Source organism: Micropterus salmoides, unplaced genomic scaffold, assembly GCF_014851395.1.
Source record: "Micropterus salmoides isolate LMB-PRFRI ecotype aquatic unplaced genomic scaffold, ASM1485139v1 Ms_hic_scaffold_20, whole genome shotgun sequence".
In the NCBI taxonomy this organism is placed as follows: domain Eukaryota; kingdom Metazoa; phylum Chordata; class Actinopteri; order Centrarchiformes; family Centrarchidae; genus Micropterus; species Micropterus salmoides.
Window position 1 is genome coordinate 31,209,710 of NW_024041151.1, and position 112,778 is coordinate 31,322,487.

Genomic DNA, 112,778 nt, shown 5'->3' on the forward strand with positions numbered 1-112,778 from the left:
TTACACACACCTGCAAGTGATACAGGCTCATAAATAAATTGCTCTTCATAAATTATTACAGAGCTTGCAAGATGTAGTGAGCATGTGCACCCAGCCAGACTGCCGGCAGGTAATGCAGTCAGTGAGAGAGAGCCAGGATGGACATCTCTGTTCTGCCAAACAACAACCACCCAGAGAAGTTCCTCCAACTGGACGTTGGGATGCTGCCGGCAACACACGGCATGTTCCAGGTCGGGGCAGTCATGACCAGTCAGAGACATTGGCAGAACAGGGTCTACTCCCAGGTATGGACAATGTCAAAGCTACTCTCAGGGCAGACGTTGCTCGGGAGGTAGAGTGAATGTAGTGCTTTAAGTGGTCGGAAGACTAGAGAAGTACAGCTTATTTACCATCCATTCCTTTTTACTCTATGTTCATTTCTGTGCATTTAGTCTGCGTGAATGATCTTCCAGCAAAGATCATCTTCATAATCTGGAGCCGTGAGGAGATCGTGGCTTGAAACAGGAGAACAGGACAGTGCAGCATTCAGTATTTATCAGAAACCATGGGACATGAGTATAACTAATGTTTGATTGAGAATCCTGACGTTTTGTGAACAGGAAAGTAACAACAGAACAGCTGTTAGTCAAGGAAAATTACATATAAAGTTAAGTGAAATAAAGTTTATATAGTCTAAAATCAAAAGTTTCTTCTGTTGGGCTTTACATTCTGTCCGACATACCACACCATCTATCCTAAGCTGATGATACACGGGGCAACTTTTTGAGCAATGTTGCTGGGCAGTCTTGCTGGTGGCAAGTCTAACTATGTTTTGAACAGATAGTGGCGGTGCGGGGCGGGTGGCGGAGTGATGGGGGAAGGGGATTACGGTAGTAATCTTTACTCATTACCATTGACGGCAACATTGCTCTAAAAGTTGCTCTGTGTATCATCAGCTTTAGACTGTGGTAATTTCAGTAATTCAGCAAATTTGTTAGGGAATTTGCACAACTAAAGTATACTATTGAAGGAGGAATAAGCAGTTCTAATCCAAAACACGTCTTTTTGTTAAATTCAGTGAATCTGCAATGTTTGTCCTCAACCCTGGTTCTGTAAATGGGAAACAAACAAAGTGGCTCTCACCCCGCCACACAACACTATTCCAGTTAGTAACGTTAAATGACTCACTCACAGACGTTCAGGTACTTTCTAGTTCACCAAGACATGCTGTTGTTGTCATGTTTGCTCTTTTGCTGGCTCTGGGACCGTTTTCCCTCTCTACGTGTTAGCTTCATGTTGCAGCAGCAACTGTAACAGCTGTTTGCTGACCCACAACTTAGCAAATGTTAGTTTCAGTACTTGCTGTGTCATTCGCTCTCTATCATGGTATTTTTCATGGTGTTGGATTTCTCCAGAATTGCTTACCCCACCTTTAACTAAGGTCACTTTCACATCAGGGGCCCATATCACAAAGCATGTTCAATGTAGTCTGGCTCTCTTTGGGTTACCTGACCACTTTGCCTATCATCAGCAATCATGAAACTGACAAGTGTGCTTAAGGCAGAATTCTTAATCACAGCAACATCATCAGAACCATGAATTAAGTACTTAAAAAGTGATATAACAAGGTGAACAATATGATCACACAACTAGCATGTAAAAAGCTGTAGAGACCAGAAAGAAGAACTAAAGTAAGGCTGAGGTGTAATTGTGGGAATTATTGAATAATTCAGGGCATTTTCAACATTATAAATATGAGATACAGAGAGAAGTTATGCAAAAGATGAGGAGGGATGAGAAAAGATGAGTCAAAGAGAGTTCTCAAGCAGAAAAGAGGGCTTTTTCTTAAAGTAGAAATGTGCAATTATTTTTGAAATACATGGCCTATGGCTAAAGAAAACAAAAAAATGCTATAAGCTTACTGTCATCTACCCTATAGAAAGTGTTGAAAGCTTAAGCTGGATGTGGTGAGAACAAATCCCTGCCTCCTTGTTCTACACAGAGGGAGCAAAGGATAAATACTCAAAGCAGGTCTCCTCCATCCCCAGAGGGCACTCCTGTGGTGTTTGTGGACAGATACCTGGAGAAGCACATCACTCCAGTCACTCTGAAGTCCAACATTAAAAGGAACCCTCTGTACATGGACATAAGATCGATGGAAGCAGTGGACAACAAGAAGTCCAAGCCTTCCTGGACTGTCAAGGAGTATGACACGCAAACAATCCACAGCAACCTTGCCGATTATTTAAAGGTAATTTGTGAAGAGGAAGAGAGGCTGTGGATGATTGAGGATGAATGTGTGTTTGGGGGATGGATGGGTGCAGCTGGATAGACGAAGGGATACACTGTGTAGACTGTTAATTTGATTTCAGAATGTTAGGAACAAAGGTGCTACTCTGCCTTCATACACGCAAAACTGGTTATTATTGTAAGAGAGCCACTACTGAGGCACTGCTACATGGACTCAAGGCTGAATTAAGAACTGACCCCCAGGGACCGCAAACACTCCAGGTTCACCTCATGTCACTTATGATAATTAATTACTGGGTGGATTGTCAATAGGGGCCCAACAGTAAATGTTAGCCTCAGGCCCCCAAACTAAGTTAAGTTAATGGAGCCCCAGAAATGCAAATGTGATCAATCAGTCGATAAAATACATAGAATGAATAATTGTTATTATGCTATTTATTTATGTGTTTGCATAAAATAAATACAGTTATACAAATATGATCTGTACACAGACACTCACAAATATACAAAGACACTTTTACCAACATGTACTCAAAAATACATTAATTTAACGTAAAACAAAAGCTTGTGCGGGAGTGTTGTGTGAGGAAGCTAAAAGCTATTACAAAAACCTCTCTGAAAACCTAAAGATGAAGAATCAAAAATACAGAAGGGAAGCAAACATGTTTCTGTGTAGCAGGATATAAATGAATGACAGAATTGGTTTGGAAAAATATGAAGGAGAGGGGGGTAATAGTCAGAGAGATTAAAGTCATAAATGTGCGGGAAAAAAACTGAAATTATAAAGGCATAGATTTGCAAGGAACCACAATGCTTCACTTTGCAAGGTTGACTAAACCTTTTCACACCAATGATGCTGCCGCTGTCGTGCTAGGGTAATTACCCTCCGACAGGGAGTATACCCATGGCCACGGGAGCATGCATGCATTCAGTGAAGGAGGACCTACATTACTACGCTTCAATTTCACCTAAGTAAATTAAAAACATTTGAGGAGATCAAAGTGAGTATAAATGTGTTAAGCTCATCTGGCAATTTGGCCTCACATGTGTTGCTTTTGTAGCCTGTGACAGTCTGGGTTGCTTGCAACATATTTTTGGTGTTGAGGTCTGTCTTGATGTCTCCTCTTTGCCTCAGCGGGCTACGTCCACCTTATTTTTACAGTCTATGGACCGGACATTAGCCAAAAGTAGGCTGGGTAGTGGTATATACTTAGGTCCAAGCTGGGTTATCTTAGCTTTTATCGTGGCTCTCTTCCCCCTCTTCCTGGGGCGATCGCAGCGCTTGCAGTGCTCCAGTTCTCCAGCTGGACTGACTGGGTGGTTGGAAGATGCTGTGGGCAGTGATGATCTCAAGGTTGGCTGCACTTAACTTCCATGTGCTTAGTTTTTTGAGGATTCTGATTTAGTCTAATTGTGTGCTGTTTTTGTCACAGTTTGCCTCTCAGTCCCTTCCTGCAGCCTCACACTCATCCCCAGCCCTCTACATTTATTCTGTCTCTTGCCCCAACTCACCCGACCTACCGTCCTCAAGCTGTCCACCAGATGCCTGAACGAGGTGATTTACACCATTCAGTCCCTGGTGAACTATTGCACCTCCAGCATAGAGCACAAAGAGTTCTGACAATGGCACTCGGATAGAAATTTCCTCTAGGTACTAGTTGGAACTGCAGGGGAATTGACAACTGCTCTAGTCTGCTAGCATTCAGCCTCCTAGCCATAGTCATCTAACTGCAGCATGTTAGCCTCCAGCTTTTTACTCCGGTATATTTCGAATAGGTGCTATGTGTGTGACCCACCATCAGGGGATTTAAAAAGCAGCTAACTATTCAAAGAACAAGAAGGGTAGCAGCTTACAGCAGTTCTCCTGCGATTATTATTATTTACAAAGCAATGTTGTTTCGACCAATATCTATGTGTGATGACTCATATGTCGTCACACTAGACTAGCTAATGCTGTTGTGTTACATTATGCCAGCGTTGTTCAGTGACTGGGCTAACATTATGCAATTCAATGTAAAAAAGCATAGTTGTTCTAATGATGGGTCTTTTTTACAGCAGTATTATGGGTTTAAAAAGGACAACTGAGACTTAGATCACAACTGAGAATACCTCTGCAGCCCTCTCCTCAGCCTACTACTTCACCCACACATCCAGACCCACTTGCAGACAGGGTGCCACTGGTTTGTTAAGCTCCCCTGTTCTGGGTCCCCTCCACTTTTCTCTTTACCACAAGTCACTCCATTCTGTTATTGTTATTATTATTAGTCACTGCAAAGAACCTGGGTGTGACACAGGATGGCCAGCTTTCTTTTGCTGTCAACATTGTTGTGACAACCCAATCCTGCACTTTCATGTTCCACATGAATGGTCAGGAGGATCAAAATAAGATGGAGATTTCTGCAACTCGCTCCTGTCTGGTCTGCCTGAATTTGCTATCTGACCTCTACAGCTGATCAAGAATGCAGCAGCTCGGCTAGTCTTCAACCTACCCAAGTTCTCCCACACTACACCACTCTTCCAGCTGCTCGAATCTGATTGACACTAGTTCTTGCCTACTGTGCTGCGAATGCCTCAGGCCCATCCTACATCCAGTACATGGTCAAACCATATGGGGCTCAAATTTTCAAGAAAACTGTTACTAGTGAAAAATTATTTGAAAATATAGTAGCCATTCTGATTGATAATCCAAAAAGAAATTTCAGGCCATGCATATAACCTAGACCGGTCCTTGCTCTGGACACATCCTTGTCATTGGAAATGTGGAAACTAACTGCCATAAAAGTAAACTGTAAAGTAACTGTAAAGTAAAGTTTTAAATTACAGTTGATCACAGTTCAGTTGACTAATGGCTTTCCCAAACTTCAGTTTTGATTACGAGAATAAATGGAACAGGTAGGTTACAAAATAACACATATCAGTTAGTATAGGTATTACACAACAACAAAAAGCACAGGGCATATTTGTACATGGTGATGTTTCATAGTTAAGCCTATTTTCATTTTCTTTGCAGGAGGAAGAGAAGACTCCTAAAGATCTGGATTTTTGGCTCGAGGACCTATACACACCAGGCTTTGACTCTTTACTGAAGAAGAAAGAGGCAGAACACAGAAGAAAAAGACTTTGTATGATTCTTTCTGCAATTATTTTGTCTGTTTGTGCTGTACTTATTGTTATTATAGTGCCAGTTGTGGTTCTACAGAAGAAGAACTGATTGCTGAGAACATTTCAGGACCTCACCTCTTCGTAGGTGGTGGTCATATATTATTCTGTTTTTATTTTGACGGAGAACTACAAGAAAGTCAACAGTCATAATGAACATGTTTTGGCTGAAACTGCAGCAAACTCTCTAGGTACCATGAACATCCAGAGCAAATGTTAAGGCAACCTGTCAATTAGTTCCTGAAATATCTTGCTCTGCCCCACAGTGTTAGAAATTGACAGAAAAAAGGTTGCAGTTGAGGACAATTTAAACCTTAGAGGAACATCTTTCCACCATAAAATTCAACTCGTTATTCTGACTTCCATGTCAGTGAAAAATCTGTAAATCTACATTGAACATAGAGGGTGGAGCCTAGTTGGAAAAATTAGAGCCCTGCACAGGCCTCAAATGTGGGCGGGACATTCTACCAGAAGTGTACATTATCTGTCCTGGAATTGTTACAGTACATAAAACGTGTATAATCCAAAAATGTCTAAAACTGACTAGATGGTTGATTTCTGACAGTTGTTCGGTAAAGTAATTTGTCATGTATTAGGGTCTCAGATGTTTTTTCTTTAGCAAAAATACTTTTGAAAACTACAAATTCTGAAAATTGGACTGTCCAGAGCCAAATTTGAGTTACAGCTTTCATAGTTTTTTTATGATAAAAACTGTTAATTTAAAAAAACAACACAATTATTTAAAAAAAATTAGTTATCATTACCATCAATTGATTAAAAACATGACCATGTCACCTTGTTTTTGTGCCTCAAGTTCACATAAAACAGTATATAAAAAGTGTGCAATATGCCTATATATATTAAAATTCCTTGCTTGCATGCTAACAATTTTGCTGGTTGCCTATTAATAGGCTGAGCAATGGCAGTTAAAATGGCTGACCGTCAGGCCCAGTCTTGTGTGACAGGACGTGACCGCCCTTTGACACGGCCTTACAAATGAATGCCATTGTTCCTTTTTATTACCTTTACAATAAATAATATGTATTTAACACATGCCATACTAAAACATTATTTGAATAAATAGACATTACACTATAAATTTTAAGCTTTTTATGCTCATAGTTCAAGTTTTGAATGTGGTCCCTCTTTACCTACCGGTATGTAGCACTGCTTTTGAGATTGCACTTTGTTTATTGTATATACTGTAAATATATATATATTAGATTTGAATAATAATGACTAATAATTATGAGTACAACACTATGTTGATGATAGTGGACTTTGTGGGGCATAGCGATAAAACAATGAGCTAAGAGAAAAAGGACTCATAGCCTATAGCATAGCGGAACAGCAGAGTTCCGTGATAATTCTCTGAGGGTTTGTCAATATGAGTGATATATTTAACATTACACATGATAATTTGATCCAATATTATATATGTGTATAAATATTCATTAGTGCAGCTTTAATGTCTGCAAAGGAAAAAAATAAAATCTGATAGCTAGTCCAGAATACAAGACCCAGGACACTTGCAGGATCCAAATATACTTCACTTTGGCTTAGTGTTAAAACTTGTTTGATTAGGTTGACAAAACAATCTCACCTCAACATCCATTAAGTAGCTGTTCAGTTTAGTGCTTTTGATCATATGATCCTCATCAGCAAATTGATTTTGCCAGTTGTCAAAGAATTATGGTTCTCTCATTTAAATCTAAATGATAATTTTCATCCTTAATGTATCATTTTAATATCTTTAATTTTAAGGCAGCTGGTAAACCCTACAGTATTTGCTGATGAAGATCATGTGAAATGAATGAAAGCACAGTGGATCTAGTGGTAAACTGTTTTGTCAACTGTTTCAAGAAAGCCTTTTCTAAACTAAACTGAAAAACTACTATGCTATATCTATTGAATTAAAGATATCTTTGGTCTCAGTTGTCAGTCATTTTCTTATGACTTATATGTCATTATTATATGTCACTGGCTGAACATAACTGTTTTTTTTTACAAATATATGAGTGCCTGGTATTTATTCTGTGCTTTCCATTCACTACATTTGACCAAAACATTGCATATATTTCTTGAAGAAATTATAATACAATGTTAGATAGAATCAGGGAAATGTAATCAATAAGAAAATACTATTTGTGTCAAAATAATTCATTATAAAAACCATTCTAACATATACAAATTTGTCTGTGACAAATATTTAGGAGTGAAACGCTTTTAAAAATGTATTTTATTGAAGAATAAAAACATACTGAAATGGCACAATATGCGTTTCCCATAGTTTAAAGTGTCTTCCATATGACTCAATGTTCAGATTCAAGAATAACATCTATTTTTCTATGACATTTTTAGAAGTGGAATTGTATGTTTCTGGTAGACTATCCCAGGCCCTAGCCCGTGTCCAACAGCCTATCCAAATTTTCAGCTTTGTTTTTTATCTCCTCCCCATAACACAGCTTAGGTACCGTTGCAGTCCCCAATTTTTTATTAATTTAATTTATATTATTCATTTAATACTGTTTTTAATGGCAGTTGTTATATTAGGGGAGACCGGGTATGGTTGTAACACTTTTTGCTTCAGTAACTATAACTCACTGAATTGTTTAGCTAGAGTTCTCAAATGTTTATACAAAGCACCCACGTATACCAGCACTTCTATATTTTACTGTTTGGGGTACCGAGACTTTTTCTTGCACACAGGCACTTCTCAGCTGCCCATACACTTTTCGACCCTCTCCACCGGCAGAGAGTATGGAAAAGGTCGAGTGACAATACATATGGCAACATGTGAATGGGGAGTACTGGTCACAGTGCTGGAAAATTAATGTTGGTAACCCTGGAGTGCTGGCTTGGTGGGCCCAGACTGCATAGGGCAATATTAAAATCAAGAAAGTACCTAGTTTTATGTATCATGGATGGTTGAAACACTTTTTAAAGAAGTGTTACAACCCACCCCACCCAAGTGAGCCAATGTTTAGCTAGCTGTATTACCATAGTGGTTTGAAATTAGAAAGGAAAAAATGCATCACATGTTGCCTAAGAAACTATATTTCAATCATAAGTCAAACAATTCTATCTGTAGTGAGACCAAGTGGCTGTCACTGGTCTCACTAACTCCGTAGCCAGCCAGCTGAACAATCATCAATAAAGCCACAGGAGACACTGTGCCATTTGTGGAGTTTATCAATAAAGTTTGTGAAACTGAAACACATACAACAATACATATCAGTAACAGCGTTACAGTACAGTCAACAAAAGCTACTGTATATAGCTAAGTAGCTAAAAGGTGCTCAGGTATTCCCATTGCCACCTACACCAAAACATATCTGCCAGACTTTGGACTTGCTTCCACTCTTCTTTGAGAAGAGATTTGCTCCCAAATTTGCCTAGGGGTGGAGGTGCAGCTCCAGTCTTCTGAGGGAGAAGCATTGTTGGAGTATGGATAAGGGGCAATTCTGGGTCTGACGAAACTGGAATGAGAGGCCTGGCATTCATGACAACCGTAACTTCAACCATGAGTGTGGTCAGAACCTCATGAGTAAGGTGTGACTTGTGTTCCAGAAGCATGGCGCCAAGAATGCGAGCTATTCCAATCATCACCATTCAGCGCACATGTGCAGCTGCTCTCTTTCAGGTACTTTCAGGTACTCTCCAAACTGCGATTTGGTTCTTCGAGCTACAGCTCTCAACAGGCTCCAACAAAGTTCGTGCCACAGTCTGGCCGTATTTGTTTAGTCGGTCCTCTTACCCTCTGCGCAGCTTTCTGCAAGTGACACACTTGAAAAGTAAACTGCTTATTACTCTCTTTGCGCCAACCAGCAAAAATCCAGCAGCTCTGATAGCTCCTTCCGTGCTTCACAGCTTCATGATAGTGGTGCACAATCAAAGTTGCCACATGGTATCGCCCTGGGATGATGATAGGGTTCACTTCACCTGGCTCCAGCTTGGTCTGTATGATGCGACCCCCAACCCTCAAGAGTCCATTAGTATCAACAAAAGGGTGCAGTTTATGGAGGGGGCTCTTCAATGGGAGATTACACTCTGCTTTCAGGCTCTTTAGTTCTGCCATGTAAGGGCCCGTGTCCACCAAAGCGTTTTTTGCCAGCTGAAAACACCACCTGCTGTTCTTAAAATGCCTAGCTGGGAGCGCTGGGGTGCGTTTTAGAGGCGCAGTGTTTTTTTTCGAGACGCTGTGGTTGCTATGATACATAGTTTCCGTGGAGGTGATGTGTTGCAAGTAGGGTAGCCTACTTAATTTTAGTGAATGTAAAAATGTCACCACAAAGTATGTAGGCCTACTTGCTCTGGCCCTTGCTCTGCATGAAGAGAAAGCGGAAACATGAGCGCACAGACTGTCCGTACGCGGGTTCATGAGATTTTGCGGGCGAGGAAACACCTCGGCGAGTAGGCACATCGTTTCGTTCAAGATTGGATGTGCTCGGTGCAGTGTTTGTCCCACCCCTCCTCTACTGTGATTGGACAGCTGAGTAAAAAGTAACAGTGACGAGCGCAGCGTTTTTCCCAAAGTTGAACATTTTTCAACTCTTGGTGACCGGAATGCTCAGCGCTCAGCGCTCAGCGCGGAAAAGACGCTCAGCGCCTCGTAACGCTGTTAGCGTTCTTATCAGCTTGGAAAAATGTGAAAAATGTGAAAAATGCTCTCATTGGAATTAATTGAAAAAAAGACGCTGGCGTCAGAAAAAAACACTTTGGTGGACACGGGGCCTAAGCCTCATGTTGTGTACTCTTCAGCACAAAGATCTTGGCTTTCTCTAACTTCTCTCCAGATGGGCCGTTGCTGCAAATGTGCCATCCTTGGCAGTTACTTTCTGTGGAGCGACAGAAGGATGAGGCTATGTGGATAAGATGCGCTATTGCTCTGAGGAGAGTGTTGTACCTGGAGAAACGCTCCAAGCTTTTGGAGCTTGACTGGTTCTGAGAAACAGAGGTGAGGTTTACTGCTGCTACAGGATGTATCTCACAGTCAAAGGCAGGGTCAACGAGGCAGAGATGCTAACAAGTCTTTAAGCTAGAGTCCAAGTCAAGTCTCAAGTCTTTGAGCAAGAGTCCAAGTCAAGTCTCAAGTCTCTGAGCTAGAGTCCAAGTCAAGTCTCAAGTCTCTGAGCAAGAGTCCAAGTCAAGTCTCAAGTCTCTCGTGGTTATTACGAATGTTGTATCACCTGCTGCGTTCAATCCAGGTTGCTAATAAAACTTCATAGCTATAAGGAATACTGTTAACCTGTTTTTCATTAACAGAGCACAACCATATAGCCTAATGTACAATGCGTCTACAATTAATGACAGCTGATAAACTACTGTAAGTCAACAACCCCTGTTGAGTTTCAAACCCAGTGTAAAGTTAACTAAATAATACTGTAAAGTTACATTGTCAACAATAAAGCTGTAACCTGTTTTTAACTTACAGAGCACAACCTGTGCAATGCAGTTAATGACAGCTTATAAACTACTGTTAATCAACACATCCCCCAGACTCTCAAAACAATAAAGCTGTAACTTGTTTTTAACTTACAGAGCACAACCATAATGTGCAATGCAATCACTGACAGCTTAAACTACTGTAAGTCAACACACCCTGTAGACTCTCAAACCAGTGTAATGTTAGGCTATAACTAAATAAAACTGTAAGGTTACACTACATGATCAACAATAAATCTGTAACCTCTTTCCAGCCAACGGCAATAATTAACGTGATGGCAGCCAGCGGGACGTAATGATTATGTTAATTGACCACCACAAGTTTGGCAAGTAAACAAACGCTTGTTCATCTTTTCATAACGAACGACAGTCAGAGTAAACCTCATAGCTGAAGCAAGAAGCAAGCTAACATTAGATGGCCAATGCTGAGCTAAACATGTTCACTCACCACATGTTTGCGTTCGGCGCTTCTTTGTTTGGGTCTTGCTGTATGAAGTTTTAAAGCCAAAGTTTATGATAAATGGCACAGCAGCTGCCGCTATTTCTTGTCCTCTCTCACGTGCGGCTGCGCGCAGCAGATGCTACATAGGCAGGTTATAGGTAACAGAGGGAGGGAATAACGGCAAGCTCATCAGACGTGTCCTAAAAAATAAACACTGTTCACGAGTCCCGTGCATCGAGTCCAAGTCGAGTCTTAAGTCTTTTGAGGACGAGTCTCAAGTCGAGTCTGAAATCACTGTGTGTGCGACTTAAGTCGCACTCGAGTCCGAGTCTCTAACTCGAGTCCCCATCTCTGCAACGAGGCCAAAGGTCTCCTGAGGCTCAGAACAGCAGGTAGATGGTTTCTTGAGGAAGGATGGACTGGTAAGCCATGTGGTGCTACGAAGGAGGGCAGCTGTGACAGACCTAGAACCATGGTCAGCAAGGTTGAGATCTGTGGGAACATCATGCCACTGTGCAGGAGAAGAAGACTGACGGATATGCTGAACTCTGTTGTTCACGTAGACGCGTCTTGACTGGTTGTGGATGTATCCGAGAACCACTTTACTGTGTAGTACTGAATACTGTTGACCTTCAGATCCATCTCTGCAACAATCATCTCAGCTATCTCAACTGTAAGCACTGCAGCACACAGTTCGAGCCTGGGAACAGTGAGTTCTGGCTTTCCCAAAGACAAAGCTAACTTCAATGAGGCCTTCACAGGATGTTACCCTCAGGTAGGCTACAGCTGCAACTGCTTTCACCAATGCGTCTGCAAAAACACAGAGCTTTCTGCTCTGAGCGTCCAAAGGTGAGAAAGTAGAGTATGGGTATCTGAAGCTCCTGTAAATCCTGGAGCGAGACACTTCAACAAGTCCACTCTGTTTCCATGTCCTTGGGTAGGACCTCCCTGCATCGAAAGTTCTCTGAGGAGCAACGTGCCTTTGATGGTCACTGGCGAGAGGATCTAGAGGATCATACAGGCTGTTGACCATTGATATCACTCCTCTGTGGGTGAAAGGCTTCCCATCGTCTATAGCGTGGAATGTGAACGTGTCTGAAGCTACGTTCCATGACACATTATTCCATTATTATTATTATTTTTATATTTATCTTACAATTACTATATGTGTCAGAGGTCGCACGCCTCTGGAGCAACTAGGGGTTAAGTGTCTTGCTCAGGGATACATTGGTGGATGGGTCACAGTTAGGGATTGAAACCGGGTCTCTCACATCAAAGGCAGGCATCTTATACATTGCGCCATCACCACCCCTATGCATTGTACGGGAAGATCATCAGAGAAGAGGTTTTGATCCTTGATGTCTTTGGCACGGTCATCTGGGGGGAACGCTCCAATCACAGCTGGTCTGTTAGAGGCTATCTTGTGCAGCTGGAGGTTGGATGCAGCAAGCATATCCTGGGTTCAGGTGAGAACATTGATGGCTTCAGTACATCATCGACATAGAAGTCCTGTTCAACAAGCTTTCTGGCGTCACTGCCAAAGTCATCCTCACCTTCCCTGGCTGCTCTCCTAAGACCATAGATAGCAACAGCGGGGGAGGGACTATTGCCGAAGACATGGACACACATCCTGAAGTCCACAATGTCCTGGTTAAGGTTGCTGTGTCGATACCATAGGAAGCGAAGGTAGTCTCTGTGGTCTTCGCGAACCACAAAGCAATGGAACATGCTCTGTATGTCGGCAGTGATGGCTATGGTTTCTTTATGGAACCTCAAGAGCACCCCTAGGAGGCTATTGTTGAGATCTGGGCCGGTGAGCAGAACACTGTTGAGAGAGACTCCATGAAAAGGTGCGCTGGAGTCGAAGACGATATGGATCTTGTCAGGCTTCTTGGGATGATAGACCCCAAATAGTGGGAGGTACCAGCACTCCTGTCCTTCATGGAGGGGCAGAGCAATCTCTGCATGTCTGTTGATGAGCATGCATGTTCTCCATGAACTCTATAAAGTACCTTCATTTGCGGCCGCTTCTCTAGGGTGCGTCTGACTGAGAGGAGGCAAGTAAGCGTGTACTTTCTCTTGTTGCAACCACAAGAGAGCGGTTGCTTTGGTCAAGGCCGGAGGAGATGTCTCTAAAGCCAGAGGGGACATCCATGGAGCTGGGCCTGGATGGAGAGCTGAAAGGGGACGGTCGCTGTCGCATTCACTGCACTTAACGTTGGCGTTGCAGTTTCTAGTGAGGTGGTTGGCAGAGACCACATATAGAATGGTCTTTGAGAAGCTGCTTGCGTTCCATTAGATTCTTCTCACGAAATCCTCTGCACTTTTTTTTACTGGGATCCACCGTCTTCCTCTCAGCTTTGAACTCCTACTTCTGAGGAGTGTAGACCTGAGTTTTGTGGATAGATATCGGTGTCTGTCTGTATCTCTCTGGTTTGTCTCTTTTCTCAGGTGTTGCTTGTGAGAATAAGTTAAATCTGGGGTCTGTCCTCGCTCTGACCTCTCTACGGGTGAAGCTGGAAAACAGAGAAAGGTGGGAAGGCGTCATTATAGTCTTGCTTATATTTCGATCCAAAAGGAGATCCATTTTTCTTGTATGTTGTGCGGAAGTTTGTCGACAATGATGCTTATCCCCCAAATATGATACGCTTGGCAGATAGCCATCAATTTGGCAGCTTCTAGTACTAGCAGTATGTCTCCGAGATCACGTAACCTTAGTGGCTCTCTGTTGGTGACTTTGGGAAAATTCTCCAATTTATTGAATAGAGCTTACTCGATGGCCTCTGGCAAATCATATATTTCCTCCAGTCTTTGCCAGGTCATAATGAGTCCAGCAGTAGGGCTCCTGATGTTGACTGACTGTATCCTGTGAGTGTGTTCGGAAGATTCTCTCCCAAGATATTTGATGAGCAAGTCGAGTTCCTCTCTAGCAGAAACATCTAAGCCTGCGATGGCGCTCTGGAAAGAAGATTTCCATGCCCAGTAGTTCATTGGTTTGTCATCAAGGGAGGTTAGCCCTGAGATAACAAGCTGGTTGCGGGCTAGATATCTGGCGAGGTCATGAGTGATGGAGGCTTGATGAAAGGATGGCGGTTGCTGGCGGCCATGGTGATGCCTTTCAGTGCTCCATTCTAAGCTATGAGGTGTGGTGTAAGGAGCTGTGTGGCTTGGCAGTTCTTTGAATGAACCAGACCTGTTTGGGGGAGGAGGAGGTGCAGGTGGCTGTTCCTTAGGTTTCTCATTATAAAGTGGGCCAACACCAATGGATGCTTGCTCGTTAAAATAGGATGCAGTATGCAGTGATGGGTTATACGCTGGAACAGTGTTTAATGCTCTACTAATGTTGCATCTCCTCCACTGGTGACCAACGGTGATCGGTGAAAAACCTCCGCTTCCCGACGTAGGATCCTAAAGGAGGCTGTGCTCAGACGCTCCGGAGGTCGTCTCTACCCTGCACCGTCGGGTAGCCCTTCTCTCAGGTATGTTACTGCTACTCCAACACAACACTCGGCAGCTCACACACTCCATCCTCAGTCCGCACGCAGTGTTGAAGCAGATTCTGCTCAGTCCTGCTCTGGAACCCCACAACCGGCATCTCCTCGTCCTCTTTTCTCCCCAACCACACTAATAATTGGTGACTCCATAACCAGAAACATCCGTTTCTTAAAGGCTACCACTCACTGCTTCCCCGGGGCCACCACAGCTGACATTTTAAAAAAACTCCAGGACCTAATGCCATCGCTCCCGTCCTCCATCACAAGAGTGATAGTCCATGTCGGAAAAAAATGACACAGCTCTTCAGTATTCTGAGCTGACAAAATCAGATTTTAACCATCTTTTTAACCATCTTTTTAACTTTTTAAAGCAGTGTGGAAAGTCCGTTTTTATCTCTGGTCCCATTCCCACAGTTGGTCACGGTGCTTGTCGCTTCAGTAGATTCCTTGGCCTCTTTTTAAGACAGACGGACTTCACACAAACAAACGGGTCTCAGAAATGTTAGCTGCTCACATACAGCATGTGGTGCGGTCCTCCCCTCAGGACTTACGTGAATGACTAATCATTCATGCAGCACACCTGGACACACCACCGGTCACTGAACAGATCTCTGCCTCACTGCCACAAACAACTGTCTCTGCCTGCTGGCATGTAAAACTGTCTGCTCCCATCGCTGTTCCAAAGACTTCTATTCCTGTCATCATCACGCCTAGACCAGTAAACCAAAATGTGCACATCCCACACAGAAATAATGGATAATGGAATAAGGATTAGGACAACTGCACCAACTCCAGCACCTAGAACAAACTCATTTAAAACAGCTCTCTTCAATGTGAGATCACTTTGAAGTAAGACTTTTATCTTAAATGATTTTATCTTGTCTGCAAATCTAGATGTTTTTAACTGAATCATGGTTGCAAATGAATGACTACAGCCAGCTAGCTCAACTGTGTCCGCCTCAATATGATTGTTTTAGTCAACCGAGGGTCAGTGGTCGTGGTGGTGGGCTAGTGAGCGTGTATAGGAAAAATTATTAAAATGTCATCAAGTACGCTGTGATGAATTTAACTCCTTTGAAGTTCTCACTCTTAAAATTGGAGGACTGCAACATATCATATTTGTTATAATTTATCGCCCCCCAAAACCGCCTGGAGGATTTTTATCAGAACTTCCTGAATTTTTATCTACTCTGGTTTTAAATTATGGCAGAATTGTTCTTTGTGGCGATTTTAATATTCATGTTGATGACCCCACCAATGTTAATGCAACTGACTTTTTAAATATGCACACTTCTTTTAACTTCAAACAACATGTCAAAGGGCAAACACATAACCGTGGTCATACACTGGACTTGGTTTTTACCCTGGGTGTCAGCATTTCCTCTGTGGAATTAGTGGACATGACCATATCTGATGACCACAGATGTATTGTTTTTAGCTGCGATTCGCCTGTTACTCATGCCGCCTCACCATGCTCTGTGTGTTCTCGCATCTTTAATGAACAAAGTGTTTCAAAGTTTTGCACATTCTTTCAGAGCCAAAGCCAACACCTGTCTGATTCCAACACCAACAATCTGGACGATCACTTCAATCATATCTGCTTGTCGTCACTAAATATTACTGCTCCTCTAAAGGTTAGGCCTACGTCTAAAGCTAGTAAGCAACCCTGGATAAATGACAGCATTTGCATCCTAAAAAGGGAATGCAGGAAAGCAGAGTGCAGATGGAAAAAATCCAGTCTCCAAGTCCATTACCTCAGTCTGAAGGATTTATTAATTAACTACAATAACATGGTTAAGGATGCGAGAACACACAATTTTTCTGAACTCATTACTACACATAAACACAATCCAAGGTTTCTGTTTAAGACTGTGGATCAGCTGGTAAACCCAACCCCTCCTTGTGCCTCAGCTGGAAGTAATGACTGTGAATTGTTTTTATCTTATTTTACCAATAAGGTGGTGTCAATCAGAGCCTCTATTACCCCCGCGGCCTCTTACTCAGAGGTCCCTCACCAGCAACAAGAGAGTTTTAACCAGTTTTATCCCATCGACTTGTCTGAGCTTTTAACAGTATCACAAATGAGAGTGTCCTCCAGCCCACTTGATGTAATACCTACAAAGTTTTTACTGAAAGTAATGGATTCTGTTGGGCCCCATTTGATCTCTGTTTTCAACAGCTCCCTATCTACTGGTTGTGTCCCTGATTATTTTAAAACGGCTTGCCCACTTTTAAAGAAACCTGGTTTAGATCCTTCCCTCCCACATAATTTTAGACCAATTTCTATAAGTGCTTTTATTGCAAAGATTCTAGAAAGAATTGTGTCCAAACAGCTGCTCACTGTATTGGAAAATAACAAAATATTTGAAAAGTTTCAATCTGGTTTCAGGAAGTACCACAGCACTGAGACTGCCCTGCTTAAAGTCACCAATGACCTTTTAATGTCTGCTGATGAAGGTATGTGCTCAATCCTTGTACTCCTGGACCTTACTGCTGCTTTTGACACCATTGATCACAACATCATGTTAGACAGACTGAGGCACTGGGTGGGGCTCTCTGGTACTGCCCTAGAATGGTTTTCATCCTACCTGTCAAACAGGAAGTTTTGCGTGTCTGTAAACAACTATGTCTCTTCGTTCTGTCCATTTAAATATGGTGTGCCTCAGGGGTTGGTCTTAGGACCCATTTTGTTTTCCTTGTATCTGCTTCCCATTGGACATATTATACATAAACATGGCATTTCTTTTCATATTTATGCTGATGACACACAAATATACTTGCCCGTCAGAGCCACAGACCCTGGAATGCTGAGTTCACTTAACTGCCTTTGTGAAGTTAAAAAATGGATGTCAAAAAATTCAATCTATGTTAACTTTTAAGGACACCGAGACCATTTTACACGCCTTCATCTCATCACGCCTGGATTATTGCAACAGCCTTTTCACCTGTTTAACCCAAAAATCTATTGATTGATTGACTGTCCAGAACTCAGCTGCCAGGCTTTTAACCAGAACAAAGAAATATGACCACATTACTCCTATTTTAGCTTCATTACACTGGCTCCCAGTATGTTTTAAAATTGACTTTAAAATTCTATTGATCACTTTTAAAGCTCTTCATGGCCTCTCGCCTTGTTATATTTCTGACCTTTTAGTCCCATACACACCAGCACGTACCTTGAGATCCTTGGGCAGAGGTCTGTTGTCTGGTCCAGAGTCTCGACTGAAAACTAAAGGGGACAGAGCGTTTGCTGTCAGGGCCCCGAGGCTCTGGAACAGCCTGCCCAAGGAAATCAGGTCAGCTGAGTCAGTGAACTCTTTTAAGTCCCTTCTTAAAACATACTTTTATAGGAGAGCCTTTCCTGATCTTATTTGACTTTATTTTATCCCTTTTATTTTATTCTGTTTTACTAATTTTATATTTATCTTAAACGTGTTTTAATCTTTTCAATGTTTTCATGCTTTTATCTTGTATTGTTTTTGTATTCAATTCAATTTTATTTATATAGCGCCAAATCACAACAACAGTTATCTCACAGCGCTTTTCATAAAAGAGCAGGTCTAGACCATACTCTATGATGTTATTTACAGAAGCCCAACAGTTCCCACCAAGAGCAAGCACTAGGCGACAGAGGCAAGGAAAAACTTCCTTTTAAGAGGCAGAAACCTCGAGCAGAACCATGGCACAGGGTGGGCGGTCATCTGCCTCCACCGGTTGGGGTTGGTATTATTGTCTTTACACTTGTTAAAGCACTTTGTCACTTGTTTTTGAAAAGTGCTCTACAAATAAAGATTATTATTATTATTATATAAAACACTTAAAGCATATTACAATGTTAGTTTAAAATTTTATCATCACTAGTTAAAAGGCATTTTTGACAGGCTGAGGCATACTGCTGCCGGCTAGGACTAGGTAGGCCAGGCATCCAAAATCAAGGCTTCACCACAGAACATCTTGGCCAATCCCAAACGAAAAAACGAGACAGCCTCCTAATGTTCTAAAGAGCAAAACGCACAACTGCTTTTATACAGAGATCCCGCACTAATTGTGGAAAGAATATCCGCCAATATGCTGCATTTGCTCATTCATACTGAAAAAAAGTTTGCCACAATCCCACAACCATGTGCTTTCAGGCAGCGATCCGGCGTCCCGTGTTGTGCCAAGGTAGTTATCCCTGACAGAAAGGGTTTCCCCTGCCGCGGGAGCGCGCGTGCAATCAGCGGTGAAGGCTGACCTTCGACTTCATCAAAGTGAATGAAAAATATACAATGTGGATTGTTTAATCTATCGTTTTAGTATTGTTTTATTAACGAGGTTTGTGTAGAGCAAGCTAGCACTTATAAACATTTTTATAGGCTTGCGTTGTGTTATGTGTGTAATCTGTTTAACACTTTGCTCGCCACAACGTTACATCTCCTTGACTCGAAATGTACATTAAACTGAATGCAGCATTGTAGACATGTGTCACTTTCTTTTAATTGAGAAGCCTATCACATGGGCTCCGGCTGAAATGCAGGGCTCTAGGAAGAATGAACCACCAGCAATCACCATGGCTGAGACTCACAGGGAAACAAACCCACTCCTGAAAATCATTTGAAAGATGATGTACTGATGGATTTACACAGCTTACAACACCAACGTCTAGTGTTTCCTGGCCTCAGTGATACAACTTCTCACCCTATTGCAGTGCACAGGTGTAGTCCAGTGTGTAGGCCTACTCTCTCTCCTATCTATCCAGTAACAGTATAAATAACAGAGCACAAAAGGAAAAATCAGATGGAACGCATTTCATCAGATTTATTTATTGCAATAAAAGATGTACAAAGTATTGGTAATCATACATGTTAAAATGTTAGAAAACGCATATCTGTGACTGTTAACAGTACAGTGTATCAAAACATTACTTCAACCAGCTGGGTCGATTCCATCCATGTTTGTCTGAAAACAGGAGACAATGGGTTTGATCTGCTTTTGTCGTGGTGTCTTTTCATCAAAAGGTATTAAACAGAATTACAGACTCAAAGGAGAAAAAGACAATTAGCTAAAATCAAAAGGCAACAAAATAAAAAAACATGCTATTTAACAACCTAAAGCAAAATATTAAAGACAAAACACTAACACCCCCCCCCAAAAATGGAAATTTCAGAAAAATTCTAAAACTAAAATAAATATCTTTCTCCACATTGAAATGCAACATAATCGTTCCCCTCCGTTAATTAATTTCATTAGACTATGACGTTTCTTTCCAGGTTAGTTTATGCTTGCAGTGTGGACAAGAGGTCGACCATGATGAGATATAAAGACCAGTTTATGATTTCTTTACACTGTCATCCATCATGATGGCTTGAGACGTAACAGATAGGGGCAGGAAAAGAGGGGCTTTGGCAAGAATTTTTAAAAAATACATTAAAGGATTAGGAGATGTAAAATGATAACAGTTACTGACATGAGTACGGGTAACATTTGGTTTCTTCAGTAGAACATAGTATTGTTTAACAGGCTTTAGAAACTATCTATCTATCTATCTATCAGGATATAAATGAAGAAAACAACACACACACACACACAAACACTATTATTTGGTTGTAAAATGTTGACAGGAGGTCTTTTTGTTACATTTCATGTGACACATCAAAGACACAGATCCCCTCCAGGTCAGATTGATACATTTATGTGTGTATATATATAGGCATACATATATAGTTTTTTTAATATACAAATATAGAGTAACCCGTGTTCTTATTGGAAATGGTTATGCTCTGTAACAGTAAGAGTGTGTGTGCTTCACAGCAGAACAATCAACGCAGTTCAGAGATTTTGTTATAGTGAACAATAGTGCTCCCAAATATCAGAATCCCCTTCAAGCTCACCAATATTTTTAAACCTGTGCTGTCCCAAATGCATACTACAAACACTTTTGACAAAAAGTACAGTATGTGCTATATACAAACTGTAATAGTATATTGTTTCAGCAGTTACTACAAAACAAATCAATGTGCTTTACCAATTTGTACTAACAGGAAATGATGCAATACTTGCACTGACAGGCATCAATCTAACAGAGGTGCAGTGATGCACTTTCATAAAGTGGGGTGACCTGCAAGAATGATGATAAATGGCTGATAAAATAGATATATCCATAGCCTTGGTCAAGTACACTCAGTTTGGTCATGTTTACACAGTACACACATTTAAGGGTCCTCTTGGTTACTCAAAACTGAGGTCAAAGCTAAATTCAGTCTATTGGATCAAGCAGGGTCTTTGACTATTTGTCAAGATGTCTAACAACTAAATGGATCTGAGGATCAGCTCAGAATTTGTTTGTGTCAACCACATTTTTGATTGGCTTTAAATATCTTCCGGTCTAGTTTGGACAGGGTCTCTTATTTTGAAAATATATGTTTGGGAAGGTTTTCCACAGGTCCGACCAGACCAAAAGACCCCTACTAACACTAACGGTGCGCTGGGAAGATGTTTTGGCATTTTGGGGGCTCTATTGTGTGCTATAACTTACCAGGAATTGCCTTTGACTGTGCCTTCAAAGTTTTAAAAAGGGTTTACAGTTCCTTAACCAGTACATGCTTTTCACATACTTGGAAAGTTCATACAGTATGTACTACACTGATGAGCATTCGTGTGAATATAGTTCATGTGTATGTACCGAATGCATTTATACACTCATAACCACCTCTCCCCGCATCACACAAATACATATATGTATATCAAAGTCTTGGCCTCCACATTCTACAGGTGAAGCACAGAGTGATGGGTGATGGGATGCAGCTGCATGAATGCTACCAGCATCATGAAGATGAAACACAGTCCACTGCAATATGCTAATTGTAATATGTACAGGAAAAGTTCACAGACAGGAGAAGTGTGAAAAAAGGAAGTGTAATGGCAAGTTTCTAAATGTAACTTTGCATTCAGTCTGAACACACCTTTAGAATAAATGTAACTTCAGAACTCCAGAAAGGTAGCAGCTGTGAGTAAGAAACCAGCTTTCATTTAGGACTGCGGTTTCATTATCTGAAATTAATCTACACCCTCTGGCCAAGTCAACATTTTCTATGACATTTGACCGATTGAACATCAGTATTTAAAACTTCTTTTCTTGGAGCCATGGTACCCTTAAAAAGACTATAAGCCAGTGTTCTTAAAGGAAAGAATTAGTGTTAAGGAAGGAGAAGTGCCCCTTAAATGAACTGAGGCGAGCAGATCTGTTCACATGAAGAAGCGATGGACTTTTATTACAAGTACGCAACACAAGCTCATATGCATAGAGGTATATCTTCACTCAGCCATGATACAATCTAATGTCACATTCCTCCTGCCAGCAAGTCTTCCAGTGTGAAGCTTGCATGTCATTCATTCCCTCTGACCGTTTTGTGGGAATGGGAGACCAGCAGTTCATTATAAACCCAGACAAACAAGCAGCTAGACATGCGTGCATAAGCATAAAACACTGTGTACTGTGGCGCAAAGTGGAATATGTTGTATCTATTGAATGACCACTTCACCAGTAATACACGGGCCTACAGCAAGCAATGTAACAGACAAACACAGGTAACTATGGGAAGCAAATTAAGATGCATGTACAGTACAGAAGACAACTGTGCTGAAACACAATCCCTATCTTATGACCGCTATCTGCATTTACCCATAAACCGTCCAGCCAGTATGGCTTATAAGAGAAATGGAACTCGTGACAATCATTAGTTCTAGCATTAAGGCAAGGTTTTATCTAGCTTGTTGGGTAGAGCAGTTTTTTTTACAGGCGAAGAACCGTACATGTGGACAGAGAAACACAAAACTTTTGTCGATCAGCAGCTACATGAGGGAGACTTTTCATGGAAAAACTAGGTTCACATCTTTTCTAACAAACAAGATCTTAAATTTAAGACCCATAGTAACATTTTTAGGAACTGAGCCTAAAAGATAAATTGTGTCTTGTGTCGAATAGCTGAGGCTATCGTAAATATTCAACAGCTTTAATAAGGAAGACTCAAAAGTGAATAAAAAATAAAAACAAACAGTTGATTTGAGAGAGAGAGAGAGAGAGAGAGAGAGAGAGAGAGAGAGAGAGAGAGAGAGAGAGAGAGAGAGAGAGAGAGAGAGAGAGAGAGAGAGAGAGAGAGAGAGAGAGAGAGAGAGAGAGAGAGAGAGAGAGAGAGAGATCAAGTGGACACACTTCATTAGATTAATGCAATCCACTTGCATAAATACAATGCTCCAACTAAGAAGGAATCATATTTAAAACCTAGTAAAACTAACTATTAGCCACCAATATAATAGGTAATATTGTCAATCTGGATAGAGATTATAGTTTTTCATCTGATTTAACTGGAAGGCACATCCATAAGGCTTCAGAAGGTGTTGCAAAGCGTTCTGCATGGTTCTCTCCCAATATTTAAGGAAAACAACAGGGTGATTATTGCTGCATCACAAACACAACTGCTCCAATTCACTTCACAACTTTGACATCAAGATATTCCATGTCATGAGAACAACGTGAACATTGTGCACAACTGCTTTGGAGCCTGAGAGAAATCAACTTTGACATAAATGAACTCTTCATGAGGAATTTAGAGGAAACTAGAGCTACAAGAGAAAAAGCTAGACATCTTGGACTAAATAGAAATAACGGAGCAGAGTGGACAACCTTACAACCACCTCCACCTTGACGTTCCTCCATCACTTCGAGGATTTTACACATCTCAACCAATATCACTTGCTTTATCTTTATTCACATCACTAGCATTGTTTCTATCAGTGGCTGAATTTCAGACCGGCTTCCCGTGTATGTGGTGCACCTGTAGGTTTGGACTAGAACTGGTTTGTGTAAGTGCGCCTGCTCTCAGAGGCAGAAGTGGATGTGAGACTTAAAAACTCCATGTGTGTATTTAAGAGTAGAAGGTGAGGACACTCTGGTGGTTGCCGCGCACCAGGAGGATGGGCGGCAGGTCCTTGGACAATGCCTCCAGCCAGGCCATGTACAGAGCACTGGACACCGCGCCCTTCCTGGCCAGCGGCAGACTCCTGCACAGAGGAAGAGGAGGCGAGAAAGAGAGAGCACAATCATTAACAGGTTGCTTTGGTTTGAATTCTGCTTTTGATAAATCTGTTTCTATAAAAGCCTTTGTGTTCAGTTAACAAAAGTTATAAAATCAAAATGGAATAAAAGAAAACACCAAAACAACATGCAGTCACCTATTGGCTTATCACTCAGAGGTCACTTTTCCTGTGTAAAACTGAGCAACTGTAATGATGTGTCCAAATGCACAGTGTGTGAGCCAATCGGGCTGCAGCTTGTTTGTAAAACACACAACAGTGTGTTTAACTTTGTAACGTTATCATGACAACAAATCTGAAGTCACCTGTTAGTTTGTCAATTATGTAGAATTTACTGAGCTGCATTCTCTCCTTTAATGACCTTAGCTGTTAAAAACACCACCTCAAACACTCAGTGGGCAAAAAAAAAAAAAAAAAAAAAAAGACTTGTGATGATGGGTTTTAATTATTTAAAGTTCAAATGAAATGTCAGCAGAGCACAACTGCTGTCACTGAAACTATTACACAAAAAGACCACCTGTGTTATTCAACACACACACACACACACACACACACACACACACACACACACACACAGCTTACATGACGATGAGGTTGGCTGTGCTCGAGTGCTCCTTCAGCAACTCGTTGAGTCTGATCTGACGATTAGTCTGGAGACCAAAACAAACAAATCCACGTTCAAAGATTCAGGTATCGACTTGACAATGTTGTTCAACGAGAATTTAAACTTCTAAAATTAAAATTAAAATCCACACAGCCAAAGAATAGAGATGAACTACAGTGAGCAGCAGCATGCAGACCTTGGCGCGGTACAGCTCCAGCTCATTGTCTGTGATCCTCCAGGGCTCGCTGTTCTTCAGCCTCTCCGCAGCCTCCTGCTCCATGTCGTCTTCCTTCAGCCGATACGGCTCGATCAGCTCCTCAAAGGCAGACACGCTGCGCAAGAAACTTCATGCTTAATCCCCTATACAAGTCAGTCATCAACATCATAAAGCCACCAATAATACTCAGACTTTTGTGTTATGTGGTGTTTTTCTCTCGTCAATGATATGGTCAAATCAAGCAGAGCTTCAAAGCATAACTCCAAATTATTACAACTTAAGTCTTATTATTGTAGTTTGGTCCTTCAGTCTATATTATGAAGAAGATATTGCGACAAATACACTGGTCAGGTGAAAGAATACAAGCAGTCAGCGGATCAGACTGCTTTGAAACAACTCAACAGATTGGTAGATTGGAAAGTGCCTTTCCAACCTGTCTGATAATCTATATCCGACTTCTCTTTAGTGTCCTCAGATCTCAAATATTAACTTGGTGAGTAGAGTGTTTGTTGATTTAATTACCTTTTAAGTCACAGAAAAAAAGACAAAACACACTTATGGATCCATATTACCAAAGGTTATGTAGAAACATGTAGAATACCAGTGTGTATGTAATAAGTCTCTTCTAAAGTCAGAGAAATATCTGGATTTTTTTCATCATTATCTGTTGAAGGCAAACTGTTATCCAAGCACATCAGCCTTATTCTGCTTGCACACTGCCCCAACAAACGCCGACCGACTCCAACCAGCACCAACGGTGTTCGTCTGTCAGTCAGATGAAGTCTTAAGAATTTGACATGTCCAGTAGGGTTGAATGCAGTTGTAGAAAGTCAGACTAATGTGCGCCGTTTTCCAACAAACCGCAACACTCTGACAGTGTTCCCTTGACAACTAAGCCTATATTAGCATGCAGAACATCAGCACACACAACTTTCTTTGATGTCAATGTAGGTTAGCAAGGTGTCCATTACTCGCTCCTCTGTCTCTCATTGACAACAGACCCGTCTGTGAACAGCCTCTCCTTTCGTGCACAATCTGAATCAGAACATGCGCTGGAGGAAGTGGCAGGTGTCGGGTCGAAAAGTGATCAGCCGTAAACGGATTGTCTTCCGCGGGAGGGTGTGCAGCATGCTAAAGCTCTAAGCCCAGTATCTATGCATCTACAGCTGCTTTGATCTCAAACAGTCATAACATGCAATAAAGATCATTTTATGTCCGTGGTAACAAAGGTATGCATTTGTGAAACGTTTTTTAAAACGAAATAATCACAGTTGAAGTGTTTGCAGTTTATCAGGCATGACAAAACATTATTATTAGTTTGTTGCCGATGAAATTTGTGTTTGGTAGACATATGTTTAATATACGTTTATAAAATAGACTGTAGTCTTTAATTAAAATGATTCATGGCTGTGAATGAATAAAATAAAGAAAGTGTCTCTCTTGCAATTATCCTTATGACATTAATTTTAGCAGTTACAATACATTTAAATGACCAACACAGCCCATAAAGCCAAATCAGTTTTACTGATTCCACCTCACTACTTGTGACTAAAAGGTTCTCAAAATGAATCGATTGTTAGTCATGAGTGTTATATTTGTGTTATGTCTGATTATAGCTCACCCAGTCCTTTCAACCTGTTGAAATACTGTACCTTTAAAAAGTGCCAATACACCCAGTAACAAGTAGTTTTCCACTTGCCAAAAAGTGATTGCAGTCTCGACCTTGTGACTTAAATTCAATAGAAAAAAATAGGCAACAAAAGTCTGTCTGGTCAGTTGCTTGCTGTCTGGCAGTGTGGAACTGACACCTTTACAATGTTGGTGTTAGTTGGGCACTTCCTGAGCAGTGTAGTGTCAGGCTCTGCAACCAGTGACCTAATGTCAGCGCTTTCACAAACAGACCACATGAGGGCAGAAGTGATTCACTCTTCACTGGCTCTGGTTTCTGTGTAGTTTCAAGAGGTGAGTACTATGGTAAGGCAAACCTTTTGGGTCTTGTTTTTGTAGTTTTATCAATCATTCCAATTGCTTACAATAACATTTTACCTACACACTTCATTGGGGCAACCTGGAGGCATTGTGAGTGCACAGCTTTACAACAGAGTGCATGGGACAACGGCCAGGAAGGTTTAAAACAAATCCAAAGTGAATAACAACTTCTCCTGTAGACATCCGTTACATCCTGCAGGGCTACTTCCAGTTTCAACTTTGACCTACCATGCTTAATGTAGATGTGCATGCACTCAATGTGATAGAAGATGATAATGAACAATTGTGTTGGACATGTACCCTGCTTCTGCTGAATGACTTGAGCTATGCATGGTTGGGCTTAGCTAGTACCTGGATGGGACACCTCCTGGGAAAAACTAAGTTGCAGCTGGAAAAGGTGTTGGTGGGCCAGTAGGGAGGCAGACTTTTCTCTGGTCCTAATAATAAGATCTCTATCATCTAGGTGGGTGCTGGTGGTGGAGATCTCTTTATTTGATCGGCTTTTAGAATTGATCATAAAGCTGGGGTAGGCAGTTTAGTTCAGAAACATGCTGCTACCTTTGTTGAAAGTATCTTTACATCCAGACAGCAATCAATAAATCAAATGCTCTGACACAAAAAATGAAAATTTGGTATCTGTGGCTGCAGGACTGTGACAAGCATGACTGATAACTGAAGTGACTGGCTAGCCTACCTGCCTGTCTGTCTGTCTGCCTGCCTATCTGTCTACTTGTGTGCAGTCTGCCCGTGCACATGAACATGTGTTCTGGAAGAGTGGCTTTGGAGGGAGGCCTGAAAGAAAGGTCCCAATTTAATACTTTCTAAATCTAGCGGTCTCTTGCTAGTTTTGCCAACGTTGCCTACTCCAGCTTAAAGTGTGAGTAAAAGCCATTCCAACACGCAGGAATGATCAAAATGTGATAATGTGACTCAGCAGGTAGGCTTTGCGCTTTGAATTTCATTGAAGACGACTTACTGCTCCTTCTTGGGCTTGGTGTTTATGTCTCCCAGCACGGTGATGTCCGAGAAGTCTATTCTGAACTTGCTGAGCAGAGTGGCCATCCTGCACAGAAAAAGCAAAAACAAAGAGCTTTTGGATAAATACTGGCAATAAGCCGCAAGACATTTTCACCCACAGAGCTGCCTAAAGGCCAGGGAGAGCTCCTTTAAATAGCTCTGTTTGAACATGGGGCTGCTGTAGGGCACAGGCAGGTAGGACAGGCTTTACTGGGAGCACTGTGGCATTCTGTGTATGAGAGTAATTTCCTTTAGCTTCAGCTTCAAAGAAGTTGAGTGCTTGAAAGCATTATCTGTCACATAGACAGATTTACATGCTGTTTCTGTACTACCATCACGACCTGGTTTCAAATGTGAAAGCCAAAACAAACCCTAATGCTGCACTAATCATTATTTTGTATTAACAATGAGTCAAACAACTGTGTGTATTGTGAAAGGTGTCACACCCACCAGCTCCTCTTCTGCCTTCAAGTTTCTCCTAACACAAACACCACTGTAAATGAATGCTAATGCACACTTGATAAAGCGATAGTATGTCAAATGTGTGAGATTTTAAGCCTGTGTCTTTACAGAAACAAGTGTATCCACAGGCGTCAGTGCTGTAGGGGGGACTGCCATCTATCAAAGAAACATTCCCTATGACAACTATTTAAAGGCAGTTCTGCAGAGGTACAGTGTGTTTTGCGTGTAATTTGAGTGAAATGACCTTTTGAACTGAATGAATTCAAAGGAAGGCAGGTCACAGATAAAACATACAAGCAGGCACCAATACAATCAAAAAGCATGGCAGTAAAGACTATTTTATCTATTTTAACAAAGATAAACTGCAACTTGCTTGTACTTGCTTATTGGTGAAAAAAACAGTGTGAATCCATGCAATTGTGACAGGGAAACACGAAGGTGTTAGATATCTGTTGAAATGGCCAGTCTGTAGTTTTACAGTAAACAGATGCAAAGGAAATTTCAAAGTGCACATAGAGCTGTGTGCTCACACATACAGATAAAAGACAGCCAGCTAATTTTATCCAACAAAAGGACGTAGGAGGCAGCTGTAGGGGACAAAGAGAGACGGGGGAAACGAGTGTGTGTGTGTGGAGGGGGGGGGGGGGGGCCAGCAGAGCAGCCTTTGTTCTGAAAACAGATTCTGTTGGTTTAGGTTAAGGTTTATGCAGATATAGATAATATTGGAAATATCACCTCCTTAAAAGAATATATCATCCTCTTTTGAAAAAGGCTGATTTGATCTCTTTCAACAATCTTCCAGTATTTATGTAAAGCTAAGCTAACAGCATCCTAACTCCGGTCTGCACCTAGCACAGACATGAGAGTAATATCTATATTCTCATCTCACTCCAGGGAAGAAAACAACTTCGAAAAATGTAACTTTTCTCTCAATGTTAATACGTAGCTAACACCGAAATCTTCTGTCTGAAACGCTCTACGTGTCTTCATGTCAGCAAAGTTCAATGATTAACAGAGTGTAATGAGATTTGATGAGAAAGTTTCTCCCCACAATAACAAGGACATTCCCACTTCTGGCCACACACTAATGGCTCTGATGAAGACATAGCCCAGGAGGAATACAGCCACAGGATGTGTTGCTGTGCCCAACACTTCAGCTCCAGTATTTTGTCTATTTTTCAGCCTCCATACTGGTGGTTTTTCTGTTTTTGCTTATTAACCACAAAGTATAATTGCCATTACAGATGACCACAGTTAGCTCTATTATTTCAGCTGCATTTCTTCTAGGCAGACAACAGCCTCATTTCAACACACCATCAAAATCAGTTTGTGGAGACTGGAAACTTGATGTCAGCTAAACACCCACAGTAAACATTTAGTTGGCTTTACTTCCTGTGGAAGTGAAGTAATCACTCAGCCAGCCCCTGAGTGTTGAAAGCAGACCTGCGCTCAGCTTCAGAACCACATGACAATGACATCCATTCAATACAGGAATGAAGGCAGCTAAACATTCACTCTGGTGGATTAGCTCTCTGCAGCTTTTAAGTCTCAACCAAGTCAAGTTTAATTATATAGTGATGATGGAAAAAATTGTCAACATTTCTTCAGCACAAGGTCTACTTACTGAAAATTTTGTGTAGCTTTCAGCTACATCTCATGGCCTACATCAGCAGATATATTATTGGTTTAATTATAAACCTCAGGAGTCAGACATATTTTTGCAAACTGAAGTTAACCATATTGGCTGCTACAAAGCCATCAGAATGATCCTTTAGTTACTTCTTCAGCCCTTGGTGGCACTAAGTCAGCTTTTACATCAGACTCAGAGGCTGTAAGTTTCAATCTGATGCCTACAGAATATGACGTTATAACTCAAAGTCAATTAAGTCAAAGCATGTCATTTACATTCATTTACAAATTAAAAACAGCCACACTGACCATTTATTATGCAGAGATAAATCCTTAACTGTCACGTTGGAATGGCCAATTTCAAGTGTGAAAACTTTACAAATGGCAAGTAAAAATGTATTTTAGACATGTATGTGTTTATGTCACGGCCAACATGTCAAGAAAGACTTGAACAGAACATACAAATGGTGTCAGTGAGCCGTGTTGTCAGCAGCAGCTGAGCAGAGGAGTGTGGCGCTGAAAGGAAAGCAGATGGCTGCTCTGTGCTCACTGCTAACAAGTTGCACGCCTGCTTTGTATGACAAGGCTCCACCTCCATTTAAAGACATCGTCAGCAGAATCAGAGCGAGTAATAGTAGTTGCAAATTTAAGCTGCAAGAGAATCGAGCATGTACAGGAAAGTTACAACAACTTCCTGTTTCATGGCGAATCATTGACTTTAAACAACACACCACGGACACACACTTTGATCTTAATTAACAAAAATTATTATACCTTTTTACAAGTTTTACAACAATCCAATGGCTTTGGCAAAAGCAGGTCAAAATTCTCAGTAAAAGAGTTGATGCAGCAGGTGTGCTACACCTGGGAAAAGTGAACAGTCGTGTGTTTGTGAATGTTCTGTGACCTCATGTTATCTACTTGTGTCCGGACGCAGGATGGGAGGAACATGCAGTACTTACGCTCGGCGGTCATGATCAATCCTGTTGATCTTTCCTCCAATGAAAACACGGATCTTGCAGTCCTTCCACCTCTTCTTGTTGGTCAGTAGGTAGGGGATCAGCAGGGTCAGACCTGAACAGGAGACATCAATCTTCTATGATGGAAATATTCAACTGCTATGTCTCAGTCAAAACATCAGAGCTTCAGAATCTCAGCAAGCAAGAGCACGTTTTATTCCAAATACAGCCAACTTGCTGGGTAGATGACAGAAGTAGCCCCTCTGTGCAGGCCATCTGAACAACTAGTAGGAGTCACTGCTGCAGCAAGAAAAACATGATTCCTTAACGCCTTCCTGTTTAAAAACATTGTACTTCAGACACTTGAGAAAATGGTGTTGGAGTTAAGGGACTGTATGTCAAACATGACTTTCACTGCAGAATATTTAAATTGTCATCCAAATAATCAGCTTTAGTGCAGCAGTTCACAACTGAGATTGGGGTGCTCCACGACTGTCAGTAGTGAAGAGGCTGACATCATGATGATGAGCCAGATTTGAAGTGGCACATGTCTTGAACACATGAGTCATGCCTCTGGCCTTGTTCACATCTTTACACCCAAAATCATTCTGCCAATACAGAATGAGTCATATTAACATATTGGTTCTGTCAGCTCTATTGATCAGCACAGTGCCGGTAGAGTTGGTCCTCTAAACAGCTGTGGATTGCTTTGCCATTGAGATTTCTCTGTCATTCTGAGTATCGTTTCAGGGGTCCATGCGTCGGATGTCCTGCTGACAGTGGTTTGCTAAAGTAAATTTCCTTTATATTACTCATATTGTTCTGTGCACATGTATGCCTGTGTCCATGTCTTTTTAATGTTTATGTGCAAATTGTTCAAATGCAAGGTCACTGTGCATTTATGCATTACCTATGCATAGGGCTGAACGATTTGGGGGGGGAAATCTAATTTTGATTTTTCTGATATTGCGATTACAGTTCGGTTTGCGATTTAAAAAGCAGTTTAGCTAAACATCAATATTCACTGAGTAATAGATAAAACAAAACAGCTGATCTCAGCCATACTAGTCAATGCTTGTGCTTACACCAGAAGAGCTGCACCGCGTCCTAGAAGCAGCTCTCTTCTCCGCAGAGTCAATATTTGACGGAAACTTTGTCAAGCAGCACAAGGCAGAACCGGGCATGAAATCAGACCCAGAATGGCATAGAGAATCTGGTCCATTTTCAAAATAAATCAACCTGTGCAGACTCCCGATCGTACATCAACAATAAAGTATAAAGTAATAAACAGTTAAATTCAATAAAATTTTATTTATATAGCGCCAAATCACAACAACAGTTATCTCACAGCGCTTTTCATAAAAGAGCAGGTCTAGACCGTACTCTGTGATGTTATTTACAGAAGCCCAACAGTTCCCACCAAGAGCAGCACTAGGAGACAGAGGCAAGGAAAAACTTCCTTTTAAGAGGCAGAAACCTCGAGCAGAACCATGGCTCAGGGTGGGCGGCCATCTGCCTCGACCGGACAAAACAGACAAAAATAAATTAATTAACCACGTAGCCTATTTAACAATGGTAGAAGCACAAAAATCAAGGACAACTGAACAAATCAACAAAATAGGCTTAGTCAGCTAAACATGGCAGGCAAAACATTCTTATTCTGAAATGCTCCATGTGGGATATGTAGCCATGCAGAGAGCGGAACAAAACCGGTTCATAGAAAGCCGTTATCTGTAGTTGAAGCACACAAAGTGACAAATTAACAACACATCAACAATGTGGAGCAGGCTAAACGCTCCGCTGCTGAAACACTTCAGTATGAGTTGACGCCAGACAAAACTGCAGCACAGCTGCCACCTGTGTCCGTTTGCCTGATGCCATTGTCCCATGTTTTGCTCTAGTTTCGTTTGTTGTTGTGAAGTGTACATGCACTGTGCCCGCTCTGATTGGCGAGTATAGCCGTAAAAGGTTGTGCATGGCGCTTATGATTGCCAAGCAAGTCTGTCACACAAGGATGACAACAGAATGAATTTGGAACTGCATGACTGTTTAAAACAGGTAAGCAGAGCTATATCATTAACCTACATTTTTAATCGCAGTGTTCACAATTAGCTAAGCATGTTTTTTTTAAATTGCAAATTTGATTTGAAAACGATTAATTGCTAAGCTCTAAATAAAAATAATTTTTTTCTGTAATGGACTTTACATTTGAAACAAATCTCAAAGTGCTACAAGGTTAAATCGCTTCATTATCATTGAAGAGAATCCTTTAAGTTTTAGAACAGTACCTTCAGACAATGTTTTCAAAACAAATTTCAGTTTGTATTGGTATTTATTTTATGGATACAGACAGTCATAAAGAAAGCAAATGTTTTTTTTCTTTTATGCCTTCATACTATTCAAGGGCATCAAACTGCCGGTTCTGACTAAAATAAAAACGCATTACCTACCAATAATTTGGCATGCAGTGATACCTGCCTGCTTGCCTGCCTTGCAAATCTTTCTAAAAACATACAAGCTGTAGTGTCACAGTAGTATTAACAATAAAAGGTCTCATTTTCTGGTCCTCATTCAGTAAAGCTAGTGCACTGCTGCTCACACCTATTTGGACAATGTTTGATCCGCAGGACATCTCTTTCTCCCAGACTCACCTCCATCATCAAACAGCCACCAGACATCCACTGTGCCCTTCCCTTGTTTCTTCTGGAACTGCTGGCTGGCCTCTAGCAGCCTCTGGTCAGACACATTCAGTGGTACAGTCGGGCTCTTCTTGTCTGCAAGGACACACACACACACACACACACACGTATATATTAGCAGCCTGATTGTGGAACTCAGGTTGGACAGTAACCAAACATTCCAAGTAGAGAGTCCCTGTGTGTCAGTTATGGACAGACCTAGGTGGTGTTGGACTCTGTGGGCTGGGAACTGTTCAGTGTCTGTAGGATAACGCTGCCTTCAGATTGCTAAGGTTTTAGGACCGATTTCCTACCTTCCAGCCAGCGACAGGTATTATAGTATGATTTGTTTTTGCAGTAATGTATCTGCAGTGGAGGTCTTCATGGGTCCACCACAACCCTAGTACCCGAAACCCTACCCAGGTCTTTTTAACATTATGTGTAATACCTGAGTGTATCTGAGAAGACTTGGCCGCGATCAGACAGCGTGCATCATGATGGAAGTACAGTATGTGTCAAATACAACAGCATCTGCAAGCAAAGTGCATCTGGTCTAAGTCTCCCGGCTGCATTTGGGTCCAGCATTGCTTGGTCCTACGTGGGTATGGGTTCCAACTTTCAAATAATAAATGGGTCACATTCAGATCTGGGTAGTACATTTCCAGGCCTTTTTAGACACATGAAGACCTCTAATCTGCAGAAATGTCAAGAGTCTGCAACAAGTTTTTAGATCTGAAGTGAATTTTTATTTGTCTTTATGTGTGGAAAAAAAGGCAGTGTACGGGCTCAGAATTGCTGTGACATTACTTTCAAAAGCTTAACCTTAGCCAACATTAGCCACCACAAGCTACTAGTCATCCCAGACCAAGTAAGGCTGTAACAATTAAATCCTGAAGTGTTTTTAATTGAGCATTTTTCTCTTTAAAAGTGACATAGTTTTTGATATATGTTATGTTGTTATTATTGCGTTAACGCATTCATTAATTAACGCCGACAAATATTTTATTGCAAGTTAACACAGTTTTCTATTTTGTTATTATTATTTTGAAAGTCTGTTGCTCACTGGCTCCGAATACACATTCAGTCAAATTATGGGTCACAGGAGGGCTGAGATGTTGATCAGCCTGCAAATCATCTACCCAAACAAGCAGCGGAGGATCAGGATGCTCTGTCATGCAAATTCCCTCCTGTTGATGTCCTATTTAGTAAACAGTAACAGATTCTGGAAACTCACAAACAGAGAGGATCATTCTCTCTTCCAATGATTTGTACTGTGTGTCACATACAAAAAGTTCAAGACAATTCAACTTTGGCAGCTGGCGTGAGGCGAGCACAACCGCGTCAGTTTCACGGGAACGCACCCGTTTGTCACTACATCTTGTGCTCGACCACTTCACCTCACTCTAACAGGGAAACTTGCAACTGATTGAACATCTGTTTCTGCTGCTCCCTGATAAAAATAAAATGTTTCTGCTGATTTCTGTTCAGAAAACCCCCCCAAGAAAACTGGACTCTGGTTCTAACAAGCTAGATAAAAGGTGGCAAATAGCTTTGGTTTAATATTTGATTACATATATTATATAATATTTGATGTTTAAATTGAGATTTACAAGAAATATTTTATTGCTGCTGTAAAAGGAATACTGCTGGTAAAAAGCACCTTATTTGTTTAAAGCGTTTGCAAACCACATGTTATTGCACTTTTGTGTACATTTAAATTAAAAAAGTGCACAATACACTACTTTAGAATTCATTATTCAATTCTGCGCATAACTATGTGATTAATTGTGATAAAAAAAATCGTTTAATCATTGCCCAGCACTAATATATGTACTGTATTTCTAATGTCTGGATGTCTTAATGAACACAGGGGAAACACCACCAGCACTGAACAGCAAGGGAACAGAGAGAGATGCTGTGAGAGGTTCATTGTTAGCTGGGAACATGAAAACAGAAGAGTGGTTTTCATCCTGGAAAAGTGTCACCTGCAGAGAGATAAGCAGCAGCAGGCAAGAGAGAATGAAGATGCTTTGGAGGAAAGTGAACTTTTGCGCGCACACACACACACACACACACACACACCCCCCCCCCATATTAATGACTTGGAGTTAAAGGCACTATCACAAACAGCTTCAGAGACTGGGCTTTAGATACAAGCTGGATTGTGAGCAGGAGAAAGAGAGGAAACGACAAAATATTATTCCCCAAAGCCAAGTAGCTAGCAGGCTAGAAACAAAGGACAGACTGGCAGAGACAAAAGACCGAGACAGCGGGGTATGTTAATACAAGAGGAATTCACGATATACTGTGAAAAATGAGGTGATGAGGACAGCATGAGGATAGGGAAAATCTGACTTCAGAGGAAAAGAGCACACAAAAGATAACAAGAGATAAAATCAAAGCAGAAAAAGAAAGAGGTTTTAAGGGAACCCAATAAAGTGGATCTCCTGCCTTTTTTCAACAGGGGCTGAGTTGGAGCTTTGCCATCATCATCGTCATCTGGGAAATGCGAGACAAGAGGAGAGAAAAAAAATAAAAAAATCATACTTGATGTGAAATGTTGATTTAATGTACAATCAAGCTTTCTTGGTCATGAATCAAGATGTTTAGCACAACAATATAAATATAAAATATCAAAAGTACAACAAAACAGATACACACACACACACACACACTCACACACATTTGGTCCCAGGAGAATGTTTAGCTTGGTGCTAACACTGCATGCAAAAACAAGAACCTTTGCTCAAGCTTTTCCACTGCAAGAGAGCTCAACCTTTTCTCTTGATTTCTTGTTCAGGCCTGACCTGAACATAAAAGCAGCAGCTCTGAGCCAAGACTCTCTAGTTAAATCAATATGGATTCCACTGCCCATTTGGTAACATTCATGACATAAGCATATTACATACGCATGAATCAGTTCTTATTCTCAAAGCTAAACTACTCCACTGCTTGGATTAAAATTTAAATCTCATACAGTGAGGAGGCTGATTCAGAATGGAAAGTACAGAGGAAGTGGGCAAAGATTCTGTCTTAATGATGGCTCAGGTAGGAGTTTTAGCTGAGAGGATTAGCCAAATCGAGGCATTCATCTCCACTGTTTGCGCCCCCTCAATTGGGGTACACATTAATTATCACTTGCAATTATGCTGAACGGACATTCATAAATATGTCTTTCTTACATTACAAAATGAGTATTTAGTATAAGAGTATAATAGAGAGACTTCAGCCTTTAGAAGGTTTGTAATGTGAAACATCTGCAGTAAGTGTTGAATGTCTTTTGAATATAGAAGCAATTGGAATTAAAAATCTGCACAAAACTATAACATTTCTGTTTGTTGTTCTACTGATGGAATTATTGCTGCGGAAATGTATGTTTGTGAATTTATTAAGACAACAGATTAAAACGGAAGAATTTACACTGACAACATCAACAGCAAGTAAAACAGGGTCTTAGTAAAATATGATAAAAATCTACAAAAATAAACTAAGCATGCAGTGCTAGAGAGCTGCGTTATATAAAAAGCTTGACCCAGTTTAACAACAATAAATATCCACACCACATTCTTAACAGCCTTCATGAGTCCAGACCGGATGAGGCCTGGTGCTCAGGCTGCAGTTGGAATGTTTGGAAGTATAGTTCAGACAATCTGGGAACTGCTCAGTGTGGGTGACACTATGTGGCCCGAGACACCTGTGGACTAACACACTGGGTTATGTGGAACGACTGGGGCCATGGTTAACTGAGGAGACTTCCTGTCAGGGCAGTGTGTGTGTGTGTGTGTGTGTGTGTGTGTGTGTGTGTGTTTGTAGAGGCAGCCGTTTCTTCCACAGTCTGCTTGGTAGATTCAGTGAAGATAGAAAACGTTACTGAGATGAATGACAGACGTTCATACTGAGGTTCCTAACCTTTCTGTATAGCCGGACTGTTCTGGAGGCTGGTGGCCTTGGAGGATGGCTTGGATGAATCGGCATCAGAGTCTTTGCTCGTGTCTATGGACACGATCACATCTTTCATCCCTGAGGACTTCTCCTGGGAGGACAGCAAGTCATCTGGGAGGAAATGGAATGAGAGGACAGAGGAAGGGGGGATGCAGGAAGAAGAGAAAACAAGATGGAAGATAGAAACAATGTTTAAAGAGTGTGAGGGAGAGAAAAAGGAAATCAGACATCACTACAGAGTGTTCATAGCATTTCTTTAGTATTTCACTTCCATAAAGTTAGGGGGACTTTCAAGAGACAGATGAAAAAAGTATCAACAAAGTCGAAGCAGCAGAGGCCGAAATATCCCACAACAAACAAAACTAACGTTGTCATCGTATGTTACTCACAGAATTAATATTAATTACAGCTGATCTGCCAACGCTTACCTTTTGTCATTTTAATCGGTGAAAGTGACAGTCAGCATCCGTTAAACAAGAAGCTGCTAGCCTACATGAATGTTTTCTACAATGATCTTTGCTAATGATAATTAGCACCACAGTTTAGCAAATCCATGCATTTTGCCAGTCTCAGTGTTTGAGTTTTTCTCCCATTCACACACTCTGGTTTCCACTCTCACATGCAGTGAAATGCTGCACTGCAGAGGCTGGCTGTGGTAAAGCAGAGCCACGCTGCCTCCGAGCTGAGATAACCCTGATCCAATCAACAAAAGGTTTGGGATTTTGGATACATCTGTCATTTTGTGTTACATATAAATATAATATTTTGCTTATCACCTCTCAGGAACCATGTTGTGTATGTATGCATATGTTTGATACCTTGTCCTTGGATATGGGACACGTCCAGCCCCTCTTTCAGTCGCAGAATAACAGCACCAAACTGGAAGTCAAATGCATCGCTGAGAGGAAACACATAAATAAAAGATTGACATCAGCAGAGGACAGAATGAAGCGTGACATGCTCAGCTAAACAGACTTGGACTATTAAGCAGTGTGTAGATAAGGCCAGGCTCAGATGTCTCTCAGCTGTGCAGGGTGAACCTTGTAGTGTGCACGCTACCACAGCTCCTCGCTGGATGGAAACTAAAGGAACATTTCTGAGTGTATTAGCTGTGATTTTAATATTGTGGAGCTCAACCATCTCTGACCTTCAGCTCTAATGCTATAATCCCCACACCCACTCAGCTTAAATCCTTCAGTCACAGTCTCACATGACTGATTTAGGTTTCAGCAGGTGAACAGGATTTCACATGGACCAACACCGTACTCCTGTGTTAATACATGTACTTACAGAGTGCGTGTAGTACTACACTGCTATTACTGTCTTTAATGTCTATGAGAAATACTCGGTTTTGTTTTGAAAAGGGAGCATACTGGCTGTGTCTGTAGCCATGGAGCCCCTGACCCTCCTGGGACCTGGACTCCAGGTTCAAACCAATTAGCTTGTGTTCATTAAATTTATTAGGGCCCCGAGCATGAAACGTGCGAGTTCCCTAAAAAAATCCCTTGAAAATGAAGGGATTTTTTTTCTTCTTTCTCTCTTTTTCCCCGCAAAGTAACTTCAATTTTGCACATAATTCAGGTGCAGTGAAAAATTTCGTATTTCATGGGCTTCGTGCATGGGCGTGGCAAAATGGCTCGCTAGCGCCCCCCCACAGAGCAGCCCCAGACAAAGTTTCACCTATGTGTATGAAATTTCTGTGATACATGTATCATATCCAGATGTACAAAAAAGCCTCATGGAGCCATTGCCTAAACCCATGATTTTTGGCGATGTACACACTTTGTACTTTAACAAACTCCTCCTAGGGAATTAGTCTGATTGACATAAAATTTTCGCTGTGAAGTCTAAACCCATTGACGATTAAAAGTTGTATCAACAGTGAGTTTTCGTGGAACGACGTGCCCGTAGCATAGCGTCCAAAATCGATAACTCGCTATAAAACAGGAAGTTGTTGTAACTTCAGAGTACATGCTCACATCTGCACTAAACTTTACGTGTTTGAGTCACGCCCCGAACACATCTACATGCCAATATGAAGTTATAGTCGTAGCGCCAAGAGCTATGTAGCTCCACAAAGGGGACACAGGAAGTGATGATTAACACCTAAGCAAACACACCCAATGATTACTAAATTGACAAAAACGTGTCAAAAACTTTGGAAATAAATGAAGTGAAGTAATCAAAGCAAGCGAAAATGTCACATTCTCTGGTTGCAGCTTGTGAAATGTGAGGATGTTCAACATTTACATAAAAATCATTTTTCATAGAGACCAGTATTAACCAGTGGATTTGTGTATTAACCAACCATGATGAGCACAGCACTTGGGGCGGCTAGGAGATAGAGCGGGTTGGCCGTTAATCGGAAGGTCGGCGGTTCGATCCCTGGCTCCCCCTGGTTGCATGTCGAAGTGTCCTTGGGCAAGATACTGAACCCCAAATTGCCCCTGGCGGCTATTCTGCCAGTGTATGAGTGAGTGTGAATGTTAGTTTCCGTTTGAGCACTTAGGCTCAAGTGAGTGAGAGAGTGGTCGAAAAGACTAGAAAGGCGCTATACAAGTATGGAGCATTTACACTCCTGAAAGCAGCCAGTGGAGTAACTTATGGTATTTCTCCTCACAACTAGCATTATTCTACTTCAGAGAGATGTTGAGTGTGTAATGACACTTATGTCTATATGAGACACGACCTTTCCACATGTAATTCCCAAATATTGTCTTTATTTGGGTTCCTTCTGTAAGTCACAGTTCAGAGTTCAGAGGACAAACTGTGTGTTACAACATGAAGGTTAAATCTATCTCTTGTATTAAGGAGCTCTACTCACTGGATCATACTGATGTAAGTCTCCACATTCATCATGTCGCCATCCCTCCAGTCGTTCTTGAAGCCGAGCACCAGGGTGTTTGGCTTGAGACGACCCAAACCAGCAGCCTCGAGAGGGAGAAGAATTGAAATCAAGATCAAACAAATTCACACCTTGACTCGCTTCTTAAAAAGGTACAAAGTAGTTTATTCATTCAGTCATTATACAACACAAGGCTGCATAACAAAACAAAATTTGTAGTTCCTTCATGCTACACACACAGAACATATAATTAATTGTAGATTAAAATATGGTAACATATAAAATAAAACAATATATACAGATATTTATGTACATATATACATACACGTATACACCAAGAACATTCTGCACTAGATTCACTTTCAGGCTAGCTATCACTACCAGTTTTAACACTTGTGATGGAAATTCTGGCAGCACCGAGTATGAATCACCTCTGAGCAGTTTCTCAACAGAAGAATGGCACGCCACACAGACTGAAGTGTTCTAAAACTAGTTTAAATGTTTAGCTGTTAAATACCTTATTTAGGGAAAGGTATAACTCCTATGACATTTTATATTTTTCTTCATGTCAACAAATCCCATGCGCAGACTAATCAACAATGAATGTATCCTATTAATAAGTACTGTATGCGTACCAAAGTTTACTTTGATTTGACATGAATCGAGAATATTTGAGTTTAAGGGCATGCAGGCCCTAAATTCAATAAACTTCATAGCCCCTTACACAACAAATAGAACTATCCTCAGCCAGGAAAAATCATTTCAACCATTACTCGTTGGCAATGTTTTTTGAAAAATAGTGAAAAATGTGCCTGTAGAAGAAAACCAACTTATGAACACCAACAAACACAAACCGAGTCTGAGCCAACACTGTGAGCTGTTGCTACTTGTTGGCACTGGCTGTGCAAGTCTACAACAGGCTTGAACAATGCTTCCTGCACGTAGACGGTTAACTTATTTCAGTACAGTAGTTTGCGGTTTACACTCAGTGATATCCTCCAGAGCAACATAGGCTGAATCTGTTTCAGAGCTAGCACCTTTGTAGCAGTGCTGATTCCTACCTGGAGCAGGTACTGTGTGCCCTGCCTTATGTCCTCAGCAAACACTGGTGTATAGAAGGCCTTGGTCTCGTTCTTCAGCAGCCAGCGCTGGTACCGGGCCTGGTCTGTGGCCAGATCTTTGAAGTTTGGCCTTCTGCAGCCCTGTGGGGAGGCACACACAGCAAATATAACTAATGCCAAAGCTTTGCATTCATCAATATTGGAAGTTAGTAACAAATGAAATGACCATCCAGACAATACTGTCGGTCTACATTTCCAAGATCACACATCACAGGAAGCTTAATTCAGACTAAAGAGTTCAACCTGTAGAACAAAGTTTTGCTCTGAATCGCCTCATTAGGGACTTTGTTTATTTCTGAAGAGAAGAGCTCACAAAGCGACCTTTCAGCCAGGAAACTGTAATGCCATTAGCTGGGAATGATTACTCCATTTAACTTGCTGAACTCTCTCCCAGTCCTTATGGCAGCAATAGAAGAGGCCACTTGTGAAGTACAACATGTTCCACAGAGCCAGAAAGCTGCTGGACTGCACAGAGCCTGCATTCAGCCAATCAAAATGGCCTTTCCATTGTAAAGCAGTTATGCCTAGCAGGGGATTACTAAAATGCTGTTTACACCAGATACTGCGTACAGGAGTGGAACAAACGCATCAGCTGGATCACCATTGGATATGGGACACATCCAGTCCCATGCCACCTCATTTCTGAGCTCTAAGCTGACTCAGAGAGAGTTATACCGTGTCTGAGCAAAGACCGGTAAGAAGTCACACAACAGTGATTATTTTAGAAGGGGAAATTAACGGATCAGTAGCTTGTTGCAGCACTTGGTCCTGATAGTCAAAAAAATGTCAAAGATATTTTTGAGATTATTTATAAATGGTGTCTCCATTGCATAGTTTATCCAAACAACAATGTGTTTTTCAATTTAACTGCAAAATGTCCAGCTCACTACATGTCCTGATCAACATTTGTTGTCTTTGTTGCATGTCATGCCGCTCTCTCGCTCCGCCCATTTCCTGTCTGTCTCTTCCCCCCACTCTATCCAATAAAGGCAAAAACATGTCCAAAAAGTTTCTTTACAAAAAAAGTCTTCTTGTCAAAAATATTCATTGTGTTACATGTTTGCATTGAAAATGAACATCACCAAATATATTGCTTGTTGCTTGTTGTTGTGTGCATCTACTGAATCCTAGGTGTAACTGACAAAATTAACCTGAAGCAGGCTAAAACAGTCCTTTTGATGGTGCAATTCAATTTATTTATTGAATGACTAGTATGAGACCAACCAGTAGTGGCTAAGACCTTAGTGAGGACTTTACAGACTCACTAAATAATGGACACACATAGTTGGTGTAACCCAATCCAGGGGCCCTCATGGTGTAGTTAAGCCTCTCTTTCAATTCAGTAGCTAGTCACTGACATCAGCCTCTGTGGAAGTACAGTTTGCTGAAGCTCTTGTATGGGTGTACATGTAGAAGGGGCATCGTATGAAATTTTAAAACAGCTATATAACAGCTGGTGTATCAGGAGTACAAAGTGTTAAAATACAGAGAGGAATTTTGATTCATTCCACTTCATCACGAGATCCCTAATGATACGCTTAATTACTGTGTACCTGATGGAGTCAACAAGTTGACATCATACAGTTTGTCTGAAAGCTTCTGCGTTTTTATTCAGATGCTTTCAGTAATATCTGACTGAGCTGGGAGCATCACGGCTCTCTAAAGCAATTTAGGATCATTTGTGGGTTTTTAGAAGATCTTCTTAATGACCACAAAAGACAAATAAACAATTACAGAGTATGTGCTCACCGTGCGAACATGACCGCAGATCATTAGGCCTACGTTCTTGGTGAAGCTGTGGACCAGGTCTAGGAGAGCTGGACGAGAGTTGGGGTAACCCGTCATCACCAAACACTGAGGTCTACAGTCAAACACAGTCAAGAGAAAACATCAACACATCAGATTACTTGTACTTTTTACTGTGTAGAACTTTTGCCGTGGCATTAACAGCATTAGTAGCTTTTAAATCTGTAGCCACCTTTTGTTCTGACATTAAGATGGCCTGTAGTCCTCTCAGCACAGAAACAAACAGAACAGGAGTAGAGTAGCGTACATCAAAGCAAATATGTTAAGCACCATGGGATTTAATGGAGGAGGTGAGGGGAGAGAAGAGGAACACACAAGTCATTCTGAAGACACCATCAGAGGTCTTTTAATCTCCTGCTTGGTTTGTTGCCATGGGAACAGTCAAAAGGCACAATATTACTAGTAATCCTCAGAAACACCACTGCACCATGTGCTACATGTCAGAAAATGCAACATTGTGGATAGTGAAATAACTAATACAAATGATTCCAGGCCAGCTGTGTTCAAAACCAAATGAGTTAATAAAGTTTGTATTTTACCCATTGTAGGAATTACATGGTCTCATGTAATGCATGACATTCACTGCTTTGACAATTAGTATCATTTTGTACATTTGCCATTATGACATACCTTACATCTATATTGGAAAATATGCTTTAAATAATGTAGTGCTTTCAACCACACAGCCCAGCCCTGGAAACAAATACAGTTCAACATCTGATCTCACTGCACTTGAAAACTATTAACAGTGTTGGGCAGTCAGCTTCATTTCCCTTAGGCCATCTAAACTTCAAATTACAAATATTAGTAGCGTTGAGTTTATAGAGGTAGCTGCAACTTGTCACCGAATAACTATTTGTCGTTAAATTTCCATTAGTGTTAGTTTTACTTATCACCTCCAAATACACACACACACACACACACACACACTAAAATATAATATATAGCACGCATGGCCATAACTCAGTGACGGTCTAAACTTTCAGTCCAAAAAACACTGCCTGCTCCAGTTTATTAACAGCAACCCCAGGCATGTTGAGTTAGTAGGGATGATTTCTTTGTGTTTGGTACCTGAAGTTCTTGATATGGTCCTCCACTCCGCTGAGGTGCAGAGTGTGGGTCAGGGCCTGGTGGTAGGTCAAAGCCTGGGTCGATGAACCCCAGTTCACATCTGGAGGGAGGACGCATGCAGGCAGAAACACACAGTGCAGTTAGGAAGTGTGTTTATGGGTTGTCCTGATTAGCCAAAGGCCATCTGACCCATGTGGCATTACAGGCCATGTGTGTGTATGTAATTGCCTGTCAAACTGAGTGTGCACACAGGTGTGTGTTCAGAGCTGCAAGGCAGCTTTTGTTTGAAGAGGTGCAAGGATGGGTATGGGGGGGTGGAACAACTGGACAGCTCAGTATCCAGTAGCAGTGTGATATATTTCCGTAATTCACATAATAATTCAGTTTGTTTACAGTTTTTCTGTGATCTGAAGAGTCCAAACATTAAATTTTTAGATTTCAGACTTAGTTTACATAAATAACTTGTAACTAGCTTTGGAGTCGTTGGACGCCGTGTGGTTTACATTTCTGGTGAAGCTTAGCCAGCCGTTTCACCTTACTTCAAGCCTTTTCATTGGGTCTATTTTATTCTTAACAGAAAGATTTTACATTTCAATTTCTTCTTCAAATGAGTACAGGTTACAGTGAAGCAACATAAGTGAAAAGGGATTTTAAGTGGGGAGATAATTACATTTTTTTTAACTATTATATATTGTCAAATGAATGTCACTATGAGTCATGTTTTTGTGACTGTAGTATTTTTTAAGTTATTCTGAGGGCATTCTGTAACAGAAATAGTAAATGTTGTCATAAACCCATTGGCTAAACTGTTCCAATGTAATACCTCATAACTCACCTGGCTTCTTATAGCTGACGTAGATAAAAAGACCCAGAACAATGACGTTTGTCAGGAGAGCAGCCCACCAGTTGATGACAAACATCACCACACAGCACAGTATCGCTCCGGCAAGAGAAACCCACATGTTGTAGTATTTGAAGCTGGGACGCCACCCTACAGCACCAATGAAAACAAGTCACAGCACTGCAACCAAAGGCAAAGGACAAGTAAAAACATAAACTCACATACTGTATAGGTATCATAATGTTTGCTAAACGTATAATTATGGGAAACTGAGGAAATACATTTCATGTTAAGGTTGGGTACAAAGTCCAGTTTGTCAAAGACTCCTTAGTTTGGACCAGATTAATTCAGACCTGCTTTTTTTAAGACTAAAAATGGTCTGAAACAGTAAATGTTGCTGTTAAAAGAGCATGGATAAAGTTAAAGTTGGATATGCTTGGGTTAAAGAATGAGAGTTAGCAGTCTGTTAGACTGGAGACCAGAAGGTTATTCCAGCTATTAGGGACCATATATATTTACTGGGTACCACAGAAACTAGCCTAGTGAGATTTTAGTAATGGGATACAGTCGAACTGTGTGTAGTTACACAATGACAGAGTCTAAAATTAACCACAGGACATAAAGGGTACACTGATGGTGCTGATCCTCTCAGCACATGCAGGGGTTTTGTGGGTCCCTGACAGTTGGCAGAGATCGGCCTTGAAGAGACCAGGGGCCGTATTACAGAAACTTCCTAACCAACAGATCCAATCCTAACTGCTTGGTAACCATGGTAATAAGTGTAAGGAACTGATTTAGGAAAAAGGCCATTTCCTAACTTTAGATAAGAAAAGTGTATTACAGAAGCATCCTAATTTCGTAAAATCTCTTCTAACTTTAGGAGAACTGTTAAGCTGTCCTAACTTTTACTTTTCCACCAGGTAGTGTTTGCTAACTCGTTTAATCCACATGGCTGCGCTAATTGCTTTTACAAAATCAACAAAATGTCAACAGACAGAACTTAATTGATTCTACTGATGAGTTTGATGTGTTTGACAAAACCCTCGTTAGTGATCAAAATAATAATAATTTAAAAATCTGTACAATTATTTGTTAGTCTGAGGTTCCACTGGTTGTCTACAGTGGCTCCCAGGGCTCAGTGAGAAAGACTGTAGGCGATGTAACGCTGGATAATGTCTCATTATGTAACATAATGTAAAGGCTTGATGTAACAAAAGGATCCTAATGCAAGTCTTTGGTAGGAGGAGATCGTTAAATTCAAGAAATACATGAAAAACATAATGACGTTAGCCCGCAGCCTTTATTATTATTAGCCAATTCTTTGTTTGTCATTATAAACTTTCCCGAGAAGAGTAGCCTTCTGCCGGGTCAGTGAGGGAGCACAGGAGGAGCCACCAGCAGTTTCATCTGCTCTTTGGACACTACAGTGGCCTGTGTCTTCAAATCACTGTAAATGGACTTATTTTCTTTTTGACAGCATGGCAGCCGGATATGCGGCGGAGACTGTGTCCGCTCTTTCAGCCCACTAGAAAAATCCTATCTTAGACTCTTCCTATCTTAACTTAAGACAGGAACTTTCTGTAATACTGCCCCAGAACACTAAAAAGGGTTTATAGTTTGTGGTTGCAGTGGCAGAAAAATCTATTAGTCAATGTCTGTATTGCCTTTATTTCAGTCATGTACCATTTAAGTCCATGTAATTATAAGACCTGCTTGGAGGAATTAGAAGCAGATAGAGGATCTGTACCTGGAGTTCTGCTAGAGCTTTGGTATTGAGGGGGGAAAAAGCACAGAACTCAGTATAAAAAAAACAAAACTATATACATTTCATTCTGCTGTCCAATAAAGTCTAAAAGGGTCACTTCACCCAAATCACAAATAATGTAAATATTTTCCATCCATGCTGACAGGTTGGGTTTCATTTGTGCAGGGATTCAGATATCTGTCTGACATTTCTGCTTCCAGCTCAATACAAAGATGGTGAATGGAATGTCATCTCATCAACAGCATTTTACCTAATTAAACCTCATACTAAACCTAATCCTTTCTAATCCCTTATTCAATCTAGTTTTCAATACTCCTAAGTAGCTCAATGTATGAATAACTAAAAGTTTTAGGTATTCATAAATTTAGTAGTTAAGACCTGTAACCATCTTTTGGTCTTGTTAATGTTGACAACATGTAACTGCAACATAAAATGAGAAGAACGGCAGAGTTTATGAGGTGACATGCTGAATTACTGTAACAGCTATAGCCTACCAACCTTTACACCAAATACTGCAGGTACTGATTCACAACTATTACACTGACAAGCTTTCAAACAGTGAAGTGATGGTCAGCACCAGCTAAAAATTAGAAGCCAATGCTGTCTGAATGTTTTTTACATTGTCTTTTTACTAACAAAAACAATGCTAACACTTTTCTGGTAAAAGGCTGGCTGTTGCAGTATTTAAGTGTGTCTTTTTTTCAATTCTGTATGCATCACATACTAAATCCCATTGTACTGGATTGTAGGCAGAGACAGATATCCCAAAACTTGGACAAATACAACCAAAACTATATGCATAGATGGATATCACTAAAGGTAACTACAAATGCTTTCCCATCATTTTGATAAACTAACCCTTTAAGTATGAATAACAAGCAAATATATAGGGTAGCATTTTTTGGATGCTGTACAACATCATCTCTGACATATTTCTATGTAGTTCCACACAAGGAGAGATCAGTCTCGCCAAAATGTAAACTGACAATACCCAGTTTGTGTCAGCCAAGAGGTAATTCATGCTTGTTTTGTCTAACATTACAGCTCCTGGCAAACTGTTCTGACTCATCTGTCAGAAAACAGTAGGGCCAAACAAAACAACAACACTGAAATGATGTACAGAATCAATCTCACAACCATTCACCAGTGAATCATATAAAATGACTGTGTATTCATCCAGATTTCCTTTATCAGAACCTGAACATTGCACTTCATGGTAATTGGGGTTTTGTTTAGATGACTAAATGAACATGTCATTTCCTTGCGAGTTTAATGTCAAACAGGCAAAGTATACTGGAATTGTGTTATTTATAAGGGAGGATATGGTCATTTAAAAAAGGAACTTTATTGAACCTAAAATCGTTACAAATTATGGAATATCGGCGTAACCCTCTGGCTTCTGGTACCCAGAAGTCCAATGGCAGTTCACACCAGCATTTTAAATCACTACATATTTAAACAAAAGCACTTGATTTTATTGAAATCACTGCAACTAGCGGCCTGGCTTGCTGAGTAAATAAATAAAGTCTTTAGCGCTGAGGTTTTTGCATTGCTAACAAAAATTGCCAACAGTTAGCAAACCAACTACCCTGCAGAGCTATTGGGACTGACTAGCACTACAATGTTCCCGGCTGGCTAACATGTTAACATATAGTTCAGTTAGTAGACACTACATGACCAAAAGTTCAGCACCACCAAAATTATATATTCTCTGCCACAGTCTGGTGAGATCAGGTAATTCCAGCCTAATGTTACTACATCCTTAATTAAAAAATGCCTGCAATGATTATGACTATTGTTTTAATTTAGTGCACGGTATATTTTCTAATATACATATTGACCTACCTACTTTTAAAACTTAGTTTAGCTGCTTTTATGTTTATCTTGTCTGGTTTACTGTTATTTTAATGGAAAATTCAGTTGGCTTACACTGGCACATTTACAGCCATGTTGATCAATGTCCCTATTAAAAACGGCAGGTCTAAATGAAACATTACACACACATTAACTCTACCTCAGATTTTCGGTTAGCTTTTCTGATAGGACCCATCTTGTGAGTTCTAAAACACTGTCTCTAAGCTCCGTCAGGCACTACAGCTCAGGACATGTCTAAAAGCTTCAAGTAATTCCCTTTAAAACCCTATCATTTCCCATCACAGTCATTGTTAAACACCATATGACCTGTGACCCTGCAACCAAGGCTCAGCTGTCTTAACTTCAGGATCGAGCGTGTTTTTGTTCTTATTTTCTCCCATTTCTGGGTCTTGAGCTTACCTGGTGAGTTAGCCAGTGAGGCGTGGAACACAGAAAAGTTGATCAAGGCATAGGAAGCCAAGAAAAAGTTGGAGATGATGGGGGCAATTACGTTCAACTCGGCTGCAAGAAAAAAAAACAAACAGTAAATTCAGAGTGGGTCAAATCTCCCAGATGTGTGTACCTCACACACAAAAAGTGTGTGAGGTACACACATCCAAAAAAAGACTGAGAGTGTTTGTTTGCTTTGTCATCCAGCCTGTAGATCAGCAGCATGCTGATGATCTTATGTTTGATTCTTGCTAAAATTCCCGTCTGCATTTTCATGTCAGAAACGGGCTTCTAGTTTCCAAGTTTGATCCTGGCAATGACAGAGTGAGGGAGAAACCTGATGGGGAGAGATAACGAACAGCAGTCACTGACTGTGTATGTGTGTGAGAGAGAGAGAGAGAAAAAGAGAGAGCACTTTGTTTCTTTATTTACATCGTGTAGGCTATGTATAATATCACGGTATTATTGCCCAAAGGTTTGTTTAACTTTTCTTACGGCTAGGCTAGTAGTGCAGGACTGAATATTTATTGCGGTGTTGAAGAGTTCAGAAATTGAGCCGGGGAAGAGCGAGATAGACTGGAAGACTAGATGTAGACGTGCAGGAAAAAATAAAAATAAAATTCAACATTAGAATCCCAAAATTGAAAATCGAATGTGTAAGCTCTAGTTATTTCACGTTGAAACAGTTTCCCTATCATTTTTACCAAATCCTATTGACCTTTCAAGGAAATTTCTTAGAAATGATTCTGAAATTACAGACTTAAAGGTTCAGTGTGTAATATTTCTGAGGATCTTTCGACAGAAATGCAATATGAGATCCAAAACTATTTAAAAGACCTTACACATAATAAACCATTATGTTTTTATTAACTTAGAATGAGCCATTTATAGCTCCATAACCGTGGATCCCCCATTCCATGGACGTAGCCATGTTGCATCGTCATGTGCAAACAGCGCTACACAGCACGTTTCCTCACTACGGTATTCTTCTTCTACTTCTGGTAGAATTCAGGGAGTGCAGACACTCATCACTATGTTGAATACTAACATCAGAAGAAGAAGAAGTAGTAGTAGTAATAATATACTGCAGGGGTGGGCAAATAAGTTTCGCATCGGAGCAATATATTCAACCATTAGATGTTGGATGAGAATATAAGCCATAATATTGACTTAGTAACATGTAAAACATGTTTGGTTAGCTCAGTCGGCAAGGCGCCGGACTCGCAACCCAAGGGTTGAGAGTTGGATCCCACCTCGAAACAGTTTTTTTCTCTCTTCAAAAAATGAATTCTGCAGCGGATGTTTCTCAGATCACAGCATGTGCCGCACTGTTTTTGTTTTGTTTTTTTAAAGTAAAAGCTCAGTTCAACTCCAACAGTAAACAAGCTTCTCGCGCTTATATTTTGTAGGCAAAACCACTAAAGAGGAAGTGATTATGTGAGTAACTGTTGCTGTCATAACTGAGATCTATTTCAGCACTGCTATCAAAGTATTTATTTATTTATATTTTTTGCCATTATCAAAGCACCATAATCTGGCAGCGGGCCAGATATTATTGTTGGTGGGCAGTTTTGGTGAAGGTCCATAATGAGAGAGAGATGAATGTGTTTCCCTTCTCAATGTTTGTATAAACTTTATCTGATTGGTGGTTTATAATGGACTGTAGTGAAGTGACAGTGACAGTGTTTCACACTCTTGGCTTCCATTTTCCATGTTGTCTGTCAGTCTGGTCTGCCAAGTCACAATAACATATGGTTTTACTGAATAATTAAGTAAATATAATTTCTTAATAAATATAACTAAAGACTTCTTGACTGGCCACTCTCTGCTGTCTCAGAAGAGACACCTTTTCTGCTGTGTCAGCCACCGTAACTGTCCTGCACTCTTTGAAAGGTTAGGGGGCAGTGGTAGACTGGACATTTGGCTGCAATTCACAACCCTCGCCACTAGATGCCACTAAATCTTACACACTGAACCTTTAAAGTTACCACATTTTATGGGTAATTAGGTCATTTTCATATCGTGGAGTGTGATAAATACTACAGCCTCTCAGAGTTTCCCCTAGGATGGAATTGTAGCAGTGGAGGTGAAACTAATTTTTTTTGTGCCCTTCTTGGTCTCGAGAAGCTGATACACTGTCAACGAGACACAGTACATTTTTGCCAGAATGTTTTCCTCCACTTGCGTTCAGCGTTACATTCTGCTGCCGCATTCAGCATCGCCGCACCGCTGCTCCTATATACATATAGGGGAAACACTGGCCTCTAGGCTTTTAACCTCAGAGTACAGCGTATTTACAATAACGATGCATAATTGACAAATGAGCAATGTGTGCTGCCATACCGATGAGGATGAAGGCCAGAGCAATACCGAAGGTCAGGATGTAGCCTCGGAGGGGCTCGTTGTTCTTGCCATAGCCTTTGGCAAACATGCTCAGGCCGGGGTAGATGTTATCCTTACATAAAGCCTGGGGATATGGAAAGCATTGTGTAGCGTTTTAGTTGTTCATAATCAAACTACAATCCAAATCTTTAAGAGAATTGCTCCCTAGTTATAGGTGTAATTTGATGTAGTTTAGGTTGTGGGTTACCTGAAAAACTTTAGGTGCACTGACTAAAGAGGCCAGAGCTGAGGACAGAGTGGCAGAAAATATTCCTGCAGTGATGATTGGCCCAAAACCAGAAACCTGGCTCATCACCTTAATGGAACATTAAATAAAAATTAAAATGTTTGACTTTTGCACCCAATAACCAACACTGTCTCTGAAATGTTCTAATACATGTCAAACCTCATCTTCTGATAGAGCTGCTTCATACCTGGAAGTTATTGTGGAGTCCATAGCTGCACACTTTTTCACTCTTACAGTTAGAGAAGTCATAGCCAAATTTGCAGGCAGCATCAGTGCAGTTCATCATGAACTGAGAACTGAGAGTGTCATTCACATTTCCACTGGCGTCTCTCACAATACAGGAACCTGGTGTGAAAAAAGTTTTATGCACATATTAAAGCTCAGTTAAGAAAAGTAATAAACTTTCATATACTGTACATATGTACATGATGAAGCTACAGAAAATATCAAGTTTGATATGTACTACTGCACCTGTTGAAACAGCAACACCTAGGTAGACTATTCCTGTGATCAATATGGCCAAAAGGGTTCCTCTGGGAATGGCCAGCTGTGGGTCCTGCAACAAACAACCACAACACAGACTTAAGATAACAATCAATCTGTACAAACCTTTTAATCCGTATCAATAAAGGGCTTTTAGACACTGAAGGTAAACAGCTCAGTCTCTGTTCATTGTTACTTGCTATGATTTCCAACAGACTCAATGAAAGAATCTCTCATATTCACCTGCGCAGAACAATCTACACCCCTTGAGATGCATTCCTCTCTTTTATGAAGCTGTTTTTCTTAATTATTTGTGACTTACAGCAAGGTCTCCTGAAATGTTGGCTCCAGCCAGAATACCAGTGGCTGCAGGGAAGAAGATGGCGAAGACGGAGAAGAACGTCTCACTGTCTCGGAAGTCTGGACCCATGTTTTCCCACATGATGGATCCTGACAGAAAAAGATTTAAACACCAAAAAGGCAGCTGACCGAGCCTTCTGCACCAACACTGCTAAAGCTAACATCTCTCAGGGTTATGAGGTGGTACAGGAGTGGATTTAGCCAGCGTGTGGTCATACCATCATAGCCAAAGAAGCCCTCAGGTTCCTTGGACTTGACAGGAATGAAGGTTCCAATGAAGTAGTTGATGATAGCTGTGACAAGGACAACAAGCAAGAAAATCTGGGCCTACAGAAAAGAAAAAAAACAATTCATTAGCCACAACTGATCTCTTAAACTAATGTATGCTTCAAACATACTGTGTGTCCTGTTGTGGGAATTGTCATTAGGACTTTTAGGTATGTTCTATGCAGTTTATGTTAGCTGACAGCATATCAAAGATAGGACCCTGTTCATACCTTGGCCTCCCATTCCATTCCTGCCACAGAGATGCCCAGGAGAAGGATTACTGTGATGGTGCCGATGATTCGGATATCGTTCATTTCATCTGTCATGACGGCATCTGCACCCTGAGAGATAATGCAAGCTGCTATTCAATGGAAAATGTCAACAACAAATCTGCATATGGAAAAAACATTTCAGCTTACTCTTGTAGCTGGTACTACAAAAACCTGAAAGATTTAACGTAAAATGTGGGCCACTAGTTACCTAGGGATGCAGCGATTACCGGACTTCACTATTAACTGCACTTTAAAACGTCACTGTTAATTAATTGTAAAGGCTCCGCTACGCAAAGTGTTTCTGTTTCACAAAACAAACTGTTGCAACTTGCACAAAACTAAAACAAAGTTACACAAGTGGTGCCAGCTTAAAGTGCCGTGCTCGTCAGAGACATGGGGGCTACTACTGAACACTGGCTAAACTATGGCAGAGTGGCCAAACTGTGGAGCTTTATTTCCACCAAAGAAACCGCAGAAGTCGGCAGTGTAGGAGCATTTTGGGTACACCAAGACTGACCAGGTCACCTGTTCAAAACTTGCTGTTAAAAGGTTGCTGCTAAAGGAGCAAATACCTAAATCAAATATGAGGCATCACCTGTGGGATCACCACCCTGCTTGGCACGCTCAAGTAAAGGTAATACATAATGAGTTAAATTGGGGCGGCTGTGGCTCAGGAGGTAGAGCGGGTTCAATCCCTGGTTCCCCCTGGTTGCGTGTCGAAGAGTCCTTGGAACCCCAAATTGCCCCTGGCGGCTATTCCGCCAGTATAGAGTGAGTGTGAATGTTAGTTTCCGTTTGAGCACTTAGGCTCAGTGTATGACTGGTGAATGCAGATGTAGTGTAAAAGCGCTTTGAGTGGTCGAAAAGACTAGAAAGGCGCTATACAAGTACGGAGCATTTAAATAACATGGCAAGGTGGTAGGGCATTATAAACGTGTCACTTACAGTCGATGCCGTAGCGGTGTACCCTTTTAGACCCACTGCAACAACAACACCGCTGCGCTATGAGGCCCATTTTTTTCAATGGCTTGTGCCACACCACGGCAGCTTGTTGCTGCGTTGACCAATGTGCACCAACGGGCTTGAGTGCACGCCATGGTCAAAGTGGGTGAACTTTTGCGCTGAACCCAGCTTCCAGCACAGTGCAAATCACTTCTTTTCTGAAAGGGCCTTTATGGAAGACAGAACGTAGTCCTCTCAGGACCTTCAGTCACTGAACACTTAATTACATCCTGTTGCCTCCTTCTGTCTGTGTTGAGAAAATGTTGCCAGGTGTAAAACACTAACATAACATCAGGAGCTTATAGACCTCCAGTACTATAGAGAGTATGCAAATGACATCACAGAACGCAGTTCCGCTCACTGAGTGGCAGAAAGATGAGCAGCAGTGTTAACTTGAATCAGCTAAAACAGAAACAACACATCACAAATGGGAAAGAGCTGGACCGCTGGTTCTTTGGTAAGCAGTAAGGATCACTGTCGAGTCCGACTGCCGTAATATGACCCAATAATCACATGTTTTACTCCCGGTTTGCTAAATGCAGTCATGGCAACAGATGTTTTGCCATTCAGTCCAGCGGGAAGGGGAAGTGACATCAACACATACCCTCTATAGAAATTGACCCTTCGCTAAGCCACGCCCCGAATACAAAGCTGACCAATCACAGCGCAGTATAGGACTCTGTCTAACTGACGTCCGACACTTTCATGGCTGCGCTCCGTTGACTACAATGCAAAAGGAGTTGTTTTCTAGCTTTTTTGTTGTATTTTTCCAAGATATGGTCAAACGCTGTTCCTGGGGCTCTGGTAATAATTACAGTCGCTACCCAGAGAGGTGGAGTGTTAGTTAGCTAACTCTAGCTAACATCTTACTGAATGTAACGTAATAAAGCCCTACTGTTCTGCTTTTTAACAATTGTAATAATGAATAGAGGCCTACCCAGCTGTACGGGAACAGTGTTGATCCTTAATATCGTTGTCTTTTGTCTCAATTGTTGTGGGATGCAGTGGTTCACTTGTACTGTGTGATCGTAGGCTTTAGCTTCTGTCGGTTTGAGTCAGTTTGCCAGCCTGAATACAACCTTCAAATGTATAATGCAACTGCAAAACCTTTTCCAACAAATTTGACAATATTTCTCTGGAGAGTGCAGTAACAGACAGTGGCAGCGCCAACGGTTTGTCGGACTTAGCATCAGTAACTAAGGGGGACGGGGCTTAGCGAAGGGTCAATTAACTGCATTTCAGTTTTTAATAACACTGCATGAGAGATGTTCTCAATTTCTTTCTTGTCATTTTCACTAATATCTGTGAATGGATGAGAGTTGATAACAATAACAGTTAAATTTATTACCCTCCTCAATAACAATTTTAATAATACTTAAATACTATATAAATATAATTGTTAATATAATTAAATATTATAAATCAACTTAAGTCATTACTAGTGTTGTGAAATTAATTAATGCATAATCATGATAATCGTAACACCATGATTATTCCTCTCACTTTAATCGTACCAACAAAATCTGTAATCATTGCATCACTATTACCAGCTACATACTTTACTACATTAACGTTACTCTCTCCAGCAGCAGCACAGCGCCGAAACCAAGTGTGGAGAGGTCTGGCTATGCATTACCAGTCAGGCTAAAACAGAAATCAGAGAATAAACAATGTTGGTATTAGTTAACTTGGCTAAACTTTGTAACTATGGCTGCATGATTAAAAAAAATATATATTCAGTCATATTGTGATTATTGTGATTTCGATTATAATGGGAAAAAAAAAATGGTACTATGAGTCGACTTTCTTGATTATTGAGAAAATCTCACAAAATACTGACATTTTGAAATGTGTATTTCAAAGAACATATGAAGAAATACAGGGTTTTTTGCCACCAGTCCAAAAAACTGATTTTGCCACATTGTTAACAGTGGAGGAACTAGTATACTTAGTATATTATAACATGAAATAAAAAGTATAATGTTCATATACTAATGTTCATATACATATGTATACTATTTTACCACTTGTTCAATATTAAAACCAGCTGCAGCTGTTTCATTTCTGTTTTTATTCATTAAATCCTTTGCAAGCAAAGGTGCTATATTGGTTTTTAATTTGTTATTACTAAGTACTAACTTGTCAATAATCATTATTCAACATTGTAAAGTTTTCTGTAGCACGTCAAACTTTTTTTAATGTCCTGCCCCATCCAGGCTGTGATTGGTCGGTTGACGAAAAGCACTTAGGCTCTGTGAAAAATAGTCAGCTAGCTAAACCCAATCCTTCCTTATCTTCTCCCTGTTTTCTTCTGTCTGATTGTTTCAGCGGCTGACGTCTCATCTGTCTCCATCACAGAGCGACCGGTGCTCCGCCATTTCTCTCTGTGCTCCGGTGACCAGTCCAACTACGTTTTGAACAATGAGCCGCTGGGTGGAGTTACAGTAGGTTGTTGTCTTTAATGTTACTGGCACACTGCTCATAAATCATTTTTCTGGTTAGCACGCATCTGTTTTTAGGGTCATATACCAGAGCCCGGTGTGGGCGGGTATAGTGAGCAGACTACAGTGCAGACAGTGAAGAGTGTCACACAGCACACTTTTTTTTTTTTTTCAATCAAATTAAATTGCACTCTTTTTGCGGTTATGTAATCCCACAGGATGACATTGTGATTAGATTAATTGTGCAGCCCTATTGGTAACCATTCCCTCTTGATCCATAGAAGTAAGCTGTCTGTCGGGCTTGGGAAAGGTCAGGTATACTCAGATGTATCCAGGAGAGCTGGAGTGGTGGAATTGCACCATCAAGACGAGACGAGCAGTAATTACTAACTGCCTAAAAGCATCATAATACAGAAGGACTTACGGCAAGAAGTTCAGCAACAGTCTCAGCAAAGCCCACCACATACATGGCTACAGCGACTGCATTGGCGAAGGCAAAAATCAGACCAATAGAGCCTCCAAACTCTGGGCCCAGACTCCTCGAAATCAAGTAATATGCTCCACCTGGAAATAAAAGGTAATGTTAGTAAATTTACATTAATTACATTGATGATATTGCATTGTTTTGCATCTGAAAGTATTGCACTGGGGTATAACTGTCAGAAGCCTGTCCCTGCAAAGCATAAATATATATATTTACACGCAGGCCAAAATTCCTGGTAGATAACCAGTTCTACTGTTTAGATGGAGGATAAAATAACAGAGTTATAAAATCCTGTTTCATAATATTACAAACAGTGGCGCAGTGTTTTGATGCCCAGTATATCCTCAAACCAATCTATTACTAAAACCTGGATCTGCATTCCCATTTAATGTTCTCACCAGTACCTGATCACCTGAAACATTTTTTACTCTGATCCCCAATTAGGGCTGCAACAATAAGTAGACGTAATCAACAACGTTGATTATAAAAATTTGTCGACAGGATATTTCATTGTCCATGCGTCGTTACAAAGATGCCGTTTAAGGGAGAGATCGCGGTCTTCTTATTAAGAACATTTCTGGTTGTTCATGTCTAACTGCACTTGCACTACATGGAATGCTAGAGGCAGTATCTGTTCCGCTGTCTGCCATGACTGTTTAACTGTAAGACTACTCACGAAGAAGCTTTCATGCGAGAAGCGGAAAGCAACGGAGAAAGAGAGGCTAACAGCAGAATTTTTTTTGTTTTTACAAGCTTTGTACGCTATTTCATCACTAAATACACTTTTGAAAGGTTCTGAGGTGAGAAATCAACTGTGTCGAATTTGAATATTGGCAGTTTTACAAAAGTTGATGGCGAATCCAAAATGTGCTTAAACATTTTCGGGGGTTGAGAAGCTCCACAAGCATCGCGAGGTTAGCAGTGCCAGGCGGCCGGCCAGTCACGCCCACAGAGCAACCTGTTCCCAGTTGCAGCAGCAACAACAGAGGAAAGGCCACAACTGTAAGATAGTTTCAATGTTCGTACGGCTGTTATTTTTTCTTTACAATCTGAATAATGGTTTAACATTTTAAAGTGAAACAACAAGAAACATCTGGCTCGTGATGTAGCCTACAGAACATTCTCTGCTTATAAAACTTATAAGCTCTTTGGAAAAATAAACTACAGAAGAATTATGAAACTGGGGACTGTTGCTTTAATCTAAATAGACATTAAATTGTTAAATTTTTAGTGTACAGTTGTGGTTATAGTACTTGCTCTTAATTTGCTTTTATTTTATATAGTTCCAAAGCAAAAATCTTTGTTAAAAGTTTTAAAGTTAAAATCTACTTGGCAATAAATCAGAGCTTAGAGTATGAGCTTAATGTTTTGGGTGATAAAGCCTGGCTGTTATCTTGGAGCAGCCTCTCCATAGTTCTTTGCATTCTTGATTTTGAGGTCTCATGGAAGGTTCTGGCTTCTTCCCCTGGCGTTGATTCTAGTCTTCATTCTGAATAGTAAACCTTGTTCACTTAATGGTAACATTAGCTAGTTAGGCTGTATGTTGGAGATCAGTAAATCACTTGAAACATATTTAATTAGTTAATGATTTAATTAGGGTTAGTGTGACAAATAATTGTGATTAGTCGACTACAAAAATAATCATTAGTTGCAGCCTTATCCCCATTGAGTTCATACATCTGAGAAGCAGGTGTTCAATATCTTAATGCTTCCAGTCCTGCAGTGCTGTTATAAACCAAACCTTGATCATAACTTGACAAGACAACCCCGACTCAAGGTCCACATGCTAGCTATGTTGTGAGCTTTCAACTGAATTTTACAGATGAAATGTGCTCAGTAACCTCTATCTGCTGATGAGGACCATGTGATGTGGTTGAAAGTTACAGACAAAGCTAACAAGTGAACCTTGAGTTAGGTTTGTTTTGTTTCCAGGGTCCAAGATGAACGGTCATGCATGATTTCTTATTGCACCATGAAATGCTGAACTAATTACGAGCCTATTTTGCTTGATCTGGTGACTTAGGAATGTTTTAATATCCATGTCAGACCACCTAGCCAGAGCTACCAAAGTGTCTCTATGCAAACTTACTTCTCTGACTGAGATAGTTGGGAGAGATGTGCGTTTCACCCTTCTTTCATCTCCAAATAAAGCTGAAAACATATTTCTATAATGTGATGGACGACTGATAGCTGGTCATGCTAGTTAAAATAACAACTGAGAATTTTCATACATAACGGCAGATGTTGCAGGAAAACTCAGGTGCTGAATTGGAAGGTAAGGTCTATTACTGGTCAATGTTGTGTTCTGCTTTTGTGACATATTCTCTTGTGACTACAGATAGCCTATCATCCTAGAAAAGAAAGTTATGTATACCTCCTCGTACAAATCCATTGGTGGCGATGGCAGAGGTGGAGAGGCCGGTGATGGTTGTCACTATGGTAGCCATCAGAACAATCAAACAGGAGAGCGCTGCAGAAGAAAACACTTTATAAATCTCTTGAATGAAAAGAATGTACAACACTGTTAACACTTTTCTAGCAGGCCTTCCAATCAATCTGAGAGCTCTGTGAAAAGTAACAGCACACAAGAGCAGTGACTGCAGCAAAGTCTGCCACATGTGGCACTTTGTGGTGATATTTCACATCAAAGTGGAGAGTTATCAACAAGTGCTGGGGTCAAGGACAGCGGGGGTGTTGTGTGTAACGTGAGAAAGTAGCTGACACAAAGTGTTGAACGCCGGCTCTGAATTGACCACCCAGTGAGCACATAAATATGGGCTGGTGCCGCACTGCCTGCTAACTTTTCTGCACAGTGATATTTGAATTTGTCTCTTATGTGCAGTCTATTCTCACATCAAAGTCAAACCTAGGCTGTGTATCAAAGGCTCCTATCCGGCTGACGGCTTTGTTTCTCTGAAGCCTGGAGGTACCTAATGTCAGTCAATGGTGAGCAGCAAAATGATTAACAAAAAAGGGACCTAAATAATACAAACATTTTATCACTATCTCTCCATGCTGTTAGTTTGAGTTTTAAGTGTCCAGGTTTGGAGATATGTCTCCAAGATTTCTGCCTCCACACCAACACAATGACAAGATGACAGTATACTTTTAAAAAGCTCTTCTTAAAATATACTTTAGGACAAAGACCTCATGTGGGAAAGGGTACTGGGATTAAATAAAAATATGAAACAATAGACAGAGGATGCAGGACAACAACACAGTCCCAACAACCACAAGGACACAAAGAGACCAGATGAGAAAATAATTAAAAGACAGAAAGAAACTTGATAACAGACTAAACATAAGATAATCTACAGAGAGTAGACTAGGGCTGAGAGGTATATCGGTATAAGAGGTATCCTGATATAATTTCAAAAGAGATATTAAATTAGACAATACCGTTTATACCGATATAGTTTGATGTTGAGTAAATTCATATGTTTCGTAAAGTCCTCTCTCCCTTACCGCACAGCCCCACCCCTCCCTGTGCGTCTGCACGCAGCCGTCTACTCACAAAGTCTCTAACAACATGGAGGGACACACAGTGCCGATTGACGCTGCTGAAGACCTGGCATACATTTTACTTCAGGGGGCCGCCCAGGTATATTTGGTGACACATTGTAGCATTTTTCAGAGAAACACTGTCATTATGTTACAAGTCGCAGACATGGTGGATATTTTACAAGCAATCGTGGGAGGAAAAATCCAGAAGACAAGTTGGGTTTTTTTCTGCGTCTTTATACAACATAGCCTACAGATGGAGAAAGATAACAACAAAGAGGTTTCCAGGGAGAGACTGAAAGAAGCGGGGCACACTGACGTGTTTGCAGAAGAGGTACATTAGATCTGTGAGTGTGAGTGTCTGTAAGGAGAGTGGGTTTTTCATACCAAGCCACATTAACTTTGTTTTGGAAGTATTAAAGACGGGGTGAAGGTCAGAGAATGCATGCTGGATCCAATGGAGTTCTTAGAACTTGTTCCGGAAGGACCCAACTGCACGTAAAATGGTATCATCTGCATATAAGTGAATAAGAGCGTGTCCTACACTTTGTGGTATGTCATTAATGTATGTTAAAAAAAAGTGTTGGACCTAAAATTGAGCCTTGTGGTACTCCCTTGGTGACAATAAGGGCCTTTGACCGCAGATGTTCTGACCTTACACTTTGGACTCTGCCAATGAGGTAATTGGCAAACCACGCCACTGAATGCTCAGAGACACCAATGTTCCTTGTTTACTAGGATGGAATGGTCTACTGTGTCAAAAGCTTTTGCCAGGTCAATAAAAATAGCCGTTGCTTCCTGTCAAGTGAATTTGTAATATCATTTAAGACCTTCAGGGTTGCGATGGTACAACTAAAGCTATTACGAAAACCAGAATGCATACCAGAAATTAAACTATGATCATGAAGAAAGTCAGTCAGTTGCTTATTGACAAGTTTTTCTAGCACCTTAGAAATACTGGGCAGGGTCTTTTGTTATCTTCAGCTTTGATTAAATTTTAGATGTGATTTCATAATGGGTTGTTTTTAATTTGCTGGCTTGTATGAAGCACTTTGTAACCTTGGTTTTGAAAAGTGCTCTATGAATTAGACCTGTGAAAGGAATGTAGCTCTGCATACTCAACAGAACATGTTGTTATTTTCTCAGTAAAAGGTCAAGAATGAACATCCATGCTCAAACCATAACAGCATTTTGGCATGTTTCACATAATGTACTACAAGTCATTTAAACTTCACACATTACTGATACATTTTCACAGATTCTGAAGTGTTTTACATTTTACAGTGCTTTTTCCAAGGCCAAGGTTTTGCTAATGTAAAGTTTGCATGTTGTAAATACAAAATGATTTCAAGTATTCACTGCATTGTCATGTGATAAGACAATAAAACATGATGTTGACTGAAACTAGCTCACATCCTAGCTTACTTTAATCAGCTGAAAACAATGGCTGCCTGGAAAGATCAAATCAAGATCAAATCAATCACAAAAACTTAAAGAAAGCTTTATTAAAGTAATAATGCAAGTGAACATTATTTATAATAAGTGGCCTAAATTGTGACACACAAGGTGTCTGGATATTTGTATCCTCAATCCGCTAAAGCTGTCACATCATAACTGATTCAAAACAGGCTGTAAGGGGCAGCAGGGCAGTACACTGATCACAGATTGTGGCTTTAATGGTGTTATGTGACAACTGATAAGACAGATAAGTGAAACTTTTTACCAGCACAGATGTACAGCACATTAATGTTGCCATAAACTGCAGTGGTTTACAAAATGTTTGGTAAAGTGGTCATTATGAGGCCACAAGTCCTGATTTTAAACATCCAGCGTAAGACTCGCTCTGCCATTGCTGTTTATTCAGCATTGTTCTTCAGTATTTTAATGCAGTAAATAAACCTATTCCACATTTATTAAAAGGAACAAGGAGTCTTAGACCATCTACTTATTCTTGTGAAGCAACAGTGTTCTCATGCCTCTAACCGTGGGCAGATTGCACACACAGCTTCGCATGTCCAATGATTCTAAAACAGGTCATTTTTGTTTTTAAAATTGTCAGCTCTTCATAGGTGACCTCTGCTTACCTATTCCAGCCTGCCCCACGATCCATGACATGCGGATGAAGAGCATCACACCCCATATGTTCAACATGCAGCGGACCTATGGAGAGGAAGAACAGTTACAGCACATGATGGCGACAGGTTCAGTTCAATCATAAAATTAGCTTTTCTACTTCCTAGTGATACTGCTGGGTGTTACTCATGATTATAATAATATAACAGATTTTTAGGGGAAGATCAAGAAAAGTACTGAAAAGCTGCATGTGGCTCATGCCAGAAAGAGGAAGGTCCAAGGGTTCAAGGTAGATTTATTCTTCCTTCTACAACAGAAGAAGACTCAACAATGAATCGTCATTGTGGCATTTTGAAATGGACAGCTAAGGGAAAGGGAGGCAACATGAAACCAGATGGATGTGGTAAAATAAACGATCTCTCCCAGCTCCAGGGGTACAGGTCTTCAGCTGATCTAGCCCCCCTTCTTCCTGCAGGGATCACCTAAGTACACTTTAAGAAAATATCCTACAGCACTTGATAAAAGCCATTAGAAACCAAGAAACATGAGAATTAGTGCAATGTTTATATTAGAGAGGAAGTAAGGACATCTGAAGTCAAAATAAAAGCAGGATGATCATATCCAGACATGTCTTAACATGGAAAATTCATCCTCTGCTGACTGTACTTTCAATAAAACTAAACATGTGTCAAAAAGAACTCAGCATGAAACATGTCTCTCTGTAACTGAGTGATTTCTTCTTCCTTGGTTGAACCACCACCAACCAACCAACCACTATCTGCACCAACGCTGATTCACACTCACACACAAAAATTCTGAGCAGGGTGTCATCTACTTGCACATACAGTTCAAAGTATGAAGTGGCACACTTATCACCTGTGTTCCACTTGGTTGAGTTTAACTGACCACTTACACATACAGTTCCCTCCAAAAGTATTGGAACAGTAAGGCAAATCCCTTTGTTTTTGTTGTTCACTGAAGACAAACTGTTGCATTCTTCATTTGTGATGCTATCCCAAGTTTTTTAAATCAGCTGACCTTAACCCAATAGAGCTGCATTTCACCTCCTTAAGAGGAGACTGAAGGGAGAAACACCCCAAAACAAACAAGAACTGAAAGAAGCTGCGGTAAAAGCCTGGAATAGCATCACAAATGAAGAATGCAACAGTTTGGTGATGTCGATGGGTCGCAGGCTTGAGACAGTTATTGCAAGCAAGGGTTATGCCACCAAATTTTAAATTATTTACTTTAAGATTATTTGTTCCATTACTTTTGCTCACTTGAAAAATGGGTGGGTTCAAACAAAGGGTGGTATGTCCTGAGTTGTTTAACACATCTAGATGTGAATACCAGGAAATGAGAGCTGAAATTCTGAACTCTTGTCTCATCTTTTGATCTTAAACCCAAATGTCTTCAGTGAACAACAAAAACAAAAGGAATTTACCTTACTGTTCCAATACTTTTGGAGGGGACAGTATAAACAAATACCTAATTATAGCACAGCATAAAAACTATTCAGATTTTTTATTTAAGAATAGCAAACAGTAGCTTTTTTGACTATTTTTATTAGACTACTACAAAGTCTTTACTTTTACATTTCTCATTTGGCAGATGCTTTTATCCAAAGCGACTTACATTTGAGGAACAACATACAAGCTTCAACAGAACATCAAATACAGATCTACAACTGACAATACATACTAGAAAGAGCAGCAATAAATACTAGTAAGAGCTCATAGTACATATCACATCAATGGGGTAAATACCTAGGGAAGGAAGTAAGAGTTAACAAAAGTGCAATCAAAACAAAAAAGTGCAATCTATACAAGATCATTGTAGGGGATAGAAGAAGAGCACAGGAAGTGCATGTTAGGGGTTAGGAGTTAGAGGTGTTATAAGAGGAAGTGTTCTCGGAAGAGATGAGTTTTCAAGAGCTTCATGAAGTTAGAGAGGGACGCCCCTGCTCTGATGGCATGTGGTAGCTCGTTCCACCATCGTGGTGTCACAGATGAGAATAGCCGGGACTGGGATTGCTTTGTGTGAAGGGATGGCAGAACGTAAGTTTGTATTATGGAGTTTAGGTAGATGGTGCAGACCCAGTAGTCACTCTGTATGCAAGCATTAGAGGCTTGAATGTGATTCTGGAGGCCACGGGGAGCCAGTGGAGGTCACTGAGTAATGGAGTGACATGAGTCCTTTTGGGCTGATCAAAAACCAGACACGCTGCTGCGTTCTGAACCATTTGTAAGGGTTTCACCGCACAAGCTGGGAGACCTGCTAGGAGGGCATTGCAATAGTCGATGCGAGAGATAACCATGGCCTGTACCAGAAGCTGGGTGGCGTACTTAGAGAGGTAGGGCCTGATTTTCCTTATGTCACAAGTCTTGATACTTAATAGTGATGTGCAGATCGATATCAATACTAAAGAATCGATATTTCTGATTCCAGCGTTTCCTGCTCTAGGATCGATACTCATATAAAAGGATCGATATCTAAACTCAGTCATTTTGAGTTAATGTGTGTTTTATCATAAGTATCTTACTGTCACCAGAATGGGCTAATTATTGAAAATATTGGTATCGTAATATGCAATACCAGCCTTGGTATTACTTGGTATTGAATCGTATAGGAATTAAGTGGTATTGCACATCACTAATACTTAATCATATATTTAATGATGTTTCATCTGAACTGGATCTTTGGATGTATTATGTATCATATATTTCACTTTTAATAAGCTTTAGGGACTTTTTGGCTCATAGTTATATTACAGAGTCATAATTCATTAAACATGTAACAGTAGCAGTACTACTAATTCTATTAGTAGCATCAAAATGAACTGTCATTAGATGCATTACATATTCCCTGACTGTGATTTTAACAATGCATGCGGGTGACTTGACGAATAAGAATAGTTTTAAACAAAAACAAGTAAAAACAAAAGAAGATCAATCATTCCATTTGAAAGTGACTCACCAGCACCCCCTTAATCCAGCCGAATTTGACCACTCCTTTGGAATCGGCTGCTTCTTTGGCAGCAGCCTCCTCAGCCGGGGTCAGCTCGTCTCCGTTGGCAAATCCATCCTCAAACGGCTCCTAAAAGATAGAAATGTGTTTAAATAAGATACACAGACTAGAGCAACACTGCTGTTGTCACCCACAGCCCACTGGAGAGATATTTTGAATCCTGGATTTCAGCATTACTGCTCATGGTAGGCTTGGATCAATAACCACGGCTGAGACAAATGGCACTCATGCAAGCACGCCGCAAAACAGATTTCTCTTTCGGCCTTAATATCACCTTAACTAAGCAATCATGTTAAAAATACAGGAATTGTATGAAAGCACACTGCATTCACCAAAGAAAACAAAAAAGACACCCCTTATCTCATAATTACGAGAAAAGATGTCTTGACTGCAGTCAATGCTTGAGATACCCGCGCAACGTTGACATATTAATGCCATCCACATTAAGTAGCATTAATACTTCCCAGTGTCCTATACAAAGAAGGAAATAAAAGCAGATTAAAATAGCGCCATAGTATAGTCCACTTTTCCTGTAGTGTAGGTCAGCAATGACTGATAGCCTAACTAGGCTTCCTTAACCTTGCGATCATAATAACAGACATTTGATGTCAACTCTCAGTACCTGACAGTTTCTCAAAGTATTATGGTTCAATACCCAGCCCTGGTTGTGTAATGACAAAAATGGACATACAGGAAGATATGATAAGGCTTCATCTTTTTTTGCCCGTTACATTTACAATGTTGGCCATATGTTGTTAAATGGAAGCTCACAGAAAAGGTTCTATACATTTTGTGTCCCTGCCTCTGGTGCCACAGAAGGCTTCTGGTTCAGAGTGACAGTGAGCATTGACTTGACTTGAGTGCTCAGTTCACTTGTTCATTGTGGAGGCCATCGACATCTGGTAATGTTCAATAAAATTCCGCTGCCAGCATCCTGCTGTATTTTTAGAACAATGCTGTCATAAAGACTGGACATGCTAAGGGCAGCTTACATAACCCCATTAAAAACAATGGCTTTGGCACATTATGCCATCAAGTCAAATTCTACGTTCGGCTCAGAAAATACTGACTACTGTGAAATGTCATGTTTATGGGCAACGAAATGGATAATAGAAATCATTTATGATCAGACATGATTAGACAAGGTCAACATGTCAGTGTGTTAGTGTTGTCAAAAATATGTTTTTTTTTGAAACATATCAATTCTGAATATTTCCAACAGTTTTAATATTCATTTTTCACAGTATCAATCCTGAAAATGCACTTCTGTTCTCCTAGACAGTGAGCTGATACACACACCGCTGCAGTGCCCACACAGCCCCGCCTCCTGTTACTCACAGCCCCGCCTTCTCATCCCATTCACCACATTTGAATTTTTTTCCTGCCAGAGTCTTGTGATTGGCTAGTACTGGTCACTTGTGATTGGATGCTGGCAAAGGATACAAGGAAGCCCATATGAAGCGGTGAGAGGTGCTAACGATAGAGCAAAGCACCTGCAGGGCCAACACGCCATCCTCTACAAAGATCCTAGAGAGGCTGGAGACATCTCTCCTTTCAACACCACTAAAGTATTAAACAAGCTGCCCCGGAAAATTGTTGTTGATAAGACAGTTGTCCTGTTGTTTGCCTAACAGTTTTGAGAAACGTCTAAGTTAATCTTTAGAGCTTTAGCGCTATCAGACCTGAGAAATCTCGAACAACAGAGTTTCAGTTGATAGGTAATATTTTTACCAAGGTCAGATGTAAATTAACTGATGCTGTTCTGCTTCTCACACACACACACACACACACACACACTTAACTTTACATACTAAGATAAGTAGGTAAGATAATTTAGTAATTTTATCTCAGCTTTTTAGTATTTTCCATTGACAGTAAAGTACTTTGTTACCCATATTAAAAAGTGCTATACAAATAAAGCAGCTAAGCAGTTACTACTTCTTCTACCACCACCACCAACTATCCTGCTGCTATAGCTAACATCACAACAGCATGTCTTGGTGAACTAGAAAGTAAGCTGAATGTCTGTGGGCAAGCCAGTAAACGTTACTGTACACACAGTGGCTGAAACTGATGGAACAGTGTTGTGTGGCGGGTTTGCGAGCCACTATGTTTCCCATTTACGAGTACAAACACTAAAAATTAACATGGCTGCATGCAGAGGGATTAAGAATGTCTAGAAAATGGAGCAAGGTGTATGGTGAGAAAGAGAGGAACCTTTAAAGAAATGTGAATGAACATTTTTCAGCAGGGAGGCTCCGTTACAACAGCCATATAAATGGGTGTTATAAATTATCCAGAGTGCCAGGCCTAGGGCATACATAGCTGAGCTGTGGGAGGCAGGCTTATTATGCATCACTCAGCATCACTTCACCTGGGCCATCTGTCAACACAAACACCCTGCTGAGGGGACACAATGACTCTGCAACACTGCCGCGATCTGGCCGCCGAGAGCCAAGATCCCCTCCATGCCGGGGTTAGCTCCTGTACCAAGTGTACTTTTACATTAAAAAGGATCTCTTTCCTCATTCAGGATTTTAGTCAATCTTTTTAAAAAGGCCAACTGTAATGTTAGGGTGTTCTGTAGAGCTATATAGCTGAGCGTACAGCCATGTTTGGTCTGTGGTGTTAATCCTCGTTGATTTCTTGCTATGTCACAGAAAGTTTTGTTTGTCTGCACGGACAACGTGAGCATAAATGCCTCTGTGCGCTTGTAGCTCACTCGCCATCGGCCTGTCCTGAGATGTTGGAATAAAAGTTAATGTCAGGTATCCAACAACAGAAATCAGAACGGGTAAACTAAAAGTTTTGGCAGTAGCTGTGTCGGGATCAGTCCAGAAGAGAACCAGTCTACACAAAGCAGGAAATTTAGGAAGAATTCTTTCTTTAACAGCCAATAGTCCATGGCCAAGACAGAGTGTTCTCACCAAGTCTCTGACTCGACATGAGACACACTCCTTTGCTTTAATTCAAGTACTCCTGTCCAAGCCATTGTTCTTTGACTGGAGAGTAGTGACCCTTTAAAAGTGAAGTACTGATATCATCCAGCTCTGGGTAATGACGCAGCGTCTGGGGTAATGGCTTCCAGCAGATACAGATAATGGCTGAGAGAAAAGCTTAAGGCGTGCAACAGATGTGTCCATACACCTGGCCAATATCTGCATGAAGTTGGTGTGACTGCCAGATTGTCTGTTTTGGAAAGTTGTAAAGTGTTAGTGTTACTCAGACTGTGTTTTATCAACGCTTCACCACTCCTGAAAATCTGAGGAAAAGTCTGATCTCTGACCTTGGTCTGTACCGACGTTTGGCCCAGATAATCTGGCATTATCAGGCGGCACCAGTTTGGAACTGTAAACCCTCATATTACCAAACAATTGGCAAAGTGATTTCAATCAGGGACTGCTGGACCAACAAATGAGTAAAAAAGGACAAAAATCTGATTTTAATACACACCGACTTTTTTTGCTTCCAAGCCCTAAACAATAACCAGAAAATCATTAAAATGGCTGTGGCTTTTTAAAGTGTTTAAAAAGCAAACTGAGCTTCAGCATGCCTTTGTGGCATGAGGTTGGCTTCACAATTCAAATATAATTAAATCTCCTGCTGGCACAAATGACCGAAACAGCTGGGCAATGGCACATTACATTGTAAGGTAAGACTGATGTCTGGTCACGCTGCTGATGTCATTATGCAACACTGACATCAAGGTCCGCTGCCCTTGTGTGGCATAAAGGCTCGTGCAGACTCAGTCACACTACACAACTTGCCGTCTTGTGATGGGAGTCTTGAAGTCGTTGTGGCGTTCACGCTCCGTGACTGATCGGTGACAGGGGGTCACACACTACACGAACCAATAGCGGTTCTGTCACCCGACGCTGGTCTCCAAACCACGTTTTCTCAAGAAAACACACGTGAAATGTGAAACGAGAAATGACGCGAACCTACACATGAAACAGCTGTTTGTTATTATTAGCTAGCAATTCTAAAGACAAAGAATCTGGGTGAAAGAATGGATTAGCAACCTCAGGTAGCAGGGATTGTCTGAGCTACAGAGAGCTGCAGGGGAGTTAAAAAGTAGCTGTCTGTTCCGCCACCTGCCTGCTCTCATATCCACATCTCGACCCCTCCAGATATTTGGCATGCTAGATATTTGGCTGGCGTCGGCGATGTTCCAGTGATGTGTCGGGGAACCGTTTTGATGCGCTGTTGTGTAGTTCACACATAACGACTGGCAACCGCAGGTCAACCGCTGATTAGCCAAGCTCCTCGACCAACAAATCGGGTGAAAATACGTGTAGTGTGAACTAGGCTTAAGGGAACAAGTGGCTTAAGTGTGGAACAAGGAGCGTACATTTGGGTGATTTGTCTAACGGAGAACGACAGCGTTCCTCACTCAGAACATTGCTGCTGTTCTTCTTCAAAAAGAGTGGTTTAACACATTTATAAAACGCATGTCTGCTTTGAAAAATCCATCAAAAATGGGTTTGGAAAGATTATGCAACAAACAAACAAACAAACAAACAAACAAACATGAGCGCAGTCAGTGGAGTAGGAGCACAGTAAATTTAAATCAGCGCAGTCAAAACAGTTTCTGAAGCCCTGTTGTTGGTCAGCTTTTTGTTTCACAGCCTTTGGCTTATGTTGGGAATCAAGACAGCATGTCCGAATCTTCCTGCTTGAGCGCTACATCAGATAGTGTATTTTAGGACAATTTGTCCTGGAGCCCACCTGCAGACTTCCAGAGTTTGGGATTCTTCTTGTGCATTTATCACCCACCAGGTACAAAGCAGACACTAACGTCAACTCCAGAAGCTGCTGTGGCTGAGAGCTCTCACTTCTGAATGCATGGCACACATTAGCGCAGACAACACAGAATGAGTTAGGGAACATTATCTACATGGCTGAAGCAACACAAAGGCTGGCTTTGCACAACATTGACCAAGCATTGAGAGCTTAGCACGGCAGTGCAAACTGTACCATGACTCGCCACAAAGGCCATCATTACAAAAAAGCAAACCTAATGATGCAATTAGATTTCAGAGACAGTCTAAAGGTCAAGTGTGGTTTTAAGAAATCCTTAAAGACATAGTGCAAATTTGCGTGCCTTGAAAACATGATAGTCAGAAAGGATGGAGCTTCATTTCCTGGAAACATTGGCATGTTCTGCTGACTGCATACTAATGAGTAATTCATCCCATATATTATCAGGACTGACGCAACACACCTAATCAAAAAACAAATAGCTCCTGTTCGTGACAGCGGGCCTGGAACTGCCAGTTTCCCTGTGAAGCACACACTACATCACGGAAACACAGACTCACTCCGGGCAGGAGTTTCACTGAGAAGGCTGTGTTGGGTTGCACTTCTGAAAGCCACATGCTGAAGGTAACTCACATCATGACATCATTTAAAGCAAGTAGTACGAGACTCCTGCTCATTTTGCTCCTAACAAAATATCAGATTATTATTGATTCATATACGACAATGACTTAATATTTTGTTATTTCAATACTCCTGCAAAACATTTTTTCCAAGTTTTGTGACAAATGGGAAGAGCAGGCAGATTAACAAAGAGCAGCGGACAGATCCTTTCCCTGATGCGTGGTGATCTTGACTTGTTAGACTTTTATAGCATGTGTTAATAATATCTCTATAGCACTGTCCATTTGTACACTGTGTGCCATATTAGTTTACATCACAGTGGGAAGCATCTTTTGAGCCAGCCTGACGCTGATGGATTCTCAGATACCTATTTCAGATAGTCCCCCACCCTCCCAGCATGGCTCCATCGGTGACTGAGAGGAGCGATCAGATGTCCACGGTCACAGACATCTCACCATTGTTTGGAAAAACCTCCCACAACCCAGTTCATTATTCTTTTACTGCGCTGAAACTCTCCCAGAGTTGGATTCCCTGCTGCCCACTGAGGACTGTTGATGGAACCTAAACGGCCTGGCCTCACACTGGAGAGATTTGTTTTGAAATTGGGTTGAATTACAATATGACTCGTGTCGAATTACTACTTGAGTGTAAAAGAGGTGACCAGTGAGGCGCCTGCAAACAGTGAGAAGCATTGTTGCTCAGCAACGGCATCTGTAAGTGGACTTAGATGGACAGGAAGTAGTTTTGGGATCACTGATAAGTTTAAGGTGGAAGGGAGGGTTACTTTACGCTTTAATTACTTGTTTAATGAAATGTATGGAGTTGATTGATGTAGTTTGTATGATGCTTTGGCAATATTGTTGTTTACATTCATGCCAATAAAGCTAATTTGAATTGGGAGTATGTGTTAGGCATTGGAAACAGGGACGGTACTGTACCTGACTTGAGCTGAGGACTCTCTGGACTGTAATGACTGTAGGTAGTGACTGTATCAACTTTTTAAGCTACGATTTTTCTGTTAAAAAGTATAAAGGTATCAAATGCTCCCTAAACTAACCTGCATGTCTTTGGGAAGACGCATGCAAACTCCACACAGAAGGCCCAATCCAAAAGGCATGTCAACAGTGGACACCAAGTTTAGGATCCCGTTTATCTCCCCCCAAAGCCAATACCAGCTGACATTTGGCAAGAGTAGGGGCACACCCTGGACAGGATGCTGGTTCATCACAGGGCCGACACAGAGACATCCATTCACGCTCATACTGATTCCGTGTATGGTTCGTTCTTTCATTATTTTGTTTCAAAACCAAATCAGAAAAAACAAAAAACAAGTTGTTTTTAAAACTAAAACGGAAAACAGACAAAACAGACAGTTTGTTTTTCGGTTTTAAAAACAACGGAAAAAAATATTGATTTTGATATTTAATGTGTCTAATTTGTGTAGTTTTGTGTGTTACACTTGATAAACCTGTAGCAGATACACTTGAGCGATGGCGGTGCCAGATTAAATGTAATTAAGATGAGTTTGAACATCAACATAAGTGGGTTTTTAGTTTGAAAAACAGGACAATCTTATATAGCTGCAGTACCGGAGGCTGCAATATAATATTGGCTCAACGGTCAGTTTGTAACTCACAAGCAACTGGAACCCTTTCCTGAATCCTCCGGTTTTAAGATTTCTTCAGTATCAAATTCATTCAGTGACAGTTGTCAGAGCATCCAGTGGTACACAGCAAATGTGAACAGTTATTAGTTAATTCGGCGAGCTGTATCTTGACGAATCTTACATCTTGTATTGAGAGAGGCCGGGCAAGCCGGTGTGTTTACCTGAGGTGTAGGCCTCTTGTGTGTCTGTGTGTCGGAGTGTGGGGAGCAGATAATTCCAAGGAAGGTGAGAAGCGTATTTAAAATTTATATTAATAAAGTTCGTGGTGATTAAAACCTGCTTTCACATGGCTGTATTATGTGAAAAATCTATAGTTATTTCAATTCAGCACATGGTCTGTGTTACTTCTACCAATCATGTTTTTCATATATGCTCCGATTACATTCGACTGTTGCTGAAACTTCCATACACACCTGAAACAGTTTTTTTGGCCACTTGAGGTCAGCAGAAACAAGTTGTGAACACAACACTGACATATAACACCTTTTTAATAAAAATGGCGACTTAGCAAACAGTTCTTATTTATACATCCAGCAGTTATGGAGCAATATCATTAATTTTGAGTCATGTTTCTGGCCACATAATGAATATAAGTCCAATATTAATTCTATTTTAGCTCTGTTTTTGGTCTCCCAGGAAATTCACCTGGCTCTTTAGCTGCTAAATACTCCGCTGTGTTCACCAACTAGTCTCCAGTGTGTCTGCTTGCTCTGTTGGTGCTGAACGCACTGAAACCGTAGATTCAGTTGATCATTCTCTCTGTTGTCAGTAAAATATTGACATTGCTATAATTTGTATTTAAATATGTCATACCCTTTGTCTTTTTTTAAACTACAACTAGGAGTCTCCAATAGAGCCCAACCGATTTATCGTTGTGCAGAAATTATAGGCAGATATAAGCTACATGCGGATAAATCGGCATCTGCATTTATAACAGTCGATTTATCACTATAAAAAAAGAAATAATAATAGAGTCGGATAATCTATCTATCTCAGCTGACCGGATTCTACAAGAGCATGTACAAACAACTACTCCTGGTAGCTCTCACATGCAGTGTTCACAGTGAGTTGGTCATTTGTGACGTCAGTTACATGACTTGCATAATAATAAAAATAGGACCACAGGACTAAACAACTTCAGACCCGTCGCCCTGACCTCTGTGATGGATTTAAGGTAGGACAACACAAGGCGTTCAACCTTGGGTTGTCCCACCCTAAATCCATCACAGACCCACTCCTGGACCCTCTGAATTTCACCTACAGAGCCAACAGGCCCGTAGATGATGTAGGGCTGGACAATAAAACAATAACAATCGCAATATAATTTTTTTTCCAATAACAATATAACAAATGTTCACTAAATGTTTAATTTTATTCACCTAAATCAAACACAAATTCAGACTTAATTTTTTATTAAGATGTTTATTTGTTGAGGAAAAAGGACTGAAAAAGTTTTTTTACTTAATTTTACTTGTGGATATTTGTTGACAAAGTTTTATCATAATTGTTTTCAATGTTCTACCTAAGATTTGTGAAGTGATTCACTGTTCACTGTGTTGACTATAAAGAAAAGTTACCCATCAGGTTTCTTCAGCTTTCACTAAGGGGCAAAAATCAGCCTTTAAACTCAAAAGAAATAATGATTTGATACTTCTATAATAATACTTAGATAATTATCGATATCGAAAGATACAAAACCTTTTATCGTGATAACATTTTTACCATATCGTCCAGCCCTAAGATGATGCCGTAAACATGGCCCTTCACTACATCCTCCAGCACCTGGACTCCCCAGGAACCTACGCCAGGATCCTGTTTGTGGATTTCAGCTCTGCTTTCAACACCATCATCCCCACCCTGCTGCAGGACAAGCTCTCCTAGCTGAGCGTGCCTGACTCCACTTGCAGGTGGATCACTGACTTCCTGACGGACAGGAAGCAGCACGTGAAGCTGGGAAAACATGTCTCTGATTGCAGGACCATCAGCACCGGTTCCCCTCAAGGCTGCGTTCTTTCCCCCCTTCTCTTCTCCCTGTACACCAACAGCTACACCTCCAGTCACCAGTCTGACAAGCTCCTGTTTGCAGATGATACCACCCTCTTTGGGCTCATCTCTGGTGGGTATGAGTCCGCCTACAGGTGGGAGATCGACCATCTGGTGACCTGGTGCAGCCACAACAGTCTGGGAGGTCAATGTTTTGTGGATGTGGAGAATGTATAAATCATGAATAAAAGCAGAACAGTGTGTCCCAAATAGGCACAATTCTCAGCTCAATGAATACGGTACTCGGTAAACATCCTACTCCTATGCCCTGTTAACTTCTAACTTTCCATCACATGTGCTTTGCATACATGTGTCGGCCACCAAAACCAACAAATGAACACAAATTAGCCAGAGTGTAGGCACATCCTGCCATACAGCATACAAACACACATGTGGCAGCTTGTGCAAATGTATATAAAAGGACGTCTGTAGATTTTCCATGACGCTAACCACGAGCTCTCAGGACTTTCTGCTCCTTTCTCATGAAACAGGCTGCTTCAATAAGCAGAGTGAGAGACTACTTCTGTCACATTAAAACTGACCTCCAAACATCTTTGACTCACTCGTCAAGCAGTTTCCGTCTAAACAACATGCACGTCAGCTCTGTAGACATGTGGTACGTTAACTGATGTATACAGACAAAAGCTCTTTGTCACTGTGTCCTCAGTTCAAGGTGAAGATTTAAGAGCTGGGAACCTTAACTTTCTTCTTAGCAGGTTATTGAAGGGAACAAAAGGCCAAACTCATTTCCTGAGTTGAGGCTCACTTGAGCAAAGAGGAGAAAACTCCTTTCTTGTGTTTTGCTGTATTTTTATTTAGTGTTAGATATAGTGAGGAACATATACACATTTTCTGCAAAACCTCATTTCATCAAACAAAAAACACTGTTTTAAAATGTTAGGTGATAACCAAACAAGCATTCAATAACTTTCTGTAAAATTAGCATGTTATGAAAATGAGCAATTATGATTTAAACTTTCAAGACCACAAATTTGAAGAAGCCTTTGTTACTTTCAGCAAGATCACTAGAAGGCATTCTGAGACCCTTCACAAATACATACAGTACTGTTTTCAGCAGGTGTGGAAAAATGTTGTAAAGTAAGAATGCTTTCAAAAATAGTAAGATGATATTTATCAATTAACAAAATGAAAAGTTAGTGAACAGAAGAAAAGCCCAAATCAAATCAACATTTGGTGTGACCACCCTTTGCCTCCAAAATAACTTTTGTACAGTGCTATATACATATACACACACACACACACACACACACACACACACACACACACACACACACACACACACACTTATTTGTTGGGAAATTGGCCACAGTTTACGGTTTGTTCCAGTATGGTGTGCGGACTGCAGTCAGTTCTGTTGGCCTTGACATTTTAACGTAATTCTATGTTTTTCTCCCAATTCACAGCGGCCTTTGGGAGTTTATTGTGCCACTCTATGGGTTATGGGAGGGGATGGTATCATGTGAGAAAGTGATGTTAACATTCACCCCTCATGCTGTGACTGAGTGAAAATGGTGCATGTGCTGTGAGAAGTGCTTAGCTTAGCAGTACTGGGAGCGGACAGTCGATCTGCCATGCAGTGCAGAGTGCTGTGAGAGCGAGGACCGCAGGCAACATGAAATGTGGTTATGAAGGTCATCACTGTTTCTGTGTTCCTTGAAGGGGACAAAATTCCACGGTTCTGAGAAAGCAGAGGAGGGAATATTGTGGGGGGATAGGTGAGAAAATATTGTTATCACATTTCCTTCCTACTTATTTCAGTGAGCCTCTGCAGTTTGTATAGATTTCTGAAGAATGAAATGGGTACGACAACTTGATGGTGCATGTCAGTGTTTTCGAAAGCTTTGGATCTTGTTTGGCTGATTAATCTGGCATTTTAGGACAATTGGCTTTGGCCGATACCTGCACTCACATGGCCAAAGACAGACACATCTGCAGCAGCAGCCTCATCAGTGAGCTGCTATGGATGTCCTTTTTGAGTTTTGGGAAGGTGGTGAAAAAGGTGATTAGTTTGGAGGCCTCCAAAGGTCACAGTTGTCTTTTCTAAAATGTTAACAGTTTTCTCCTTAATGACAGCAGATCTCATCTAAAAGCAGTACTGGCTAACATTAAATATATATAGTTACAGTAGAATGATGCAGCTGAATGACATCACTTCTGACAAACTGTACCTCATTCTCCCTTAAACACCAGTCATGAGAGAAGAAGAAATCAGATTGTACTCCACGTGAAATTATGGAATACATAACACACTTTTCTTAGTTTTGACCATCAGCCACCCTGCTAAATATCAGTGTCGGCCATTGACAAATCCCTATCAGTCCGATCACCATATTTATTCCAGATGGCTGCCACAATGTCAGTGACAGGGTTGTAAAATGACTGGTTGGAATGTATGCATATCCCAATATGCCTGTAACATGGGCAGTTGAGGGCCAAGTCTCAGGGTCTGGATAAAAGTGACATTATGTAGGCTAAACATGTTCTTACATTAGTTCTTTAAGGTTTGAGGTTTATTTTTCAGTAGTGGTCCAATCAGGACAGTAAGCTCTTGAGTGTACTGTCCTAGCGTGTCTTCCTACTGGCCTCAGGCCAGAGGGCAACAATTATTGTTAAACCCTGGCATGTCTGGTTTAGTCAATACAACCACAGTGTTTGCAAATTGCAGTACATCTGACACTGCTGTGTTCTCACTGCTGCTGCTACCCACTGCTCCATGTGAAGCACTGACACCATTCAACACTACACAGATAGGAACAGTTTAAACATTCCGGCCATCAGTGATCTCTGTACTAACCAACACTGGCACACACAGTCAGTCACGGTCAGTCACATGTTCACATTCAGGCTAAGACAAAACAGAATTTCTTAAATTCTGATGTTCTCAGAAGCATGACACAACAAAGCTGCATTGTCAACTAAGCTTCTTTGCTCAGCAAGGTTTCTGCAGGTTCTAACAATGCAGCAGCACTTGTTATCTGGACATTCTTAGCTTTTATTTACCACCCAATCATGATGTACTGCAAGAAGCAGCAGGCTTGCAACCGTTCACCATTTCACAGCAAGAGGCACAACAAGTTGAAGTCCACTACAGTGTATTATACAGTAAGTGCCCAATACAAACACACAGTTCTACTAACAGTGAATGAATCCAACAAAACTCTCCTCTGCAGCATCTCAGGAAGCAGACCTCTGTCAGAGTAACTGACCCGCAGCTATACGTCCATGGCCCAGACAGAGTAGAGGAGAGGGCCGGAGGCAGCAATGGAACCTGGTCACTGGCACGTCTTTATTCAATGTTTTCAGTCACGTGTACGGTGACCTGGAGCACCACGACTACATCGTAGAAACGCAGCAAAAGCAGTTCAATTTTATTTGACAACTCAACTTCAGAAAAAGAAAGATATGAACACAAACTGCAAGTGTTGGGCACTTTCAATCCATATCACGTTACAGTATCTGCTGACGCATTTCTGCTATTAAAAAACGCCAGGTCCCTGCCGCCACTCCGTGGTAATGTCTGCGTTTACCTTGTGGGGAATCCCTCCCCTAACATTCATCTCTCTCCTTCGATTAGTGCATCTAAAAGCACAAACCATCCAGCATTTTGGCAAGGCAAAAGTAACAAACTCAAAGTAACAGTGTATCACTTGCTTCGTGGCTGGCGGGCAGCGGAAAATAACGTCTTTTTGGCCCTCTAAGGGAGCGTTTTCCTGGCATCACGTGAAAACTATGAATAGTATAAGCAGCATTCCAATGTTGATTTACAATTCGAATGTCAACCTTATGAACAAAGCTTCGAAGCCTCAAAGTATTCAATACAGTGCTACTTTCATGACTGATAAAACGCAGCTCTTGCTATAGATACTGTATATATAAAATTCTGGGAACATCAAGTACACTCCAAGGACAATTCCTGGGTCTTACTGTCATAATCCTTCCTATCAGTAGTATTATACTTCTGGGATTACGGTGACATTACAAAGAGGTTTGAAGTATTGTGATGTGATTGTTTTTGAACTGAAGACTGACCAGTTACAACATTCACGCTTGAAGATTTCTGCTTACAATGAATCTCTATGCCTGCTGCTCATACCTCACCTTACTTTCCGTGGAAGCTGGTAACTATCGTCTCAGGAGGGGGGTGGGGTTGTTGTGCTATTTCTGACATCAGGCTGTAGCGGAGGGGGTCTATGTGTGTGTGTTACAACAGCTGTAAGGCCATCAGCTATGGCTAATACAGAGACAAAGGCCAAACCAGAAGCCCAGGGCGTCCTTCACTTCCTGTTTCTGTGTACAATATGTGCAGCAAATAAAGAGAAGGGGAGGAGGGTAGACACGGGGAGGGAGGTCTGCTAAAACTACAAAAAAATATCTGATAACACTCAAACAGAGGTTCCTTTGTGCAAACTGTAAAAAGCAGCAAAGCCTTAAGAAATCTTAGGAAAAGTCAGTTCATCATTCAAAAAGTACCCACAAGAAACAGCAGTAACTGCATCTTCAGAAACAGCCTCTTCAAAGAAGGAAACAAAGTTGCATCTTTTCCTTGTTCCACTTTTAGCTTTTTACGAGAGGGTAACACTGTACCAAAGCCTAACGTCTCCTAATTTTCCATGAAGGTGTCAGACGCAATCTCAGAGTCACAGGTTTTGGCTTGGTTTTTCTTTGCCATAGCACGGGTAGCAACACAAACAGAGAACGTATCTCGATATTGCTTTTCAAGTTCATCTGGGCTTTTAGATGCTACCGGGAAAGGAATCACCTCAGGAGCCGCAAGCACTCCACCACCGGCCAGGTCATTGCCTAAAATGAAAGATACACCTTCAATAGGAATATAGGGACAAAGAGCAACAACAACCTCCCCAAGCGGTTTGGAGGTTAAGATAATGCGTGGGGAAGCACAGGTAACCACCACCAAAACCTTGAACAATAGTACTAGAGCCCAAGGCAGACTTCTCATTAAACTGAAGAAAGTCCTGGAGGATCATAAGGAAATGTCAACTGTAGGTTTGTCTACGTGTAGCACCTTATCACCAATGCAAATTCCTCATATGTTACACTACTTGGCAATAAAGCTCCTTCTGAATCTGAAGATGAAGAGCCAACCAACTCTGGCTTTCGAGTTGGATGCTCGCTGGTAACTTGAATTGCAGCTGTGTTAACAGTTTTTATTAAGGCTATAGGCTTAACATATATGTTTTTTGTTCAAGACAGGACAGTCCTCAGTAAGATGACCTTGCAATAGAAACATGCCTTGTCTGAAGCAGCACTTCCAATGGCCGACTTTCAGGCAAATGGGGCAGAAAGTGTGGGACTGTGTTTCAAAGTGTGAGCTCTATGAAACACAAAGCCAGCCTTTTCAGTGTTTCCCCTTAATTAACAAGAGCATTGCTCCGCCATAGTTTCAATATGAACAGAAAATATTTTTAAACATCTCATTATAACATTTCAGACCTCTAAGGTTGTGTTTTGCGCTACTGCTCCGCGCTGCTGTAAGCTCGCACACGCACACACTTTGGCATCAGACGTGAGAAAACCACTTTTCTTTTTAGGTAACTACGGTAACATTAACGGTCCGTTTCTGTCACTCGTTTCTGAGAATGCGATTAAGCGGTTGAGTCCAAGACGAGACAAAGACCATCAAAAAGTGGTCTTAAGACCAAGACCGGTCTCGAGTACTACAACACTAGCACCACATACAACATTATTTATCAAATTGGGCCGGACTTGATGAATTTAGCAGGAGGATACACATGTGACAACATCCGGTATCTTTACTTTACAAAGATTAATTTAATTATAAATTCTGTGAATATAATCCAAAGTAAAAAAACAAACAACCAACCAAACTACAATGAAATGTTAGGGAAAACAATAAATACATTTGTTGACTTTTGTTGCCGTTTCATCACCATTTATACCTATACAATGGGTTTATGATTAAATAGTTAGAGTACAACATTGTGTGTACAAAGTTCTTCATAGATAGCCTCTTAAATGCATTAATTTGGCGCAAAATTAACTGAAGAGGTGGTCTCGGTACACTTGTTTGGTCCGCTTTCCGCTTTTGGTGCACACCCGAGTGCGATTGCTGCATTCACACCTGCCCAAACGAACCGCACTAAAGGGGGAAAACGAACTCTAGTGCGATTCTAGCGAACTAAATGAGGCAGGTGTGAAAGCACCCTCAAAAACCCTAATGTAAGTTTGCCTAAAATGTTTTCTTTGCTTAAAGTTTTTGGCTCATACTCTGGCCATAAATTAAACCTAGCGAAAACTCAGACACCTTTAACTATGACCCACAGGAAGAGTGTCAATTAAATAGAAAGGTAACAGGATTAAAAACCAATGATTTTTTTCCCAGATATCAGTAATAACAGAAAATTGATTTCCAGGACATTCATGTTTACAAATGGAAAAACATCTTTCATCAATAGAAAAAAGAAGCAAACATAAAATTAAATAAAGATGACTAGTTAAACATATATCAGACACAGACTACCACTTCAAGCTCAGATCTGTGGAGGGAATTCACCTGGAAAAACCTTTTACGTTTTTTTTTATTACTCCTAAAATAAAAAGTTCACAAAGCAACCTGAACATGGCTTCTTGGATAATGTTTGATAATATATCTGCGGGTCATTTAAAATAAAATTTGGGTGTGTTCTTATATCTCTTCTTACTGATCAGATGTAGTAACTAAGATCTGATTAATCATTAACCACAGACTTGATTTTAATTATAGTGTTTTGAATTTATCTGCCAAGTAGGCTGAAAGCTCACTTGGCAGATTTTAAAATGAGGAAACAGTCCATGGATGGAAAGAAATAGTCCAGGAAATCTACATTCTGGAAAAATTGACTTTTTCCCTGAGCCACACCACAAAAAAAGAATGTGAAAAATATTGGAAAAACTGGAAATCTTACTGTAATATTAACTGATTATATTTTTGTATATCTGTTTAGAGAGCTTTTTCCTATTACTTTCTGTGCTGGGACTGATAGACTGGACTCTCGCCCCCTTAGAGGTACTTTGGATTTCGCTGAGCTAAAGCCACAGATTATACAGAACCTATGAGCCTGAGGCAAGGGTCTGTGGGTTTCCCGTACATACATTACGGGATACATTCTTTGATGCATCTCAGTCTTGCCTTCCCCCTTTACCATTTTATTTCTTGTGTACTGTCAAGTGTTTCATCTCACCTGTGATGGCCCTGTTTGTTGTTTGTTTTTGTAAAAATACAGTTTAAAAAACAAAAAGAATACCTAAGAAAAAACAAAGCACATGACGAAATTAAAAATAAAGAACGGTTTAATGTAAACAATAGATAAAAACCTTTTATATTCCACCCACTGCCTTGTTGTTTGTAACTACAAGGTAGCAACTACATTCAAGATTTTCTGTAACCGTCTGCATACCTGCATGCCTTATTCATCTTGTGTAATTAAAAGAATCAAAATAAATACTAGGTTCTTGACATATTCAAGATAATACAGCCAGTCAGTTTAGATAATGCATTTACTATATATAATTTTTTTTTTTTTATAAGAAACCATTTGGTGTACAAAAAAAACCCATGGATGTACTGTCTGTGTTTACATCTGTAGGGACGTTTGGTGCTCAATGCAAGCAAGACAATAAATAAAATTGTGGCTGGCCTGCTGAAGGCACACCTATAACGAAAAAAAGCTCGCACAACCGGTATTTTCAGTCATACTTAAAAGCCTGCAAACAAAAATTAAAGCACATAATCACACAGTTGTATTTGTTGTTCATCATAACGTTTCATACAAATCCTCTGTTTTAACATGTTTTTCATGTATTTAAACAGGATAAGACAGTAAATGGTTGACAGGTAGCCTAAGCAACACTGTGATCAGGCAGAGTTCTTACCACAAATCCACACACACACACACAGCTTCAGCAGCTCGGAAAAAGTGCAGGTCACAGTCCCAAACAGAGCAAGACGAAACTCTACACGTCACGTTATCGCATATCGCTTGGGCACAAACCCAATGCGATGTGGGTTCACTTGATTGATTGATTAATCTCACGGCACTCGCTGGTGTCGCATTAGGTGCTGGATGCTAAGTTGCTTTCAGGGGAAGTCAAACAGCAGAATCCCCCTTGTGAATGTGGAAACACGGCAAAAAGGCATTCATGGTGTATTCCTCAGAGAAATTAATGCTTTTGAGAGAAAGACATTTTTCTACAGTAATAAAAATTTTACAGATGATTGGCTACTCTGACTTCCTATTTCCGTGAAGGCAGCATGGAGCTGCGCCACAAGCAGCTGACAGACACTGAAGAGAAGAGTAGTCACGGTTCACACCATCTTGTCCAGTCGCAGTAGAGTAAACTGGAAGGTTTTAATGTTGCAGTTTATAGGGTGCTTTTATGTTTGCTGCGGTGAAACTTTTGTATAGTGATATAATCCTACAGAGACTGATTGAAAAGCCTGGTAAGCTACTAGTGGGTTTTTACAGTAAGCCTACTTACTGCTTTGAAATGTGTTCTCTGTCATTAGCTTGTCCACTCACTCGCTACGCACACACATTGCACTGCAGTTAAGACCGAACTCCGCTGCTCTTACAGTGTTTCTGATTTCTTATTTTTTGTATGTTTGTCACACTGACATTTTTCAGATCATCAAACAAATTTAAATATTAGACAGAGATAACACAAGTAAACACAAAATGAAGGTTTTTATTATTAAGGGGAGAGAAAAAACCTACTTGGCCCTGTGAAAAAGTGATTCACCCTAAACCTAATAACTGGTTGGGCCACCCTTAGCAGCAACAATCAAGTATTTGCAATACCTGGCAATGAGTCTTTTACAGCGCTGTGGAGGAATTTTGGCCCACTCATCTTTGCAGAATTGTAATTCAGCCACATTGGAGGGTTTGAGCCTTAACCGCTTTTTTAAGGTCACGCCACAACATCTCAATCGGATTCAGGTCAAGACTTTTACTAAGCCACTTGAAGGTCTTCATTTTGTTTTTCTTAAGCCATTCAGAGGTGGACTTGCCGGTGTTTTTTAGATCATTGTCCTGCTGCAGAACCCAAGTGTGTTCCGCTTGAGGTCACAAACAGTTGGCCGGACATTCTCCTTCAGGATTTTTTGGTAGACAGCAGAATTCATGCTTCCATTTACCATATCAAGTCTTCCAGGTCCTGAAGCAGCAAAACAGCCCCAGACCATCACACTACCACCAACATATTTTACTGTTGGTATGATGTTCTTTTCACCAGTGTTCCATGTTTTCGCCATTTGTGAATAATGGCTTTCAATGTCGTTCGCTGGAATCCCAAAGCTTTAGAAAAGGCTTTATAACCTTTTCCAGACTGATAAAACTCAATTAGTCTGTTTCTCGTTTGTTCCTGAATTTCTTTGGACTTATGAGGTCTAGCTTTTGAGAATCTTTTGGTTTACTTCACTTTATCAGGCAGGTCCTATTTAAGTGATTTCTTAATTGAGAATAGGTATGGTAGTAATAAGGCCTGTGTGTGGCTAGAGAAATTGAACTCAGCTTTCCAAAGATGTGATAAACCACAGTTGATTATTGTTTTAACGGGGGAGAGGGGCAATGACTTTTCCAATCAGGGCCATGTAGGTTTGGATTTTTTTCCCCTTAATAAAAACCTTCATTTAAAAACTGCATTTTATGTTTACTTGTGTTATCTTTGTCTAATATTTCAATTTGTTTGATGACCAGAAACATTTCAGTGTAACAAACATGCAAAAAATAAGAACACTCTTTCACACCACTGTAACAGCACCTGTCACGTAGATGTCCTTTGATGAATGAGGAGAGGAAGCTAGCAAAGCGTGATTTACCGTGCTCACAATGTGCAGGTGAAAATAATTTGTTCCGCAATGATATTAAATTAAACAAATAAACAGATATTTTGCGTCAAACATAGTGGAACCATGTCTCTGTAATGTGCATGTCAACATTACTATTAACTAACATTTAGATAATGGATTTGTGAAATCTGTGAATCAAAAAAATAAATCTACCTTTAATAGTTGAGCATATTTACAGCAACCTGGTCAGTAAATTATGAGAGCAACAACAACATTCAAAACCAAAATAATCGTAATAGAGGTCAAATGTTCAATTACTTAATTAATATTATTTACAGAGACCCAACAAAAGTTGGAGAAATGATGCAGGTAAATTTCAGTGGTTACCAAAAAGGTAAAGCACACAGGCACATTGCAATTATGTAGATGTATTTGGGGCAGGACCATTATCAAGCATGTAAAGTTTGGTACAGATCTGAGCATGTCCAGTGAAGTTCTGATGACTTCCTGTTTCATGGCAAAGCACGGAACGCCACGACGCCATACGCAGTTGAAGGAAAACTCACGCTTTACAACATGACACCATCACTAGTTTTCTGAGGTAGTTCTGAAGTAGATATAACCAACCTGCAAGAAGTGCTTCATCACAGCATAGATGTAGTCACTTCCTGTTGCCAGTAGGTAGCGCTGTGACTATTGGTGAATGTTGGCCTGTAGATGTGTTCTGGGTGGGACTCATATTAAACGTGTGAAATTTGGTTATATTTAGTAGTGCTGCAGCTAATGATGATTTTAGTACTCAAAGCTTCTACAGATCATTTCATCGATGCATTGTTTAAGAAGTACTTTGCTTGGTAGCGACACCCAGACTGTAACATTACACCGTTGTACTGTTGCGTTAGGCCACATAGGTTTTGTTTCACGGGGGACGGACTGTAACATTACAGAGCTGTTTTATTTTAGCTTGAAATAATCCCATACTTTGTACACTTTCTTCTTCTTTTGCTGACATTGAGCAGTAGGTTGTTCTCTTAGCACAACTCTGCAAGATTATGAATTTCCTCCTGATATGAAGTCTCATCATTGTTTGAAATCTGGCCGATGATGGTGGTGTCATCCGTAAACTTCACAACACAGCACTCTTCATGTCGAGGGATGCAGTCGTGGGTATCCAGCGTGAACAGGAGGGGGCTGAGCACACAGATCTGGGGGGGCTCCCGTGTTGAGTGTATGTTTGTGAGGAAGTTCAATATCCAGTTGCAGAGTGTTGTATTTAAACCCAGAGTGCTGAGTTTACCAATCAGGTTCATGGGGAGATTGTGTTGAATGCTGAGCTGAAATCCACAAACAGCATTCTGATGTAGGTGTTGTTTTCTCAAGGTGTGTGAGGGCTGAGTGGAGGGCAGTGGAGAGGGTCCAGGCTGGTTGGGATGTTCTTTATGTGCTGGAGAACCAGTTTTTTAAAGCACTTCATCAGAATGGGGGTGAGAGCCACAGGGCGGTAGTCGTTCAGACCGGACACTGCAGACTTTAGGTATAGGAATGATAGCTGTCTTTAAGCAGGTGGGAACCCTCTCCTGAGACAGGGAGATGGTGAAAATGTCAGTAACATCAACAAGCTATTGGCACAGGTCTTTAGTACATGGCCAGGGATGTTATCAGACCCAGCTGATTTACTCATATACAGTCGTATGCAAAAGTTTAGGCACCCCTGACAATTTCCATGATTTTCATTTATAAATAATTGGGTGTTTGGATCAGCAATTTACTTTTGAGCTATCAAATAACTGAAGGACACAGTTAGAAACTGAGGTTTATTGGATGAACATGAAATGTGAAATATGCATCAAAACTAAAGTAGTTAGGTGCATAAATTTGGGCACCCTAACAGAAATATCACATCAATATTTAGTTGAACCTCCTTTAGCAGAAATAATGGCCTCTAGACACTTCCTATAGCCTGTAATGAGTGTCTGGATTCTGTATGAAGGTATTTTGGACCATTCCTCCTTGCAAAACATCTCTAATTTCAGTTACGTAGGTTTGCTTGCCAAGCATAGACAGTCCACTTCAAATAACCCCAGAGATTTTCAATGATATTCAGGTCTGGGAAATGGGATCTCTTTTCAAGGAACTAAAACGTTCCTTCAGCCCATCGCTGTGTGCGTTTCCACCGTGGTTTAAAGACCTGCGAAGATTATGCAATTAACCAGCTGATACAGGATGTAGGCTGTAACCACTATCCATGAGCTAAATTTATAAATTAACATCAGATTTGACTGGAATATATTGAAAAACTACAGGCTATTCTTGACCATTAAAAACTTTTGTGTGGGAGTATAATAGAGAGAAACACAATAAAGTTTGTTACACATTTAATCACAAACTGGATAAAGCCATCAACTTCTTAAAATAACTCAGGCACAGAGAAAGCAACACAAAAATAAACTTGCGACAGTTTGGAAGGTTATTAAAACATTTCCAGCCGACAAGAGCCTGTGTCCGCCTGAGCGTCAGAGGAACGGGATGTTTAACGAGCTTTATTTCCTGCTGTAATCAGCTGTTCCGACTTTGGCTCTGTTTAAAACAACAACTTCGGAACCAGTATTTAGCGTAACTCCATCAGCTGCCCACTGTAAACACACCGCTTCACGCTGGCTGCTATTTCCTAGCAATACATTTAATGCCAACATACTAACTCAGGTGGACAACGGGGAGACTTGTGTGACTTTGACTGCTGATTGTGATTTATCGGTTTGCAAACAAGGTGGAAAAGAGAGGAGCAGTCGTAGAAAAAACACCCGACATTGTCCAGTTAAAGCCAGTAGCCTCTACTCGCCCATTCAGAATTTCACTGCAAGGCAAGCCCCACCCCCCCCAAAGTACCGGTACTTTTGGAAAGTACTACCCCCCAAGCAGGGACTTTTTGGGCGGTAAAATAAAGACCCTAGAACTAAATTTAGACCCTGGTCCCTTTGGTGGAAACACAGTAAGTTGCTCCAGAGGTTCCTAGTTCAGGGCTATACTTTCTTTGGTCGAAACGCAGCTAAAAATAATCGTGACTAGTTGACTAATCAAATAAATAATTAACAGATAAGTCAACTACAAAAATAATCATTAGTTGCAGCCCTAAACTGTAGGGAATACAACATTACTGTGGGGCATTTATTCTAGCATCAAGTCCAGCTGTGGAATCCTAACATAATCTGAGACTTGGTTTAGTTAGACAGTATTCAGAATCATGCAGTGTGTGTGATATCTGAACCATCAGTGTGATAACACTGCTGGTGGAAAGACATGGAATGCAAAATGTCTGAGCTTGCATCTACTCCACATGAAGTCTTCCCGCTTTTCATCCGAAGGAAAATAAAAACCATTAGAAACGATGGCACATGTAGACAGGGCGTTTACAAGCAGACTGTCAATTCAGAACACGGTCCCGAAGATGTGAAATGCTGGTGTTTTCTCCATTTCTGAACTTGTTCACACAGACACTGTAACTGGAGATAATACCAGATAATGCTGAAACTAAAATATAGAGAGATCAGTAACTGCATAGGTCTGGTGTCAAAACTAGCGAGAGGTCACATGAAATACCAAAAACACACAGAACATACAAAAACACACTGCTTCCTGTTGGTGACCATGGAGACCAGTGGCCAGGAGGAGTTTACACTGCTGAACTAAGCCATCACAGATGACAACAGCAGAGCGTTCGAGATGCAGTTAACAGCAGCTCTCATTAGCTAAACTCCAGAGACACTGGGAGCACACAGCACACACAGCAACAGTATGTAACACAACACAACATGCCTGTCAAGCAAGATGATTGGATGAAAACCTAACCTAACCTAAGTATCACTGGTAACATTTTTAAAAGCCTGTGTGTAAAATGACAAACATAACCCATTGTGTTTACAGCCACAGCCTTAATCTAAAGTACCTGTATTTTATTTTTTTGCTAATATGTGACTAAGATGTGATATTTTTATAACAGTGTAAACAGGCCAAGTCACATGGAATCTAAGCTTTTTCAGTTCAAATTTGGGCCACTTTCATTTGTGGTCCTAGTCTGATACAGATCGGATCTACTGAAAGGCGACCTGAGTCTGGACACTCTGATCAGAATTGACGCGGCTTTGAGTGAGTGAAAGCTGTGAACAGTTGTCATTATTTGGGAGAAATGAGAGGACAATGAAAAACGGGAGTCTCCCGTGAAAAATCGGGAGGGTTAATAAGTATAATAACCGGAGCTAACATCTGTGGCTCCTTGTTTACTTCTGTACCACAGCGTGCTGCGTGGGACATCGTGTTAATTCTTCTGCGCATGCGGGTCACTTTCAGGCCGTGGAGAGTTCACACTGCAGTGTTGACATGGGCCACATTTAAACAATAATGTGAACTTTCAAACAAAAACAATCGGATCTAGGGGGAAAAAAATCCAAATTGAGCATTAAGGCCTGCAGTGTCTTAGACTGTCAATGACCTGACAACTATCACTGTTAATCTGCACTACATTACATATAGTGCATTAGGGCTGGACGATTTCACCTAAAATCAAAATCATGATTAACTGAACATTTTACCTCAATTACAATTATTGAACGATTATTTTGTTTTTGAATGTTTGATTTTTTTTTTGCGCTCATAGTTCACTGACAAGGTTTGTACTGTAAAAATGCTCAATTATTAAAGCTGGGTTTAACAGATTTTAAAATCGATTATCTAAATGTTAATTGATAAGGTAATGTCTATGTCCACATTATGGAGACACGGTTCCCCTATATTCGGCACATCGCCGCTTCTGAATTACGACTTCTGCTACTAAAATTTCACTCAGTTATTAATGTTGATAACACAGGCTTTGCTAGCTTCCTCTCCTCATTGATCAAAGGACATCTAAGTTACGTGACACCTGCTGTTATAAGATCAGTGGAGTTAACGTCAGGTCTTTGAAGGAGTGCAATGTGTATTCATAGCAAAAAAAAGCAAGTTTATTTTCAGTCTGGCAGTAAATGTACAGTGTAGGTCACAGCGTGTCCGTTAATAAAATGGATGTCTGTTGTTTCGCCAACTGCTGGAAGGGAAAGGTGGTTAGCGCCAACTTACTTAAACTCAACTTAAAGCTGAGCAGGACTGGATGTGGTGGAGTCACATGAGCACACATGCCACGATCAAACTAAGGTCCAAGTCTAAATTAAGATCATCCTGAACATCACCTTAATTACTCAAAAAGTAAAGTGCATGCTACAACTCTGCATGATGTCCAAGCCCCAGTGGAGCTGGGACACTGGAGTGAAACGTGCGCCATCAATATTTAAGAACAACGCGTTTATACTTTGCTGGTCTGGACTGATAAAATCTTCCTCGTCACGCTTCCCTTCTGACTCATCAGTATGGACTTACTGCACACTTCTGCTTTGTAGGGTCAGGTATCGTTTGGGTATTTTATGATTCCGGTGCCAAAACAATACTTTAAAACTCTGCCTGATCAAGGACCCAATACACCAAGACACTCCTGCCTGTCCCAGCTGGGGTTGTCTCATCCCACCAAATACTGTACATCCAATTTTCTACTTGTGGAATTCACCATCACTACCCTTGAACATGAAGTGCTCAGCAGTCATCAGGGAAATGCAGCGGCACTCAGTCTCTTCATCTGCCCAGAGTGTACACTGAATGACTCATTGATTTCTGTGAAATAGTCCATGGGCAACAGTCAATGGTACAGTGGAATTTCCATTCCAAGTTTCGATCTGGGCATGCGGTACAGAGCGGGGAAAACTCTTAATGGTAGACGTGATACAGGATCACCATGACCTTCAAACCACCACAAACCCCCTTTATTTCAAACTCCATATTGAGCCAAACAGTGCTGCCTCAATGAATGTGCGCCTACCACAGCCGCTAATTAAATCCCGTCATCTATCAGTTGATAGTGCATAGTGCATATCTGCTAGCAGCAGTAATTGTGTGGTGATGAAACAGGCTTGACTCCTGATACTGTACTTTATACTAGCCATTAAGACACAATATGAGCTGACTAGGGAACGCATTAGTAGCCCCCTTTCAACCTTGAGACCACACGAGACCAGCTTTTCATCACAAACTACTTGATGGCTGGATATGGGAATAGCTCATTAGCCGCTTCAGAGATTAAAGAACAGGGAAGGGAGATTGCTTTTCACCATTTCTCATTTACTATAAAACTGACTGTAGTGATCTTGGACAAAGGCATCCTGCTTATGTTGATGGACTTATTATTAATCAGCCCGCCAATTAATCAGGCCAATATCTGGCATTTTCAGATAATCGGTCAATACATGCACTCACGATGCCGACATATGATCCTAAATTACATCAAATCTAATCTAATAGCATTACTGGCTAGAGTTAAATATATTAGTTATACTGTATAGAATAATGCAGCTGAATGAAAGCAAAACATGGTTATGGGGGTCTTGGGTCTCATATAGCTTGATCAGTTATCAAACTGATCAAGCTATATGAGTCAGTATCGGGCCAATATCAGTATCGGAGCATCCCTAAAGAAAAGCAAAAGCTTACTTCCTGCATCATACAATGTTGGACTGGAGACATTATATTTGACTTTTATCATACACATGAAACCTAAATACAGCAAGAGGTGGGTAGTAGTTACATTTACTCAGTTACATGTATTCAGGAAACTTTTTTGAGTAAAATGTAGAGTAGTTTTAATGCATCACACTTTCACACCATAAAAATATCATACGCTACTTCGCTCCTCCTCCTACCACCTGGTAACGTTACCTGCAGCCAGCGAGAGAGGAGGAGGGACTGATACAGACTGATGTTGTTCTTTCTAAACGTCACTCACTACTTGATGTCAGATAAAGTTATTGAGTGACTTTGCTGTTGTAAACATTAATGTTGCTGCTCTAGAAACAATATTTAGCTGGATTTAAAATTAAAAACAACCAGGCAGTTAATATGTACACTTCAATATATGTTTATTTATCGCAAGTAATACGTCTTCTCAGTATATAACGTTATCGCACATTGAATATTTTCCTCATACCCTGCAGGTATACCTCAAGCCCGTTGGGTCTGGTCTTACCAAATAACCATCACTAAATAATAGTAAAGTATCGATAGTGGTATTGATAAAGAATCGGATCATTAAGCAGTCTCAATAAGCGTATCAATATCAATAAAAAATTAACAATCCGCATCCCTATTCTGTTGTGTTAATGCTAATGTTTAATAAAAAGCTAGACACAGTATATCATGCTTATAAACTCATACTTTCTGCCATAAAAGGAAATATTCAAGCTATCAGGGGAACAAGCAGTGTGCTCATTGGTGTAGCCTGATGAAGAAATGACCAAATTATGCACACACAAAAAACACAAACTACTCCTATTTTATGTGGATGTGACTCATGTAATGTTTCAACCACCTGATCCTCAGGTAAACCTGAAAAAGTGAACACCCCTGTATTTAACAGGGAATAAATTATGAACATCACAGCATTATCTCCTTATTTGATTTGTTTGCCAACTCATAATTTATTATTGACTTTCGGAGTTATTGGAGTACTAACAGACTATAATATTAATGCAATACTTTGTAATCACACATAATCGTATACACACTGGGAATATTGTCCTGGTGTAAATGTGGCAGGTTATCCAATCATGAAATGATGACTTGTAATTTCATCACAATTAAATGTGATTACATACACTTGTTTGTTTACTTCTTTACCTTTACCTGAGGAGGACCATTTCAAATAATACACATCCACATTAAATTAAAGACTAGGGTTTTATTTCTGAAGTTACTCACTAAGTTACTTGCTACTCAAGTAATTTTTTTAGTAATTACTTTTGTACCGTTTATCAAGTAGTTATTTTGATGACCACTTTTACTTCTACTTGAGTACTTGTTTTTGCAAAGTAACAGTATTTTACTTGAGTACAATTTTTGGCTACTCTACCCACCTCTGGATACAGCCTACCTAATGCTATTCAAGAGGTGTCCTTGACAACTCAAGATCTAACCTGTTCCAGGAAGCAGGCATACCAAGTTAGGATAAAGTCTCAGTAAAACCCAGACAACATTTTCAGTGATAACTGAGTAAACCAGGATAAGAATAACATACGCACTAGTGCTGGCTATACTGCTCTCAATACAGCATCACATCCTGTGTATTGATAGGATAAGCCACATCATTTCCTGTAGCAACGCTATGGATCAGGGCAGTAAATTACTTTTTTTTCGATTTGTCGGGCCCAGCTAATAATCATGTTGCCGTAAAAAAAAAAAAATCTATTAAATATTTATGGATAAAATAACCAGGAATTTAATTTTTTGGCTAATACAGGTAATTTCATAATAATACCTAATACCTGACAAAAAGATACTTTAACCATGCTGATTTTAGTGGGGATGGGTGTATATATTTAATTTGAAAATATTAAGAATAAATTACCCTAGATTATTTCTCACCATTTTAATTGTACATAAAACTAGTTTAATCTGCTCACCTCATTTTTCCCTTCAGTGTCTGTCACACAAACACACCTACCTCTGTGTGTATGAACTGTTGACGTTCTTCATCAGTAGTAAGGTTTGTGCACATTATGAAAAAGCTGCCTGCAAAGACATGAACCTTGCCAAAATTAGGTAATCCATCACAGTAAACATCAAACCTGTTGGTCCCATTACACAATGTTCAAATCGACGTTCTCTTACGATAACAGAACAACCACAATAAAAAAAACAAGATGTTAACTGTGATAGATTTTCCTGTCAGGTTTCAAGTCTGCACACGTTGATTTTCTTTGTGAAGACGTTCTTTGAATTCATCTGTCAACTCACATGTTAGGGTACATGCAGTACTATGTTTTAAAATGATCCAATTAGTGATGGCATAAAGATACAACAAAAGGGAAGTTACGTAACACCAGCACAGGACATTTGCATCATTCTGTACCTAAACCACACCAAGGTACAAACATGACAAAAAGGAAACCAGACACGGTGAAAATGTTGGTCTTCCCAGTGCGCAACAAGGACACGACAACCCAGGTCTAAATCACTCATTTTGCCCCATATCTTTAATTATAAAAAAATATGGTTGTTTTTTTTTGTTTTTTACTAGATTAAGACTGGGTGCTCCATGGTGATTTGTTTGTTTGTACAATTTAAACAATTTTTTCGTTTGAAATTATTTACATGGCCTAGGCTAAATCCTTTTTTCCCCCCCCAGAAAGGAGTAAAGGCATTGTCCTATACCATAGGCCTAGGCCTAAGCCAGTCATTGTTCTAAGCTCACGCACTCTACGTGAAGTAGAATGTGTCCGACTTAATGGCAGTCGCCGGCAGCTCACGTTTAACTATCAAGTCAGCTAAAGTCAGCCTCAGTCATATCGAGCGCACCTTATATATCGGGACCTAAGCAACTTAAGTCTCAGAAACAAAATTCTTCTGAATTCTGTGAATCCAGTCAAATCTATCCATATAAGCTATTTGCACCTGGACATTATTTCTGCCATTTTGAACAATCGGTATGGGGGTCATTTTGTTTTGCATTTGTTGTTTTTTTCCCAACAATTTTTGTGCAATTTTTGTGTATTTGCAGGTAGTTTTACATTTGCCAATATTTTTTGTGAGTTTACAAATCTTCATTTTGTGTTTGTGGAAAGTGTTTTATATTTATAGATTAAACATGGATCGCTCATCACACAAATTTTGACAAAACAGATTTGATATTTAGTTTTGAAATGATCCATTTTGAATGAAATGTGAACAATAATCTGAAAGGTAAAAAAAATGAGTACAAATGGAATGCACCATTAGTCCCTCCCAGCGGGGGAGACACAAGAAAGCATGTAAGGAGAAACGAGGAAATGTGTCAGAGAAATGAGACATCCTTTCCTCTCAAATGCCATGTGAAGCGATGTCCATTTCTGATGACAGCAAAAGAGCCAAAGCCAAAATTGAAGCTGAATTGTTAAATGTCTGAAGACCAGATAAAATCCAGTCTGAAACTGGCAACACTGATTTAAATCAGCAACTTTCTGATCAAAGAATAAGTAAACAAGTTTATGATTCTGATTAGACATTCTATACCAGCTTTCCATACTATATCATATTTCCCAAAGTGCCTATTAAATGCACTGTCCCTCGGGACAGCACTGTCTGGTGTGTCTCTGATAGACAGCCATTTACAATACTATACAGAACACCCCTCTTCCGCCTCCTCTCTCCTTTCTTTTCTTCCTTTAGCTGACTTGAATAACATAAGGTCCGGTGCCACTGACCTGCAGCGCAGCTGTGCATGTTATATTAATATGCAAATGAAACACAAACAAACAGATCCAACTCTATTTTTGAGTCAACAACAATTTACAAACTATGTGAAATCTACGTTGATTGCAGTGGTTGACTACAGAATTCTGACCGGCTACCAAAGCATTTTTGCCCCCCTGACTGTGTGCACAGCCAGTAGTGTTTGTATACAAGAAACCAGTCTATACACCGATAGAGGTCTGTGATAGAACACCTCATAACGATTAATTGCATTTGCGATATTATTGCGATGTGATAAAACAATCGCAAAGGCTGTGATTACACTCTGGTCACGCGACACCCAACAGTAAAGCATCTGCAGACGAAGCACCAACTTCACAACTTACGCTGTACCTTGACTTGTTGTACAATGGCCTTACACTTGACAGAAGCTGACATGACAAAAACTTTAGTGTCACACAGGGAATGAGAGTAGCACCGCCACCTGCGGGTAATTTGGTGGTGGGTGAAATCATCGGGCCATTCGCGGCTTTGTTGGACGGGAAAAATGCACAACAGAAACACACACACAAAATATCTTTTAAGTTTGAAACTAAACGCACAAGTCCGAAAGAGACCCAGTCTGTCCCGAGTTACAGCCACTGCGCTGCTCACCAGCATCAGAGGCTGGGGGGGGTTAATTGAACCTCAAACTAAGTATTTTGTGTTTTCTTACTGGGATATAGAAAGATGGACACATAGGAGATGGTTGAACTGTGGGTTTTGTATTGAGCGCTTACTGTATAACACACTGTGGTAAACTCAGTTCTTGTGATCTGTAGGTATGCCTATCTGATATTAGGCCCATATCATATAAATGTAATGCCATGACTTGACTCTCAAATTATCATTCTCATATTATTAAAATTTGATATTTCTTCTCCACCATAGCTCTTAATAATAATTCATGCAACACCTAATTTCATTATAACACAGGCCTGACCCACAAGAAAGAACACTGTATGTTTAAACTAATATTAATAGCATATTAAATTGCAATTGCGATATTGGTAGAAAATAAATAAAGAAATAAAAATCGCAATTAGATTATTTTCCAAAAACGTTCAGCCCTAGCTGATTAGTAACAAGAAATGGGAGAACAGAGATGGCAAAGATATGTTTGAGGTCTACACTCAAACTGACTTAATTACTAAACACTTAAGAGACAACAATCAAGTTATTCATGCCGTTATCCAGATTAATTATCACTTATGATAAACATCTCCCTGAGCTGCATCAAATCACCGTATTTCTAATTTTAAAAAGAGCACAGGCCACAGATTCCATACTGAAGTTAATCAATGTCTTCTATTCATAGTCTAAATGTTTACAGGACAGGCTTTGCCTTGTTTCTAACATGTCTCTGTTCCAGAGTGAGTAACCAGTATAAATCCATCAGGACTTTCACGCAGACTACCGCTGCTGTTACTTTTAATTTTAACAAAATGTTACTTTGACAATTAAAGGCTACCCAAAGTCAAATAAACAGCTCCTGTTCACTGCACCAGTAGAAATTACTCTTTAAAACCAGATCAGGGCACCTATGGTTACGTCAACAAAATCATCTTCAACATGCTGCTTCGACCTGAGTGTCCTCCCACACAGGAGGGGTTAAATCAGTCGGGTCAGCTGTTGAGATGGTCCTGGTTGGAACACTCACCTGATGACTGCCAAACTGAGCTGAAGCCACACGGTATGTGAACATGCAGGCCCACATACTTGTGTACATTTGGTCTGGGCCTGTTTTGCCACTTAATTGAAACCGGCAAACATACAATGTTATTTCAGTAAACAGTGTTCTTCAGTCTTTGTGGCAACAAGGACCCCTTCCAGGTTCAACAGGACATGCCCACGCACACAAAGCCAACTCCATAAAGAAAAGGTTTGGCCCTGACCTCAACCCCATCCAACACATTTGGGATGAACTGGAACGCCGGCTGTGAGCCAGGCCTTAATGCCCAACATCAGTGTTAAGAGTTCACTATTGCTCTTGTGACTAAATGTAAACAACCAAGGTCCTTCTCTGATGGAAATTCAGACAAGAGTGGAGGCTGTTGTGTCAGCACAAAAATGCCCATGGTGATGGAATCAATGTTCAACTATCAAATATGGTGGTAATGTTCAAACTGCCGCGAATTATTACCAAGTGAATTATATGGAACATTTCAGAGGACAAACAGGCCATGAAGTCCTCACTGCACACTAGTAAATTGCCACTCCTAACAGAAAATGGCATTCAATCAGAGTCAGGGTGTGCCATTCTCAAGAGAATTACCTGACCAATTACAACAAGCTTAAATTACACCTTTCTTTTGATAAGGGTGTTCATGATGGAAATAAAATGCCAGCACCACAGAAACATCAGCTGTACACATACAACCAAACTCCATTTGTTGTGATGAGACTACCTTCTGCTCTGTCAGCCACAGCTTCGGTATTAACACTTAAATTTGTCACTGCAACAAAAACAAAGCAGCCATGCGTGATTTCTGTGGCCTAAAAGGGGTAAGAAAAGCACGTGTTGTTTCTGTCTGCACATGTGCACAGACTACAAATATCTCTGCACAGCACATGACCTGGGATGGAGGATGAATTGATGATGTGAGTGACTGGCGTGCTCGTCCTCTGGAAGTCGCGGCGGGCATAATATGTGATTACAAAGACTTATTAACGTTATAAGCTGATTTCTACTGGACAATATGAGCGGTTCTCTCTCTACAGCGTCATGCCCGTCAATGCTCTCACAGCCCTGTGTGGCAGCTTACCTTGTCCAGCTCGTCATGCAGCTCCGACAGGGTGGGTCTGATGAGCTTCTCCCCCAGCGGGGCAGCTGTCTGCCGGTAGAAATCGATGTTGGGCACAGCATCGATGGTGTTATGGCCAAAAGTCCTCAGGTAATAAGTATTGGTGTGGGTGTCATAATGATAGTGATGCTGGCCCCCTGTAGATGAATGCAAACTGGTCTCGCTCATCACAGTGTCCCCATTCTGCAGCCCCTCGGCAGGCGCTGCCTCCGGAGAGGCCGGGCTCCCCGCTCCGCTCGGATCCGCAAAGTTCACCACCCGAAACCGGCCTTTGGCTTCCTCTCCGACGACCCCTGGATCAGCACCCGGACCATCTGGAGGAGCGGCGGAAGAGGCCTTATCGCTGGATAGAACAGTAGTGGAGGTGTCGGAGTTCGGGGACTTGTCTTCGGGGGCGCCCGCTGCCTCAGCCACAAGGTCCACCTGGAATCGGCTCTGGCTGGGCGTCGGACCGGGCGGCCTCAGCCCTGCATCCGGGGACAGACAATCGTTTTCCGTCGCGGCGCTCTCCGCCGGGGCGGAAGGCGCGGAGGATGGCGCTGACATGTCACAAAAAACACCAATGAACGTCAAAGCCGGGTGGGGGAAATGGCCACGTTATGGACCGCAAAACTAACTGGAGGAAGTATGGAAGCTCCGTGACAAACACACACCTCTGATCTAGTCAGTAGAAACGTAAGGCAGCCGTGCCGAGAGCGGTAACGTAAACGTAGTAGTGAAGGATAGCTCGTTAGCTGCCCCGGAACATGAGGCTGGAAACTTTCAGTCACTCTCCTCCTTCTCTTTCCGTGGCAGTAAATCCAAATTCTCCCGGTTTACTTACTTACTTTCGCTCGCTCGCTCGCTCGGAGCCACTGGGCTTTCTGTTTTCCAGGGCAGGATGCTATTGTCGACCTTGCCGCAGCTCCTCCTAGACTCCCAGAGCTTCCCTCCCTGATATTATACACACTGCAGTCGGCATCACTGAAGGGGTGGGCTCCCGCTGAGGGGAACCTCGCGAGATGTCATCGACCGTGTCTCTTTGTTTTTAAAAGGAGAGGGAAATGTCGCGAGAAAAGATTCCTATACCTAAACAGTAGTCGTGACGTTGAAAGTCCTATGGGAGGAAGGGATGGGGACGAGGAGGTGGGGCGGAAACTGCACCAACAGGCTTACCAAACTCAGGCCTTTCTCATTTCTCAGTTTGTAGCCTGCCTGCTTAACTCCTCTCCTCGCATCGCGTAGTTCCTCCCACGAGACAGTCTTTCCTCGGAGCCGTCATTTTAAAGCGACGTCAATGAAATATGACGTGTGGCACAGCTGCATCATCTGTCCATTGTTCTGGTAAAGCGTGCCGCTGTGATCTCTGTCAGAGGAGCATACCACCTGTTGGGTTGGCACCAATACATAAAGGCTACAGATCATATCTTCACAGTCCAGAAACATGTCTGTCAACATTATGGCATGTAGAGAAATCTCTATATGTTGAAAGCAGCAGCTTAAAGCACTCCCAGGCTTTTATGCCTCATTTCAGCGCCCAGCTTGATGAGGTGGGCGTTTCATCAATGGTGTAAGAAACAGACTGTAACTCTCACACTCTTCAACTTGCATTATCTTTCTTCCTAATTGTAATCTAGACCCATGCTATGTGTTTTCATGCACAGCTGCTCAAGCTGTAACTAAAAATACCCAAATGACAGCTGAAAAGCTTAATTTTTAAGGCAAATGCACTTTACCAAAAAAGCCAAAAAGCAGTGCGATGCAATAGTTTAGAGGTAAAGAGACTGTCCTCAGAGTACCACTCATGTGCCAGACACTGATTCGATTCACAATATTAATATATAGCTTGTGAATTTACACAGCTGTTTGTTGTTTGAACTTGATGCTAACAAAATGTGGAGTCCCTACTGACTTGCAGTGGTTACTTTCAAAATTGTATGTTGTCAGTCTTTCTAAATGCAATCATTGTTTACATGAAATAAAGTCTTTCACAGCATAATTCTTTGGCTGACATTTATACAGTTATTTTCTGTGATGTCTACTCCACTGTTGACAGTGGAGTAGACGTCACAATGTGTTTATAAGCAAAACATGCCTTCTGTTGGTGCGTAGGAGGCATTTTTTGTCAGAATAAGACACATGATTGACATAGAAACTTGGAAGCCTTCCCTCCACAGTGTATCTGAGTAATCTGGTGGTTAGGGTCTTGCTCTTTGGATCCAGAGATTGATGGATCAAACCCGCTCAAAGTATGTTAACCAAATGGAGCAAAGCTTAACACATATGTTTGCTGAGCAAGTGTGCGGCACATCCTTGAGTCTCTTAGATGTAGGTGGCGCTACAAGATTTAAAAAAATTGCTGATGGAGCAGCACATTGCAGCGACAGCGGTAGCAATCGCAAAAAATAGCTGGCAGCTCTCACGCATTTTTCAAGGAATTGCCCATTCTAGTTAGTGTGAGAGCTGTAGCTCACACTTTAGATGTCTTCACTCTTTATTATTTAATTATTTATTTATTATATATAATAATATCTATCTTCTCTTGCACCGTTTGTCCTAGAAACTTTGTTCCAACTTCAAAATGCACACCCTGTTCAGGAGATTGCGTATATTTATCTACATAAGCAAAAATTAAGGCACCAAAATGTAGCCACATTCCTTTTCTCCCTCAAAATGTCAAAATCTTCCTCAGTGGAGGTTTAGTATTTTAGCTCTGAACCTTAATTGATTGGAAAGTCTCAGTCGTCTCTCATTCGCTCTCTGTTGTAACTGCAGCCTGAGTTCTTTGCACACATGCAAGGTGGGTCAACAGCCAACAGGAAGTCGGCCATTTTTTATTTATAAAAACATTAATTAACAATATAACATTGTTAAACTACATGTGTGATATTATATTGAAGTCGCTAATGCGGAAAAAGTTTTGAACCCGCAAATCGACGCTTGCGGCTCTATTTTTAATTTGGACTTTTAGTATTAATTCTGACCTATTAACGCCTCCATACAAGAAGGAGGTAATCCTCAAACCCCATTGACTCACAGACAGTAGGAGCCTCAGGAGGGAGAACTGCAGTTGCACCCTCTGTAGATTCAAGTTCAAGTTCAAGTTCAGATTTACTTATATAGCACATTTAAAAACAACCCTAGTTGACCAAAGTGCTTTCCAAATTCAGGATACACATCAAATGTACACAACAGAGACAGTAGAAAAGGTCAAAAATGTCAAAACTCAATTTGAATGAATGAATGAATTAATCATTCATACCTGTCAACCCTCCTGTTTTTCCAAGGATTCTCCTGTATTTTACCATTCTCTCTCGCTGTCCTCCTGTTTAAATATTTTCCCGTAAATCTCCCACCTTTCTTAAAAAAAACAACTGCTGTGTGTATTTGATATGTTTGCTACATTCCCCTCCTATATAGCAGTTGGCAGTGTGGAACATTGAGTGACAATAAAACAAAAAAAAAAGACTGGTTAAAAAAAGAACAGCAGCGCAAGGATTTAACGATGGATGAACATGAGACGGATGGAGTACGTGCCAAAAAGGCAAAAAAAAATTGTATCTCACAGAATGGGAATAATTCTTACTCGCATTTTCGTAATCACTCTCTTCTATTGTCTCACTTAACCAGTAACCTCTTAAATTTATATGCCCTTTTGTGTGGTGCACTGTATCAATTAATGTGGATTTTGCTAATCCAGATTGCAAATAGCAAGCAGCACAGAGCATATAGTTTTGCGGTGTCATGGTTAATCTAGCCCAGTCTGAATGAATGGGAAGCAGGTCAGGCTGGACTGGGCTACTTCTAGGCACAGTTGGTAACATTTTTTAAAATTCAAACCGGGACAAGGAATATGAGCGGCTCAAATATTGAAGTTACACTGATGACCAAGTAAGGCGCCTTGCAAATCTATTAATAAATTAAAGCTGCAAGCAGCTTTGGCAGGCCCTCACATGTGTAGCGTTTCGAGGTGTGAGGCAGCTGCTTTGCAGATTATGGAGCTCTGCCGGTGCGTCCGTGAATTTGCCAAGCATTGGGACGCTGCACAAAAGTGTTCACTTCAACACTTCCTGTGTTCCCTTTGTGGCGCTACACAGCACTTGGCGCTATGACTATAACTAACTGAATATTGGCATGTTGATGGGTTTGTGGCATGACTGTAAAAAGCACGTAAAGTTTGGTGCAGATCAGAGCATGTACAGTCAAGGCACAACAACTTCCTCTTCAATGGTCGAATCATTGATTTTGGATGGCGTGCCGTTCCACGAAAACTCACTGTTTGTACAACATTTAATCGTCAATGGCTTTAGAGTAGACAAGGAAAATCTGATGTTGCTCAGACTAATTGTTTAGGAGGAGTTTGTTAAAGTACATAGTGTGGAAATCATCTAAAAATTACCTTAAAATTCAAAATGGCCGACTTACTGTTGGATTTAGGGCATCACTCCAAGAGGCTTTTTGGTACATCTGGTCATAATATGTGTGCCACAGAAATTTCATAAATGTAGGTGAAACATTCCACTGGGGGTGCTTTGTTAAAGGTCACTTCCTGTTGCCAGCAGGCGGCACTACGACGGGGGATGTTATATTTTCTAATTAAATCCTCAAAGGTTAAAATATTGCCATCGTCACCATAAATATCTTTTACTTGTTGTACCCTATCTGCCCATAACCTGAAGCCAGCATCGGCTCTGCCTGGTCTGAAGAAGTTCTTGCCCCAGATTGGACTGAAGTAAGAGAGGGAGAGAGGGTCTTTTAAGTATTATTTAACTTGCCAGAATCCAATCATGTTTTTAACTATAGGAGTCAAACACAACATTTAGTTTTTTAGGTTGATCCGAGTATAAGTAAGATGGGAATGGGAGACTTAGGGAGTGTGATTCGATATCCTTCCAGGATAGTTGTAAAAGAGACTTCGTCTGTCTCTTAAATTTTTTCATTCTGTGGAAAAAGTCTGAAGAAGGGGGCAGGGGGATATTCTGAAATAAATATAGAAATTTGGGCAGAATGTTCATTTTAAGTATATTAATTTTGCCAATCAGAGAGATGGGAAGACCGGACTATCCCACACTTGATTTGGATATGAATGCCACCATTGTGCACCATTGTGCCTCAACTAAGTTTTCCAGTGTAGGAACAATTTGAATTCCTAGGTATGTAAAGGAGTCCACTGTTCTAAAGTGGCAAACATGAGTGGGTGGATCCGAGCTTTCCCTGGAATTGAGAAGCATTATGGAAGATTTGGAATTATTAATTTTATAGCCAGACAATCTACCCAATATCTTAATTAGGTTCAGAAGGGATGGAATAGACTTATCTAAATTTCTAAGAAAAAGAATGACATCATCAGCGTAAAGAGCTATTTGATGATCAGATTCTCCGATGCCTATACCCATGATTCCTCTATGTCCTCTCACAGCAATGGCAAATGGTTCAATTGTAGGGTTGGAGGGTTACTTTAAAAATGTAATCGGTAACGTAATCCAAGTATCACAAAATAAAAGTAATGTAATCTGATTACTTTTAGTTACTTTTGAATTACTTCAATGCCAAATATGCAAATGAAGACAAGAGAAGTATCAATCATGTGTTTTCTGCTTAGTGTATTTTCAGAGAAACATAGAATAACAAAATCTCGTATTCCCAAAATCCATATTTAAATGTTTTTATATGATATGCTTTGCACTCTATCATCACTATGGCAGTATCTCGGCCATCAATGACAAAAACATTGTTTTGTAGGTATTCTTGATGATGTTTAAGTTTGTCATTTGGAAAACCATTTTACAATTTTGATTAGTCGATCTGCACTTGTATTATTTAGCATCCAATGAAAACAATATGAAGCTGGTGAAAATGGATCATATTTGATGGAGAAATATTAGAAATATGGAGAAAATATTTTCTAGTTTTCTCTCTGATGTCCCCCGGCTGCTCTGCCTCAACTCTGTGATTCACAGAGTTTCCTGATGGACAGATAGCTTTACTTGTTGCTGAAGTTAGTTAATAAGCTAACTAGCTGCTGTTATTAGCTGAGTTAGCTGTGCAACTACTGGTCAAATTAGCTTACTCTGCATGTACTGGGAGATCGGAGCACCGGGGGAGTGTTAGTGTTTAGCATAGACTGTAACGTTATAAGGGTGTTTAAGTTATACAGGGTGCGGTGCCTGATTGGGAACTGTAGCTGGGCGAGCGGGCAACGAAACCTCACTCAGCAGCCTCCCAATGAACACATCCTGAACAGGACCGAACACAGCCTCAACGACCAACAGGGAATCCAGTAACTTACTGAGATGAATTACACAGAGCTTTTGTTATAGCTTTACTTTTTGCTAAACCTATCTGCCTGTATCTGTGGCTGGTTACTTTGGTCGGTTAGCCATGCCGCACATAAAGGCTACAGATCATATCTTCACAGTCCAGAAACATGTCTGTCAACATTATGGCATGTAGAGAAATCTCTATATGTTGAAAGCAGCAGCTTAAAGCACTCCCAGGCTTTTATGCCTCATTTCAGCGCCCAGCTTGATGAGGTGGGCGTTTCATCAATGGTGTAAGAAACAGACTGTAACTCTCACACTCTTCAACTTGCATTATCTTTCTTCCTAATTGTAATCTAGACCCATGCTATGTGTTTTCATGCACAGCTGCTCAAGCTGTAACTAAAAATACCCAAATGACAGCTGAAAAGCTTAATTTTTAAGGCAAATGCACTTTACCAAAAAAGCCAAAAAGCCGTGCGATGCAATAGTTTAGAGGTAAAGAGACTGTCCTCAGAGTACCACTCATGTGCCAGACACTGATTCGATTCACAATATTAATATATAGCTTGTGAATTTACACAGCTGTTTGTTGTTTGAACTTGATGCTAACAAAATGTGGAGTCCCTACTGACTTGCAGTGGTTACTTTCAAAATTGTATGTTGTCAGTCTTTCTAAATGCAATCATTGTTTACATGAAATAAAGTCTTTCACAGCATAATTCTTTGGCTGACATTTATACAGTTATTTTCTGTGATGTCTACTCCACTGTTGACAGTGGAGTAGACGTCACAATGTGTTTATAAGCAAAACATGCCTTCTGTTGGTGCGTAGGAGGCATTTTTTGTCAGAATAAGACACATGATTGACATAGAAACTTGGAAGCCTTCCCTCCACAGTGTATCTGAGTAATCTGGTGGTTAGGGTCTTGCTCTTTGGATCCAGAGATTGATGGATCAAACCCGCTCAAAGTATGTTAACCAAATGGAGCAAAGCTTAACACATATGTTTGCTGAGCAAGTGTGCGGCACATCCTTGAGTCTCTTAGATGTAGGTGGCGCTACAAGATTTAAAAAAATTGCTGATGGAGCAGCACATTGCAGCGACAGCGGTAGCAATCGCAAAAAATAGCTGGCAGCTCTCACGCATTTTTCAAGGAATTGCCCATTCTAGTTAGTGTGAGAGCTGTAGCTCACACTTTAGATGTCTTCACTCTTTATTATTTAATTATTTATTTATATATAATAATATCTATCTTCTCTTGCACCGTTTGTCCTAGAAACTTTGTTCCAACTTCAAAATGCACACCCTGTTCAGGAGATTGCGTATATTTATCTACATAAGCAAAAATTAAGGCACCAAAATGTAGCCACATTCCTTTTCTCCCTCAAAATGTCAAAATCTTCCTCAGTGGAGGTTTAGTATTTTAGCTCTGAACCTTAATTGATTGGAAAGTCTCAGTCGTCTCTCATTCGCTCTCTGTTGTAACTGCAGCCTGAGTTCTTTGCACACATGCAAGGTGGGTCAACAGCCAACAGGAAGTCGGCCATTTTTTATTTATAAAAACATTAATTAACAATATAACATTGTTAAACTACATGTGTGATATTATATTGAAGTCGCTAATGCGGAAAAAGTTTTGAACCCGCAAATCGACGCTTGCGGCTCTATTTTTAATTTGGACTTTTAGTATTAATTCTGACCTATTAACGCCTCCATACAAGAAGGAGGTAATCCTCAAACCCCATTGACTCACAGACAGTAGGAGCCTCAGGAGGGAGAACTGCAGTTGCACCCTCTGTAGATTCAAGTTCAAGTTCAAGTTCAGATTTACTTATATAGCACATTTAAAAACAACCCTAGTTGACCAAAGTGCTTTCCAAATTCAGGATACACATCAAATGTACACAACAGAGACAGTAGAAAAGGTCAAAAATGTCAAAACTCAATTTGAATGAATGAATGAATTAATCATTCATACCTGTCAACCCTCCTGTTTTTCCAAGGATTCTCCTGTATTTTACCATTCTCTCTCGCTGTCCTCCTGTTTAAATATTTTCCCGTAAATCTCCCACCTTTCTTAAAAAAAACAACTGCTGTGTGTATTTGATATGTTTGCTACATTCCCCTCCTATATAGCAGTTGGCAGTGTGGAACATTGAGTGACAATAAAACAAAAAAAAAGACTGGTTAAAAAAAGAACAGCAGCGCAAGGATTTAACGATGGATGAACATGAGACGGATGGAGTACGTGCCAAAAAGGCAAAAAAAAATTGTATCTCACAGAATGGGAATAATTCTTACTCGCATTTTCGTAATCACTCTCTTCTATTGTCTCACTTAACCAGTAACCTCTTAAATTTATATGCCCTTTTGTGTGGTGCACTGTATCAATTAATGTGGATTTTGCTAATCCAGATTGCAAATAGCAAGCAGCACAGAGCATATAGTTTTGCGGTGTCATGGTTAATCTAGCCCAGTCTGAATGAATGGGAAGCAGGTCAGGCTGGACTGGGCTACTTCTAGGCACAGTTGGTAACATTTTTTAAAATTCAAACCGGGACAAGGAATATGAGCGGCTCAAATATTGAAGTTACACTGATGACCAAGTAAGGCGCCTTGCAAATCTATTAATAAATTAAAGCTGCAAGCAGCTTTGGCAGGCCCTCACATGTGTAGCGTTTCGAGGTGTGAGGCAGCTGCTTTGCAGATTATGGAGCTCTGCCGGTGCGTCCGTGAATTTGCCAAGCATTGGGACGCTGCACAAAAGTGTTCACTTCAACACTTCCTGTGTTCCCTTTGTGGCGCTACACAGCACTTGGCGCTATGACTATAACTAACTGAATATTGGCATGTTGATGGGTTTGTGGCATGACTGTAAAAAGCACGTAAAGTTTGGTGCAGATCAGAGCATGTACAGTCAAGGCACAACAACTTCCTCTTCAATGGTCGAATCATTGATTTTGGATGGCGTGCCGTTCCACGAAAACTCACTGTTTGTACAACATTTAATCGTCAATGGCTTTAGAGTAGACAAGGAAAATCTGATGTTGCTCAGACTAATTGTTTAGGAGGAGTTTGTTAAAGTACATAGTGTGGAAATCATCTAAAAATTACCTTAAAATTCAAAATGGCCGACTTACTGTTGGATTTAGGGCATCACTCCAAGAGGCTTTTTGGTACATCTGGTCATAATATGTGTGCCACAGAAATTTCATAAATGTAGGTGAAACATTCCACTGGGGGTGCTTTGTTAAAGGTCACTTCCTGTTGCCAGCAGGCGGCACTACGACGGGGGATGTTATATTTTCTAATTAAATCCTCAAAGGTTAAAATATTGCCATCGTCACCATAAATATCTTTTACTTGTTGTACCCTATCTGCCCATAACCTGAAGCCAGCATCGGCTCTGCCTGGTCTGAAGAAGTTCTTGCCCCAGATTGGACTGAAGTAAGAGAGGGAGAGAGGGTCTTTTAAGTATTATTTAACTTGCCAGAATCCAATCATGTTTTTAACTATAGGAGTCAAACACAACATTTAGTTTTTTAGGTTGATCCGAGTATAAGTAAGATGGGAATGGGAGACTTAGGGAGTGTGATTCGATATCCTTCCAGGATAGTTGTAAAAGAGACTTCGTCTGTCTCTTAAATTTTTTCATTCTGTGGAAAAAGTCTGAAGAAGGGGGCAGGGGGATATTCTGAAATAAATATAGAAATTTGGGCAGAATGTTCATTTTAAGTATATTAATTTTGCCAATCAGAGAGATGGGAAGACCGGACTATCCCACACTTGATTTGGATATGAATGCCACCATTGTGCACCATTGTGCCTCAACTAAGTTTTCCAGTGTAGGAACAATTTGAATTCCTAGGTATGTAAAGGAGTCCACTGTTCTAAAGTGGCAAACATGAGTGGGTGGATCCGAGCTTTCCCTGGAATTGAGAAGCATTATGGAAGATTTGGAATTATTAATTTTATAGCCAGACAATCTACCCAATATCTTAATTAGGTTCAGAAGGGATGGAATAGACTTATCTAAATTTCTAAGAAAAAGAATGACATCATCAGCGTAAAGAGCTATTTGATGATCAGATTCTCCGATGCCTATACCCATGATTCCTCTATGTCCTCTCACAGCAATGGCAAATGGTTCAATTGTAGGGTTGGAGGGTTACTTTAAAAATGTAATCCGGTACAATTACTAATTACTTGTTTAAAAATGTAATCAGTAACGTAATCCAAGTATCACAAAATAAAAGTAATGTAATCTGATTACTTTTAGTTACTTTTGAATTACTTCAATGCCAAATATGCAAATGAAGACAAGAGAAGTATCTATCATGTGTTTTCTGCTTAGTGTATTTTCAGAGAAACATAGAATAACAAAATCTCGTATTCCCAAAATCCATATTTAAATGTTTTTATATGATATGCTTTGCACTCTATCATCACTATGGCAGTATCTCGGCCATCAATGACAAAAACATTGTTTTGTAGGTATTCTTGATGATGTTTAAGTTTGTCATTTGGAAAACCATTTTACAATTTTGATTAGTCGATCTGCACTTGTATTATTTAGCATCCAATGAAAACAATATGAAGCTGCTGAAGCATAGTGTTTCTTGGGCCGGCTGATTACTGTACAAAAACACAACTCTTCACTTCACTGACACTGGTGAAAATGGATCATATTTGATGGAGAAATATTAGAAATATGGAGAAAATATTTTCTAGTTTTCTCTCTGATGTCCCCCGGCTGCTCTGCCTCAACTCTGTGATTCACAGAGTTTCCTGATGGACAGATAGCTTTACTTGTTGCTGAAGTTAGTTAATAAGCTAACTAGCTGCTGTTATTAGCTGAGTTAGCTGTGCAACTACTGGTCAAATTAGCTTACTCTGCATGTACGGTGAGATCGGAGTACCGGGGGAGTGTTAGTGTTTTGCATAGACTGTAACGTTATAAGGGTGTTTAAGTTATACAGGGTGCGGTGCCTGATTGGGAACTGTAGCTGGGCGAGCGGGCAACGAAACCTCACTCAGCAGCCTCCCAATGAACACATCCTGAACAGGACCGAACACAGCCTCAACGACCAACAGGGAATCCAGTAACTTACTGAGATGAATTACACAGAGCTTTTGTTATAGCTTTACTTTTTGCTAAACCTATCTGCCTGTATCTGTGGCTGGTTACTTTGGTCGGTTAGCCATGCCGCTAGTGGTCCTATGCTTACTCAGCCCCGGGTTGCCAAGAGCCAAACCTGGCAAGAAAACCACCTTCGTCCTGTATTCCCAGTGGTCAAACTGACTTCTGTCGGTCTCGGAGGCTGTGCTCACTGGGAGGTGGAACCAGTCCACACAGAGTCTGCATGATGGGGTGGGGGGCGTAAACACACATTCGCCGCTACTGGCGGCTGTAAACCCCAATCAATGTCTGTGACACGCCCCCCCCCCCCCCCCCCGCTTTGGGTTTTTACCATAGACTGTATATAAAAAACATATATGGATGTAAATAACACTACGTTTTCTGTTTCATGGAAACTTTCTGCTTAAAGTAATCCCTATGAGTAATCCCCGATGTTACAAAATATACCTGTAATCTGATTATTACTATTTTTTCTGTACTGTAATGGAATACAGTAAAAAAAAAATTGTATCCTGATTACGTAACGCCGTTACAAGCAACCATGTCTGCCTCTTTTAATCTTTGTCAGTTTTGAAATGTTGTTGTTTGTAATAATTTCTGCACAAAAACCCTCCCCTAGGCCAAAGCATCCAAGAACCTCAAATAAATAAGTCCACTCCACCCTATCAAAGGCTTTCTCTGCATCTAATGCAAAGAAAGCTGCGTATCATCAACTTTAGGGAGGGAGGAAGTATCCCATTCTGAAGGGATTCTAAAACCATTTCCAAGAGGGGGTTTCTGATTTTTGAATTTTTCATAGATATCTATGGGCAGGCCATCCGGGCCTGCTGCTTTTCCAGGCTTCATGTATTTTATTGCTGCCGATATTTCTTTCACTGTCAGGCTCGCCCCTAATGTTGACCTTTCACATTCCTCTATTTTGGGGAAGTTGAGGCTATCTAAGAATGCCCATGAGCTCTGGTCTGCTGGCCCTCCAATTACTTCAGAGTAGAGACTTTCATAAAAGTCTCTAAATTTATCATTCATGACCACCGGGTCTGTGATGACCCCCCCTTACCATTTTTAAGATTGGTAATAGATCTTTCAACTTGAAATTGTTTTAAGCACCAGGCTAGAATCTGCCTTTTCTCCTTGATCAAAGATACTTTGTTTAAGTTTTAAAAGGTTAGCCTTGGAAGCCGAAATTTCATTGTACTGGGCTCTCAATAATAAAAGTTCTTGATGAATCTTAGGGTAGGGATTTTTAAAGTAAAAATCTTCCATTAGTTTAATTTTTGCCTCTAATAACACAGTTTTTTGTTTAGCTTTTTTAGATTTACAGCCTCCCCCTAGAGTCTCCCCCTTCGCTTATCTTTTGATAAGCGAAGGGGGAGACCACAAAAAGGCAAAATAAAACGTAAAAAAAAGTAAATAAACTCTATTACTCATTACTATTGTATGAGAAAGCAGAAATTATGGAGGCAATCTCAGCAGCACCATTATGGGTGGCAGGAATATAAGAATGAAGAGAACAGTAATAAATAAAAAGAGAATAAATAAATCAAAAAATTAGGTAGTAAATGTTATAGATGGTTTGGGTTTTTCAGAGATATTTGCCCAAATAATAGTAAATATTATACGTATATACCTGCAACCTAAGTAGCAAGTGAAATTAGATTAAAATAATGTTATCCATTATTCAGAAAGTAAGAATTCTTGCAAACATGCCAGAATTAGAAGTGTAAACAGAGTCTCACCCCGGTTGCCTCCTGGGAACATGAGTCCAAATCTTGGCCATGTAAATTAGAAAATGCCACACCAGACTCTTACAAACTACACAAGTTAAAACTCTAACAGACTTTTAAAAGTGCAACTGTGAGACCCACTGACTATTCCAGAGTGGGGTGTCTTATGCTGAAACTGGGAAACTCGCACATTACCGAGTGTTGGCAAAATTAATGTTTTCACAAGCATTGTTTACATTAGCTCAGACTGCTAACGGAAATCAAGTTATTATGTTAAGCAGTAAAGTGATGAAGTTATCCCATAGCAGCTACTCATCACGTCTTTCCTCCTCTTCAATACGTCTGGTAAAGGGCCGTGACCTTTGCCCCTGCCTTGCACGGCTGCCATCAAGGTGTAATTAGCAACTCTTCCACTTACTCTCGGTGTCAAATAGTTTAATTTATGGTAAGAAATTCGTCAAAATTTTGCGGAGGGGCGAGACGGCCGCCCACCTGTCGCGCCGCCACATTGGATTCCCCACAGATGGTACATTTAATACTTTTCTGACTGGGGTGACTTGAGATTTTGCATACTTTTAAAGGGTACCAGATATATGATTAGACTGCTTTGCTACCCTCAATCTTTACCAACTAACTTCAGTAAATTCTACATCTAAACCATCAACCTGCCCCTATCCCGACTAGGCTGCTTAAGTTTTACCCTTAGTCAGAACTTCTATACTAGATATGATCAATCTATCTTTATCAACAGGCTATGTACCAAGATTATTATTACTTTAAAGTAGCTGTATTTAAACCTCTTCTGAAAAAGCCCAACCTTGATCCAGATGTTTTAGCCAACTTTAGACCTATATCTAACCTTCCATTTCTCTCTAAGATCCTGGAGAAAGCAGTCGCCAAACAGCAGTGTGACTTTCTACATTGCAACAGTTTATTTGAGGATTTTCAGTCAGGATTTAGAGTTCATCATAGCACAGAGACAGCACTGGTGAAAATTACTAATTGCCTAATTGCATCAGACAAAGGACTTGTCTCTGTACTGGTTTTATTAGATCATAGCGCTGTTTTTGATACCATTGACGATCAGATCCTATTACAGAGACTGGAACATATCATTGGCATTAAAGGAACCGCTCTAAGCTGGTTTAAGTCCTATTTATAAGATCGATTTCAGTTTGTACATGTTAACGATGAGTCCTCCATGCACGCCAAAGTTAGTCATGGAGTTCCACAAGGATCTGTCCTCGGACCAATCCTCTTCACTTTATATATGCTGCCTTTAGGCAATATTATCAGGAAACATTCCATAAACTTTCATTGTTATGCAGATGATACTCAGTTATATCTATCGATCAAGCCAGATGAAACTCATCAGTTAGCTAAACTTCAAATGTGCCTTCCGGATGTTAAAACCTGGATGACCTGTAATTTTCTAATGTTAAACTCAGATAAAACTGAAGTTATTGTTCTGGGGCCCAAGCACCTCCGTTATCTAAAGATACAGTTTCCCTTGATGGCATCGCCCTGGCCTTCAGCACCACTGTGAGGAATGTTGGAGTTATCTTTGATCAGGACATGTCGTTTAAGTCTCACATTAAGCAAATTTCAAGGACTGCCTTTTTCCACCTACGTAATATTGCGAAAATCAGGAACATCCTGTCTCAAAATGATGCAGAAAAACTAGTCCATGCATTTGTTATTTCTAGGCTGGATTACTGCAATTCCTTATTATCAGGCTGCCCGAAAAAGTCCATTAAGACTCTTCAGCTGATCCAGAATGCTGCAGCACGTGTTCTGACAGGAACCAGGAAAAGACATCATATTTCTCCTGTTTTAGCTTCTTTGCATTGGCTTCCTGTAAAATCCAGAATAGAATTTAAAATCATTCTTCTCACCTACAAAGCTCTTAATGGTCAGGCACCATCTTATCTTAAAGAGCTCATAGTACCTTACTACCCCACCAGAGCACTGCGCTCCCAGAA

At 40.6% G+C, this 112,778-nt stretch overlaps 2 protein-coding genes across 3 annotated transcripts; one reads left to right on the forward strand and one right to left on the reverse strand.

The window, feature by feature from the left end:
- Positions 1 to 84: 84 nt before the first annotated feature.
- On the forward strand, positions 85 to 5,975 carry LOC119915164 (major intrinsically disordered NOTCH2-binding receptor 1-like homolog). The gene is made up of 3 exons (XM_038734764.1): positions 85 to 284; positions 1,982 to 2,230; positions 5,243 to 5,975. Exons 1-3 carry the CDS (start codon positions 138 to 140, stop codon positions 5,438 to 5,440), a joined length of 594 nt encoding a protein of 197 aa, XP_038590692.1. The 5' UTR covers positions 85 to 137; the 3' UTR covers positions 5,441 to 5,975.
- A 13,576-nt stretch (positions 5,976 to 19,551) lies between these two features.
- Positions 19,552 to 98,235, reverse strand: slc12a2 (solute carrier family 12 member 2). 2 transcript variants are annotated; one of them, XM_038733157.1, is made up of 27 exons: positions 97,651 to 98,235; positions 65,580 to 65,699; positions 62,615 to 62,690; positions 59,404 to 59,499; positions 56,970 to 57,109; positions 53,061 to 53,171; positions 52,782 to 52,890; positions 52,526 to 52,653; positions 52,192 to 52,276; positions 51,908 to 52,065; positions 51,682 to 51,789; positions 51,435 to 51,558; positions 49,062 to 49,163; positions 45,017 to 45,172; positions 44,182 to 44,281; positions 43,054 to 43,165; positions 41,245 to 41,385; positions 40,163 to 40,269; positions 38,157 to 38,236; positions 37,306 to 37,449; positions 35,848 to 35,895; positions 33,370 to 33,492; positions 30,722 to 30,833; positions 27,628 to 27,714; positions 24,642 to 24,777; positions 24,424 to 24,491; positions 19,552 to 23,808 (listed from the first exon to the last, which is right to left on the reverse strand). In XM_038733157.1, the coding sequence occupies exons 1-27, from the start codon at positions 98,233 to 98,235 to the stop codon at positions 23,673 to 23,675; spliced, it is 3,492 nt and encodes a 1,163-aa protein (XP_038589085.1). In that variant the 3' UTR covers positions 19,552 to 23,672. The 2 variants fall into 2 exon arrangements, with proteins under 2 accessions (XP_038589085.1, XP_038589086.1); XM_038733158.1 differs by lacking the exon at positions 35,848 to 35,895 and having other exon boundaries at positions 23,673 to 23,808.
- Positions 98,236 to 112,778: the final 14,543 nt, after the last annotated feature.

Coding starts and splice junctions, on each gene's coding strand:
- LOC119915164 (XM_038734764.1), top strand. CDS start 138: ATGGACATCTCTGTTCTGCCAAACAACAACCACCCAGAGAAGTTCCTC. Junction 285..1,981: donor AGAACAGGGTCTACTCCCAG/GTATGGACAATG, acceptor TGTTCTACACAG/AGGGAGCAAAGGATAAATAC. Junction 2,231..5,242: donor ACCTTGCCGATTATTTAAAG/GTAATTTGTGAA, acceptor TCTTTGCAGGAG/GAAGAGAAGACTCCTAAAGA.
- slc12a2 (XM_038733157.1), bottom strand. CDS start 98,235: ATGTCAGCGCCATCCTCCGCGCCTTCCGCCCCGGCGGAGAGCGCCGCG. Junction 37,450..38,156: donor GTCCCATATCCAAGGACAAG/GTATCAAACATA, acceptor ATTTCCTCCCAG/ATGACTTGCTGTCCTCCCAG. Junction 23,809..24,423: donor ACAGCCAACCTCATCGTCAT/GTAAGCTGTGTG, acceptor TCCTCTGTGCAG/GAGTCTGCCGCTGGCCAGGA.